Below are 120,197 nucleotides of genomic sequence, written 5' to 3' on the forward strand. Positions count from 1 at the left end.
CTCTTTCTGGTACCTATTGATGCTATTGCAATAAAACTTTCATTTCTATATAAAAAAAAGAAAAGCCAAGGCCCCACCCCACTACGCCAACCCCCCTTGGGGCTTCCATAAAAGACTTGAATCTGAAGTTTTGACGATTTTAAACAACCCGCATATCGAAGGATGGCGGCGGGACCGACCATATGAGGATCCATTTCATTAGCCCCCTGATGTTGAGAACACCCAACAACCCCACCAGATATCCGGTAAAAAACAGTCTCCAAGTGAAACAACATGCACAAAAGATCACAAATTTTCAGCAGCATGCCTGAGCAAAACAGCATGCAATGGAGAACTTTACATTTTGAAGTACCTCCTATGGACTGTATACAGATTACTACAACAAAGCAGAAATGCTGCACCCTGTTAACACGCTAAAAATCAATTCATCAACCAAGAAACCAATGAAAACAACAAAGGACGTGCAAATGGCCATGTCCTCCCAACCACTCCTGGGCTTCATAATTATGGGCAAAAACTGAATAACATAAGCGTTGCATTGCAACCTGTTATGCCCATGTACAGAAAAAAGATGACAAGCATCATAGATCTCTAGTGTCTGTGAGAATGTTTCCTACTGCTAAAATAATTGTCTCCCTTCTCTCTACTTTGTCTCTGGATAATTCTCAATATTACAGAAACCACCCCGATGGCAGCCATCGCGTAGAAAGCTTGATATGGTGCCAATAGAAGAGCAGAAAAGTAACAGTAATAACCAGCAATAAAGTACACAAAGCTTAACCCAACTTCTCTCCCACGCATACCAGGGAACAAGGGCATGTTATGTTCTGGCTTGCAACCACAAAGACCATGTAGGATGACCCCTACTGAAAGTGCTGAATCAATGAACCATGGGAAGCTCTGACCCATCCCAATTCTCTGAAAGACAACAGTTCACATGATTAAGTACACCACATAAGAATTATCACATCTCTGAAACTAATCAAAGCTGCAATATACATTGTGATTATTTTGACAAATTAAGCAGTGTGAAAAAGCATTAATGAGTCATACGGAACTCAATCAGAGTAACATAACTTTGAAAATTGATAATGTGGTTCTGATCTGGTAAAAAGTACTGATGATGGTCAATAAAAAATAACTGGTGTAAATGCAGCATAGTGAGTTATCAATTACATAGTTTGATAAGAAGAAAAACAAAAAGGCCCACTAGCCAGAGTGCAGACTTTCTTGATCATACATCAAAACCTGGGAGTAAACTCGAATTTTTCAAATAAAAGGAAACTTCGGTTCAGATCCTAACGGACATCAACTTCAACCTAATGTAAGTCACGAGAATTGACATTTTAAAAGATCAAGTACATCAAGATCAGGAAAAGGATTAAAAATTCCTGACTGGAGAACTGGTTTATCGTTCAGGAGGGAGAAAGTGCATGGACATTTAGACTCATCAATCATTGCATACCGAAATAACTAAACAAATATATCAATCCATACCTGAGTCCATGCAACAAGTGATGGAACAAACATAAGTGCTGCAAATAAATGCAACATAAGCAGGCCTTGTCCATAGTGAAAAATCTCCAGTTGTGTGTCTCCATAGCTCCTCACAGAATTTGGGCTGCTAGAATGGTTCTCGTCCATGGGAAGAAGCTGATCCAATGGATCACCAGATCTAGATAGACTCGACATACCACTTCTGGGCTTGGTATTTAGCCACTTCTCCTTCCTCTGCGCATGACTGCGAAAGGAAGCCGCCAAAAAACTGTTACAAAAACCGTAGCTACCTCTTAGGAGATGAAGCCACAAAAGCTTGATTCATAAAGTAACAACATGAAATATTGACATTTACTCAAAGCCTGTCAAGTATTTTAATTTAGTAAAGATTAAAGGGCTGGCTTAGCTATATCTTTATCTTTAATTTTACTACAACAAGAACACAGTTATTTGTGTTTTGAGCCTCTTGCTCATGGAAAACCTTATCTGAGCCATCTTTCATATGCATGTAGTAGATGAGCTCATATCCTTAAATGGATATGCTAGAACAGGTTAACTATCATGGGGTGATGCAGGTGTACTGGGAGTTTCATGGTACTGCAGGGATTTCCATTGAGTGCCATGTACAGGAATATGTATGGCCAGTACAGGTTGCATGGCAGCAACTTTTAGCAGCTTAACTAAATAGTGACACTCAAAAATCAAGGGGCTTTCAATACCAAATCAGCAACCTGGATGCACTTGGTGCCCAAGCAACAAGTGCCTCAGGAAAGCCCAGTCATTCATGATATTATATTTGCTGAACTTGCACAGCTGCTGCAGAAGCTGACAAATTTGCTTTCAGAGTGTTGTCCCATTATGCCATCTAGAAAGAGGAAAGCTTGAATTCATCCTAATGATGATCTTGGATCGGTCTGACTAAGTCTTTACTCAATCAAGTTTGGATCAATCAACTCGACTACAGGCACAGAATAACAGTCCTCTCTCTCTCTCTCTCTCTCTCTCTCTCTCTCTCTCTCTCTCTCTCTCTCTCTCCGTGTGTGTGTGTGTGTGTGTGTGTGTGTGTGTGTGTGTGTGCGCGCATGTGTATTTGTGTGAACATGCAGGAGCACCCAAAAAGAGAAGTATAAACATTTAATCAAGGTAAACCAGGCAGTTTGAAGTGCCCATGTTACAGAGTACATGACAGTCATTCCTAACTTGCACATTTGCTCGATCAAATGTGTAATGAAATGGTGGTCTTCCACAAATGCACGAAGAAACTCACAACAAATGTCTATTGGAGACACTACAAGCATAACCCATGAAAGGGTATAAATGGAAGAACACTTGAAAAGAATAATATTTTATTCATACACAAAAATTCTTAAGAAGCATTTGAAGAAGTTGAATTACATTGAAGGGGTTCACCCCTATTTATACTAAGAGAAGCAAGAGGGGAGAGCTCATTTTGAGCTCTCCTCAAAAGAGATGTTGGACTCTAGTCCAACGGCTCTTGCTATAGCCGTTGGACTACTGCAGTCAACAATGTATCTAGTTTCTATTGAACTAGATACGAAAAATACATATAAAGATAAAAATAAAAATAACAAATATATATATGTATATATTACATTTTTAACACTCCCCTCAAACTTACGGTACCATGAGCGAAAGTTTGTCTAAGAGGAAGTGAAATCTGGGAGCCGAGAGAGGTTTGGTGAAGAAGTCTGCTATACTCTGATGTAACATATGGCAGATCAATGGGTTCATTTAGATACTCCTCTTAGACGTAGTGACAGTCCATTTCAATATGTTTGGTGCGCTCATAAAATGTTCGGTTGCTTGCAATATAGATCGCACTCATGTTGTCACAGCACATATATGAAGCTTGTGTAGCTTCAACTCCCATGTCGGCAAGCAAACGTCTAAGCCAAACTACATTCATGGTCGTGGTTGTCATGGCTCGGTATTTAGCTTCGGTGGATGAAAGAGAGACCTTCTGTTCTTTTTGCATCTCTATGATATTAAAGATTCACCTAAGAAAACACAAAAAACAGTGGTTGAGTGTCTGCTATTAGGATCGTCTCCCCAATCAGCATCAGTATATGCAATTAAATCTAGTGAAGATGTTGCAAATAAGAAAAGTCATCGCGAAAGAGTGGACTTGATGTATCTAAAAATACGCAAAACAACTCTCATATGAACAGAGGTGGGAGCATGTTGGAACTGGCTGACTGTGTGTACAACGTGTGCAATGTCTAGTCTGGTAATGGAAAGGTAGGAAAGTGCTTCGATAAGTTGTCTGTAAGGAGTGACATCATCAAGAGGTTTTCCATCATCAATTCTCATTTTAACATTGACAACTTCTGGAGTGTCTAATTTCAGACTTGAAAACAATATCAAAAACAAATTTAGATTGAGATATTAAATACCCACGAGCGGAATAAGCAATTTTAATTCCTAAAAAATATCTTAATAGACCTAAATCAGTCATTTCAAAATGAGTTTTAAGAAGATTTTTGATGTTTTCAACTCCCTGTTTATCGCTTCCGGTGATGATCATGTCATCCACATAGAGAAGAAGCACTATAATTCCTACATCAGAATTCTAAACAATCAAAGAAGTGTCGAAAATCAATGTCAAGCATAACATGATTAAACCTATCATACCAAGCTTTTGGTGCTTATTTAAGACCATAAAGAGCATTTTATAAGCGAAGAGTTTTACCATTAGGGATACTAATACCAGGTAGGGCTTCCATGTATACTTCTTCAACTAGGTTTTCATTGATAAATGCATTTTTGACATGCATCTGAAATATGAGTCATTTTCTAATGGAAGCCAAGGCAATTAAGGTTCTGACAGTGGTCATACAAGCAACTGGTGCAAAAGTTTCTTCATAATCGATGTCATATTCTTGAGCATAGCCTTTGGCCACTAGTCGGACTTTATACCTTTCAAGAGTTCCATCACTCTTGGTTTTGACTTTATAAACCCAACGGCAACCTATAGGTTTCTTACTTAGAGGAATATCTTGAATAGTCCAAGTGGAGGCTTTTTCAAGAGCATCTAACTCAGTTTTCATGGCTTCTACCCAACCTACATGACTTTTGGCTTGAGAGTATGAAGATGGTTCAACATATGAATGTATTAGTGCAATAACTGCCCTATACGTAGGCGAAAAAGATTCGTATGACACAAACTTTCCAGGAGGCCTTGAAACTCTTGATGACCTTCTGGTTGGTATATCAGAATATTTTTCAAGTGCACATGGAACGTTTGGTTCTCTTTGCCTTGAATATTGTAAACTAACATCTCTATGGATTAGCTCTTCATTGTCATCATTGTGTTCCAGATCAATAGTAGTTTGATCATTGTCAAAGTTACATTCAAGATCATATTCATTATCTTTTAATGTTAAATCTATTAGAAAAGAGTATTTAGTAACTTCCTTAGGTTTTTCAAAATCAAATAAGCTCTCTTTTTCTAGAAAAGAGACATTTCTTGATAGATACAATTTTCCATTTTGAAGATCAAAACACTGATAACCTTTTTTATTATCGGCATATCCTAAAAAGGCACAGGGAATCACACAAGGAGAGAGTTTATCATTCTTGTCAGTAAAAACAAAGCACTTGCATCCAAACACTCTCAATCTAGAGTAATCTGGAGCAAGATTTACAAGCTTTTCAATTAGAGTTATATTTTTCAAAGAGGAAGATGACATTTGGTTAATAAGATATGTAGCAGTTAGGACAGTTTCTGCCCAAAATTCCTTTGGAACTTGGTTTGCTATCAATAATGTCCTAGTTGTTTTCATGATATGTCGACGTTTACGTTCAGCCAGTCCATTTTGTTGTGGCGTGTATGGACAAGACCTTTGGTGTGTAATGCCATGCAAATTAAGATAAACTTTCAATTCTTTGGGCATAAATTCTTCCTCTGAATCCATGCGAAAATGAAAATATCATTTTGAAACTTGTTTTTAACCATGTTATGAAATATTTGAAAATATGAAAAAAACTCATATTTATGTTTAAGAAAATAAATCCAAGTATGTCTAGAAAAATCGTCAACAAAAATAACATAATATGCAAATCCACCTTTGGAAACAATTGGTGCAGGACCCCAAACATCTGAATGTATCAATTCAAGTGGTCTGGAAGAAACGAAGGTTCTATCATGAAATGGTAATCTTTTCATTTTGCCAAGAATACAATCTTTACAAGTGAAATTATGCTCAGAATTACAAAATTTTCCTAAACTTAGAAAATATTGGATTTTGGTCATATGTGGATGACAAAGTCTTTTGTGCCACAAATCCAACTCTATTTTCTTAATATTATAACAGAAAGCATTCTTAGGCAATTCCAAAAAATCCATGTAATAGAGTCCTTCTCTATGGCCTTTCCCAATCAGCTTTCCTGACTGGTGATTCTGTACCCAACAACCATGAGAAGAGAAGGAAACATTACATTCATAATCAGATATTTGAGAAACAGATAGAAGATTTGGATTTAGTTTAGGAATATATCTAACTTTTAAAATAAAAAATTGCCTAGTTTTATGAAATTTTTCAAAATTTCTTATTCCTTCTATTTCATGAGAGGTTCCATCAGCTGTAAAAACTTTTGACACACTTGACTTATTTTTAGAACATTCAGATAAACTATTGATATTTGGAGTTATATGAAAGGAAGCACCAGAGTCAAAGAGCCAAGGAAGGCTACCTAGATCGGAGAAGGAAGAAACAACTACTCAGGTTGAGGCTTCAGAAGAGGAAGCTCCTTTGAGAAGAGATTGAAGAATCTTCATTAATTGATCCATAGAAACCGGTGCATCTTGATCTTTGGATTCTGATTCAACAGACGCAACTTTCTTTTTTTCTTTTCCTCTTAGCTCTCTTAGCTTAGGGTACTGGGGCCTATAGTGCCCCGGTTCATGACAATGGTGGCAACTGGCTTTTCTTTTGTCAAAGTCACAATTTTGTCTATTGAAATAAGATGGCCTATAAGAGCGTACATGGTTTTCTGGTCTAGATACAGCTAGAACGGAATCATCTTTCGATTTCGGAGTATTTTTTCTAAGTCTGTTCTCTTCCATAGTCAATTCCTCTATAGTATCAATAATAGAGGAAACTTTTCCTCGATGAAGAAGAGCTGATTTAGTCGACTCAAATTCCGGTCTTAGACCGTTTATGAATTGATAGAAATGTCCTATATCAAGTTGTTTTTGACGGAGCTCAATGTCTTCGGGACAATGTCATTTTTGTTCTAAAAGAGTCAATTCTTCCCAAAGTTCAGACAACACATTGTAATATTCTCTAATGGTTTTATCATTTTGAGTCATTGTCCGAACCTTGTCTTGTAAATTGCACACATGTGCAATATCTTTAAGAGAATACATGTTTTTAAGATATTCTCAAGCTTTATTAGCATGCTCAAATTTAGCGAGGCTAGAGAATTTCTTTATGTCAACGCTATTGATTAGCCATGACATAATTTTGGTATGCCCTATCCTCCATTCCTTCCACTTTTTCTCATATGTTGCTATAGCTTTATCCTTTTCTCCTTCCGATAGATGTACTTCTTTATCATTTTCGACCTTTATGAGAACTAGTTTAGGTTTCGAATCAGAACAATCCACTATGCCCCACAATCCTTTTCCCCAAATGTGGTGCTTCATGATCGAAGCCCACATTACATAATTTATGTCATTTAATTTCATGGGCATGATGGTGATCTTATCATTATCATCCATCTTTTACAAGGGGAAGAGAAAAAGAAAAGAGAGATAGGAGAAGAGTAGATAAGCAAAAAAGAGAGAAAATAGGAGAAAAAGTAAGTGTAAATACAAATTTTGTAGCCAAGCGCTTTCCTTCTTCAAAAAGGATTACTTGAATCACGAACAAAAGAATAGATTACTTTTGCAAAGGCATGGAAAACGAGGTGGGAATCTTCCACGATCAAAAGATCTTCACGGCTCTGATACCATGTAATGAAATGGTAGTCTTCCACAAATGCACGAAGAAACTCACAACAAATGTCTATTGGAGACACTACAAGCATAACCCATGAAAGGGTATAAATGGAAGAACACTTGAAAAGAATAATATTTTATTCATACACAAAAATGCTTAAGAAGCATGTGAAGAAGTTGAATTACATTGAAGGAGTTCACCCCTATTTATACTAAGAGAAACAAGAGAGGAGAGCTCAACCCCTATTTATACTAAGAGAAGCAAGAGAGGAGAGCTCATTTTGAGCTCTCCTCAAAAGAGACGTTGGACTAGCCAACGGCGCTTATTATAGCTGTTGGACTAGAGTCCAACAGCTATACTGCAGTCAAGTTCCAACTAGGAACTTGACTGAAAGTTTATCTAGTTCCTATTGAACTAGATACGAAAAATACCTATAAAGATAAAAATAAAAATAACAAAAGATAAAAATAAAAAATATATATATGTATATATTATATTTTTAACAAAATGTTCCCTTGAAAACTAGAAAATTAAATGGTAAAATAAATTTATCATTTGGATATGCAAGATATTTCAAGAAAAGGTTGCAGAAATGGATGATTACAACGTACCTGCAGAGGGCCCCATGACAGTTTGAAGCATGAGAAAGAAGAAGCATGATCAGCCCCAGGGCTGGATGGACAAAGCAAACCAATGGAACTGTGATGACTGCTACAACAATAGCTTGATTTCCTTGTAGGATACGAACAACCTGTTTGAAAAGTTACAAATAACAGAGAAAAAGGGTTACGATCTGTCTACCCCATGATGATACAGATGCTATCCTGCACAAACACAAACATGTGCACACGTGAAGGCCAATGAGCTAGCTGCTGCAATGAAGATGGAATCAGTGGTACAGGCTTCTCTTTTTGAGTTGTAGATAGCAATGTAAAAGACATGGTTCTTTTAAGAGTGTAGCAGTTTTATCAAAGATTCTGAATTTTTACAGATATATGTGAGCATTTCAATTGTAAATCAGATTAATGGCAACGCCTATCATTTTCAAGAACTAACAAACAAGCCCAGTGAAATGAGAACAGCATGCATTTACTAGAAATATTTTTTGAATGTAACTGAAAACTCATACACACCAGCCATACCAGGGCGGACTGACCAATCAGGACATCAATGGATTTGAACCTCGAATTGCTTTTAAGCTATGTCACACGGACTCGGCTGGGGAGGCAACGCACCCGCGTCGACACACCCCGACACGGGTGCGGCTTCAGACACGGGGCGGACTCGGTCAACAGGTGTCGGACTCGGTCAACGCACCTGGGCCGAGTCTGTCCACTTTATAGACTCAGTCAACTTTGACCGAGTCTATAAAGGTCCATTTTCAAACTCATTTTGGATCCGGGATGGGTCTGGATCTGGACCCAACCCAGATCCAAAATGTTACATGCGTCGGGGCCGAACCCTAAAGAGGGGTTTATGACAGGGGGAGGGGCTTACCCTGTCGATCTTTGCCACACCCCCCCCCCCCCCCCCCAGCCATCCGGTCTTCATCCCCTGCAGTCACGCCGGCAACCCAGACCCCGGCGACCGTTGTCGCAGGCGACGCCAGCCACCGGTCTCAGGTATGCCTCCTCCCTCTTCTGTTCTTCTTCCTCTTCGTCCGGCAGGGGGCTCCCCCTTCCTTGTTTTCCGGCAGGGGGCTGCCCCCTGTCTTGTTCTTATTTTCCGGCAAAGGGCGGAGCCCCTGCCATACTTTATTTTCTAGCAAGGGGCACCGCCCCCTGCCTCGTTCTTTTTTTTTCGACAGGGGGCGGAGGCCCTTGCCATACTTTATTTTCTGTCAGGGGGCTCCCCTGCATCATATGTATTTTCCGACAGGGGGCAGCCCCCTGCCTCGGATATGTGTTCAGCGGGACCTGCGCCGGGGGGAGCGCCCGAACCCCCCTTCTTGTAAGGGCAAAAATCTTTATATATAATTATTGTTAAGAATTACTTTTTTATTTTTGCTGTAAAATTTACAATCTTTATGTGTTAATTTATTGTTATATATATATATATATATATATATATATATATATATACATAGTCAAGTCCCCATGTCCAAAAATTTTTAAATTACGCCGCACCCGTGTCGCACCCGCACCCATGTGACAGATTTTAAGGACTTAATGTAGCACTTGGAACCAAGATCATTGTAATTGGGACTTCAACCGCATCATGGGATCCATTTTGTAATTCAGGGTAAATTGGATCTTGGGATAAGATCAGATCAGATCTGGAGATCCATTACGCAAGATGGGAACATGGGGCTCAACTGAGTGAAGCATTACAAGCAACAGACCAGATCAGACCCCTGGGACATTACTAAAGGTGACAAAGTCCGTTGAGATGAAATGGGTTGGATACATCTATGACAATAGAGCAGCAGAACAAGATCTAGTCAATACAAGTCAAAGTCAAGAGAGTTTAGGATCAGGCTTAGTTAAAATAGTAAGGACAAAACAAGCATGGGAAAGACGTAATGGGCTGGGTTTAATGGATGTGGGTCAGACTAGATCTAGGACCCGATGTGGGAAAGATCAACAGGCACCCCAAGAGAGGTGCCTCCTCCTTGATGAGGCGTGTGCATGGGACAAACCAGAGTTACCAGAAACGCCCCTACAGTAGGGGAAGCGCACTTCCCCGATACGCGTTTCGGAAGCGCAAAACGCTGCGCTTCTGAAACGCGTGGGGAAGCGTCCCCTTTTTTTGGGAAGTGTGCTTCCCATAAATGGAAAGCGTGTTTTCTTTTTACGGGAAGCGCGCTTCCCTCTTTTTGCCAATTTTTATTTTAATTTTTTTTCTTCTTTTTTCGCTTCCTAGGTCGCTTCCGAGACGATTTGTGATTCGCTTCTAAGTCGTCCCACACTTCCCGCTTCCTAAATTTTTGAAAGTGCCTTGCTTCCCGCTCCCTCGACTGGCAACCATGGGACAAACATAGGGAAGTACCAACAGATGCCTTTGTACCCCAAAAAGGTGCATGGTTACTCTCATTAGGATATGTACCCTTTATTACCAGGCCTCTATAAAAGGCCATGAAGTCCCTATTCTAAGCATCTTGATTGGAACAGAATTTTTTGCCTTAGGCTCTAGGAGGAAAGATCACCCTCAAATCGGATCGACCACACTCATGTGCACGCACGTGTGTGCAAGTGACCCTCATCTCTCTCTCTCTCTCTCTCTCTCTCTCTCTCTCTCTCTCTCTCTCTCTCTCTCTCTCTCTCTCTCTTAATAATATGGTACCCGTACATACAAGTTTGTATTTAATTTATAATTTATAATTATATTTTCAGTTTATAACTTTATAATTTTAATATATAATATATATTTTAGATATAGCATATATATTCAGTTTATTTTGAATTTATTTTTTATTTATGTGATATTTAATATATTATTATATATTTATATATAGTTGTGTTCCCGTACCCACATTTTTTGGAATTTTCGTGTCGTACCCTTCGTACTCATACCCTCACCTGCACCCAGGTGACATAGTCTCTCTCTCTCTCTCTCTCTCTCTCTCTCTCTCTCTCTCTCTCTCTCTCTCTCTCTCTCATGGCCTGCACCATAGCCCCATAGCCCACCTATCATTCTCTCCCTCACTTTCCCCTCTTACCTTTTTTTGTCGATAATAGCCCACTGGGTCTTTCGCAGGACTTGTGCCACTTTCTCTCTCACTCTTGTTCTCCCTACTTCCCCCTTCTCTCTCCTTAGCCAGTCAAGGCCCACCATCAAGCCAACCACGCCACCCCACCCCCACCCACATATCCTTTCCTTCCAAGTCCCAGCCAGGACTGGTCCCCACTTCTTTCTGTATCTCTTCCTCACTCTAGTTCTCTCCCTCCATCTTTAACCTAGCCGGGTTCATTAACTGGTCCGGGCCTACTTCTTTCCCCTCTATACCCAACCCCTTCAGTCCATCTCATAAACTGAACCCCTATCCCCCAAGCATGGATCCAAACCTGACTCCCAAGAAAACTGAGCCAAAGATCCTTAGAGCACGGTTAGACCAGCCTGGCCAACGTGATCCTTGGTGGCTTGGACCCAAGAATTGTGGGTTCGTACATTAACATGAAAGATCAGAAGAATTTACTACAAAAGTTTTTCATAGGCTACTTATTATATGCATTGCTCAGTAACACCAACAGGGTTTTTTTTTTTCAAAATATAAAAGGCACAATAAGCAATTATCATTTTTCCTTTTGGATCTACACTACAGAATGACTTTTCAAAAGGAGGATATATCCTTTTTTTAAGAAGCTATACAGACACCTTGCAGATCCAACTATTTCAAATCTGGGATTTCAAAATTTATTATGGGCAACTTGTCATTTATTACAAGACATGGACATTAACTTTCTTGTATATGTATGTGTCTGTGCATGTACATCCTCATTGACCATGTCTAATCAGTGCATGTAACAGAGTGGATGCACAATGAATCTCAAATGTTGACTTTCTACACTAAAGGTATGGGGAAGATTTCCAAATCAGAAAGTGCGGAAACCTTTGAAAGGGGCTTCACCTTAATTGAAGAAATGAAAGAGAGCAATTTCATGAATTGCAATCGAAACATAAAGCTAGTATTTCCTTCCCAGGACTGCCACCTGCAAAATGATGCCAGAATATAAGATTGTTTCCTTCTGCAATCTGCACGAAAGTCAATTGCATATTGTGCATGTACAAACTTTCAGGAATTTCAGAACTCATCACCACCAATACAAGTGTGTTGAATAACACAGCTAAGTGCTGAATGAATAAACATAGCAAATCCTAAAAGGAAATAAAGAGTCTGGCAGTCATACTCACCTTTGATGCATAAAAACGTGTATGATGGCAGCAGCATAAAAGACTAATTTAGAGATCAATACCAAAATGATTATTGACCCATTTGCAAGGAGGTAACAAATTACAGAAACAATGACAAAGCTGGTAAGTGGAGGAGATGTCTGAGATGCAAGTGCTGAAAGCAATGCAAAAATCAAAATTGGCACAACAGCCAAGAAAGTGAACATCTTTGGCACTCTCATATTGGACTCAATAGCTGATAGAAGTGATGGCAGTGGAAGATCAAGTTCCCATGCATGTGCTTGTCGCATCATAGCAAAGATCAAAACAACTATGCAGAAACCAACCACCTGCAATCCAACAGTATCCAAAGTTAGAAATCCAGGAGTTAGCATCTGAGTCGATGATTATCCAATTTCTGGTTACAAGCTCTAGCAGCAAATGTTGCTAAAAAACTTCACTTGCTTCTTGGTGTTGTAGATCATTTAGATAATAATGACTATGAAAGAGAGACAGGTAACCATAAAGGCCAACCCGTGTCTATCCTTTAAATATAACAAACAACTTCCTGCTAAATCCATTTATATGCAAGATTTGGGTGAATATTTACACTAAAAGAAACTTCTACAACTGGGGAAAGAACTATGCATACAAAAAAAATGTTGCAAAAAGAAGCAGAAATGCGGATAGAAGAGAATTCTTGCCGACAAACTGCAAATAGCAGAATAGAAAGCAGAAGCGAGTTCAACAACAACTACGCCTTCATCCCAAAACAATTGGGGTCAGCGATATGAACCAAAAAAGCAGAAGCGAGTTCAAAATACAAAATTCTTCTCAATGTATTTTGCAAATATTAAACTGTAATTTTAGTACTGAGAGTTAATCATTTTGAAACAATTGACAATGGGTGCTTCAAGGCTTACCGAAAAGTCTCAAATCAAAGTCAAACAATTCAAACTCAATTACAAGGTGAGAAGTCTTTGTAGGTACAGGAGTATAAGAATCATGCCTGTGAACCATGTAGAAGTAAAAATCTACTTGCAGAGACCGGGGGAGATACAGAAGCACTAATTTTGTAAGAACAATGTGGGTCAACCTGCAGAGTTCATGCTACAATCAGTATAAGACCCATACACATTGAGGACACCTAACAGGAAAGTTGACAACCAACAAATGGAGGCTAATACCATTAGCAATACAGTGGTTTTGTCAGACCCTTTATGTGAATCCCACATTGCAGGTGATGAATCTACAACAACTCTGTCAAGATATAAATTTGGAATAACATGCAAACCAGATGTAGAGTCCCAAGCAAGTGCCACAGGTGGAAAACAACGCAGTTTGCAGAGGCCTGAAATAAAGATACAGTTTTAATCAACATTTCATGCCACCAGGAATATGCACATGATTGGAAAACATTTTGAGCAGTTCAATAACATTGAACAATATGCTTTAGGCATAAATACAGAGAGAAATATAAAGTGCAAAATTGAGAACCCTTAATATATAAAGACCAGCCTTGGAAAAAAACTAAGGAGATTGTTGCTGCCAGTTCACAACATAATAAATCATTCTCAAGAAATTCACTAGGCTTTAAACAGGTGAAAACTCCAATAAACCTGCATGACTGATTTGGATCTGATCAGCAAAATATCATCATACAGTAAATAACATTCAGATAAAATTCAACCATTTTAGGCACCCTGAATACACAATTTGCTTTGGATGGTTCCATAATTCAATCGAGGTTCACCAATTTCCTTTTTCTCTTTGTTAATTCATCAAACTGTGTAGGTTGTACATGCGCATACTGCACAGGGTGGTAACCTGTTAAAATGTAAAACTGTACATATATGTATATATAATATTATTATATTATTATATATATATATATATAAATACATTTTTCATTTCTTTCTTTTTTGTAATTTTTTTTCTTTATTTTTATTTTTTGTCTTTATGTCATCTAGTTCAGTTTGAACTAGGATGACTGTTGCTAGTCAAGTCCTGTCCAGACTTGACTAGCAATAGAGCTGTTGGACTGACACAGTCCAACAGCTCTTAATAGAGTTGTTGGACTGTGTCCAACAGCTCTATTGAGTCCTCTTTCAGCTGTGTATATAAAGGGGTGCAGCCCCTCTTGTATTTTATTCCAATGCTTCTTAAGCAATTGGTTTTTCATATCAATAAAGAATGCATTTTTATTTTCTTTCCAGTTATACCCTTTTTAAGGGTTATGCTTTAGTGTCATTCTTGACACTTGCCCTTGTTAATCTAAGCTCGTGTTTCGAAGATCCCCATTTCATTTCATGGTATCAGAGCCGCGGAAGTACTAAATCTTGAGGAAAAGCTGCCTCGGTTTCCGTGCCCGTTTGCAAAAGTGTTCGCCACTTGAAGAGAAGTCTTTTACCACTTCATTGGAGAAGATTTCACATCTTGTTGTATTATTTTTTTTTTCTTTCTTTTTCATTTTCCTTCTTGTTTCTCTTCTATCCCTATTCTTTCTCTCCTTGTAATCGATGGATGACAATGATAAAGTCACCATCATGCCTATGAAACTAAGCGATACGAACTATGTAACATGGGCTTCAATCATGAAGCACCATATATGGGGAAAAGGCTTATAGGGGATTGTGGATGGTTCCGATTCGGAATCTAAGCTATCTCTTACTAAAAAGGAGGGAGATAAAGAGGTCCCTCTATCGGAAGAAGAGAAAATCAAGGCTATTGCCTCATACGAGAAGAAATGGAAATAATGGAGAATATCTCATGCGAAGATAATGTCATGGCTTATCAATAGCGTTGACATTAAAAAATGCTCAAGTCTTGCCAAATTTGATCATGCCGATAAGGCATGGGAATACCTTAAGAATATGTATTCCCTTAAAGATATTGCACACGTGTGCAACCTCCAAGAAAAAGTTTGAATGATGACACAAGAAGACAAAACTATTCGTGAATATTATAATGGGTTGTCCGAACTTTGGGAAGAATTTTCCCTTTTAGAACCAAAGTGGCATTGTGCCGAAGACATCGAGCTTCGTCAGAAACAACTCGATGTTGAACATTTTTACCAGTTTATCACTGGATTAAGGCTGGAATTTGAAACCACTAAATCGACCCTACTTCACCGGGAAAAAATTCCTTCTATTGTTGAAACTATTGAAGAGTTAACAATGGAAGAAAATGTCTCCGGAAAGGTTCTTTAAAAATTGAAGATGATTCCGTTTTAGCCGTGTCTAGACCAGAGAATCATGTTCGATCATATAGGCCTCCTCACTTTAACCGACAAAATGGTGACTATGATAAGAAGAAAGTTATTTGTCATCACTGTCATGAACCGGGACACTACAGGCCACAATGTCCCAAACTTAAGGAGCTGAGAGAAAAAAGAGCTGCAATTGCTGGATCGGAGCCTAAAGATCAGGATGCACCAGTTTCCCTGGCCCAACTAATGGAGATTCTTCAGCCTCTCATCAAAGGTGCCTCTTCCTCATCTGAAGCTTCAACCGGCACAGCAGCCTCATCTTTTTCTGATCTAGGTAAAATTTCTTGGCTTCTTGACTCTGGTGCATCTTTTCATATGACCCCAAATAATCAAAGTCTATCCAAATGTGTTAAAAATAAAACAAGTGTGTCAAAGGTCTTTACTGCTGATGGGACTTCTCTTGAAATAGAAGGAATAGGAAATTTTGAAAAAATTTATAAAACAAAAAAAAAATTATTCCAGAAATTAGACATGTTCCCAAATTAAATTTAAATCTTTTATCTGTATCTCAAATTTCTGATTATGGGTGTAATATTTCTTTTTCTTCTCATGGTTGTTGGGTACAGGATCGCCAGTCAGGCAAGCTGATTGGGGAAGGCCATAGAGAAGGAGGACTCTATTACATGGATTTTTTGGAAATGCCGAAGAAAGCTTTTTGTTATAATATTCAAAAAATAGAGTTGGAACTGTGGCATAAGAGACTTGGTCACCCACATATAGCCAAAATCCAACATTTTCCAAATCTAGGGAAATTTTGTAACTCTGAATCATTTGATTGTAAAGATTGTATTCTCGGCAAAATGAAAAGATTACCATTTCAGAACAGAACCTTTTTCTCTTCAAGACCACTTGAATTAATACACTCGGATGTTTGGGGTCCTGCACCAGTAATTTCTAAAGGAGGATTTGTTTACTATGTTATTTTTGTCGATGATTTCTCCCGACATACGTGGATATACTTTCTCAAACATAAGTCTGAAGTATTTTCATACTTTCAAACTTTTCATAATATGGTTAAAAACAAGTTTCAAAATGATATTACTATTTTTCGCACAGATTCAGGGGGAGAGTTTTTATCCACAGATTTTCAAAATTATCTTAAATTGCATGGCATCACACATCAAAGATCTTGTCTTTATACACCTCAACAAAATGGACTGGCAGAACGAAAACATCGCCATATTATAGAAACCACTAGGACTTTATTAATAGAAAATCAAGTCCCGAAAGACTTTTGGGCAGAAGCTGCCTTAACTGCCACCTATCTCATTAATAGGATGTCATCTTCTTCGTTACAAAATATCACTTCCATTGAAAAACTTATGAACATTTCTCCAGACTACTCTAGACTAAGAATATTTGGGTGCAAATGTTTCATATTTACTGACAAAAATGATAAACTTTCCCCTCGTGCGATTCCCTGTGCCTTTTTAGGATATGCTGAAAACCAGAAAGGTTATAGATGTTTTGACTTCAAAAATAATAAACTATATGTGTCTAGAAATGTTTCCTTTCTTGAAAAGGAGAGCTTCTTTGATTTTAGAAAATTAAAAGACGTCACTGAGTACTCCTTTTTGCTAGATCTAACATCAACATCTGATGAATATGACCTTGACTGTAACTTTGATGATGATCAAAGAATTATTGATCTTAATGTTGAAAATGAAGAAGTTCATAGAGATACTAGTATTCAATATTCCAGGCGACAAGAGTCTAATCCTCCATGTGCATTTGAGAAATATTCTAACATTCCAACTAGACAATCATCCCGAATCTCGAGGCCTCCAGGAAAGTTTGTATCATACGAGTCTTTCTCACCCACATATAGGGCAGTTATTGCATTAATTCACTCATATGAAGAACCATCCACATATTTTCAAGCAAAAATGATATCAAATGGATAGAAGCCATGAAAGCTGAATTAGATGCACTTGAAAAGGCTTCTACATGGAATATTCAAGATCTTCCTCCAGGGAAGAAAACTATAGGATGTCGATGGGTTTATAAAATTAAAACCAAGAGTGATGGTACTCTTGAAAGATATAAAGCCCGTTTAGTAGCCAAAGGTTATGCCCAAGAATATGAGATTGATTATGAAGAAACCTTTGCTCCGGTGGCTCGTATGACTACTGTCCGAACCTTAATTGCCTTAGCTTCTATCAAAAAATGGTCTATTTTTCAAATAGATGTCAAAAATGCTTTTTTAAATGGAAAGCTAGTTGAAGAAGTATATATGGAACCCCCTCCTGGTCTAAGTATTCCTAAGGGTAAAGTCCTTTGCTTAGAAAAAGCTCTTTATGGACTTAAACAAGCACCAAAAGCTTGGTATGATAGGTTTAGTCGTGTTATGATTGATATTGGTTTTCAATTCTGTTTAACTGACACTGCTTTGTTTATTAAGAATTCTGATGCAGGGATCATTGTGCTTCTTCTCTATGTGGATGATATGATCATCACCAGAAGCGATAAACAGGGAATTGAAACAATCAAAACACTTCTTAAATCTCATTTTGAAATGACTGATTTGGGCTTGTTGAGATATTTTTTAGCCATTGAAGTTGCTTATTCTCCTAGAGGATATTTATTATCTCAGACTAAATTTGCTTTTGATATTGTTTTCAGGTCTGGTATTACTGATGATAAGAAAGTTGACACTCCAGAAGTTGTTAATGTTAAAATGAAGATTGATGATGGAGAACTTCTTGCAGGCCCTACTCCTTACAGACAGCTTGTCGGGGCACTTTCCTATCTATACATTACCCGACCAGATATAGCACATGTTGTTCATACAGCAAGTCAATTTCAACATGCTCCTGCTTCTGTTCATATGGGAGCAGTCATGCGTATTATCAGATACATCAAGTCCTCTCTTTCACGAGGACTTTTCTTATCTTCCTCCTCTTCTCTTGATTTAATTGCATATACTAATGCTGATTGGGGAGGTGATCCCAATAACAGACACTCAACCACTGGCTTTTGTATCTTTTTAGGGGAATCATTGATCTCGTTGAGGTGTAAAAAGCAGCAGAAGGTATCTCTCTCATCCACCGAAGCTGAATACAGAGCCATGGCAACCACGACCATGGAAGTAGTTTGGCTCCGACGACTGTTTGCTGACATGGGAGCTGAAGCAACAAAGGCTTCACAAATGTGTTGTGACAACAAAAGTGCGATCTACATTGCCAGTAACAGAACATTCCACGAACGCACCAAACACATCGAAATGGATTGTCACTACGTCAGAGAGGAATATCTACACGAGATAATTGATCTGCCATATGTCACTTCAGAATATCAGTTAGCAGACTTATTTACAAAGCCTCTCGCTGCTCCCCGATTTCACTTTCTCTTAGACAAACTTTCGCTCGTTGTACCGTAAGTTTGAGGGGGAGTGTTAAAATGTAAAACTGTACATATATGTATATATAATAATATTGTATTATTATATATATATATATACATTTTTCATTTCTTTCTTTTTTGTAATTTTTTTTCTTTATTTTTATTTTTTGTCTTTATGTCATCTAGTTCAGTTTGAACTAGGATGACTGTTGCTAGTCAAGTCCTATCCAGACTTGACTAGCAATAGAGCTGTTGGACTGACACATTCCAACAGCTCTATTGAGTCCTCTTTCAGCTGTGTATATAAAGGGGTGCAGCCCCTCTTGTATTTTATTCCAATGCTTCTTAAGCAATTGGTTTTTCATATCAATAAAGAATACATTTTTATTTTTATTTTCTTTCCAGTTATACCCTTTTTAAGGGTTATGCTTTAGTGTCATTCTTGACACTTGCCCTTGTTAATCTAAGCTCGTGTTCATAATTGTGCCACATCAGCTGTGGCCCATTTGAATTTCTCCAAAGAAAATAAATGAGCAAATATTAGAAAAAAGAGAGCCACCCTGTCAAATGACACGTGGTTTCTGCTGATGCAACAACTCGACTTTTCTCTAAGTCATAAGATAGTCTACAGAATTATTACTCCAAAATAAAACTCTTGTTCTGTATCAATTCCATATTGAGTGGGCAGATGCATAAAATGGGTTTCATTTTTTCTTGGCACCAATCGAGTTTTACACCATTTCTACCAACACAAACATGGCCTACTTGCTCAAACTGTCTAGGAATATAGGATACTTCATGAAAAACAAATTCCAATGCAAAATAACTTGCTAATTGTTTACAAGTTCAATAAATAGTTACACAGACATGTAGACTATCACAATGTAAAAGAATAAGATAATGCTCACCTAAGTGTCAGATGGATGTCACCAAAATGGAAAAGAAAAAAGGTTTATGGCATACATGTGCAACACAGTGTTAAAGAGTCAAAGTTAATTATTTTAAATGACAAGAACCTAAGAACATGAGCATTGTTTATGTGAGCAGAACAAAAACTAAAATAGAAATCCGGTTAGGCATTGTAACCACTTACAAGAAACATAGAAATATAGCAATAAACACACTGTTGGCCCGAAGACTTGCAAAGGGTTGAGAACTTGAGATGTAGAAAGTATGATTTGCTTAGTAGTTAGAGAATGAATCAGTGTCAGACAGCTTGTCAAAATCATGTAAATTCAGAATAAATAGAAGATAAACAAGCTAATTAGAGGGGAAAGAAGTAGGCCCGGAACAGTTAATGAACCCTACTAGGTTAAAGATGGAGGGAGAGAACTAGAGTGAGGAAGAGATACAAAAAGAAGTGGGGACCGATAAAAAATGACATAATATGCAAAACCCCCTTTTGATAAAACAGGTACCGGTCCCCATACATCTGAATGGACAATTTCAAAAGGTCTTGTTGTAAACATAGATCTTTGACAAAAAGGTAATTTTTTCATTTTTCCAAGAATACAATCGTTACAAGTGCAATTACTTTTACATTGATTTTTAACAAAAGGTAAATGAAATTTTTTTACAACATTTGGATGTCCAAGTCTCTTGTGTCATACATTAATATTCTTTTGTTGGACAACATTACAAAACATGTTCTTTGAAATTTGAAGGGAATCGACATAGTATAGATCGCTTTTCTTAGAGCCTTCCCCAATCAACCTCCCGGATCGGCGATCCTGTATCCAACATTTGTTAGAAGAAAATTTTATATCATATTCATGATCCGAGAGTTGAGAAACGAAAAGAAAATTTAAGTTTAATTTGGAGATAAATCTAATTTTTAGAATAAAGAACCCTTGTTTTTCAAAATTTCAAATTCCTTTTACTTTAAGAGATGTTCCATCCGCGGTTGAAACAAATGATGAAAAAAGACTATTTGAGTATTCGAAAAAAGAACTAATACTTGGAGACATGTGAAATGAAGCACCCGAATCTAAAAGCCATGAGGTCTTACCGAGAGGAGAAGAGGCTGACATAGCGGCTCCGAAAATAGATCCATTGAAAAGAGGTTGAAGTGCATCCACAATTTGTTGTAGTGAGAGAGCTCCATTTGAAGATGATGAGCACTCTTCCTTTTGAGGTTGGGATGTAGTAGTCATAGCTAGCAACTTCTTCCACTTTGGGCAAATCGGCTTGATGTACCCCGGTTCCTTACAAAAGTGGCACACAAGCTTGCTATAATAATCCCTCTTTCCATCTTGACCACTTGAACTTTGGTTTTTATTCTTAAAGTGGGGAGGCTTGTAGGTCCTTAAGTTGCTCCCCGATCTTGAGACAGCATTAACACCTTCATTTTCTTCATTATTGGAAGGTATTGCTAGAACACTTGGGTTATTCTTACTTATACCTATACGAGTCTCTTCCCCAATTAGTTTAGTAATTACGTCTTCAATAAAGGGGGAAGTGAAAGCGGATAGTAGAGAAAGACCGAATTTGTTCGAATTCAGGCCTAAGCTCATTCAAGAAATTAAAGAAACGATATTCCTCTAATTGTTTATGCCTAAACTCAATAGTCTCTCCGCTCCATTTGGGTTCAAGCATGGCAAGCTCATCCCAAATGGAAGACAACTCCGCGAAATACTCTATAATAGTCATTTCGTCAAGGCCCTTTTTTTTAAGGTAATATTTGTGGGACAAATCCCTTGAAGTGTACATTTTTTTAAGATATTCCCACGCTTGAGAGGCTTTCTTGAACTTTATAATGTTGGGATTAATTCTTGTCTCAATGGATGAGAAAATCTATAAGAGGATTTTAAAGTTCCCCATCTCTCATTCTTCATGCTTCTTACTATAGTCTTCAAGCGCCTTGGCTCTTTCTTCTCCTTCAAGGATCTTTATTTCTCCTCTCTCCATCAAAGTGATTTTAGGCTCCGGTTTCAGAATTGATCCTTGAACATAACCCTAAAGCCTTTTTCCTTTAATATGAGCCTCCATGTTTCCGGCCCATATGTGATAATTGGAGTCATTAAGTTTGAAACCGAGAGAGAAATGGGAGTCTTTTTCACCCAATAGAGAGGAGAAATAAGGAAAAAAGTTACGTACCACAAGAGCGTTTTAGATATTTCCTGATAGAAGAGGGCTCTAAAATATTGGTTGAATAAGAGACTCCATGCCAATCGCCAAAAATTTAAGGGTGCATTTTTCGAGGCACCGAAAAAGTGTGAGAGTCCACTCGATCTTCTTTCTCCAACCTGGCTTTGATACCATGTGAAAGTATCTTCAACAAGATACTATAATCAAGACCCAATGTTCTTGATGAAAGACAAGTGCACACATGCACAATATGAACACTTAGAACACTTGTGCACAAAGGCACAATCCAATCAATCTCACAAATGCACTAAAAGAAAGAATAAAATCTTTATTGAACACTTGGGCCTTGACCCAAAGCCATAAAAATACACAAGGGGAGAACCCCTTTAAATAGAGAAGTGGAGACCTTGGAAGGGCTCCACTTCTAGTCGTTAGAGCCCCTCCAACGGTCAAAAATGTGACTGTTGGAGGGGCCCAACGACTAGAAGATAGGCCCCCCAAGGTACACGAAAACCAAAGATTAAAAAGAAAAAAAGAAAAAAATAAGAAAAAATAATAATTACAACATATTCAAGAAAATGAATATGCACAAAATGACTATACTACCCCTATGACTATTACAAGAAATAAATGTATATATATTATATATATGCGAAGGTAGATACATGTACATATATATGAAATATATATGTGCATGTATCTTCCTATATATATAAAATATATATAGAATTACAATTTGGTATTACAATTTTAACACTTGCACCCACAGGAGAGTTCAAAATATGCAATGAAACCTCAGGCATTCTATGAATGTGAAATCAGTTGGTGCAAACAGCATCCATTCAAACTCACCAACAAACATAAAGCAAGCTTTTCAAGATTAATACAAAAGTTCCAAAGATGTTTCAGTACCAACAACAAAATTATCTGCACACAAACGGCCCCGTGAAAACCCAACCTCAATATTCTCACTTCTCACATGCACACAAAATCTGGACGCAAGTTGCAAATTCCGTAAAACATGAAAAATAAAAATCCCTCAACTCTAGACCCATGACTGAGATACCAGTTTGCAGCAAACTTGTAAAAATGGGGAATCCAGCACTTATATTTCAAAGAATGACAAGCAGCAATTGCAATGGCAAGTAGCTCCAAAGTCAAAAAAAAAGAGGATGTAGATAAGGCCACATATGAAGGGAACAAATATATTCAGCACTACAACAGTGATTCTAAATGGTGCCTAGGAAGCAGCCAATTCTTAAAACAGACCAAATAAATTATAATGTGCACACTTACTACTATGTTCAGCATCTCCAGCCTGCTCAACTGGAAGCCCAGAATTTTTAATTCCACAACCTATTGTCTTCAATGACAAAGCAATCGGCAGAAGACCAATACTTATCGAGAAAGACAAATTCAATATGAGTGGATGATTCTCCATCAGCAGGATCTCCTGCATGAGATGAATGGTTGACAGTCCAATTAGATCACTTTTCCATAAGTTAGAAAGAAAAGAGAAAATAGTGACACAACACCAAGTTGCAGGTTCAGAAAAAAAGAAACATATGAAATGAAACCAAAACTTAAAAGTTCATTAGAACATTGAAGATACTATATACAGCAACATAAAGATTCAGAAACACCAACCACTGGAGTATAGAGAGAACGAATCAGAGAGTTTGGAGAGAAGACCCTCTCTCCTTCTTTCGGGCTGAAGAACTGTCCAACTGCCATGGAAGCTGCTGGAGGAGGCCTACCTGATATAGTCTGGAAAGAAAACAGAAGACATAAAATCACAAATACATCCCAGCAGTTAAACAGTCTATGTTAACCCAGAAATTATTCATGTTATTCATAACAAACTGCATTAAGAATATCAATGACAAATAGAAACTGATTTCAAACTAATGTACGGAAGTGTGTCGATTGAAGAGCTCTAAACAACAAGACAAAGGAAAAATTCTGTATAACTCCAAAAGCAAATAGTGAACCATCGTGTGGAGCGAGCAGCTATAAAATCATTTCCACAAAATTATTACAAATGGAAGGTATAAAGTTGTAATACCGGTCGAGGGGCAACTGAAATTGTCAAGAAGCGGAAACCATCCAAATCTTTTGGGCCTAATTGCAGCACAGCTGATGGAGGAGCTTGTTCGGTTTGACTTCCAGGCTCAATCTGAAGAAGACAGTAGCTCAGAATAACAGAAACACCAAAATAATATATGGTTCATTTCACATACTTTGAAGTGTCATGCAACTACTTATATGCTTCTAGATTATGCTGACAAAAGATTTTTTTATTTTTAGTACATCAAAAATAAATATCATAAATTAAATGCTTTTGGTGTGTTTACATATCAAAAATATTTTCGCCTAAATAATGAAGATTCTGTCATAAAGAATGTTCATCTCCTCTAAGTACCACAAAATGATAAACATTTATTGCAGAAATGGAAAATCACCAGTAATGCATGTATCACTGAAATAATGAGGATTTTGTCATAAAGAATGTTCATCTCCTCTAAGAACCACAAAATGATACACATTTATTGCAGAAATGGAAAATCACCACTAATGCATGCAGTACCTGCCTTGGTGCTGGTCCAGCTGGAATATGGACCATCTTTGATGTCACCTCAACAACCCTTTTGTGTGCAGGGACATTTCCTTGTGTTGAAGTTTTGCTCTTTGGAGGCCAAAGATGAATTCTAACCCCGGAGCATGGAGCAAGGTTTGTGACAAATACAAAATGGTCTTTGCCATTTGAAGCCTGGAAAAATGGAAAAACAAACTGAGGTTTCCAACAAATTTTAAAATTCCCTTAGATTCAACTGGATATCCAGTAAAGTAAATCTATCAAAAGATGCAGGAAAAACACAGAATTACATGATAATACAGATCCATTCTCTTCACAATATATTTAAAACCATAACCGGATGTCCTTTTTTATAGCACCAGTTAACCACTGGAGTATTAGTTATTAGTTCATCTTTAGATAGGTTACTTTTCCGGAAAATGTCCAACTGGCCAGGTGCCATGGAACATGCATCAATATGATAGTAAAATATGGTGATCCACAAGCCCTTTTTTTAGAACTTAAGGTACAGAAATATACAGGGTAGGCTCATATCATGAACCAAGATAAGGTGAAAAAGTGAAGGTAGATGTGTCACATGACACATATCAACAACTTCCACCCTCAACGACAATTGAATTGCCACTAGAGGCAGCTCGATCAATGTTGCTAATGCTGCAATCCCAGCAATAGTGAATCAATGTCAGCAACCTCATCCTCCACAGAAAAACAGAAATCTGTTTAGTCAAAAAAACCTGATGCACTGCCTGACTAGAGCCTATCCTATGACAAGAAGTTAGGACCTTGACTAAGGAGGTTAATCCCAGACCAAGGCCAGCCAAAGGGGTGCTCAGGTGACAAGGGGCCAAAGGAGGTAGGGGGTGGGGAAGAAGAGTTGGCTAAGTAATAGGAGAGAAGGGCCTGATCTTCAAGGCTCTAGAAATCAGAAGAAGAGGGTTTGGAAGGGGACAATACAAAGAAGGTCATGTGAACTTTGGTAAGGGAACCGTAACTTGAAGCTCCAAACAAAGGGGCAGGTAAGTTCAAACTTCAAAGGTAGCTGAACCAGCCTTAAAAAGGACAGATAGAGTGACTTGCTGATGTCTGCCTGACCTAGCCAAGGGGGTTACGCCACCTTGATCATCAAGGCGGTCGCTCGCTTGATCAAGAAGCACCACAGGTCTAAGTTCAAGCAACTCTATTTCATACAACAAAGATTGAAGATTCAAGGGGACAAACGGGTTGTTTTGAGTCAACGGAGGGTCATGTTGTTCTAGTTTAGGTTGTTTTGCAAATGATTGAGAATTCATTTCCTTTTCCCCACCTGAAGAAGGGGAGGTCCCTGACATTGAGGGACCAAGCAAGGGAACAAAATTCACCTAAAGTGGTTGCACCTAAACCTGGCCACACTGAGCCTCCACCACAACAAACATCACCTTTGAGGGACAAGAACCTTTGGCAAGGCACTCAATAGTGGTTTCTCAAATAGAAGCTCCAGCTTTGACCATATTCAACTCTTAAAGAGGATATTTGCTACCCTAACAGCCAAATATAGGGAGGAATGAAACAAGTTTATACATGCAAAGTCAATGTCAAACCTCTCTCTCGTGATGACCTCCATGGCGATGAAGCAACCACTGAGACCTTTTATAATGCACTCGACCATAGGAATGTACCAGAGTTCAAGGGTTAAAAAGATCCTAATCTATGCAGGGGAGGATCTCATCTCTGGAACTATGAGAGACTTTCCAGAAACCCAAGGTTGCAGCATCACATAATCATGGTCCACCTTCCATGCCTTCTTTCTTGAAGCTAGGATCAACTTTAAGTTCAAAGATGACCAAAAAGACCATAGATTTGAATAGAAAAAATGAGATCCTACTGGCAGCTTCCTATGAAAGCTTCAAATTCTTAAAGACCTTTTTTTACGTTATAGTTGTGACCAGTACAGCTACCAATCAAGGACCATGCTATGGAGTTTATGCACCCCTTCAGAAAATCCTGAAGTAAATGCAACACCAGTCGATCCTCAAGCAAGTCTGGTGGTTAAAGCATAGGAAGATCAAAAGCTCACCTATCCCAAGATATCATACGGCAGGCAAGTTTAAGGCCTTGGGAAGGACCCCTAGCAAAAGACCAGGTTGATCTCGGTTTAGAGTTGACAGAAAGATCACTGACAAGGGAAGGTTGAACAAAAAATGAGAAAGGACAAACGAGAAAAATGAAGGAAGATGTTGAAGGACATTTTAAGCATCAAAATTTAGCTAATACTAATCATTCTAATGATTTTGAAGCATCATGTAGGAAATATTTTATGTTAATACTGGTGTATAATTTGAACAATATACGAGAAAGATAAATGGAAAAAATGAAGGAAGATGTAGATGGATCCCTTACTTGAGAACATCCATGGAAAGCTAAGAGCTGGTGAAACTGACATCACACTGTTAAATGCTAGAAAGGGCAATAGGGTTACAACTATGCCATAAAGACACTCTACTATCAATAGAAAAAATCATATTATCATCAATCCCTCCTAAGATACAATAGCCACAATAATGAGCCAATATCTAGCTCTTTTTTTCTTAATCTCCAACTGTTTTCATTAGCATTAACATTTTGTTTATGCAAAATAAATGGAAGGATTTCAAAATAGAACTATAATCACAATGAATAGAAGAAAAAAAAAACTTTGAATTTCCATCACAAATGAATAATGTAGATAGATTTTGTGTTAAGTGGACTAACCAATTTCTTAATGTCAAGCCACCTTCTCCTACCATCCATGGCCAAAACAGTCACAGTTGGTGTCTGGATATACAAATCTCTGTCAAGGCTATCCTCTGCCCAGTGAACAGATTGTGGGCAAGAAGGGTATCTCCTGCCAGCTGGTAATGACCCTGCAGGCAGAAAATGAACCAAATGTGATCTCAAAATTATCAAAACATGCAGGGTGAAAGGTAAGCTAGTGTAAAACAGATCAAAGATGGAAGTACAAGTCAAATCCACCAGACTGACAAAACCAATGTTCAAGACCTCAAGTTTTTAACAATATGTCTCCCACATTAAGTTTCACCTAAGATTACTACCGACTTCTCAAGCAATCATATTTGCAAGGATCAATCTGATAACCAATAAGGTGAACCCTCCTTAAATGAACAGAACTTCTTAAATCAAGGCACTTGATTTTAATTGCTGAAAAAGAAAAGTATATTCTTTATTTTTCCAAAAGCATAAAGGGTAAATCTTATAAAGGAAGAATATTCAAAGGGTAAAGAAGCTTTGCTCACAAACAGTGGAAGATTCTTGGAGTAAAAGATAACAAATGAGGTTGGAGTGACAACTAACAAGATACCATCCAAGAGATTCAACCAGAATAGCAACCATTGTCAACAGCAAAAGACAGTCGACCTTCCAAATTGACAATTGGATATCGGTGGGAGGAGAAAATTATTCATGCATGGAATCAGCCAATCCAAGTAAGGTCCACTACCAGCCAAGTACACACTTCTTTTTAAATGTAGGCATGGATGGAGAGATAATGCCCATACACCAGGCAGTGAACTTGGAAGCTTTAAAAGTTTAACATAGTATGCTTGATTTTTCCTCTATGGAATCAACTCCTGCCTATTTGCCAGTGTTCATATCTGAAGAACATGAAGTTAGAGTGGAAGAATGCCATCTAACCCTTTTTCTTTTTCTACATTTCCAGGAATAGCATTGAATTTGGCAGTTTAATTTATTGATACATGACCAGCGATGTCTCTTAGGCACTTGATACCACCCACCCACATGCACAAATTGAAACCACAAAAATGAAAAAAGAAAGATCAGTAAATATCATGCCTCATTTTAGACTTTTTGATTTCGCGCATCATATTAGGTTTTCTTATGCTTGTATTTGGTGGATGTCAATGCCATTCAACACCTTGTCAATTTTCATGGTTGACCTTCTTACTCCTTTGTTTGGGTGCTGACAGCTTCCTGCTTTCCTTTAAGAAAATGATATAAGAGATACTCAGAGATTTTTAATTCAGTGCAAGTTACAACACCTTTCTCATGTTTCTGATTACCTTCATAGTCCATTCTTTTTATATTAGACATTTCATTATTTGCTCCTCAAATGGACTAAAAGTAATAAACAGGAAGTGTGAATTTTACGACAGATTTTGACATTTGCCTAAGAACTAGTAGAGCTTTTGCATCTTCAGAGTAAGAAAGCCGGTATGAATGATATAACCAATAGTTAGCAGTACAAGAAAAAGAAAGGTCATTAGAAAATAAATACATGATTGAAAATGTATGCATTCAAAAAGGCATAAAAAGGAATAAAATGAGCTACAAAAATTTGACAATGTATATGCCAATTTAAATTGGTTTTAACAATTTAATTTTATAGAAAAATGACAAAGAACATATTAGAAACCATATGTATCAAGAAGAGAAAGCAAGGAAGAAGATGAACAAGAAAATGGTTCATACAATATCGAGCAAAACTAGGGTACACATTATCGTGGGGGTCGACCCCTCTATATACATTCCACGGAAAATAAAAGAAAAACATAATAAGGTCAAAAATGCCCCTAATATAAATGCTATGTACAAATGAAACTATATTTAAAAGGGGCAGTACCCAAATGGTAATACACTATATTACATAACTCTTAACAGAACATATATATAAAAGACTTTAAAAGATTTTTCAAATCAAGATAGGATATAGAAACCAACGATTTAAATCCAAGACTCATGTTATATAGTATAGCATGATTGCTGGCTTGCTACTGATTGAGTCTAAAACCTATTTGTTTGCTGAGATCCTTCAGTCAATAGATTCAACAATCACAGAGTGATGTAATGAAAAGGAGAAATTTCCCCTTATTATCTGGCCCAAACAGAATCATGAAAACCGCCATAGACATTCAATACAAATCTAAAACCTCTAGCTGAGAAAGTTAATTGCATTTTTTTAAGATTAAGCATTCTATTAAGTATTCTATCTGTTTACAATTTGACATTTATGAAACTCCCAATGGTAACTTTCACTTTATGAAGAAAAGAAAACTCCATAAACTGATGTGACCTTTTCTGATTTCTCTGCAATGGGTATAATTTCCTGCATAAAGTTAATTGCATTTTTTTTAAGATTAAGCATTCTATTAAGTATTCTACCTGTTTACAACTTCACATTTATGAAACTCCCACTGGTAACTTTCACTTTATGAAGAAAAGAAAATTTCATACACTGATGTGGTGTTTTCTGATTTCTCTCCAATGGGTATAATTAGGGCTTCCTGTGTAAAGGTTAGTAAGATTCAGCAACCACAGTCAAGAAAAACTACAGCCATTAGTGTTTAGCCTTGGCAAGCTCTGTTAAAATATAGTATGCGTATGGATCCGGATCGCACGTTAAATATTCTAACACATGCTCAATGTTGTTTCATTAATGGCATTCCTGTAATATTTCTGTAATCTCAGCCATTGTATATTTTCTTATTTATAAAGCTTAGGGCTTGGAGGTCGGGTTAACGTGCGCCGCCCCAGCCATTGTGAATCTCCCTCCTCTCTCTCTCTCTCCTTTCTTTATTTTCTGCAGTGAAGGCTGAACCTCACACGGAATCTTATATGGTATCAGAGCTGAGGTTGCGGAATCCTACCAGAAGTGTGTTCAGCGAGATCTGAAGTTCTCTAAAGGAACAGTTTTTGATACATCTCTTCGTCTATCCTTCTTCTTTCCTGGTAACTTTTGCTACTCGTTTATTTTTCTGATTCTAGTTCATTCTTCTTCTTCACAGTACTATTTTCTGTCTCTCTTCTTCCTCATTAACGTCTGCAGCATCATTAACGTCTGCAGTTTTTCTTTTCACCATTAACGTCCCTCTTCGACATCAACGACTGTAGTTTTCTCCTCTTTGATTGCAGTCTCTTTGCTTGCAATCCCTTTAATTCGTGTTTTCCCTCTTTGATTGCAGTCTCCTCTTCGATTGCAAACAAATCTACTGCAGTTTTTAAGTATCTCTTGTTTTATTTCCTCTTTGATTCCTCTTTGATTACAGAAGTTTCCTTTTTATTACTGTTTAGTGTTTTCTGTGAGACGCCTACAGGCAGGTTATAACAGTCTACAATCTCGATTATGAATCTGCAAAAAAAAAAAGGCATACCAGTTTACGTCTATTGGTAGCACGAGTGCATCCCTTATTGAAGTTCTATTGATTGATTAAGTGATCGCCAACTTTCTTTTTATTTCTTTTCATTCGTCTTGTTTGTTGTCCCATTGATATGGATTACTCTTCATCATCCACCTTGTCCTCCAGTCCCTTTGCAAATTTCTTGAGTCAGCTCGTTACAGAAAAACTTACTCACTCTAATTTTTTGACCTGGAAGAGACAAATACTTCCTTTTATACGGAGTCAGGATCTCGATGAACATCTGGATGGTTTGGTTCCTATACCACCACAGTTTATTCTGCAGGAAACCAACAATGAGAAGGGTGACACAATTACTATTTCCTTTAAGAATCTAGAGTATACAGCCTGGAGGAAGTGGGATCAGTCTTTGGTTGCTTATATTACGTCAACACTCTCTCAAGAAGTGTTGGTTACTCTTTCAGATGATTGCACTGCGGCGGATCTGTGGAGTAAGTTGTCTCAGACATACTCTCAGATATCAGAAGCTCGAGTTATGTACTTAAAAAATGAGTTTCAAAGTTTGAAGAAAGGCTCCATGCCAGTCATGGAATACATCGGCTGCCTGAAGAGTATTATTGACCAATTGGCGGTTATTGGAAGAGATATTTCAGATAAAGATAAAGTTCAACAACTCCTCAATGAATTGGGCCCTGATTTTGACATGTTTACCACAACTTTGTCATGCCTTCCTCACTTGCCTACTTTTGACGATCTTCAAGCGAAACTTCTCCAGCATGAGATGATTATGAAACAAAGAGCAAAAGAAAATGAATCAACTCATTCTCATTCAGTTTTGGCCATGGACACTTCTGTCGGTTTTGGACGAGGGAATGGAGGGCATCAAGGAGGCAAAGGCCGCAGATGTTTTGGGCAGGGAGGACGTGGTATCTTGCCTACACCTAATATTTCTGGTGTTTTTAATACAGGGAATCAGAGGAGAGTACCCACTTATTTCTTATGTAACAAAAGAGGGCATGTGAAAGTTGATTGTTGGTTTAATCTACAAAATAGAGGAAAAATAAACAAAATTGAAAATAAGTCAGCTACTACTGTGGACACGAAAGAGCCATCTACAGATGTGCAACAACTTTTATTATCAGCGTTGTCACAGATGACGATCAAGCAAAATGAACTGGGCGAGTGGTATGTTGATTCAGGTGTTGTCACTCATGTTACGGGTAATGTCGGTAAGTTATCTCACTTATTGCCTTATTCTGAAAAATGTAGTATAGTTACGGGAGATGAAACTTATCACTCCATTAGCCATACTGGCAGTGCATATATCTCTATGTCAGAGTCCTCACTTCACTTGTTAAATGTTCTCTTTGCTCCTAATATTAAAAAGAACATTGTTTCTGTAGCTAAACTTGTTGACGATATGAATTCTTCCGTCGAATTTACTCCCTCTTCTGTTTATGTTAAGGATCTGCGAACAAAGGAGACGTTCGCTAAGGAAGAGCAACAAGGAAATGTGTACGTCTTCAAGGAGATTCCCTCAATGTCTTCGCCTTCAGCCCCAGTCCTCCAGTTGCAGTCGTCCAAGCATTCTTCAGTGTCTTCGCCTTCAGAGTCTTTGTTTTTTCCTTCATTGGAAGTTTTTAATTCATCTCATTGTAATAAGCCAGATATTTGGCACAGTCGTTTGGGCCATTGTAGTCGAGGCTTCGTTGAAAGTCTTGTATTTGATGGTCTTCTTCCAGAGTCTAATTTATGTTCCTTTTTAGATAATAATAAATATTCCTCATGCGAACTCTGCAAAAGCCATGTTCTTCTGTTTCATATTATTAATAAAAGGGCTTCAAAGCCATTTGAGATTATTTGTTCCGATGTTTGGGGACCCGCACCTATTCCTTCTTTTTCCGGTAGTCGTTACTATGTTATCTTTATTGATTCTTATTCTTGTTATACTTGGATATATTTCTTGAAACATAAGCATGAAGTTTTTCAAATATTTCGGGAATTTCATTCGATGGTCAAAACAAAGTTTTCCCGTGATATTGTGCATTTACAATGTGATGGTGGGGGAGAGTATTCATCAAACGAGTTTATTGCCTTTCTTCTGGATAAAGGAATAAGTCGACAGGTTTCTTGCCCTCATACCCCTCAACAAAATGGGGTTGCGGAAAGGAAACATTGGCATATTGTCGAGAGTGCGATGAACATGTTACATGATAGCAATGTGCCTGTTAGTCTCTGGACAGAAGTTTTTCACACATCTGTTCATGTCATAAATCGTCTTCCTATGACACTTCTGGATCGAAACTCTCCATATTATATTTTATTTGGGCAACATCCCTCTAATGATGAGCTGTGTGTTTTTGGTTGTATATGTTATGTACATATTGATTCATCTCTGCGAAATAAGTTTCAGGACAAGGCCATTAAGTGCAGATTTGTTGGGCATGCGGATGAATACAAAGGCTATCGATGCTATGACCCTACTACAAAACGTATTCGGACCTCCAGGAATGTTGTTTTTGATGAACAAAATTTTCAGGTCAATAACTCTCAAGAGTTGTCATCTCAAGAAGTAGAGGTATATGATCCATGGATGAGCACAGATCTTTTTGCTAACACAAGAGACACATGTCAGGCGAATTGTCCTTCCATCGGCTTGAGTAGGGGGTTGGATGACTCACCGATGCGTGTTGAACCATCTCCAGTAGAACTACCCCCAGTAGAACGCTTCTCTGGACAGATATACACTAGACGGGACAAAAATATACTACAAAGGAATGTGGAAAGCATTGCTAATGATCCAGCTCAAAGGCCGTCACGCATTAAACATCCTATTTAACGATGGGTGAGTTATGAGACCTTTTCCCTTGATTTCCAGTTGTTTATGTCTCAGTTCACAAAACAGAATGAACCCACTTGTTTTAATCAAGCTCTTCAATCTCGTCATTGGACTGAAGCTATGAATGAAGAAATGGAAGCACTTCATGAGTGTCAGACTTGGGAGATAGTACCTCGGCCAGAAGGAAAGAATATAGTTGGCTCAAAATGGGTTTATAAAACAAAGTATAAGCCTGAAGGAAGTATTGACAGATATAAAGCGCAACTTGTTGCTCGGGGATTTACACAACAATATGGTGAAGATTACGATGAAACTTTTAGTCCGGTAGTCAAAATGGGTACAATTCGTGTCATCATATCCCTAGCAGTCGACCGTAGATGGAGGCTTAGCCAGATGGATGTCAAAAATGCATTCTTGCATGAAACTTTAAAGGAAGAAGTGTATATGGAGCAACCTCCTGGTTATGCCGAGAAGGATCCTACTGCCTGGGTGTGCAAACTACGAAAATCTCTGTATGGGTTCAAACAGGCATCCCGTTCTTGGTTTGAAAGTTTCTCTATGCAAATTCAAAGCTATGGTTTTAGAAGATGCTCTCTGGACCACTCGCTCTTTATTTACCAAAAGACAGACATCGTTATACTTCTTCTTATATATGTTGATGACATTGTGATCACTGCGAGCTCAGATAATCATGTGCAAGACGTGAAACAATTTTTAATGAAAACTTTCAAGATGAAAGATTTACGGGAGTTGAGGTACTTTCTTGGTGTGGAAGTTGACAGGCAACAAGACACATTCACACTCATGCAACAAAAATACACTCTTGATCTTCTAGAAAGAGTCGGGATGACGAATTGCAAACCAGTCAGCACTCTGAGTGTATTACATCAAAGGCTGAGCTCTGAAGATGGCCATCTTTGTGTCAACCCAACAATGTATAGAAGCCTAGTGGGAATGCTGCAGTACTTGACCTTTACCAGACCTAATATAGTTTATGCTGTCAATCAGGTATCCCAGTTTATGCATGCTCCAACGGAAGGTCATATGGAAGCTGTGAAGCACATTCTACGCTATTTAAAAGGAACTATAGGAGATGGACTTGTTTATCGCAAGAACGATAACCTGCATAGAGGGCATGAACTCATCACTTATACAAACGTAGATTGGGCAGGGGATCCAGATGAGAGACGATATGTCTCTGGATATTGTGTATATATTGGACACAATTTAGTGTCCTGGAGCAGCAGAAAACAAAAGGCAGTGGCACGGTCGAGTACAGAGGCTGAATACAGATCGATGGCTGCAGGCACGGCAGAAGCTACATGGATTAGACACTTATTGAGTGATCTTGGGGAGACAATTATTCGATCATTTCTTCTATGTGATAATCAAAGCGCAATAAACATTGCATGTAATCTTATTCAGCATAGCAGAACGAAGCACATTGAGATTGATCAACATTTTATACGGCAGAAAGTCGAGATGAAGGAGATCGAACTACGTCATGTTCGAACAGAAGATCAAGTGGCAGACTTGTTTACCAAGGTGTTAACAGGACGTCAATTTTGGCTATTGAAGAGCAAGTTGCACATGCTCCAAAACCACGTACAACTTGACGGGAGGGTGTTAAAATATTGTAAAACCCGCGTTTTCAAAAAAAAAAAAAAATCGGACCTGGGCCAGGTCGGGTCTGGACCCGACCCGGGCCCGCCCTCGTTCGGGTTTTTAAAACCCGACGCAGGAGAGGTTTTGTTTAAAAAACAAAAAAAACCCTGTGCGCCGCACCTCACCTGCGCAGCTCCACCTCCCTCGACAGGTTTAGGGAAACCCTTTTAGGGTTTCCCCGAAGATCGCCCCCCCCTGAGCCTTTAAGAGCAGCGTAGGAGGGCGAGGGGAGGTACACCTCCCTCTCGAAGCTCCTCGCTCCCCTCACGCGGCCCTCTCCTCCTTCCCTGCGCACGCCGCTGACCGCCGCCGTCGTCGGTCTCCTTCTAGGTACGCAGTCTCCACCTTCTCCTCCTCCCCCTCCCATCTCTCTCTGTCACCTCGCCAGGACGCCAGCAGGCGGCGCACGGCCCCTGCCGCGCTCTCCCTCCTCCCTCCGTGCCCATCGGAGACCCGACAGGGGGCCTACATGCCCCTGTCGTCCCCTTCCCTCTTTTGGGGTGCGCCGGAGTGTCGGTAGGGGCCAATGGCCCCTGCGGACCCCCTTTCTCTTCCTTGTGGGAGATCGGGCGACCGACAGGAGGTCGGTTGTCCCCCTGTCACCTTCCCCTCTGCCATGACCTGTGTAGGGGTCGGCAGGAGGCTGATGGCTCCTGCCGCCCCGATTCCTCTCTCTTTGGCAAGGGCTAGCCCCCTGCCACCTCGGTGATGTCGGCAGGGGCGTGACCCCTGCTGCTTCTGTGCTGACGGCAAGGGGCTCGACCCTTGCCGATTCGCCGGTGTCGGCAGGGGCTCGACCCTTGCCGATCCGCTGCCGTCGGCAGGGGCTCGACCTCTGTCGATCCACTGTCGGCAGGGGCTCGACCCCTGCCGATCCGCCGCCGTCGGCAGGGGCTCGACCCCTGCCGATTCGCTGCCGTCAGTAGAGGCGCGACCCCTGCCGCTTCGTTGCTATCGGCAGGGGCTGTCCCCCCTGTCGATTCGCTGCCGATGGCAGGGGTTATTCCCCCTGTCGCTTCGTTGCTGTCGGCAGGGGCTTGCCCCCTGCCGCCTTAGTGCCGTCGGCAGGGGCTCGTCCCCTGCCGCCTCGCTGTCATCAACAATCAGGGTTTTACTCCCTGTCAGTTGTTGTCGGGTAGGGGCCGAGGCCCCTGCCATTTGTTGTTCGGTCAGGAAGGGGCTGAGGTCCCCTGTCGCCTAATTCTACCAATGCCTCAGTCGCACCATTAATTATATTAGCAAAATTGAATATTTAACACTCTTGCATATTTACGCAACAGGTCCCGATCGTGCTCTGTGACTCAACCCTCGTATTATCCTCACGCGTAGGCGTACGCAGCTGCACGACATCCCAAGGTAGGGTAAAGTCGCACAAGGGGCAATAGATCTAATTAAGTTGAAATAATTAAGATGTCCATGCTGGTTGTACTTAGATTTATATTGCTTTTGCGTGGCGTATTATTCTTGTCTGCATGTTTATGAGTCGAGGTACGATTTTACTCTTCGAGTATAATTTGCGTATTTGCTTATGTGTTGAAGGTGGTTTCGCACTTTTTGAAATACATATGCCCTTGTTTGCTTGTATACATTTCTGCCTGCATATTTCCTTTGAGTGAGGTACGACTTTGTGTCTCATGTATTACTTATGACCTTATGTGTTTGCCTATCTAAGTGGTCAAGGTATGGTTTGGCACCTCGTGTGTTACTTATGTGTTTTTCGCTTGATGTGCGGCATCGCAAGTCGAGAGTTGCTTGTCGTCATGTTATAACCTGCATATGCTCACATTTATGATAAATATGTACTTACATAAATGAAGTCTTGTGCCTATCCTGATTCAGTTGTTTTCAAAACACTAGAAGTTGTACTTGTGCATTGCAGTTCTTTAAAAGAGGGTTTCCTCCTGCGAACCCAGTGTTCTTCAAATGGCACAGCTTTTGCAAAGTTAAGTTTTAATCCTCGCAGGATTTCGAAGTTGCATTTGAGTCCTCCCAAGTCCGCACACTTGGGAGAAATATTTTATAACCCCGATTCGAGTTGCGACCCAATTCGAATAACCCCGATCAGGGGCATGAGCATATGAATGAGTGGGGTTCTGTTGAAGGGTCCATTCTTCATTTATCAATCTAGTGTCGTATGTCGTGTGAATCATGTCGATACTAAGATAAATTTTGGATGCTAGATTGTTAGTGTTGTGCCTTGCATGAATGACTTAATGTGACATTATGGCTTTTAAGGATGAATCGTGTCAAATGAGCACTCCTTTATTCTTTGGATCGTTATGAAGTTGTGTGTTGGGTGTTCCTTTTGAGAAGCCCACACACCTCCCTGGTTCAGTATAGCGTACTTTTAGACATGCACAACATGTTAAGTACTTTGTTGATCAGACGAGAGATCCAAGATGACCTTGCATCATGAAATATGAAAAATGTTGTTGAAGTGAATTCAAGACTTATCTTGCCAGGTTGTGTTGTATTAATTCTTTTGCAGATAATATCTGTTGGGGTTTCTTTTGTGGAACCATTTCCCTTTCATCGTAGTCGTACTTTTGACAAGTACGACCGTACTTTTTGACAAGTACGTCTTCTTACGTTGCGATGATTGGATGAGTAGGTTGTGGCAACCTCGATGAGTGCAAATAACAAAATGTTGTGATCACCTAAATAAGTGATGTTTTCGCCTTCACCGACAAGATACTCGAATTGGTCGAAAGACCAGAGTATGTAGAATGGGTCTTCAGTTAACTACCCCTGATGTACTCATTCGAACCGCTGACTCCTGTCAGGAGAGAGGACGGGAAGGTACAAAAACTTCAATGGACAGGCCATTAATGGCAGTTACGAGCAAAAGACTCGGCTTCCCCAGTCATCGGAGTTAGGGGAATGGGACTACCATAATTATCCTAGGTGGTAGCTCTCCATGTTCGGGATACATCCATTGTTTATGTTGCTTTGGGGATTTCTCTCTTGGTCACCGACCGTCCCCTTAGGTGCGGACTCAGTCAGCTATCCGGGTTATCATAAAATACATAGCATAATAAACCCCCGGATCAGTGTAGGCTGTTTCTAGAGTCGTGTCTTGTGCGTACCCGCTTGGCCAGTTAATATCGAAACATAATTTAAATTCGATCACACAATGTGTTCAGTTATGCACGTATGAAAGTTATAGGGTACAACATGTTCAATACTTATGGAATTGTGTGTGTGGTTGATGTAGCATTGTATTTTGCTAGTTAACTTTCTTGTGCAGTGCTTTGCTTGTAATAGTTAGCCTACTTGTGCCAGTAAAATGCTTGTAATAATTTTAGCATTGTGCTCATGATAGTTGCTCTGTGAATCTGTTGAAATTAAATTGTTATATAATTGTCTGTCTACTTGACAGATTAAATTATTTTGCTTAACTATGTTCTATATAGTCCTGTATGTGCTTGTAATAATTTTAGCATTGTGCTCATGATAGTTGCTCTGTGAATCTGTTGAAATTAAATTGTTATATAATTGTCTGTCTACTTGACATATTAAATTATTTTGCTTAACTATGTTCTATATAGTCCTGTATGTGCACCTACCAGTTTTTAGTGAAACTGACCCATTTTATGGGCAGGTGATACACTCTGCGATGGCACGATGACGCGATGAGATCAAGATAGAGTTCTTTCCCTGACGTTTCGCTCCTGAGGACATGTTGGTAAATTTGGTATGCAGTGTATTTCAAAAATTCTCTTTTAATTAAACCTTGAGTTACTAAAACTGTTTTAGTTTATGTCACAGGGACTCGGCAAAACAGGTGTCGCACCCGCGTCGACGCGACGCGACGCGGGATCGCGTGCGGGTGCGGCACCGGGTGCGGTCAACACGACCCTGGGTGCGGTCAACACGACCCTGGGTGCGGTCAACGCACCCAGGGTCATTTTTGTCCAAATTTTTGGGCGAAAAAAAAATTTTGTCCCCCCCCCCCCCCCCCGATGAAAAGGAGGATTAGGGCAAAAAAAATTTTTTGCCCTAATCTCTCCTCTCTCTCCCCCTGAGCTCGAGCTCTCCCATCGCCGCCCTAGCTCCGCCGCCCCCAGCATCGCCGCCCCCAGCGCCGCCGCCCCCAGCTCCGCCGCCCCCAGCTCCGCCTCCAAGACTCCTCCTCTCGGCTCGCAGGTATGTCTCTCACTGTCTTCTTGGGTCGGCTGGGGAGGGGCCGAGCACCCCCCCCCCTCTCTCGGTCTCTTGTTGGGTCGGCAGGGGAGGGGCTGAGCCTCCCCTGCTCCCTCATTTTTCGGCACAGGAGGGGCCGAGCCCCTCCCCCATCTACCTCTTTTTTTTGGGTCGACAGGGGAGGGGCCGAGCCCCTCCCCCATCTTTTTTTTTTTGGGTCGACAGGGGAGGGGCCGAACCCCTCCCCCATCAGTTTTTTTTTTTTTGGGGTCGACAGGGGAGGGGCCGAGCCCCTCCCCCATCTGTTTTTTTTTTTTTTGGGTCGACAGGGGAGGGGCCGAGCCCCTCCCCCATCTTTTTTTTTTTTGGGGTCGATAGGGGAGGGGCCGAGCCCCTCCCCCATATGTTTTTTTCTTTGGGTCGACAGGGGAGGGGCCGAGCCCCTCCCCCATATGTTTTTTTCTTTGGGTCGACAGGGGAGGGGCCGAGCCCCTCCCCCATCTGTTTTTTTCTTTGGGTCGACAGGGGAGGGGCCGAGCCCCTCCCCCATCTGTTTGTTTTTTTATTTGGGTCGATAGGGGCCATCTGTTTTTTTTTTTTGGTCGATAGGGGAGGGGCCGAGCCCCTCCCCCATATGTTTTTTTCTTTGGGTCGACAAGGGAGGGGCCGAGCCCCCCTCGCTCTCGCTCTCTTGTTGGGTTGGCAGGGGAGGGGGCTGAGCCCCCCCTTCTCCTTGTGTTTTCGAATTGAATTGAAAATTGTAATGTATTTTTTTTTGTGTTTTCAGGATAAAAATGACGGATAAAGGGAAAGGACTTGCGTCATCCTCATCCCAACATGTGAGTTCTGCTGCTAGTTTTGCTGATAGTTGCAGTGGGATTGATGATGTGGGGCCACTATGGATACATGTAGATAAACTTGCAAAAACTGGAGAAGGAGGTGGTGGAAACAAAAGATTTCGATGTAAGCTCTGCGAAAAAGATTTTGTTGGGTCTTACACAAGAGTGAAGGCTCATTTGTTGAAGATACCAGGACATGGCATTTCAGCTTGCAGAAAAGTTGATGAGGCAATGCGAAGGCAATACAAGAAAATACAAGAAGAATATGAGAAGAGAAAGGCAATGGCCGATTCTTCTGCAGTCAGTGTGTCATTTGCAAGCCATCAAGAAGATGCTAAAAAAAAAAAGAAAAGTCAATCTAGGAGGTAGAGGAACGATACAAGCAGCATTCAATACATATGGAAGAGAAGAATTGGATAGAAAAGTTGGGAGGTATTTTTATTCTGGTTCACTCTCATTTAATGCGGCTAAAAATCCTTATTGGAAGGATTTAGTAACATCCTTGGCAAATTGTAATTTGAGTGGTTATGTGCCTCCAAGTTCAGAAAAAATACGAACCACACTTCTTGCAGAAGAGAGGGCAAACGTGGAGAGGTTGCTAGAAATTAAAAAATATTCATGGGAGCAAAATGGAGTTTCCATTGTGTCTGATGGATGGACAGATATTCAAAGGCGTCCATTAATCAATTTCATTGCTTGTTCGCTTAGTGGCCCAATATTCTTGAAAGCAGTTGATGCATCTGGGGAATATAAAAATGCAGAGTATTTAAAGGGATTGTTTATAGAAGTGATAAAAGAAGTGGGTGATCAGAAAGTGGTACAAATCATTACAGACAATGCTCCGGTTTGTAAAAGTGCAGCGTTGAGTTTGGAGAGTGAGTACCCTCATATTTTTTGGACTCCCTGTGTAGCACACAGCTTAAATCTAGCCCTAAAGAGCATATGCAACCCCAAAGAAGAAGAAAATTCACAAGCATATGCTTTATGTTCATGGATTGAAGATTTAGAAGAAATGTCAAAAGCATTAGGAATTTTGTTGTTAACCACCATCGTGCTAATGCTATATTTAATAGGCATTCTGATTTGAAATTGTTGAAGGTCGCTGAAACACGTTTTGCGTCCATCATTGTGATGATGAAGAGGATTAAAAGAGTGAAGAATGCTTTGATTAACATGGTGACTGATGAAAATTGGACATTCTATCGTGTTGATGATGATATGAAGGCTCAAGAAATTAAGAAATTCATTCTTGATGATGAGTTTTGGGACAGAGTGGTATACTTCCTTCAATTTACGCAACCTATTTGGGAAATGTTAAGAGAAATTGATAAGGATGAGCCCATGCTTCACAGAGTTTATGAAATGTGGGATAATATGATTGAAAAAATACAAGCTATAGTTTTCATGCATGAAGAAAAAAATCCTGCATTGGATGATTCAGATTTTTTTAATCATATTCATTCAATTTTAGTCAGAAGATGGGATAAGAGCAACACTCCTTTGCATTGCATGGCACATTCTCTTAATCCAAAATATTATGCAAATAAGTGGCGGGCTGGAGGTATTGGTCGTGTCCCTCCAAATTTAGACCCAGAGCTATCAAGACATAGAAATATGTGTATGACAAGACTTTTTCCAGAAGCACATCTTCTACATCAAGTCACACAAGAGTTTGGAAAATTTTCATCTTCGAGATTATATGCACCGGCATTATTCGCGAGAGAAGAAGATAATATAGATCCTATCACATGGTGGTCAACATTTGGATCGGAAACACCTCTTCTGCAACGTCTTGCATTAAGATTGCTATCGCAGCCTGCTAGTTCATCTTGTTGTGAAAGAAATTGGAGCACATATTCTCAAATCCACAACATGAAGAGAAATAAACTCACCAGCAAGCGTGCAGAGGATTTAGTATATGTTCATTCAAATCTTCGATTACTTTCGCGAAGCAATGATGAATACAGGTACTAATTTGCTCTCTTAGTTATTTGATTATTTCTTAGTTTTCATTTAAATATACTTGTATTGTATTTATCATTTTCAAATTGGGTTTATAATGCAGACAAGGAACATCCAAATTTTGGGATGTAAACCCAGAAGAGTGTGACTTCGAGGGAGAACATGAATTCAACGTAACAAACATGGATTTAGCTGAGCCCCGTATTCCTTCTAATGATGCATTTGATGATGAAGAAGAAATTATTAGCATCCATTACTTCATCAGGATATACTTTGGTATGTAATTTAGTTCTTTTATGCATACTTATTTGATTGATATTTAGGTCGATTTATGTAATTGCTTTACTTATTTGATTGATAATTTGATATTTAGGTTGATATACTGCATGCATGATGAATCATATTATGAGTTTATGACAATGTTTACTGTTAAATGTTAAACTGTTAAAACTTCAAAATTATATATATATAATTTTTTTTTTACATTTTTGCCCCTGCCGCACCCCCGCACCCGGGTTTTTTGGAAGTGCCGAATCCCCGCACCCGCACCCGCACCCGCACCCGCTCCCGCACCCGCACCCATGTGACATAGGTTTTAGTAAACTTCTTTTTGGTTTCAACAAATATAATGAGTTGCAAAATCCCATGAACAAATTCTCAATTATTGAAACTGCATTTCAAAACCATTTGATTTCAATAGTTGTGCGGGATTCGACAAAGAAAAGTTTACGTTGTAATGCGCTCAAGGTCCATTGACTTGTGGTTTTAAAAATATCATTTTCCGCTGAAGTACTATTTAAACTCCGATAATTGTATGATTTCAAAGCTTTCTAAACTATTCTAAAAGTTACAAGTCCTGGATTTTTGGGACGTTACAACTATAGTTATTATTTTCACTATAGTTATTTTGCCTCACAAAGTGTGGACGATTGTAAGACTTCACATGGTTGTCGAGTTTAGACACCGCCAACACTTCATCTCCTCCTTTAATCATACCAAGACGAGTTTCTTCTTGGCATATTTTGGCAACTGCATCTTCTAAGAGAAGAGGTATAGATCTATGGACAAGAGAAAATCTAACTTGTTCAAATTCGGAACAAAGTCCATACAAGAATTGAAAAAATTGTTCTCTTTCCATTTGTTGACGCTTAAGCTTCACATCTTCAATGGCAACCCACTTAGACTCCAAAAGTACCAATTCATCTCATAGAGGAGATAAAGCACTAAAAAAATCTTGAACACTCAAGTCCCCTTGCTTGGTAGTTCTAAGTTTTCTTGCAAAAAATATTGCCATGCCAAATCTTTTTGGGTATACATATCATTCATAAAGAGTCATGCCTCATTAGCTTTACGAAATTTTGCAATATTGGCACATATTTTAAGCTCAACATTATTCATAAACCATGTAAGAAATCGTTGGGAGCTCCCAATAGTCATAAATATGACTGTTGGGCTCCCAACGACTTTATAGTCTAAAAAGATCATAGAGCCCTTGCCCCTTTTTTCACAAAGACAAACAGAAAAAAATATAAAATTGTATAAACTTAACTTCTTTACTAATTATTAGCAAGAATTAATAAATTTATTTTTTTATAAAATATGTGATTACGCTTACTACAACAATAAAGCTAATTATAAAGTTGGTTATATTTTATACGAACTAGTGCAAATTCAACTTACTTTTAATAAAATATTTTAAATGGAACATAGGTCTAAACAGAATCAAGAATTAAGGAAAAAAATAATGCAGTCATATCGAAATATGAAATATGAAATATGAAATTTTGTCCAATACATTACATTCTTCTTAATGTTAAATATATATGCAAAAATTAGTTTTTTAAATCACTAATTAAATTTTTGAATAAAATGCATATCTCAAGTATTTATTAAAAAAAATCTTATTTAAGAGAAACATGCAAGAAATGCACAGAAAACATGTTTTCCAAATAAAGGAAATGGGTTTCCCTTATAAAGTAAGTAGGTTTCCCATGTGATGTGAAACGGGTTTCCCATGCAATTTTAGAAGTTTCCCACAAGTTTCGGAAATGTTAGGTTTTCAGTTTCCCAAGAAAAGGGTTTCCCACATGTACATAGAGTTTCCGGCAATCCTGAGATCAGCTAAGTAGTGGGTCCAGGTGTGCAGCCCATGACACAATTCATTTTAAGTCAAAAATGGACGCATCCTTTTATAGATAGTGAAGCATCCCCCTTAAAATACACGATGTGGGACTATTTTTCAAAGGTTGAGTGTTCCATGCACATTTAATGAATTAATAACATCTCTCTCTTATTAGATGAGTAGGATGTAGGGAATTAATGCTAATCATTTTCTCTTACATGTAAAAATGAGACTTTATACAATGGAAGCTTAGTCCCATCTCTAAGAGTGAAAATGGAAGCCCACCCCATGCTTATAAATAGGTGCCCCTCCATGCTTTAAAGTCAAAAAATTTATTGATCATGGGCCAGTACCCAACCCAAGTAATTTAAACTAGGTCTTAATGGGTTGTGGATCACACAAACACGCACACATATATATATATATTATATATATTTATTATATAAACATAGAAATAGAAATAAGAAATTGTAATTCTTGCACAACTAAGCAAGAAAATTTTATCAACATGAAAGAATGGAAGAGTTATCATACCAGCAAGGATTTTGTCAACCTCAACATTGGCATGCTCAGAAAGCAAAGGAGCTGGTAGCTGTCCCACCCAGTTAAAGCTTTCAGGTATTCCACTATGAAGCATTTTGGTAAACACAGCAAGCCTTTTGCGAGCATTCATGAATGGTTGACCAGTTTTGGAATCAATAATACTCAGTAATGTGTGTGATACCTATGATTTTCAAAAGCATTTGGTATGTTACTTTGAAAGAATTTTTAAATCATACAACAAGCATTAACGAGAATTCTGTTTAGCTGCACCTGCACTACAAGTTGATTACACCATAAAATAGATTGGTGCTCCATTGAGAGCCACACATTCCTCATGCCTGCAGTACCAATCATAAAGCCATGACTCGCAGGTACTATTCCATCTAAAGATGTCAATTTTGTGCGGACCTGGCATAGAAAAAAAAGGGAATAAAAAAAAGTTCAGAAACTAGTGCATGAATAAGGTACGAGAGAAAAAAAGTTACACATAGTCTGTGTATGTATAGATCCAATCATCAATTTTAGGTCTAGCCTTCGAAATTTTTCAACATGGTAGGCTACAGGTCAGAACTAACCAAACACAGTGGATCTTATGACCCAATTTTAAAATATATGAAAATAATGTCCAAAATGCAGCATTAATTACCACCCTGCAACAAAATATCCCCTAGTCATCTACTTGATCAAATATTGAAGTGCCCAAACAGATCATGAAGAAGATATCCCAAGGGCTAGTTGTAAAAGCTGCAATTAGGTCTCCCTAAACCACTGGCAAGTGACAACATTCTTTTTATGGGAGACACAAACCAACTGTAGGGGGATTGCCATTGTCAAAAGTTTCAGCATCCAAAATACATGCACCGAAGGGGTTGTGCTGCAATAAGACCTAATAATTGATAAAAAGAACAAATAAAAAGAAATAATACCGAGTTAATCCTTACCTGGTAATCACGAATGCCGCCAGCTATGGATATGACAATGACATTTGAAAGCAATGTATCAGACACCGAATGGCCTGAATGTTTCCTCTGGACTTCATAGCCCTTTTTCCAGTCACTATTTACTTGGGAAAAGAACCGACCTAATGAGGGTTGCAGGGCCAGTGGTGGGGACCTGCATTAATAGTTCATGTTCTATAAAAAGAATGCATAGAAGATAGTGTATAGCATCTTTGGAACCTAAGCACGGTTATGAGAATTAAAGAAGTCACTTACTGATGTGCACTAGAAAGTGTAAGGACAGTTTCCACTGCAGATTTTCTTAAATGAGGGTGGACAATTGCAGCTCTAGCAACAAATCCACCCATAGAGTGACCAACCAATATGACACTTCTGGGTAACCTTCCAGAGGCATCAGCACCTTCTTTGGATCGTGCATTTTGAGACTCCACATACTGATCCAAAATCTGCTACCATATAAAGAATATTTTTTTACAATTATTGCCATCTCAAAGGCAGCAACACTTTGCTTGCGCTCTTCTTAAGAAACATGAAGAAACAAGCATCATGCAAATGATAACCAGGAAAACTTAGTTTATCAACAGTCCTGCAATTTTAAAGAAAATAGCAAGTGTAGATACCAACATATTCTTTCTTGGTGTCAAAAATAAAGCAATCAAGACAAGGCATTATGACACAACACATATATCAAATATCTTCTCACCTTAGAAGCGAAGGTTCAATCAAAGAATGGTCATCACATTTTTGTGGAGGATCAAGCAACATTGAAAAAGCTAGAAGCATAAGATGGCTGCAGCCCAATGGATAACAATTTTCTAAAGCATACAAATACAATGTACAAAAACACAAAAGGGCAACAAAAAATACTTCTAAAAAGACACTAAGAGAACAGAAAGATTGTTAGAAAATAATACATATATGTATATACTTGAATATATATATATATATATGTAATTATGTATGTATACATATACATACTCTTCTTAATATAAGAGTATGTATATGTATAAGTATAAGAATATAAATACGTATTTAAAGTACATACGTATATATTTGTAATCTTTTTCTTTATTTCTGTATTTTTTCCTTTTTCTTTATTTATTTTTTACCTACCTTTTTGTTTTGTAAACTGCATTAACTGACTGTTGAACACAATCAGCTAATGACAGCCTGAGTACAGCTGACACAGTCAGCTGAAGAGTCGTTGGGGCTGTACCCAACGACTCTAACAGTCCCAACGTCTCCTCTTCTATATTCTCTATAAATAAGGGCCTCCAGCCCATTGTATTATATATAAAAAGAAGGGGTTTTATCCCCTAATGCTCATTAATCAAACAGTGCATTTGACGCACTTTCTTACTTTTGTGTTGTGAAGTATTTGAATGCTACTTTGTGCTAGCATATGCTTTTGAATGTTTGAAGTATCAAGTTATTTGAAAACTTGATTGTTTGTAAGGCTCTTCACATATTTTTTGTAAACCTCTTCACATGGTATAAGAGTGGTATAAGAGTTTGGTGTATGATCAACGATGCATTGGTGGGTTGTCTCGTAAAGCGTAATTATTCTACTTCGTGGTGGTGACTTCTTTTCCTCCTCTAATTCACCATGGGTGAATCTTTTCCACACAATACAAGCAACTCCAACTTTATTCCGCTGTTCAAACTTGAAAGAAGCAACTATAATATTTGGACGGAACACTTGGAGACATTTATCAAAGGTAAAGGTTTGTGGGGATTCGTAAGAGGTACTATTCTTGAACCTACTCTCAAAATTTCATTAGGTGAAAATGGGATTGAGACTAGTCTTGAGGAAAGAAACAAAGTCATGGAAGAATACTACAAGAAATTGGATGAATGGGAAATGAGAAACGCATAGACAAAAATTACCTCAAATCTATTATGCTACAAAAAGGCAAATGAAGCATGAGAATATCTTAAAGGTATGTTTACTGAAAAAGATATGGCTCACAAGTATTATCTCCAAGAAAAGGTTAGAAATATCAAACAATGAGATAAAAATATAAGAAATTACTATATGAAATTATCTTCCATTTGGACCCAACTTGCCGAATTTGAACCCAAATGGGAAGGTAAGTGTATAGAAATGCGAAGAGTTCAAGTTGAAGAAGATAGACTCTTCGCTTTTCTCTATGGTTTGAGACCCGAATTTGAACAAACAAGGGCCTCCTCGCTATCATCTTCATCACCTCCTCCTATTCATGAGATTCTCACTAAACTTAGTGGAGAAGAAACTAGGCTAAACATGAGTAAAATTGTTAGTGTTCTTGCTACCTCTAGCAATGGTCAAGAAGAGGATTGTACTCTTGCCGCATCAAAACCAGGACATTATATTAAGCCATATAAACCGCCTTACTTTAATAGAAATACAGGAGAATCAAAATCATTTGCCATAACTGTAATGAGCCCGGTCACATTAGGCCTCAATGTCCAAAATACAAATATTGACCTCAAGAAAAACGTGTTGTCATTGCACCATCAAAACAAGATGAGGATAATCTGAATCTCAAGGACCTCACCAAATCCTTATCTCAACTGATGGAGGCATTACAACCATTACTTAAAGAATCTACCTCAGGAGCAGCCATTGCATCATCTTCTACTCCTGGTACGTATTCTTAGCTTCTTGATTTAGGAGCTTCTTTTCATATGACTCCACATAAGTCTATATTATCTGAATGTCAATCTAATTCAAATACATCATTTGTGTCCACTGTTGATGGCACTGCCTTAGAAATAAAAGGTATTGAAACTTTTAAAAATGATTTGTCAAAACATAGCAAATTTTATATTCCAAAAATAAAATTTATACCTAAACTTCATCTTAACCTACTTTCAGTTTCGCAAATCTCGGATCATGCATGTGATGTCATTTTCTCATCAAATAAATGTTGGGTGCAAGATCGCCAGTCCAGAAAATTGATTGTGGAAGGTTCTAGACAAGGAGATCTCTATTATATGGATTTCCTTTGTATTCCAAATGAATTATTTTGTAACATTGCCCAAACAAAAAATATACGAACTTGGCATCATAGACTTGGGCACCCAAATATAAAGAAATTAAATTTTGTACCAGTTACCAAGAATATTTGCAAAGAAAATTTTGAATGTCAAGAATGTTTACTTAGTAAAATGATAGCCTTGCCTTATAGTCAAAGAACCTTTTATTCTTCAATGCATTTTGAATTAGTTCATTCAGATGTGTGGGGTCCTGCACCTGTAGCTTCTAAAGGAGGATTCTCCTACTATGTTGTGTTTATTGATGATTTCACTAGATATTGTTGGATTTACTTTCTTAAGTTTAAATTTGATGTATTCGTAATATTCAAAACATTCCATAATATGATTAAAAATCAATTTGAAAGTAAACTCAAAATTCTCAAAACTGACTCTGGAGGAGAATATTTGTCAAATGAATTTAAACAACTTTTAGAAAATAAAGGAATTCTACATCAAAGATCGTGTCCTAGAACTCCACAACAAAACGGAATTTCAGAAAGAAAACACAGACACAATATGGAAACTACAAGGACTCTCCTGATTGCTAAAAATGTTCCAAAAAATCTTTGGACTAAAGCTGCATTAACTTCAGTATATCTTATAAATAGGATGCCTTCAAAAACATTGTCTAATAAAATTTCCTTTGAAAATTTATTCAAATATCAGCCTGACTATCAAAGACTGAGAATCTTTGGTTGCAAATGTTATGTTTTAAATGATAAAGAAGATAAACTGTCATCTAAGGCTATTCCCTGCGCATTCATTGGTTATTTTGAAATACAAAAAGGATTCAAATGTTATGATATAAAAAATGATAAACTTCTCGTCTCAAGGAATGTTAATTTTGTTGAAAATGAAAGTGGATTTGAAGGAAACATGTCGCAAGACATAAATTCTGATTACTCATTCTTGTTTAAATTGCAGTCTAATGATGAAAATATTTATGTAGAACCTCTTATTGAGAATATAACAACAACTGAACCAATAGTATACACTAGAAGGAATCGAAATACAACCAATGAAGGTGTAAATCAAAGTAATCATGAAGCATTAGAAATACCCTCAGAACAAACAACTATTCGTAGATCTGAACGAATCTCAAGGATCCCAAATAAATTTGTGTCTTATGACTCATTTTGTAATATCACGCTTTTCAATACTTAGTCCTTTTTAAATTTTGTCAAAAATTTGGCTAAGTCTGGGAGAAAAATTGTTTGAGGCTCAATTTTTAGACTGGTGTCTTTGAGTTTGGGCTTGGCCCAGGTCCCATCGACAAGGTCATAACTAGCCAATCAAAGCGAGAAAAAGAGTTTTATTTTCGACTTTTAAATTTAAGCGAAATTTGGGTTATTTTCCAGCAAAATTCAGAATTTGATATTTATGTAATATGTTGTTGGATGCGTCTCAAAATTCTGAGCTCAACGATGTTTTACTTTCCTGAATTCGAGTTCCGGTTGGCCCGAAAATCGCAGTTTTTAAAAAATTGAACAGTTTGTTTAAATGGATCTGAAGTTGGATCGAGTTGGATCCGATGCATATGATCCAAATTAATATAGGTTTGGATCTGATTCAAGACCCACTTTAATCTAGGTCTGATCCAGATTTCGATCCAAATTTCATTTTTGATATGGGTTTGGATTTTTTGATCTAAATCCAGATCCGGATCCAAATCCATGTCCAAAAACATTTTAGCTTTAAAATCAATTTAAAGCTTTAAAGTAAAGTTAGTTGGGGTTAAAAAGACTCCTAGAGTAATTAAACTTTGGAAATTCGAAAAATATTTAATTAATTATTAAATTAAATTTTATTAATCCCAAAAATTGGGTTTAGGGCTGAGTAGGACTTCTTAAAAGAGTCCTCCTACTTACCTAAGAAGCCCCAAGAGGAATTAAGAAGGACTTCTAAAGGATTTGGAAAGTTTTGAAAAAAACGTCAACATGGAAAAATTTAAAAATTTGGAAACTTGAGAGAGAGAGTTTCACATATTGGAAACTCTCCTACCCCAACCCTTTTAGAGAGGGCTGGAGAGGGAGGGGGGGGCGTCACCCCCTCTCACCCTCTTTATATATAAAAAGAAAAGAAAAAAAGGAAATAAGAAAGAGAAAGAAAGAAAGGAAAGAAAAGAGAGAGAAAGAGAGGAGGGAAGGAAAAGAGAAAGAAAAGAAGAAGAAGAAGGGTTCACCTTCTTCTCCAATCGTTCAACGCCCTTTTCATCTCGATTTTGAATTTCAAAAAAAAAAAAGAAAACAAGGTATGGGTTCCTCTTTTAATTTCGAATGAGAAAAGGAGTACAGATTCGTTTTCATTCAATATTTTAGTGAATCCGGTAAGAAAGGGGTGAATATTGATGTTCACTATTAGATCTATGGCTGTATTTCTTAGTGTTTTCATCCTTTCTATGAATTAGGATTCTGTACATGCATAACAGAATTTTATTGTTTGATAAAAGTAGCTTTTTGATTGGGTGTTCTATGCTTGTTTGGATTCCTATGGGTTTTCCATCGCATATGATGTTGGATGTACGTGTAGTGGTGTGAAAGAGAAGCTAAATGTGTAAGCATGGATGACTTCATAGAAACTTTCATGAGCATGACTGTAACCAGTGTATATTTGATTTTGATCAAGATATCAATGTTTATTCCATGGTAAAACTATTGCTTCATGAGCATCATCATATAAATCTGTGCATTGGCTCACCATATAAATCTGTGCAAATGTTAATGTATACGTGTTCCTGGACATGGATGTGTATATACATGATTACTTCGGTTGCGAATCTGCATGCATAATCATAGTTTGTTGTGAGACTGCTTACACGTTAAACCTTTGCATATGCATATTTTCGAAAACCAGAAAAACAAAATTATATATATATATATATATATATATATATATTGATATGTGTGTGTGTGTAGGAGCCTGTCCCTGGGAACCAGAGAACTGGCTGGGCACAGCCAAGCCGGGCAGCACACGTTAGATGCTGCCAGACTGGGCTGGCTGGGTGCAGGCCTTGCTGGCCCTGCCTGGGTCGACAGAACCGAGCTCAGTGTCGGTTCTGTCTGACCTGCTGGGCAGCAATGCAAGAGAAAAAAAAAAGTTTTTTTTATTTTTTTATCCTTTGGGCTGTCGGCCATGCCCTGACAGCATGCGCACACAGGCCCAGCTGGGCCTGTGTATACGCTGACTCGGCTAGCCCGGCCTGGCAGGGATCTGCCAGGCCCAGTCTGGCCCGGGCTGACCAGACCCGACCCAGCTGACCTAACTGACCTTCAACTGGACCTGTTTGAGACCCCAGCCGGCTGGGTCGGCTGTGTGTGTAAGTTTTGCAAAACAAAAAATAAATAAATTTATATATGTGGGTGCTGAAAATTTTGTTTTAAAAAAAAAAAATATATATATATATATATATATACATAACTATATATGAGTTGTGCATCTTTAAATTTCTAGATTTCACCCATTGTGAATGCTTCGGCTATGTGAATGCTAGAAAGTGTTGTCGCATGTTTATGATTGATTAATGTTGGGTGATCAACATTCAATTTCAATGTTATACACATGGGTATCTTGTGAGCATATACAAATATTGAATTGTAGATTATGCTGCATACGTATATTGGCATAAGTATCCACACGTTTAACATGAATTCATGCATTAAATGGAATCATGCATTTGACATAAGTTTGGGTGTTGAGTGATGGCATGCAATGAATGTGTGCACTCAAAGAAAACATGCATTGACACGAATAGGTGTACACCATGAAAAGTATGCAAATGACATGATTATGCATAATGAATGGATCCATGCAGTTTGCTCGAAAATGTGCACTTGTCTCTAACATATGAATTAAATAAAAACAAGCATATCCTTGTTTCGTGTGCATAGTTAAAATTGCATACATGAATGTGCACTTAAAAAGCATGTCATTTATATCATTCATGGCATATCGTTATGGTTTTTGCATAGGGAGCATCGATGATCGAAATGATTCATTATGGGCTTGGTGGGCCCCGAGCTCTGGGTTGCTCCTTCTTTATTTTATTTTAAATGCATCACAAAAATCACATTAATATTTTGCATTGTTCTATGATTTTCCACGAGCGGTAGTCCCGTAATGGTTCTCGCAGGAAAATCTGCGAGCTTTTGCCTTGGTTTGCATAATGCATTGCAAATTAAAGAAATGATATAATAATGATCAAATAAAAATAAAAGAACAGTGTAATAAATATTCTAAGATCTCCCATCGGAAGAATGGCAATCTTAGAGTTTCGGTTTTGGGGGACCACGAGGATACAAAAACTTTGTGTGCTTTATTGATTACCCCTGAACTCGATATTGAGATTTTTTCTCTTGATCACGATTTTAGGGAGAGCCTGTCACTTGACCTGAGGGTGGTGTGTAAAGACAACTGTTGTTTTGATATACTAAGAAAGTGACACTATTGGATGTGAAGGTCCTTAGTGTCCCGACATTAGATGTGGAGGTCTAATGTTCCGAAAATGATTTGGTCGAGAGCTAAGTTTGAAACTCAGTAATAAAATACAACTTGTGTGCTAAGTTACCCTTAGAACCACACTTGACATCGGGAATTTTTACCTGTTTGGTGTATCCACAGACAACGGTAATAAAAAGAGAAACTTAATTGTGTACATTTAATAGGGACATGCATATGAAAAGAAAACTCTAATAAAAGATAATAATTTACTCATGTATTGCACTGAAGTCATGCATAGTGCTGTTATGCATTAGATCATGCATATTTATCTGCTATTCTACTTGCCCGGTATGATTGAATGCATGATATTATATCCCGTTGCATGCTTAGTGTTTTAAATGCTTACCTGAACCATGTTCTTAATGAAATAGTATTTCTCTAAATTATTGCTTGGATTCTTATCTGTATTCTTTATGATCATTTATTTTAATAGAAAAATTCGTACGTAGAATTCCTCGGATTTCTGATACCCTGTTTTTGTGATTTTTCGCAACCGCAGGAGATCAGTGAAGTGACTCACTTCTGAGAGAGCTACGAGTGTGACACGTTTGCTAGACAGCTTCATAGATGGACAGTGTGGCTCTGTTTTGCTTTACTTTTTATTTACATTTAATTGTTCATGCACTCTAAATTTTCTTATGCTATTGTCTCAAGACTATTTCTTACTTAATTAATAAAACTTTGGTTTGCTATGGTGTGGATGATAAATGTAAGATCCCTGGTGGTTGGTTGGTTATCTAATTGTTAGAGAAACTGTAAAGGCCCCGGGTTTCTGAGAATATTTTTGTAATGGTTTTAAAAAAAAAAATCTGCACTTTTTAAGGGTTATGAGTTGGGGTCGTTACATATTCTCTTCTAAACATAGAGCATGTCTTATAGCTATTCATTCTTACTTTTAACCCTCATGTTACAATGAAGCAAAAAAATTACTCGAATGGATAAAAGCTATGCATATAGAATTAGATGCTCTTAAAGAAGATAATACTTGAAAAATTCTAAATTTACCCATCGGAAAGAAGACTATAGGTTGTAGATGGGTTTTTAAGGTAAATACCAAAAGTAATGGATCCTTGGAAAGACGTAAAGCTAGGCTAGTTGCCAAAGGATATTCTCAAGAATACAAAGTTGATTATGAAGAAACTTTTGCTCATGTTGCCAGGATGACCATTGTTCGGATGCTTGTAGCTATTTCAGCTATTAAAAACTGAAATATATTTCAAATGGATGTTAAAAATGTCTTTTTGAATGGGAATCTTAATGAGGAAGTATACGGATGTTCCACCTGGATTGATAATCCCTTCAAGTAAAGTGCTTAAATTAAAAAAGGCATTGTATGGCCTCAAACAAGCACCTAAAGCTTGGTTTGATACTTTTAACAATGTTATTACAAGATATTTTTTTAACCATGCAATACTGATACAGCTTTATTTATCAAAAATTCTTCTGCAGGTATTATAATTTTACTTTTGTATGTTTATGATATGTTGATTACAGGTACTGACAAAGAAGGAATCAAGAAAGTAAAACAGTTTTTAAAAAATTCTTTTGAAATGTCAGATCTTGGGTTCCTAACATACTTTCTTTGTATAGAAGTATCCTACTCCAACAGAGGATACATATTGTCACAAACAAAGTTTGCTTCAGATATTATTGACAGGTCAGGATTATCAGATGATAAAGTTGTTGACACCCTAGAGATTGTTGGAATAAAGATACGAGCCGATGATGGAGTTCCTTTGGACAACCCAACCCCCTTTAGACAGCTCGTGGGATCTCTTATGTATCTAAGTATTACAAGACCAGACATAGCTCATGTTGTACATATAGCCAGCCAATTTCAACATACTCCAACATCAGCTCATATGAGTGTAGTCATGAGAATCATTAAATATGACAGAAGTACAATAAATAAGAGAGTTTTTTTATCTTCTTCTTCCTTCTTAGATCTTATTGCATACTCTGATGCTGATTGAAGAGGGGATCGAAATAATAGGCGCTCAACAACTGGTTTTTCATTGATTTTATGGAGATGCAAGAAACAACAAAAGGTGTCATTATCATCTACAGAAGCTAAATATAGAGCAATGACAACTACTACCATGAAAATCGTGTTGCTCAAACAACTAATTTCAGATATGTGAATTCATCTTCAGAATCCTACAAGATTATGATGTGACAATAAGAGCTCCATATACATTGCTTGAAATCATACGTTCCATGAAAGAACTAAGCATATAGAGATGGATTATCATTTTGTTCGTGAAGAATACTTAAAGAAGACTATTGATCTTCCTTATGTAACATCAGAATATCAACTTGCGGATTTCTTCACCAAGGCATTATGCTCACCAATATTCAACTTTTTACTTGACAAACTTTCGGTGATTTCACAAGTTTGAGGGAGACTGTTAGAAAATAATACATATATGTATATACCTGAATATATATATATATACTCTTCTTAATACAAGAGTATGTACATGTATAAGTATATGTTTATAAATACACATTTAAAGTATATATGTATATATTTGTAATCTTTTTCTTTTTTTATGTAATTTTTCCTTTTTCTTTATTTATTTTTTACTTACCTTTTTGTTTTGTAAACTGTCATTAGTTGACTGCTGAACATAGTCAGCTAATGACAGTCTGAGTACAGCTGACACAGTCAGCTACAGTCCCAACGTCTCCTCCCCTTCTATGTTCTCTATAAACAAGGGCCTCCAGCCCATTTTATTATATATAAAAAGAAGGGATTTTATCCCCTAATGCTCATTAATCAAACAATGCATTTGACGCACTTTATTACTTTTGTGTTGTAAAGTATTTGAATGCTACTTTGTGCTAGCATATGCTTTTGAATGTTTGAAGTATCAAGTTATTTGGAAACTTGATTGTTTGTAAGGCTCTTCACAAAGATTAGTTACTCAACAATCTCATTATCCACCATAAGCCAAGGAATCAGGGTTTCATAGACAATGGCTTCACATAAAGCATATCCTTCTTAAGAAAAGAAGGAAGAATTGAGAGAAAATTGATGTCCATGACAAACTCTTAATAAATGTAATGCCATTTGACTTCAAATTTTTTTATTCAACTTGAGGTAAAACCCTGGTTGCCAGTCGAGGAAGCGGGAGCGGAAAGCAATACGGGAAGCGGGAAGAGAGGCACTTTTAAAATTTTAGGAAGCGGGAAGCATGGGACGACTTAGGAGCGAATCAGGAAGCGTCTCGGAAGCGACCTAGGAAGCGAACCGAAAGCGAAAAAGAGAAAAAAAAAATAAAAATAAAAATAAAAAAAGAAAAAAAATGAAAAAAAAATGGGGGAAGCGAGGGGGGAAGCACGCTTCCCAAAAAATGTGCTTCCCAGCACATTTCCCCAGTTACCTAGGTGTTTCCAGTAACTCTGGGTAGGGGTGGCAATCGGGTCTGGTTGGCGGGTCGACCTGGCGGGTCAGCATACCTCAACTTGAACCCGACCCGTTTAATAAACGGGTCGACTGTGGCAAACACGAACCCGACCCGTTTAATAAACGAGTCGATTGTGGCAAACACGAACCTGACCCGTTTATTAAACGGGTAACCCGACACGACCCGCCAACCCGTTTAATAAACGGGTTGGGTCGGGTAAACGAGTTGGTGGGTTAGCGAGCGGGTCGGGGTCGGGTAAACGGGTTGGCGGGTCGGGTTTGGGTAAACGAGTTGACCCGCCCGCCTAACCCGTTTATTAAACGGGTCAGTCGGGTTGGCGGGTTGGCATACCCCTAACACGAACCCGACCCGTTTAATAAACGGGTTAGGCGGGTCGACCAGTTTATTAAACGGGTTAGTTTAAGCCAAACCCGAACCCGCCTAAGAGGCGGGTTGGCGGGTCGGGTCAGGTTTTGCCACCCCTAACTCTGGGTAAAACAGCCTTCTTCCAATCTGAATGATGTTATCATTTTGCAAAAAGCAAATAACATAGCAACAATCAAAACCAAAGCAGCAAGAACAAAACAGAAGCTCTCAGAAGTAGGTGACATAACAAACATATATTCTATTCTAAGTGCAGAACGGGAATAAAGCAACATCAAACTCATTTATGTTTGTAAAAAGGCAGTTGCATGGTGATGACACACAAAAACTGGATATTTATATTTAGCTGGTTATCAAGAATTATCCTAAATATTATAAAAGCAGAAGCAAGGGTAGTAGGTGTAAAAAATTAGATCCTTTATAACTTTTCTTAATCGACATGGTTGTCATGTGTTTAAGAAGGCCATTTTGAACTTGTTTGGGCATTTGTGTATGATTTTTTAATAAACAAAGTGTTACATGGCATTTTGTAAATTTTCAAAAACTGAAGAGTTGCCATTTAATGTATAATCGTCTCTCTCTCTCTCTCTCTCTCTCTCTCTCTCTCTCTCTCTCTCTCTCTCTCTCTCTCTCTCTCTCTCTCTGGCCAAGAGGAGGCCTACATTCCATTTACACATATAATGCATTCATCAATTGCAAGAATATGAATAGTTTTGAAACTTACCACTCTTAATAAACCTACGCATTTAAGAACTATAGCCTACAGTTATGATATATTGCAGTTTTGGAAACCCACGCATTTTTCAGTTTTCTTCCTTTAAATCCAGCTGTTGTAGTGGTTGTTCATGTTTTATGATTTATCAAGGCTGGTCTATAAAAGGCATTTGGGACAATGTTAAGATCCATCCCAATATGAGACAAATGCTGGACTAAAATTTTCAGCAAATGCTTGCCTCAAAATTTGCCTCTCTTTACAAATAGTATGTTCATTTTATTTTAAGTTTTAAGTTTTATTACTATGGTATATATAACTCTCTTTTTTCCTGTTTTTAATGTGGTAAATGTTTTTTTTTCTTAAACTCTTTCATTTGTTGGTTAGTTGGATAAACAATATATAACAATATTTTATAATGGTATTTATTTGCTTTAGTTTTTTCTTGCACGTTTTAAATTAAACATATAGTAAGTTGTATAAAAAAACTATGTAATTGCCTTAATTCTTTTGCATTGTATGTTTTAAATTACAATATAGTTCAAACACATACATACTTTTGTTTTTTATTCATCTTATTTGTCATAAAATTATTAATAAACCACAATTTATTTAGGTCTGACCCATTGTCACCGATATCGCCAATATATTGAAAATACTGTGATATTATTGGCTATTTCAAGGTAGCCGATAATATCGAGAGCATATCGCAATATTTTCAAAATATCGTCAAAGACAAAATATCGTGATATTTGTGGGAAAAACTCTTTTTTTATTATTTTAAGTTTGCATTTCCTATTTTTTGTTTCTTTTATATTTTAAAACCTTTAAAACATGTTTCTTTATATTTTTAGAAGAAAAATAATGCAAAACTTATTATTTTCTTAGCTTTTTTGTTGTTATTTATATTTTTTCCAATTTTTTAAACTCCCGAGATATTCCCAAGATTTATCAACTTTTAAAAATCTCTCCGAGAAATACCCTCGCTGAGAAATTATCTTTAATGATACAGGTGACTATGCTGACCACAATTCATAATATGTTTAGTATTTTCATTATTTTTGCTTTCAATCTTGATAAATGTATATGATTTAAACCTTTTTCTACCATTTGAGTTGTCTTAAAGGACCGGTCATATGGTAAGGGCACAAACTCATTAAGACATACATTTGATCACGTTTTTTTCTTTTTGCGCACTTAGAAGATGCAACTTTATGCAGGTCAAGATTAACCAAATAATGCCTCATTTCATCAACAGCTTGTCAACATGCACAAATTAAGTATGTAAGCATAGGAAAAGGGAACAGAGTTACCGAGCACTTTCATGTTATTCACATTTACACACTGGGTGAATATGTGAGCACCTACAAGACATGGTACTTCGAAATACCCTATGTACCCATGTCAATGCTGGTACTAGGTTCTTCCAGGTGCTGCTACAAATTTTTTTCTCTGTATCTTTTAGTACGGTTCTTGACTTGCAGCAAAACATGTTTCTATGTGTGAATTTGCATGTGTGCATGCAATAATACAGCCTAGTTGCACTCTCACACCCTCCTCTTGGAAAACAACCGTGGCATACCAGCCATACACTTGTCATACCACATGTTAAAACCCGTACCTATGTGACACAGGCCAGCACCACATTGCATTGAGCAGCATCCACCGGCAAAAGGAGAACAGTTCATGAAGCATCTGGCTTACACATAATCCCCCTTTTTCACGTCAAGAGACTAAGAACCATAGGATACCAGCAACAGGGATTTCAGGAGAATACTCAAAAACATGTTACAGCATGGGAATCTAGTCTTCCCTAGATGATTCCTCTGCTTAACCTAGAATTTCCTCATTTGTTCACATTTCTGTACCAGAACAACATAAAATAAAACAGAACTTTAATAGCTAGCCTCCACAATCCTCTTGGGTTTTTTCCCTTGCAGAATTACAATTGCTAAAATGAGATGGTCCATCAAGCACTCAATATGCACCAAGTCCTAATGCATCTTCAGCAACTTGAAGCAAAATGATGCTGTAAAACAGTGAGGTTTCACTAACTTTAAGTGCTAACACATTTACCAATATACATTAGGTGTGGCAATCGGGTCGGGTTGGCGGGTCAGCATACCTCAACACGAACCCGACCCGTTTATTAAACGGGTCGGCTGTGGCAAACACGAACCCGACCCATTTATTAAACGGGTAACCCGACACGACACGGTTAACCCGTTTAATAAACGGGTCGGGTCGGGTAAACGGGTTGGCGGGTTAGCGGGCGGGTTGGCGGGTCGGGTTCGGGTAAACGGGTTGACCCGCCCGCCTAACCCGTTTATTAAACGGGTCAGCCGGGTTGGCGGGTTGGCATACCCCTAACACGAACCTGACCCGTTTAATAAACGGGTTAGGAGGGTCGACCCGTTTACGACACAAACCCGTTTAAGCCAAACCCAAACCCAGCTAAGAAGCGGGTTGGCGGGTCGGGTCAGATTTTGCCACCCCTAATATACATCATTATCAAATTCTAGACCATTTTAAATCATGTAGTAAAGTTAAAAAGAAGAAAGATGAACCCATCTAAATTTAAAATAAACAGGATTCCACATCCATCACTTATATGTCTATGAAGAAAACAAGTTACCAAGAAAACAAGATTTACCAAGTCTATTTAACCATACTGGTAGTTCCAACTACCTTCAAAAATAATAATAATAGTCACAAGTGTGTATTGTATCAGAAGCAAAAGCATTGTCATAGTCAAGTATGCAACTGTCGTATATATTATGCAGAAGGAACCTTTCAATTTATGTCAAAGTACACATACCCTGTGAACAGCATAGACAACATATTCAGTGTGCTCTTCAAGTATCTGTCCATCCATTGCAGAGTGTTCCCCTTCGAGATCAACAGCAAACCAGTCAAGCATGGATGAGTATTGACTAGGTGGTGTGAAAGTGATATCCTCATCCCCTCCTCCCACCTCAGGTGTAAAAGAAGCTTCCTGGTAAAACATTGGCTCAAGAGGACCTCCTTGATATGCTCTGTCAGACTCTGCCGCCAAAGACCGCACCTATGCAAAGAGAAAGGATCAAACAACAAAGATGATGAAATAACGAAAAAATGAATCACCATTTTGACAGTACCAAAAAATTAATTATACGATAACAAAAGGAAAAATCTGAGTGATATTCACAAGACTTCTTGGAGAACTGCTACACATGATTAATAGAATGCAAGAAACAAAAAAGAAAAGAAAAGAAAGGGACAGATAGCTCAGTGGGTAGCCAGCTATATTCTAATTCAAACCCATAGAAGCAAGAACCACAATGAGCATATTAAACAACTGGACCCAAAAGAACATAAATTGTGTAGATGGCCTAATCAATCGAACCCATATGTGAACAAAAAGAGGCAAGATAAAGCAGCAGCTCAATCTTGAAAGCCTCCTGCCACCATATTCTCCATGTTCACTTCCAAAACTCCCACCAAAGGTGCAATGAGCCATAAGAGTAGGCTATATGCTTTCTTGAATTTTCAGAACAAATGCACACAAGCACCCAAAGGAATGACTATCCCATGGCTATCCAAGAATCCATTCAATAATTCAATCTCCTTGCTGTTTGCTATAGATTAAGCTAAGAGATGATTGGCTCCATCATTCTTTAATACCTTGCTAGTTGCAACTTTAATATAGTTCCAGATAAAAGCATTCCATCTAAGTAAGATCCTTTTTTCCACTACTGAAGTCTGCATTTCATCCTAGGCTTTTACCTAAAACCTCTAGACCATAATGAGTAGTATGCATATGCCAGATTTTTAAACAAGCCGAGCCAGGGGCTCATTTAGGTCTAGATCCAGCTTGGGCTCATGGTGAGCCAAGCCAAACTTGAGCTCCTAACAAATGCAGGTCAAATGAGCTGGCGAGTTGAAATTAAAAAATTATTTCATTTTCGTATAGTTGAAGTGGAGAATTGAACCAGTGAGATCCCATGTACATGCATACAAGTCAATCACCCTTCATCACAGGGATACTCCAATTTACTCTTGTGCAGTGTCCATTTGCATACCATCCTTGATCAAAAAATATATAAAGACGATGTATACCATATCCTTCTAGCTGTGTCCTTGTAGCAGAAAAACCTTCTAACCTACCGCATTTTTCTATCATAAACTTATACAATATATCATAGCCACCTATGTAGTTAAAATCATACCTAGGCTCCCGATTAGGTCGCCTAGGCTACCTAGGTGCAAGTCTACTATTGCCTAGGAGCGCCTAGACAAGTCCTTAGGTTGGAAGAGGGGCACCAAGGTTGGCATTTTACATTTATTTTTATAATATTTAAAACATTATAATCATGTTTTGTTTGAGTATTTTGAAATATTTAAGTGTTTCAGTTTTTCCTCTTATTTTTATGCTTTTATATTTTTTTTCAAATATTTTTGTTCTTTTGTGTGTCTCTAGGTGATGCAACTAAACAAATATCTGTTTAGATGAAGTTGAATGTTAGAAATGTAATTATGTTTTAATTATTTAGATTCATTCATGAATCTTTTTTTAAGTTTCTATCATTTAAGTTCACAAATTATGTTGAATATGTATTTTATATTATTTTTAAGAATTTATTGTAACTTTTTATTTTTTTATTTTTAAAAATTTTTCCTTTTTTTGGGTCCCAACTAGGCTGACTAGTCCCACCTAGGCACCGATTAGCACTTTTGACTACTTAGAAAGTCACAAATATCAGTCTTGTCTTGGCTATATCTCAACAAGGCAATTCCACACAATAATATAGGTTTAATTGATAAATCTTGGGAAAATCTTGGTGCTTTAAAATTAAAATATATATAGCAGACAAATGTACAAAAATAACATGTTTAGATAATAAAATACACATAAAAGAGAAAAACAAAAAAGAAAGAAGGAAACACATAATTAAGCTATTGAAAAAGAAATAAAAAACTAAAAATAACTGATAATATCATGATATTATTGCAATAACATCGTGATATTGTCGCAATAATATTGCAAGATATACAAAAAATTTATATTTTCAAAATATCATCTCTCTCTCTCTCTCTCTCTCTCTCTCTCTCTCTCTCTCTCTATATATATATATATATATATATATATATATATATATATATATATATATATATATGTGTGTGTGTGTGTGTGTGTGTGTGTGTGTGTGTGTGTGTGTGTGCGTACTTATGTATGTATCACTGTCACCTATGTCACACGGACACTCCATTTTGCCCTCTGTACCCATGTTGACACGCGCCGACACCTGGACACGCCATTTTACCTCTGTACATACAAGTTTGTATTCAATTTATAATTTATAATTATATTTTCAGTTTATAACTTTATATTTTCAGTATATAATAGATATTTTAGATATATCATGTATATTTAGATTATATTCAGTTTATTTTGAATTTATTTTGTATTTATGTGATATATATAGCCATGTCCCCGTACCCACATTTTTTGAAATTGACGTGGTGTACCCTTCGTACTCGTACCCGTACCCATACCCATACCCATACCCATACCTGCACACGATATTTTGTAAATATCAGGAAAATATGAGCAAAATCAAACAAGTTGATAATATCACAATATTTTTTAAATATTGCCAAAAATGAAATATCATGATATTTTTAAAAAAATCCTATTTTATATATGTTAAGTCTAGTTTTTGTATTTTTTGTTTCTTTTGTATTTAAAAAACTTTTCAAACTTATTTCCTTATATTTTTGAAAGAAAAATGATACAAAATATATTATTTTATTGTCTTTAATATTTTTTATATTTTTTTAATTTTTAAAACTCCCAAAATTTTCCTGAGAAAAATCACTCATTGAAATTCTCTCTAAGAAAACTCCTTGTTGAGAAATTACGTTGAATGATACAGGTGACTATGGTATGTATACATAAAGCATACTTACATAAATATATACTTATGTATATATACTTAAATGAGTTTACTCGACCCAAGCTGAGCCCATACTACTTCATCTATTAGATTTAAAGCTAAAATCTTATAAACCATTTCATTTTCAAAATAATGTGTGTTTGTGCAAAGACTTCTTTTTGTCACTTTACAACCTTAGAAATTATAGGTAATTAATAATTACAGATTGTTTTTCATTCAGTAATTATAGGTATTTCTTCAACCATTTACTTAATGAATCAATTGCCAGTCATATCATGGCTATGACATTTTGGACTCTGGAAAGGTTCCCATACAACACCATTTCAAGGCAAGTTTATGATCATGGGCTTCCTATGTATAAAATTACATCTTTCTATGGCATGTTTCTAAAATACCAAAGGGCATGCTGAAAATAATGAAAAAATAAGCAACACCCCTGCAAACATTAGATAAAATACCTGAAAATGTGCTGGAACTATCTAAACTCAAGAATGCAGTTAAAATAACAACTGAATTGTTTATATTGCTTTCAAAGCAACTAAAGAAAGTACCAAAGAAATGAGAAAGGCATGCCTGTTTGTAGCTTCCGCCATTGCCAGGAATAAAGAGTACAGGAACCCCATTAAGCTTCATGAGATGCTCATTGAAGTCGATCTTCTTCCACCCTTCGTGATACAAGAACAACCCATATTTCTCAGATGATACATTCTGAGGGGTTTTGATAGGAATGTAGGTCGGATACATGTAGGTCATGATACAGCCATTTGGAACGGGTTTCAGTAACCCATACAAAGCCACAAGAAATGAGCAGATGGTAACCAGGACCACCACTGTCAGCCTGCATTTTCCCTTGAAACCCAGCATCATGAAACCAATCTTTAATCTCGAGCTAAACCCATTGAGGAATTCAATGACCCCAATCAATCATAATATTGCACAATGTGTTGAAGAAATCATCCAACCAATGTATCATTCACTCGGATTTCCAAAGGCAAAATGCTCGAACAACAGAAATGACGATCGCATGTCTCTGTTAATTCAGAGCAACAACGTGTCGAAAACATCCTCATAGCACCAACGTCCAGTCCATCTCTCAGAAAAATGCCAAACCGAAACCACGAAAGGTCTCAAAATGCCTGAACGTGAAAAGAGTAATTCACTTAATTCTGACTTCACTTAACAGTTAAAATCCAGTATTTCAATCACAGAAACCCTAGAGTTCTAATAGATGAGAAATGTAGAACATCTTCACAGATCACACTGCACAAAAGCGACAAACCTTCACACTATTTCAAGTTCATTCAAGCGGTTTAACTAAATCAAATCCTTAAAAAGGCATCAAAAGGACGCCGATCTTCAAAAGACAACCGCCATGTGCAAATCTGCAAAAAGAATAGCTAATCGCTAGAGCGATCTTCCATTTTTTCTCTTTTAAACTCAAATCCGCAAGATTTGCACCGATAACTCAAGCTAAACCTCATTCGACCTGAAAATTCAGCTCAATGTTCAACCAAAACCTCTGGAAAAGGTTAATTCGGCCACAGAAATCAACAAAAAACAGGCAAAACCCAAGAAACTAAGACGAGAACCATAGAAATTTATTCCTGCTAGAATCAACACAAAATTTCGAACTTATTATGAAAATTTTCTTACTTCATCGCATCCGAAAAACCAAAAGAAACCCGATTTTCGCCAAATCCTAGACAGAAACCCCCGAAAACATCCGAATTTCACGATCCGATCGCGCTTGCTCTTCACTAAACCTCTTGCCAAATCGCGGAAAACCGGATCTGAAAATTCAGAAAAAACGAGAGGAGAGAGAGAGATGGATGAGTTCAAACGAGAACGAAGAGGCTGACTACAGAGGGAGCGAAGCCGAAACAGAGTGCTTTATATTTCCCTCGTTTTTTATGTTTTTTTTTCTCCCTATCGTGGTTACTGGAACAACTGGCTCTAGCCGGTTATACTGTGAGCCGCCGGGCCCACTTCTAAGGGTTTAAGACGGGTCGGATACGGTCCGGAACATAGATTAATAGAATCTGGACTTCATTTTAAGCAGTAGATCCGGATCCAGATCTGATTAGGACCGAACTAGATCCGAATTGATATAGTGATGCTCGACCTAAAGTTGTTAATGTAACTTGTACTGATCCGGTCCAATATTTGATGATCAAATGTAGGTATAGGGATGTAAACCGTTCGGATTGGGATTGGATGTGGCCTGTATCATATTCCACTAATAGGATGTTGGCTAAACGGATTTGGATAGTGACAAGTTCATACCAGATTTTCTTTTTTACATGTAAATGGATTTGATATCTGTCAAATTCGGATATTTCTCATATTCTGTAGCAAAAAATCAAAACCATATCCGGATCTGATTATAATATGATATTTTTCGGCTTACCAAATGCAACTAACAAAATCGAATTTTGTTAGATATTGATAAAATCTGGTTCAGTGACATCCCTAACTGGGATGTAAATGGGTCGGATTTGGTTTGGATCCAGGCATTGCTAAATCCGGCCTAATCATATTTGCAAAATTAGATTTAGAGATGGATTCTGATTGAGGAGAATAAACCTAAAATTGGATCTGAATGCAACTAAGCTTAAATAGCTAGCAGATCCATTGTTTACATGCACTTGGATGCAGATTTATGTTGGATTCAAATTCGGATGTAATTCTCTATGCCAAAACTGAACCAAGCTACTGAATTCAACTAAATGGATTTGAATTCAGTTGGATATCTAACTTGTATCTTATCTCCACAATCCTAGTTTTGTATTGTTGGGAGAACGGATTGGATATTGATATGTCTGTGGTTGATCCACAGATACATCTTTAATACAAGTACGGATATTGGATCCTATTCAGATCCATGTACACCGATTTTCAGTTTCATGCCTGACTTGATCTATCCAACCACAGCCATTTAAACTTAACGTTTTTATTCAATCAACATGCGGAGATACATACTTAAGTGTTTTGTAAATTGATTAAATGTTGTCTTTATGTTCTATGTGCTTAAGAACACAATTGTTTTCTTTGTAGATTTTTTGTTTGAAATGGTATTCTAATCTTGCTACATGTTGGAAATCTTTATGTTTGCTCTGGTTTGGTTGTTCCATACCTTTTCTTATAGAAGTATTAGTTTTTAAGTATTTGTTGGCATTGATTTTGTGTGATGTTTATCCCTATGAAATCTTTTGTTAGATATCTCATGTCAACAAGTTTAGTTATTTGATAAATTTCATTCATTTGGTAGGTTCTTTATAGTTGTTCAAAATAAAAAAACTGTTATCGTTATAGTTTGTGTGTTGCTTATGGTTTTAAGCCGTTCGATTGGTTCATTTACTCAAGGAAAAAAAACTTGTTCTTGGATTCCTGGACTTTGCTTTTGTGTGGAACACTTTTTAGGCCTTTGATATTGACGTTATCAGTTTGTTGTAGGGGTGGCAATTTCTGACACGACCCGCCAACCCGACCCGCCAACCCGCCTCTTAGGCGGGTTAGGGTTGGGCTTAAGCCAACCCGTTTAATAAACGGGTCGTCCCGCGTAACCCGTTTATTAAACAGGTCGGGTTGGGGGTATGCCAACCCGCCAACCCGGCTGACCCGTTTAATAAACGGGTTAGGCGGGTGGGTCAACCCGCCAACCCGTATGTCCGACCCGTCAACCCGACCCGCCAACCTGACCCGTCAACCCGACCGGCCAACCTGCCAACCCGATCCGTCAACCCGCCAACCTGACCCGCGAACCTGAAAACCCGTTTACCCGACCCAACCCATTTATTAAATGGGTTGGCGGGTCGTGTCGGGTTACCCGTTTATTAAACGGGTCGGGTTCGTGTTTGCCACAGCCGACCCGTTTAATAAACGGGTCGGGTTCGGGTTGAGGTATGCTGACACGCCAACCCGACCCGATTGCCACCCCTAGTTTGTTGATGGTCTTCTTTTGCTTATTGCTGAAAAAACCTTTTGTTTGACAAATCTTTGCTTTCTATTTTTGTGTATAATTTGTTGTATCAACACTATTGTGATTTTTATCTATTTGAGGATGTCTTTTGGTAAACATACTGCATTTTTGCATTTTTATTGGATTGATGTACCTCAAAAAGGTTTCTCTTTGGAATTTTGTGTTGTTGATGACTTGATTCCCTTTAATTTTTCAAAAGAGAAAAAAAAAATTTACTGTTATAGTTTGTGTGTTGTTTATGGTTTCCATTTTTTCATTGGTTCATTGCTCGTGGAAAAAAAATTGTCTTTGGATTCCTAGACTTTTCTTTTGTGTGAAACGTTTTTTAGATTTTTGATACTAACGCTATCCTTTTGTTTATGATATTCTTTTTCTTATTGTTGGAAAAAACTCTTTTTGTTTGACATTTCTTTGTCTTTCATTTTTATGAATAATTTGTTGTATCTGCCCTATTATGATTTTTATCTTTTGAAGATGTCTTTTTGGTAAACTTACTGCATTTTTATTGGATTGATGTATCTCAAAAAATGTCTCTTTGAACTTTTGTGTTTTTTATTTTTATTTTTGTGAAGTTTGTTTACAAAATTAAAAAAAAATCCTCTTTTTTCTCATTAACTGCTTAAGGACAATGTTTTCTTTTGATCTCCTGCACTTTACTTTTGTATCAAGTACTTTTTAAGGACTTCATGCTGAGAATATCATTTTTTTTTTTGTTAATTCTTTTGTTTTTAACTGTGGAAAATTTTTTGGCCGACTTTTTTTCTGTTTTCCTCTTCTGTTAAAAATCTTTAGACCTTTGCCATAGTTATTGTTCTTCTTGGATGATGTACTTTCCACTTAATAGGGACTGTTTTTTATGCTATTTGTGTGGAAGGATATGAGCAACGAGCTTGCTAGATATGTTTTTATAAATAGCTGATATACTTTCTACTTTTATGAATACCTAGTATATACTGATTGTTGACTAAGGATGGCAGTGGACGGGGGCGGGGGCGGGGGTGGGGGACAAGGTCTCTACCCTCGCTCCATCTCAAAATTCCACCTTCCATCCCCGCACGGGTTTTGATTTTAACCTCCATCCCTGTTTCATGTCCTCTATCCTCGTTCCAAACGGGGCGAGGCAGGGTGGGGCCATTACTCCTCGCTCCACTGCCATCCCTAAAGGCATTTTAGTTATTTTACTAACGGGGATCGAGGGTGGGGCGGGGCCGGGGATGGAGAAAATATTAGTCCATCCCTGCATGGGTTTTGATTTTAACCTTCATCCCCCACTCCATCCCCATTTCATGTCCTCCGGCCGTGGTCCAAACGGTCCATGGTCCAAATGGGGCGAGGCCTGGTGGGCCCCATTTTTTCCGGTCCACTGCCATCCCTATTGTTGACATTGTGTTTTCCATTTGACTCGTTAGTTTGAGCAGATTTTTATTTAAAATTTTGAGCCTTTTTGCTTTGGTGATTTAACATTTTCTTTATTGTCTTCTTTTTTCCTTAGTGTTGGAGAAACCTTCTGTTCGACATTTCTTTCATTCCCATTTTTGTGAATCATTTATTCCATTTGCATTGTTCTGGTTTTTATCTTTTGAGGATGTTGGCCTGGTAAACTTGCTGCATTTTTATAGGATTAGTTTTATCTAAAAAAAGTTTCTATTTGGTCTGCAACTTTTCTTGTGATTTCTTTTTTTTTGTTGATTTCTTTTGCTTTTAATTGTTTGTACCTTTTTGTTTGGCTTTTCTTTTGCTTTCCTCATGCGTGAAACAGTTTTAGACCCCTACTGTAGTGATTAATCTTTTTGAAAGGTGTGATTTTGACTTAAGGTCATTTTTTGCTAAATGTGTTAAAGGTTATGGACAAGGTGCTTGCTAAATATGATTTTATTCATATTTGATGTACCTTCTATTTTCAACAATGACTAAGATATACTATTTTTTTACATTGTATTTTCCATGTGTGATTAGTCATAAAAAAATCTTTATTTGAAAATTTGAGCATTTCTGTTTTGGTGATTATCATAATTTTCTATTATTATATATGTCTTCTTGGTTGTGGTGTTTCATGTTTTTTGTTTCATGTGCTGATTGAAGTAAGCTGCAACCACCTATACACTTCTTTTTGTATTATTTCCTTTCCTTTGAAAGCAAACATTGGATTCTTGTGCCTATAATAGATTATGGTTTATTGGCAACGTTAAAGTCAATTCTAGATGACTGTAATCCAATAGTAAAGTTCTTAGAACCATGAGGGAGAAAGGTATCCAATTTTTACTGTAATTACAAACGACACAAACACTCAATCAACAAGTTTACAATGCACCTTCGGAATATCAAATTAGAGGAATATGAGATGAAGGCAATGATCCAACGGGTGCACAAGAAATACATGTTATATTGTGCTAACTTTCTAGGAAAAGGTAAGCGGAAGTAATCTTACAGAATGTTTTGATGCATTATAGTACCCTCTTTTGTTCTCAAGGGGTGAGGTTGGGTGGTAAACAAAGTCGAGGTAGAGGTGGACTTAGCAAAAAGGATAAAGTAACTTGCAAATAATATTATACTTACAAGATACAAATGTTAGCGTAAAATGGATAACGAAAGAGCTATTTACCGGATGCGGCAGTTACGAAGAGATACAATAGTATGTGTATGAATGTTGAATGCTTGGATGAATGAATAAATGAATGTATAAGCATGTTTTATAATCAATGAGTGGTCTAATTTATAAATTAATGAATGTATAAATAATTGTTGTATTTAATGAATGTATAAATAGGTTCATGAATGTATGAACCTGTATATATTATTGAATGTATGTATGAGCAAGTTATCAATGAATGAGTAAATGCAAATATATAAGTAGTTTTTGTATTCAATGAATGTATAAACAACTTCATGAATGAACCAAAAAATGAAAAAATGAATGTATGAACATATATATTATTGAATGTATGTATGAGCAAGTTATTAAAGAATGAATGAATGCATGCATAAGCAGTTTTTGTATTCAATGAATGTTTATGAATGAATAAATGATTATGTATATATTATTGAATGTATAAGTAGGTTCATGAATGATTGAATGAACATGTATATATTATTGAATGTATGTATGAACATATTGAGAATGAGAAAAAAAAAACATCTTTACTAATGCAAAAAATCTTCGTGCCAAAAAACATCCCTTTACTTATGCAAAATACGCATTAGAAAATAGCATTTTTGGGGGTTAATTGCATGAAAAAAGTTAGATTTACTGACACATATTTTGCACTAGTGAAATGATGCTTTATGGCACAAAAAATGCACCAAAAAGTGGCCTTTATCGATGCAAAAGTTTTCCATGCAAGATGTCATTTTTTTTTAAATAAAATGCTAGAAAATCTCTTTATTGGCACCATATTAGTGCTAGTAAAAAGATTTTTATTGGCACAAATTTATCGCCAATAATGACAATGTTTACTGGCAAGACCTACTATGATGCACTTATTGACGCATTAATAGCGCTATTAAAGGCCTTTACTAGCACTAGTTTTGTCTTTACCTGAAGGCCAAAGGTCAAGCAATATGCAGTCGGTGTTATTATTTTTTTTGGTGGGAGGAAGGGAGGGTGGGTGAGGGAGGGGTTCCATTGGACTATACAAAAAAAAGGCGTAACTAAGTATAGATTTGTGTATTAATTTTATTTACATCAATGTATTAAAGACAAGGTGCTGGGCCGGTTTGGGATGGCCCATTGGGAAAACCCCGGCCCACTGCCCCACCCGTTAGGCCCGTGGACCTAAACAGGTTGGGTCGGGCTGAATATATATATATATATATATATATATATTCGGGCTGGTTCGAGCCCAGCAGGGCCATATATGACTTGGTCCATGGTGGCCGGGGGTGCCCACCTTTATTACACTATCCCTAAAATGGTGTCATTTTGGAAATTATGTTTTTACTTTTTTGGGCAAGAGTTGTACTTTTACCAAGCTACATTTTTGTTACTTTCCAAACTTAGTTTTTGGGCTCGAACCAGCTCGAATATATATATATATATATATATATATATATATATATATATATATATATATATATATATATATATATATATATATTCGGGCTGGTTCGAGCCCAGCAGGGCCATATAAGACTTGGCCCATGGTGGCCTGGGGTGCCCACCTTTATTAAACTATCCCTAAAATGGTGTCATTTTGGAAATTATGTTTTTACTCTTTTGGGCAAGAGTTGTACTTTTACCAAGCTACATTTTTGTTACTTTCCAAACTTAGTTTTTTTTAGAAAAAAATGAAATATTTTATTAATTAGCAGAAGAAACTTATTACCCTTAGTTTTTCCTCTGTAAGACAACAATATATTCTCAAAAGTAATAATACAAAATAGGTCGCCACTTTGGTGGTGTTAGGTAATTTAAGCTAGTTTAGCACTCTAAAAATCAACAGAAAGAGTTTAAACTCCCGTTAATCTACTTGCTGTGCAGACCTAATAAAGAGTTGGGTCCAAACCACACACACACAAACATATATATATATATATATATATATATATATATATTCTTTCACCATAGTGGCAGCAGGGGAGAAGGTGCTGACCCTTGCATCCCAGGTTCAACTCCCATCGTGCAGCTGCCTTTATAGGTCGGTTCGGATATAGACATCACCAAATCTGAATTAATCAAATATAAGTGATGCAAATAAGTTACCCGATTCACGAAAACCTATGCTATAATCTACGGTTTACATTATTATGTACGAAGAAAAAAACAAGAGAATGAGGTTTAGAGAGAGAAAAGAAAATAGAGAATAAAGTTCAGAATGATTTCTTCATTAAAACTAATTACAAACTTCAAAATAATGTATTTATACTAAGCACCAAAACCCTAGCCCTAGATGGATCGTAGATAGATCCAATGTCCAAAAGTAAAAATCCAGCTAAATGAAAAGTAAACTGATCAATTTTGGATCCCAAAAAAAAATCCTGGGATCTAATACTCCTCCAACTTCTTGTCTTTCTTATCTTTTGATTTACCCAGATCCAATTCTGCCCCTCATCAATAACCTAACCAAAATTGAATTCAGATTTGAAGTTTGATAAGAATATAGCCTAATTAAATTTGAGTAATGCACTGGTTCTGCCCTGTTTTCTCGTTCTGCCCCGTTAAGCCCTTTCAAAAATCACAATTTTGGTATTTTTTTCATATCTAACACCATAAATGTGATCTATAGGTTTTGTTTAGTGGAAACAGGCTTTTGGATCACTGGACCTGTATACAAGTTTTTCCAGTGATCCAAAATCAATGATTATGAAGGTATCAATTTTTCTAGCCCATACAAATACATTATTTCATCAAAAAACATAATCCAAGATTCGATTCTTACTAAATCAAGCACGTTAAACATATCTAACGGTTCAGATCTATTATAAAAGACTTCAAACAATGAGGCCTAACAGGTCAAAACGAGAAAAAAAGGCCTAATATATTCAGTTCTCATTAGATTTATATCCAATGAGATATCTGATCCCTGCCTTATGCCTCCAGGGAAATGGCACCCTTTGGACGATAACGTTCTGGAGAATGCTATAAAAGTATAAAGGAAATGGTGAAATGATTAATGTTCTCGGTCTAGTATAGCTGCACCAAGAACTTGAAATCTTCAACAATGAGTTTAGTTTGCGAGTGATCGTACATTCTTTATGAATCTTACAAATATATTAGCTAGGTTGATGGTAGGAGTGGCAAAACCTGACACGACCCGCCTCTTAGGCGGGTTCGGGTTGGGCTTAAGCCAACCCGTTTAATAAACGGGTCGACCCACCTAACCCGTTTATTAAACAGGTCGGGTTCGGGTTGGGGGTATGCCAACCCGCCGACCCGACCCGCCCACCAACCCACCAACCCGCCCACCAACCCGACCCGCCAACCCGTTTTCCTGACCCAACCCATTTATTAAACGGGTTGGCGGGTCATGTCGGGTTACCTGTTTATTAAATGGGTCGGGTTAGTGTTTGCCACAGCCGACCCGTTTAATAAACGAGTCGGGTTCGGGTTGAGGTATGCTGACACGCCAACCTGACCCGATTGCCACCCCTAGTTGATGGTGCAACACACCACCAATTAGGGGTGGGCGACCGGCCCGACAGCCCGATGGGCTAAGACAACCCGGCCCACCATGGGCCGGGTTTGGATCATGATTTTGGGACTGGGCCTGTTAGTTACTAGGCCGAAACCCAGCCCGTTATATACTTGGGTCAGGCTCGTGCTGGCCTGATGGGCCTAAGTTATTTATTGTTTTTTTTAATAATATAAAATTTTGAAAAATTAGCTATTACATGTACCTTCTATTTTCAACAATGACTAAGATATACTGTTTTTTTTACATTGCATTTTCCATGTGTGATTAGTCATAAAAAACCTTTATTTAAAAATTTGAGCATTTCTGTTTTGGTGATTATCATAATTTTCTATTATATGTGTCTTCTTGATTGTGGTGTTTCATGTTTTTTGCTGATTGAAGTAAGCTGCAACCACCTGTACACCTCTTTTTGTATTATTTCCTTTCCTTTGAAAGCAAACATTGGATTCTTGTGCCTATAATAGATTATGGTTTATTGGCAACGTTAAAGTCAATTCTAGATGACTGTAATCCAATAGTAAAGGTTCTTAGAACCATGAGGGCAATTTTTACTGTAATTACAGACAACACAGACACCCGATCAACAAGTTTATAATGCACCTTCAGAAGATCAAATTAGAGGAATATGGGATGAAGGCAATGATCCCACGGGTACACAAGAAATACATGTTATATTGCATATACACGTTTTGAAAAAAGGTAAATGTTAGTAATCTTACAGCATGTTTTGATCCGTTATAGTACCCTCTTTTGTTCTCAAGGGGTGAGGTTGGGTGGCATCTCTCTGTAAACAAAGTCGAGGTAGAGGTGGACTAAGCAAAAAGAATAAAGTAACTTGCAAATAATATTATACTAACAAGATACAAATCTTAGCATAAAATGGATAATGGAAGAGCTACTTACCGGATGTGGCTGTGGATGATCAGAAACACGTTTCAGTGGATGTAGGTGGTTGGCGTTCTCCTTTGACAATCGACACCCACAATAAGCCTAGGCCAGAATGTCAAGAGGTGAGCAAGACCCTTTGAACCCAAAAACGGTGAGAGACTGACACACATATGTGGCACTCATCATACTACCACTAGGGGTTTCCTAATCTGGAGGTCCATAATGGGAACTAGTGGAGGTCCATAAACTGTACCCTATGGGTCATATTCAAGTTGGATCCGATCCAATTCAAAATCCAACAACAAATACCTAAATGAAAATTCAATGTTTTCTTCTTGTTTTAACATTTTTTAATTGGCATGTAAATAAAGGTTGGGATGAAGGGGATCAAGAGACTATAAGACCTGAAATGTATAGTGGATTGCTTGATTGCATGATTCGAGTTGAAGATCTAGCATATATTGTCGGAAAACGTATAGTTTTGGCCCCAACTTTCATTGGAGGCTCTAGAGATTAATAATTCTCGCTATCGCAATGCTATGGCTGTCGTCCAACATTTTGGTAAGCCTGATATGTTTATTATAATTACCTGCAACAACAATTGGACAAATACAACAAATAATTTGTATCTTGGACAACAACCATTTGATCGACCAATTGTTCGCGTGCATGCCTTTAGATTTAAACTTGAGAAACTTAAAAATAATGTTATTTGGGTCGCCTCATGCTCACTTATTATTAATTTTACATCCAGTAAGTTAGTAAGCTGAAGAGAACTAAGGATTATGATAAAATTGTATCTGCAAGATTGCATGATAGGGATGGCAGTGGACCGGGGCGGGGACAAGGTCTCCACTCCCGCCCCATCTCAAAATCATGCCCTTCATTCCCGCATGGGTTTTGATTTTAACCTCCATCCCCGTTTCAGGTCCTCCATCCCTGGTTCAAACGGGATGAGGAGTGGTCGGGCCCGGTTTTCCTTGATCGATTGCCATTTCTAAAGAAGGATTGGGGATGGGGCGGGGCAGAGCAAGGCGTGGATCAGGATGGGGATGGGGCAGGGCGAGGGAAAGCGTAACTCCATCCCTGCCTCCATCCTTGCACGGGTTTTGATTTAAACCTCTATCCCTCCTTTCATCCCCGTTTCATGTCCTTCATCCTCGGTCCAAACAGGCCGAGACGGGGTGGGGCCCCATTTCCCTCGGCCCACTGCCATCCCTAGTATCCTGATTTGTATGATAAGATCATAAAACATATGATGCCCGGACCATGCATAGAAAGATATGAAAAATTCTCATGTATGAGTGTTGAAAAATGCAAGTACCGATATCCACCTGCATATGCTGAGATAACATTAGATGGTCATTATTCATATCCAATTTATAGATGTTGAAATACAGGTGAGTCTGTCAAGTTTCGTGGAAAAGAACTCGATAATCGCTAGGTTGTTCAGTATAATTTGAAACTTCTTTTACGGTTCAATTGCCATGTTAACGTCGAACTTGTTATCTCTGTAATAATATACACAAAGGTCATGATAGAGTTGGCTTTTCTGTTAAGGAATAAGATCATTGTGCTACCACCGAGGTGGTATCACATGTGGTAAGCTGGGTCCTGTGCCAAGCTGAAGGCCCAGGTTCGAATCCCTCTGCTACATGGGGCTTAAGAGATATGTGGTAGGGGTCTGCCTAACCCTAGCTTGCCTTTCAAAAAAAAAAAGATCATTGTGCTACCATTAATGAAATATGCGAGTTTCGAGATGGACGATGGATATCACCACAGGAGTCTGTTTAGCGAATATCAGGTGTCAAACTTTATAATATCTATCCTGTTGTATATTGTTTGCCTTTACAACTGCCAGACGAGCGTCTATTGGCAACATCATGACAAATCCTTTAGTTGGAAAGAGCATGTTCACAGAATAATTTGAACTGAACAAAAAGGTTAACCTGCTGGTATAAAAAAATATAAGGATTTGTCGATTATGTTTGTGTAGGATAAGAAAACAAAGACTTGGAAAGATAAAAAAAGGCATGTAGCATTGGAAGTAGGGATGGCAGTGGACCAGGGCGGGGGACAAGGTCTCCACCCCCGCCCAGTCTCAAAATCCTGCCTTCTGTTGACGATAAGGATGTTTGGGGCACCGATGGTTTCTCCTTTCCTAAAATATCTGTTCTTTCCTTCTATTAAGGACTGTATTCGGCAGGATGATTATCTTCCTTTTTTGGTTGCCATGATTTGTGGATCTAGCACTATTTGTAACCCATCCTTGAGGTAATGGAAAAGTACTCATCGGTGTTCTCTCGTGGATGTAGGTCTCTATGACCGAACCACGTTATCTTGTGTGTCTTGCTTACTTTTCTTCTTATCTACTCTCGTATGATGGATTGCACAACATAGTTTAACATGGTATCAGAGCATCGTTTGTGTAGTTGGTTCCCTTCACACAAGGTGGGGTTCTTCAACAACATTGTGTGTTGAATCTGGCTATGCCTCTCGTGTGGTGGTTTTTCTGCACCTTTGTTCAGTTGCTGATCCCTGTGCAGCCTCACATCAAAGTGGTTTTCTGTATCTGTGTTCAGCTGTTGATCCCTGTGCAGCCTCACATCAAAGTGGTTTTCTGTATCCATTGTTCAACTTATGATCCCTATCCAACAACATATTTCTGAATTAGGACCTACGTTCTTTGCGGGTTATCTGAATCGTAAGTAGTGGTGTTGTAGTGCTTCTCTGTTCCTATGGCTAACAATAGCTAGAATACCGAATATGCTACTACCATCGTCAGTCAAGAGCAGATAGCATGGGCAAAGTCTGTCGCTCTTGTTCTCAGCGAAAAATCCAAGTTGGGAAATGTTACGGGAAAAAAACCCAAGCCAGCTGAAATCGATTCCAGTTTTGAAGAGTGGGAGTCGAGCGATCATATGGTCATGGCATGGCTTCTGAATTTCATGGAGCCACGTATTTCTGAAAGATTTCTGTTTCTTGATTCTCCTAAGGCTATTTGGGATGCGGCTAAGGACATTTACGGCCAACAGTATAATCTCGCTAAGAGCTACTAGTTAGCTCAAGATATTCATAGTTTGAAGCTTGACGATATCCCCTTCAACGAATATTTAGGGCAGTTGAGAGGTATGTGATACGAATTTGATTCTTATATTTCTCCTATTATTGATGCAGGGTCTTTCAAAAAGTGGAGAGATCACGAAAAACTATTTCAAATGCTTGCTGGCCTAGAACCGGCGTATGAACAACTTAGAAGTCAAATCTTAATGTCCTCTGAATTGCCCTCCCTCAATGTGGCTTGTGCCACTGTCATGCGTGAGGAGTCTCGTCGAAGGGTTATGAATGCAAAAAATAAAGAAGTCGATGAAAGCAGAGCTGCACTCATAACCAAACAGAATGAACAACAATCAAAATTCTCTCAAGATGCTGAAATACAAAAATTCAAAGACAAGAAATTATTTTGCACCTTTTGCAAAAGAGACAACCATTCTCGAGACCGGTGTTAGAAGCTCAATAAACGACCAAATGCATTCAAAGGAAAAAAGTAAGCTCATGTTGCTCAATCTGAATCAAATGAGGAAATCTTAACGGTTGAAAACTCACCCAAATTCTTCAAGGGTTCGCAAAAAACAATATGGCTGCCTTTGCTTTCAAAGATTCAGGTATACCTAATGAATCTTGCTCTTGCTTTACTACGCATCAGTCTAACAGTTACGCTTGGATTATGAATTCTGGTGCTTCTGACCATATGACAGGGCAAACTTATTTACAAAACATTATATCTAATATTAGTTCTAAACCTATCTCTGTTGCAAATGGTTCTCTTATGAATGTCGAAGCAAAGGGAAAAAATAGTTTTTTTTTGTCAATAAGACAATGCTCTTTATATGCCGACATTAACATCTAATTTGTTGTCTGTCAGCAAAATTACCAGATCCTTGAATTGTTATGTTATTTTCACTCCTACTGAGGTATTATTTCAGGACAAGAAGACAGGGATGACGATTGATAGAGGAACTGAATCTCATGGTCTTTACATTCTTGACAACCCAAATAAAGCATTGGTGGCACAAACGGATGATGAAGGAAGAATGTGGCATATCAAGTTAGGTACCCTTCCAGCAAGGTGCTAAAAAAATTGAAGCCCGGTTTAGACTTTGACTGCAATAAATGTGAGACATGTCAATTTGCTAAAATGACTCGCCTACCCTTTCTCTCGTCTGAAAGAGTTTCATCACAAAAGTTTGATATTGTTCACTAGGACATTTGGGGACCTTCCACCGTATATCTCATAAGGGTTACAAATATTACCAGACTTTCATTGATGATTTTTCAATGAGTTACATGGGTTTACTTTCTCAAAACTAAAGACGAAGTGTTTGATACATTTGTCGATTTCTACACTATGATTCAGACTCAATACAATTGCAATATCAAAATTTTGAAAACCGATAATGGGATTGAATATATAAATGATAAGTTTGTTGATTTTCGGATAAAAAAGGACATGGAATATGAAACCTCATGTGTCGGAACACCTCAACAGAACGGTGTCGCCGAAAGAAAAAATCGTCATCTTCTTGAGATCACTAGGGCTTTGCTGTTTCAAATGAATGTTCCTGAAATTTTTTGGGATGATGCAGTTAGCACCGCGAGCTATATTATAAATCGTCTTCCTACCCAAAATTTAAATTTTAAGTCTCCCATTGAGGTTCTCAAAGAGAGAGAACACTCTATTTCTCATTTGAAATCACTCTATTTCCCAGTTTTTCCGGTTCATGGCCCTCTAGCTCCTCAAACGTGCTCTTACCCATACCATCCGCACCACCACTCACCCGCATTTCTTGTATCAGAACTGAGCTACCATTTCTGGTGTCTTCCTTCAAAATTTCCTTCTCTGATCTGACAACCGAGCAGGGCTCCAAAGTACCAACTCAATCAAGATTAACAGCTAGACGTTCAGTCACACCATCCACTTGGACTGACCGTCTGTCTTCAGCAGTGTCGGTTTCTTCCATATTTGCCAACCAACCAAGACACAACTTGTCATCTGGATAAATATCACCCACATCAACTGGGAGTTTCGGCTTACCGGTTTTTGAGATGTTTGGGTAGTCCACTCTGGGGCTGCCCATTTTGTCGCCTACCCCATTTTCATTAACTGCTAAATGAAACCTCTGGTTTACACCACCAATGCCTCTGTTATTACTAAGAGATGAGGATGGCATTAACTGAAGGGAACGTGGATGAATAAGAGGCTCTAAAGCCAGAAGAGCATGTGCACAGAAATCTGCAAGTTTTGTCCCAGCCTCTTGCCTGCATGCGACCATCAACATTTTAACAAATAAGATTTCTCTTCAATGTGTATGCCAACAATCACAATTCTTCTAGTTGACCAAGACCCAGTAAATGCAGCAGAAACCCTGAATAAAATGTATTTTCCTTCATAAAACATTTATTGTAAATTCAACCAACTGCTGCACTTATTTAGATGAATTTCTGTGAGTTCTTGTAAACTAATATTATATGGCTGAGGATGAAGCAGATAATATTTAGTATTGTCATCACAAGCAAAAAGATGAAATTCTCAATGTAATATAGTGCAAATCAAATGCAAAAGGATAACCTTTACGGAAAAGTGCAAGGCTTTGTGATAAATATGGAGGCCTGTGAGAGCATGGAGAAAGCAAAGAAGCCAACAGTGCTTGAAGTGCAGCAAGCTGAAAATCTGCTCGACCAAAATTTGTTTCATCCTCCATAACAATGTTGTGGTCCTCATATGACCAGCCTTCCTCACAGGCACTGGTCGCTACGTGTATCAAAAGAAGATCAACCTTTGGTCTCCAGCTGTGTGAATGTAAAGAACCACCCTGGTATAATCACGTAGCAATGTTAGTTTCAGCAAAAGCATCATTTGCCCCGATAACAAACACAGCATAAAGAGAAGGGTAATGAAATTGAGAGATAAAAATCTATTATCACGTTACTTTCTCTGTGCCATATTTTTTAATTCTCACCTCGTCAAACTGTCCCCCCAGCATTCATGGAATATCAGAAACTCTTTCTAGCATTTTAACTAACCAATTTGCCGAAATATCTTTGAAAACGGTTATCCACACTACAAGGAACTTAAATTCTGCCAAAAAAAATGAAAGACTATAACCCTACACAAAACAATCCTTCAAATGACACAAAGATTTTTTCCTTTTTCGCAAAATAAGCAGATAAAATTAGGTGCCGCCAAATGACCATGGAACTGTAACATAAACCAGATATTTACATAAACCTGCAAAGGTCAATAAAGAGGAGAGTATACCAAGAAGCATATAAAAAGGACTACAAACGGTTGATATATTACAAAATTCTGATGCATGGTGTAGCAATGCAGGGAAAAAGCTTTTAATCCTTTCACAATTAAGGCAGATTTGAGCCAATACTTTGAAAATTACCATGCTTTTATCTTGGCAATTTAAAAAGTCAATAAAATGCAAAAAATGCTGTTTTCAAAATATCATAATCTTATCGTTGTATCAACCCAATGTTAACACTGTTCTAAGGTGTTTATCTTTTTCACTGTGAATTTATATGTGCCTTTATTTTTTAAAATACAATAAATATATCTAGATGTTTTTGCGAGATTCTCCCAAGCCACATGATTCTCATGACAACAAAATTCCTTATAATCAGATTTGAGACATGGCAATGAAATGAAGATTTCATGGCAGACATTGAGTCACATACTATTAGATTCATGGGACCTTTCGCAATACAAGGAAATTTTTACTATGGTAAACTTCAAGATGCCTCAATTCAAGCAATGACAAACCTATGATTCCTCATAAATGAGGAAATCAACAGATCAGAAACAACCTAACACCTAGAACCAAAGAAAGACTGTTTAAGATGCATACCACAGTAAGAAGGGCTTCTACTGCTTGAAGAGCAAAAATCTGCACAGAGAAAGGAATCTTTGGACAATTACTCGAAACTTCAGCTTCAATTCCACTTGAGTTATCCTCAGGGGATCCAGAAACATGTTTCCTCTTTCCTCTCCTAGAGGCATTTGATGCCCCAGTTCCATGTTTTGAAGAGTGTACTTGAGAAGGGATGGATCCCTGTGCTTGAAAACCAATATCCAGATCCCTAGATGCATTATCAATTACATCATTGGCAAGATACAGAGCCATTCCTGATCAAAATCAGAACTTCTAAGTTAGTACAAGTTCTTATTTTTCTTAAACATAAAGATACAAGGTAGTGTGGTACAAGCTATACTCCACCAGCGAAAAAGCAATTAGAACATTTGAACTATGTGATGCTTTAAAGGAAGACCTAAAATAATGAAGAAAATATGCAATAAACAAGTCATAACAACTCAACAATTCCCATTTTTTATCAAACTTTCTGTTCCAAAAAGTGTAAAAGAATGTCTGAGCTCAAAATTTCATGTTTGAATAGAAAACGAGATTACATGATTTCAAATTCTGAGGCTCGAACAGGCACCACAACTTATGACTTTCATTTAAAGTATGAGACTCCATAAACTAGCCAACTCAAAGAATAGTTCAAAAATGAATTGAAATAAACATCAAACAGAGATCAAATGAAAACTTATGATGTCATCAGAAACAGTGTTGTGAGAGGCTTACGCCTCAGTACCTGAAGCGTACGCCTCAGAGGCGAAGCGCAAGCTCAAGGTACTGAGGCGTTGTATGAGGCGTTTGCAGGCTTGAAGCGCACGCTTCACATGGGTGAAGCGCAAGCCTCGCATCGAGGTGTGCTTCGCTTCTAAAGCGTGCGCTTCATGTACAACCCACGAAAATAAAAAACACAGGGCGAGGAGGGGGGGAGGGTTTCTTTTAAACCTTCATTCCCCTCCCCCACCCCTTTCCCTTTTCGTGCCTCCCCCAAACCTCTTTAAAAATCGCAGAGGGGAGGGATAGCTTTCTCAGAATCTCAGCCTGCGCCTCCCCTCTCTCTGCACCTTCCACCTCTCTCTCCCTTTCTGTTTTCGGCAGGCATGGGCTTGCCCCCTGCAGCTTCTGAAATCTTGGCAGGAGAGGGGAGGGGAAGGTACCAACTTCAGCATCGCAAAGAATGGAGAGTTCTTGGGCTTTCTTGAACAACCCTCTCCTCCGCTTTGAGAAGGTCACTTGCCTTGTCGATCTTCTTTATCTGGATCTTCTCCCACGCCATTTTAAGAACCACACAAACCCTGAAAATAGAGAAAGCAAACCACCACTTTAGAGAATAAGAAACTGGTACCAATACCACCAACAAAAGGCATACCTCTTTTTTGAGTTGATTTGAGATTTCTTATTCATTCTCGATATTTATTAGTAGTGATGTCGTACTTCTTTTTTCTTTTCTATAGTTTTTGTTTTCTAGTTTTTTCTTTTCGTTATTTTTTTTTAAAGAGAGAGGAAGATAATTGTAAATCAGTAGAGAGAGAAAGGGAGATTTCAATTGCGATGTAGACTGTCCAGTCCGTATTTTCTTCCTTACTGGCTGGGCAGGAAATGATATAATTACCAACATACTAGCATTAATGCAACTATTTCTCTCTTTTTTTTTTACGGAACTTTCTTATGATTTCAATTCCTATTATCTTAGATCACATACTTTGTTTAAAATATGTACATATTAAATAAAATAAAATAAAAAAAAAAAACATGAGAAGAGAAGCTTTTGAAATTTTTTTCCTTTACCGTTTTCTAGCATTGATCAAGATAAGCCTGTCAATTATGAACATAGAGGAAACCAAGTCTATCTAATGACTTGAGAGATATGAGTACACATGAAATGGAAGCTAGCTATATAAAATTTTTATTATTTTATTAATATTATATATTTTATTATTTTGATCATGAAGCTTATGCCTCAACGCCTCGAGGCTTACGCCTCGCTTCATAACAGGCTCAACACCTCGCTTCGCCTCATCGCATTTAACAACCTTGATCAGAAAGAGCTGTAAAGACATTGACATTTACAAGTTACCCAATACTGTAGCAGAAACTGCATCTACTATGTCTAAAATGCAGCCAGAGCTTCTTGCTAGATTCTCAATAAAAATTCATGGTCCTGAACACTATGAGAAGAAAATATTTTAAGTATGATATGGTTTTCAGTTTTCTCATACAACTGGACACTTGAAAGAAAGGAGAGCCAAAAAAGAGTTTCATTGGTAACCTGATATTTCAAGAATAGTTGGGGCTCTGGATGTTGCTAAAATTCTAATGCATATTTTTCGGATGTTTCCATGCCCAATATGTTTTATTAATTCACTTAGCACGAATTTTATTTTCATTATGCAAATGATGCTAGTAATATGTTATTCATGGAATAGCTGGACTAGTTCAAGCTGTTAGGAAATATGTAATAATGATGCGTATTTGTCCTCAGCATACTCAAGCAGACTTGTAGGATTGTTCATTGTATTTATTCCTTTCCCATTTTATCGTGTATTCTAGGTATACTAGACTCTATACGTATAGAGTATTGTGTATTTTAGATTTGGTATACCCATTAGGATTAGTTTTAATATACCTAGTGTATACTTTTAGGCTAGTATTATTTTTTTTCTTTTATTTATTCTACTTCTATTATTTTATTTTGGTAATCATTAAGATGACCAATCTCATCCTTTATGGTTATTTTCTTTTGACCAGCTAGTTGTTGGGCTATAGCCTACCGGCTAGTTGGAGGTCCAACTAACCGTTAGGCAAAATAAGTGTGTGTGTGTGCCATGTAAATGGGAGAGTGATGGGTGTGTTAGCATAATGTGTGTCAAGTGCGTATGATCATGGATGTATGTATGAGTGTGAGTTTAATGAGAATGGGTTTTGTATATATTTATGTTTTGAAGAGTTAATAAAATACATTATTATTATTTTTGTTTTGTTATTTTTTCTTTGCTATTTTGTCTTTGCTAAAATGCATCGTTATCTTTTCTCCTGTGCCTCAGATTCCGTGCCATTTCATGACACAAACATTCTAATGCAGCAGCTACCTAACCGAGCAAAACTATAAAAAGAATATTTTAAATTTGGCGACCATCCTCTAGAAAAAAAAGTTATTAAACACAATGTTTTGGCAGTCTTGGACACATCAAAGCAGTGTCAGTAAGAATAAGAGATAAGAAAGATTAGGGATGTACCCACGTTCATGGAGATGAGTAAAGTTTTTGCAATTGTGTAAAGCTTGACTCTAATGGAAGGCAACAAAAACCTCCTGAAATAATTTTGGAGAAGCCGTACAATCTTCCCAGGAGCAGGTAGCAATTGACTGCACAAGAACTCATTGTTAGGAAAGATATGTGCGTTGTTAAATGATACCCAACATGTCAACTAGCATGTCTGGACATGCACATGCACAAACATGCACAAATGAAGAAAGAAAATGTGGCGTTAGACTAAACAACTCCAAATACACCTTTATGAACTACAGTTTTTAAGGATGAATTGGACTATGGACGGCATTGACACAATGCAGACAGTCTTAGATGATTATCAGATACATTTCCAATACCTACAAGCAAAAAGCATAGAAAGAAGAAGATGACTAACTATAAATCCTGGTGGCATAAGGTAGTGCATGAGGCATAGCATGTTGAAATGCTCTAACTTTCCCCCCCTTGAACAAGTGATCAGTGAAGAAATGTTCCTGATAATTTATAAAGAACAAAATTTTCACATTTGAGATTCAATAGTCTCCTCAGCATCTGAAAAGATATGAAGTAAAGAACATGTGTAAAGGAGTGTTGGCACCTTCCTCTTTGTGTTTGTTCGCAAAAGGCACTTGATCTGAAATGGATCATGTCAGATGTTGTCATGTGAATGGTTTAGAAGCTTTTGTCCATAGTCACAATCTCATTCTCAGGATATTCTTGGCAAGTGAATATCCCTGGATAATTTGGAAAAATATGTTTTTTAAATCTCGGAAAAAATCTCATCAAATAAAGAAATGTTAAAAATACTAAAAATTAATTGTTTGTCTTAATTATGATATTAATTCCACTGGAGCGTTTGCATATTCAAGGAGAATCATTTTAAAGATTTTTTGTGTATCATGTGGTGCTTTATTTATTATAACTAGCTCTTCCCTTCTAATGAAAATAGTCCCATATTGAAAAGCTCAGTGCGAGGAAACACTCCCGAGGTCTATAAAAGGATCATTCATCTACTTTCATAATGCAATCAAGGTGGCTGCCTACAACACCATCACACGTGGGCAGCCCATGAACCTGATAATTTTGTGGCCCATGAACCTGATTACTTTGTTTTATTTAAAAAGAGTTGAGGTTGTTTAGTCAAAAGAGATAAGGTTGCTGAAAACTCTGATTTCTATGAGTAGAGCCACAAGAACATCGGCATATCCCATTATCGGTTTTTTGTTTGCTTCACAGTGCTCTTGGATTGGTAAAACACCATGACCAGCATTGTTATTGAAATGAAAGAACATACTTCCTACTGCTGCTGCCCATACCATGACCAGCATTTCAATTAGCATACAAATTAGAATTATTATTCCAGACCCATGTCACATAGGTAAGCATGCTGGTATGGGGTATGATAGGTACGACACAAGATTTTCTAAAAGGATGGGTAAAGGGGTACAGCTATATATATATATATATATATATATATAAATATATAATAAACACATGTATTCATGGAAAATGCACAACTATACTATGTTTTACAAAATGCTCTATGCATGAAGTTGTAGAACTGTGAATACAAATTAAAGGTCCAAAACATGTTAAAAATATATAATTAACTGACAAGTAATAATAAAAAAGTATATAATTAGCATTGGACTCTTCTGATCCCAAGTATTATCTACATGAAGAATGGATCAAGAAATGGATAGAACGAGTCAAGACCAAAACTCAATGACCATATCTGAAGCACCTAAGTACCCATGCAGGTACGACACACATACGAGGGGCTGGTAGAAGTATCCCCGTTACACAGTTCCAGGCTCTACCTCTACCATGACCAGTAGGGCTGTTTCTACCTCTCCTTCTGCCATGACCAGAATAAGAATAATTATTGTTGTTTTCATGAATGAACACATCATGAGTACCATTCGAGGAGCTAGAACCAGTCTTCTTGTTGATTTCAAATATATTTTCATATTGTAATAACATTGGTCTTGATTCAGCAAATGTAACATATGGAGGTTTTTCCATAACACTTGTGAATAATTCTCACATCCATCAACTAGACCATGCAAAAAGTAATGAATAACATCCCCATCAGACATGGGATGTTGAATAAGGACCAATTTGATCACCAATATGTTTAATCTTAACAAGGGACTTAGATAAAGATTTATCTGCTTTTTAAATTAAGAAATTCAACTCACATTCATCAGACTTGCCAGGACAACTGAGCATATAAATTCTTCATTTCCTTCCAAAGAATAGCTGTAGTAGAAAGATCAATCACTTGAGTTGGCACCTCTTTAGACAATTTCAAATTGATCCATCCAAATAAGGCCTTGATGCTTCACAATCCAGTCCAGATGTGCTGGAATTGGAGCATGCATTGTTTAAGGTTGTTGACCTTCAACCGTCTCTTCCTTTGTTAAGGCAAGAGGAGAACTAGTACCATCAATGTGACTCCAAAGTTTCATCTAAAGTAAGGCATGCTGACAGATATATTGTATGATATAGGCGTTGTACATGTCCTGGTGTTACCCCTTCCAAGTATAAATGTTTATTCTTGGGGGTATTTTTGTAACATAGCAATAAGGAAAAGTCAAAGATTTTTGTCCTATAGTGCAGCTAGGGAGGTAAACTCCCTTATTTGTTGGAACATAACAGCATAGTAGAAAAAAAAGAACAGACATTTGTTGGAGACCACTAGAGCATTGCTCTTCAATAGAAAGATGCCTAAGGAATTATTCTCTGAAGCTGTAAGAATGACATGATATTTGGTAAATTGTATTTGTATGCTTTCAAGTGTACTTGGAAAGGATTCTCCTTTTAACAAGTCGTTTGGTAAAGAACCTGATTATGGTGCATTCAGGATGTTTGATAGCACATGCTTTGTATTGTTGCTTCCTCCACAAAAAGATAAGTTGTCGCATAAATCTGTAAGACTGTGAAGTGTTGTTTCAAACGTCAAAAAGATTACGGATGTTATGACCTTGCGGGAATTTGGCTGTCTAGGCATGTAGAGTTTTTGAAACATATACCTTATTATGGAACTACGTGGCATGGAGTGGATCATGAGACTACCTCCTCTTTTCTTATATCCTTTCCAGGAAAACCTTGAAGCCGATAATGAGAAGATGATAACCTATACTAGGAGACATTTAGGAGTACCTAATCAAGTCCTTTCTTGAAAGATATGGCCAAATGGAGTAGGAATTTTCTGAGCCAAGTCACAGTATTTCTTAGACTGATCCAGATCCACAAAAGTGGATCCTCTTCCACCTTAGGTACATAAGAGTTATCGTCCATCCATTCCTCCTCCATGCTTTGATTCACATGATTCCTTTTCTGCTACTCACAGTTTTTCTATCTCTGATTTATTCATATCATGAGCATAAATCCTATGTTGAGATGTCATACAACCGGAATGACAACAAGCTTGAGTGAGGAATCAAATGCATTAGAAAAGATGAAGGCATGGGAGTTAGTCAAGTTGCCAAATAAAAAGAATGTTGTTGAATGTAAGTGAGTATATAAGATTAAGAAGAGAGCAAATGGAACAACTAAAAGATCTAAAGCTTGTCTTGTACACAACGGGTATAGTTAGCAATATGGAATATGACATTTGCTCCAGTGGTGCATAGATTACAATATGATATTTGTAGCAGCTAGATGTTAAAAAATGCCTTTTTGAATGGAGACTTGGAAAAAGAAGTTTACATGAAACTACCACAAGGTGTTTCGTGAAGGCAAAGTGTGCAGGCTAAGGAGAACACTATGTGGTTTGAAACAAGCACATTGTGCAAGGTTCCACAAGTTCAGTTATGTAGTTAGGGATATGGATTTCAGACAGAGTTATCATGATCCTGCCCTGTTTATCTTTGTCACATCATCTAGCAAAGAAAAATGCTTGCTCTTACTATATGTAGATGAAATGATTATTACTGGGGATGGCAATGATCTTATTCAAAAGATAAAGGTCACATGGAATGCTTTGAAATGAAATACTTGAGAAGGCTGAAATACTTCTTGGGGCTTGAGATAGCCTATTTTGAAAGTGGATATATGTTGACTCAACATAAGTATGCAGTTAATCTATTCAACAAGGCTATATTGGCTGATGATAGGAAGCAAGTGGAGACTCCCATGAAGGCAAATTGCAAATTGAAGCATTCGGATGGAGAGATTCTTGAGGATCCTACTATGTATAGAGTTGGTTGGGAGTCATACATAATTGACTATATCTAGACCTGACATCACCTTTGCAGTTCATGTTCTGAGTCTGTTCATGAGTGCACCTTGCTACAGAGCTATGAATTATCAGATAGATTAGATGCAGTATGAATCATGTGTTGTTCTTCTCCTCATCCATAAGACTCAAGTTAAAAGCCTATTGTGACGCAGTTTTTGAAGGAGTCTTCCAAGATTGTCACTCTACTACAAGATTTTGTGTTTTCCTTGGAGATTCTTTGATATCGTAGAAAAACAAAAAACAACAAAGAATTGCTCCTTCCACTGTTGAGGCCGTGTCACAAAATGCTACGGAAAAGAGATAATGTCACAAAGTGACTAACAAATGCACAGGCATACAAGCAAATAGCCACTAATGGGCAAGATTACAACAAGCCACAAAGTGGCAATGAACATAAAAGAGAGAGGAACTAAAAAAATATAGATTCTTCACTTAAGAATATCTTCAAATAAGCTTAAAAATACAAAGGAGACAGCTCCTTATTTATATACAAGAGAGGACCAAGGAGGGGCTCTCATACGGATGTTGGAGCCCCTCCAACGGTCATAAATATGACTGTTGGAGTGGTTCAACGTTCATATGTGAGCCCAATTCAATGAAAAAGAAAAAAGAAAGAAAAAGAAAAATCATATTCTAAGTGAATATGCGTGAAAGTGTAAAAAGACTATTTAACCCCTAGTGGGTATTTACAAAGTGTGTGTATATATATATATATATATATTCAATATAACTTAACAGGTCGAGTATAGAGCTATGGCCCAAGTTACAGATAAGACTTGTAAAACCCGAGATTTCTTATTTTAAAATATTTCATTTTTTTTTTCAATTTGGGCCTAGATCCACATTACGGATCCAGGACCCATAAAGGGGGGGGGGGTGGTAATTAGGATTGATTATTTGAAATCTTGATTTAAAGGGCAATAATAAATAAATGAAAATTTTTTCTAATTAAATTTTTTTTTAATTTAATTCGAGGATCCACTTGTGGACCCATTTCGTTTTGGGGCTGGGTTGCGGGTCCCGGGTTCGGACCCGAGCCCCACCCCAACTAACAGCCTTTTTAAAACAGAAAGGGCAACCCGATAAGGGTTGCCCGATAAACCCTAACAGGTTAGGAAAGGGGGGAAAGGGGGTGTTACGCAAGGCGTAACCGACCTCCCCCTCCCATCTCGGCGAGGAAGGAGGGGGCCTGGGGTCGATAAAAGGGGGGTGAAGAGAGGGTTATGCCCTCTTCACTCGGGCTCTCTCTTCCCCATCTTTCCCCCATCTCTCTCTCGCTTGCTCGGTGCTCACACGCCGGAGGAGAGGAGGTCGCCGGAAAGCTGCGACAGCCATCAAAGGCCCTCCAGCGAGCTCCCTGTCACGGCAACAGCAAGGGGCAACCCCAGCCGACCGTGTCTTCGCGTCCCCAGCATCCGATAGCCGAAATACCCTTCAAAAAGGTACGGGTACATCTTTTTGTTTCAAATGGGGCATCGGTGGAGGTTTGATTTCCATGCAGTAGTCGATGGAAATCTCATGGAGAACAGTTTCCACTGTTACTCCCTTGCACCTTTTGTGTTTTTGTTGTATAGAAGAAAAAAAAGACTTAAAAGCTTTTCCTGCATGGTTTGGGGCCCAGGTATGCAGTCGGTTGGGTTGGGTATCTCAAAAAAAAATACACATGATATTTTTAACAGGTAGTGTGCGTAAATAAAATTTCTTTTATGCTGTTCTTGTTGACAGCATACACAGGCCCACGTTGGGCCTGTGTATATGCTGTTAAGCCCAGCCATCAAGGTCGGCTGGGCTGGGCAGAGTTGCAACAAAAACATTTATAAAAAAAAAAAAAATCAGTTTTCTTGTAGCAGGTATGCTGTTCTTTTTGACAGCATACACAGGCCCAAACTGGGCCTGTGCACATGCTGGTGGACCCAGCCGACAGGGTCGGCTGGGTTGGGCTGGTGTTTTCATCTTTACAAAAAAAAAAATATAATAACAAAGATGCTTAAGTTGTTGGATTAAGTTATGGACAGTAAGAGAAGGATGGGATTTAAGTTACAAGCCTTCTGGGCTAATTTGTTTTTCTACACACATATATTATGTATGTATTATGGTGTGTGCACGCATCATGTTTAATCATGCCTTTTTCTTTTAGCAATAACAAGTCTCAATTTGTATTTTTTTTTATACATGAATATATCACTATGATGCATGTACGTATCTGTGATACATACAGTGTATGTTTCTCTTTCAACTTAAATCAAGTCAACTCTCTTTGTGATCTATCCTAATCTTCCCTTATGAATATAAATATTTTCTTAGCTTCTAATCCATCCTTGTTGACCCATTTTGTGTTTTCATATATCGATGGAAAAACATTTAGATTTATCATGCTGATAGGCATTCTTATTTTAGTTTGAATGGTTAGAATAAATTGATATGGTTTAAATGGAATTGACATAAGATTTATCAAGCTGATAGCCATTCTTATTTTAATTTGAATGGTTAGAATAAAATGATATTGTTTAAATGGAATTGACATCAGATTTATCATGCTGATAGGCATTCTTATTTTAGTTTGAATGGTTAGAATAAATTGATATGGTTTAAATGGAATTGACATCAGATTCATCAAGCTGATAGGCATTCTTATTTTAATTTGAATGGTTAGAATAAGTTGATATTGATTAATGAAGTTTTGCATCAGCATTATCAGGTTGATAGATGTCTTTTAATTGAACTGGAATGGTCAGAATAACGTTGATATTATTTAATAAAGTCTTGCATCAAAATTATCAGGTTAAGAATGAGATGATAATTCATCCATAGTTTAATTCTGATATGTCTTGGAAATTAAATAGGGTATTGAATTTGTGATCCCTGTATTAGTGTCTCGGTGATCAAAATGAATCATCGAGGGTTTGGTAAACCCGAGCTGTGGGAATATTTTCCCTTACTCATTTCAATGCATTTCAAAGATCATGCTTCATAACTATTTCAGCTTTATTGCACTGTTCTATATGTTTCCACAGGCCGGAGTCCTGTGATGGCTCTCGCGAGGTAGATGCGAGCTTTTATCTTTCTTTTTGCATATGATGTTGCAAAACTTAAGAAATTAAATCTTAATAAAAAGTAATAATAAAGCACAGTGTAATAAACCTTCTGGGATCACTCATCTGGAGAGTGGGGATCTTAGAAATTCGGTCTTGGGGAGACTGTGAGGATACAAAACTCCGTGTGCTAATTTTGGTCCCCTGAACCCGATATTGAGGTTCCTTCTCCTAGCCACGGTTTTAGGGAGAGTTCGCCACTTTACCCGGGAGTGGTGTGTTTGACACAGCTGTTGTTTTTGGTACCAAGGAAGTGGCACTTGTGGGCGTGGGGTGTCCCTTGTGTCCCCGACATTAGATGTGGAGGTCTAATGTTCCGAAGGTGATTCGGTCGAGGGCTAAGTTGGAACCCAGTAATAAAATACAAATTGTGTGCTAAGCTACCCTGGGAACCTAACTTAACCTCGGGGTTTGTACCCGTTTGGTGTATCCGCGGGCAACGGTAATAAAAAAGAGAAACTTAAAGTTCTATGCATTTAATAGGGCATGCATAAGGGAACAAAGGACTTAATGGAAGATAATAAAATGATTCATGCCTTGCATAAAAGACATGCATTTTTCCTGTTATGCATTAGATCATGCATACTTTGATGGTTTCCTTACTCAGCACATGAGGGTAGATGTTGAATGTTAAATTCTTGTTGCATGCTGAAATTTTAGTAGATGCTACTGCTTTACTGTCTTTGCGTGCTTAGCAATTATGATTGTTGCATGAATAAATTCTCAATTGCTATAAACTGTCTTGTATGTATTTCCATTAATTGTTGTATGATATCTCATCTTCACTCTTTACCTCACTTGTTTCATTAAGAAGTAGCTGTGCTCAGGATTTCGATTCTGACACCCTACTTCGTTGGTTTTTCGCAGGAACAGGTGATCAGTGAAGTCGACAGCTACTGTGAGGGCGCGAGAGTCACAACGAGTTTTGACAGTCTTCTTTGTGGACAGAGTGGCTCTTTATTTTGGTTTTTCAGTCTAGTGTTCTTGTCAATTGCTTATTGTCATCAGTGGTTACTTGAGTCAGACACTTTATTTTTGAGATTTGTTTTTAATTCATGAATAAAGGTAATGGTTAGTTATGGATGTTAATTGCAAGTTCTTTTGTGGTGTATGGCTATCCAGTTGGAATTGGAACTGTGAGGACCCCGGGTCTCTGGGAAGTTTTCCGCACTGTTTAGAAAAAAAAAATCCGCATTTTCAAAGGGGATGAGTTGGGGTCGTTACAGGTTTGGTATCAGAGCCACCACAAATACTTGCAATTTTATCGTCTTTTAGTGTTTAATTTTCATAATTGGTATGTGAGCCCTGTCCTGAAGCGTCAACAAGTTGTGACTCGTCCTCTAGAGCAGTCTTCTTCACTGGTATGGTTGCCTAATACTTTTACTTAATTTATATAAGTTCTGTGTGATTATGGTAATTATAATTCCATGTTCTTTGGTGTGAATTTTAAAAGTCTGATGTGATTCGGGAACGAATACTGTTCGTGATCAACCCTAAAGGGGTAGTATCAATAATAGTCTAATTTGAAAAAGGTGGTGCATTGTAGATGTCGCACTATACCCGTAGAGGCGCTTCGTCTTCTACTGCTGCTCCCACGAACTGGCAGGAGGAAAGAGATTTCATGATGGAAGCCATCCATACCCTGACAGAGACTATGACGGCTCAAGCGACGCAGACAACGCAGGCGCTGCAAACAACTCAGAACCTTCAGGCGGCACAAGCTGCACAAACGGCCCAAGCGGCACAGGCTGCACAGGCAGCTGCACAGGCAGCCGCGCAGGCAGCGACTCGTGACCCTCCGGTCAATATTGTTCCCAACGCAGGTGGCGTTTCTTTCGAGCGGTTTCTGAAGTTGGACCCGCCTTCCTTTTCAGGAAAGGCAGACCCAGAGGCTGCTGCGAGCTGGGTCGAGGAGATTGAGAGGGTGTTTGACGTCTTACTCGTCCCTGAGGAGAGAAAGACACCCTTTGGCACGTACCGCTTGAAGGGCGATGCCAAGAACTGGTGGGACACCCTGCGAAGGGTGAAATTTGCTGATTGGGATGAGATTCCTTGGGAGACATTCAGGGAGGAGTTTCTGGACGCCTACTTTCCCCCTTACGCCGAGGAGCAGATGCAACAAAAGTTCCTCGATCTGACTCAGGGGACCATGAGTCTTGTGGAATACACTACCAGGTTCCGGAGTCTTGAGAAGTATAGCCCAAACCTCTTCAAGAATGAGAAGGCAAGGGCGGCTAGATTCGTGTGTGGACTGAAGGACGGGTTACGGACTCGTGTGCTCGGGGGTCATCCTTCTACCCTGGCCGAGGCGATCGAGTCGGCCACCGTACTGACCGAGGACTGTGAACGATCCAAAGGTGGTTTCCAGAAGAAGGGTGGCAGCGGAGGAGGTTCTTCAGGCGGGACCAGGAAGAATCCTCCAACAGGAGGGGGAGTGCAGAACGGGAAGAAGCAACGGACCTGGGACGGGCGACAGCAGGGCGCGCAACAGGGTCGACCTCAGCCGCGGAGACAACAGGGGAAGACCCAACCGGCATGTCGCAGATGCGGCAAGAATCATCCATTAGGTTTTTGCCCATCGTTTAAGGGGGTATGCTACCAGTGCCAGCAGCCAGGGCACATTGCCCCCTTCTGTCCGAACAAGCCTGCGGTTCCGGGTGGACAGCCGCAACAACCACAGCAGCAGAGGCCTCAACAGCAGCAGGGTCAGCGCAAGACAAATGGACGGGTCTACGCAGCAACAGCAACCTCCCAGGATGATCAGGCTGATCTGATCGAAGGTATATTCTTAGTTGCCGAACACTTTGCACGTGTTATGTTTGATTCGGGTGCAACACACAGCTTTATTTCCTCTTCGTTTGCAAAGTTGCTTGATTTGGTTCCATCTAGCCTCGAAAGGGCTCTTGATGTGATGTCACCTATGAGTGCATCCTCTTCCTGCGGGAAGTATTTTCCGTCCGTATGCGTGGTGATAGAAGGCCATGAGTTGTCGGCCGATTTGGTCATTTTGGATATGACATTCTATGATGTCATCTTGGGCATGGACTGGTTGTCCAAGCATAATGCGACCCTCCAGTGTCGGGGCAAGAAGGTAATCTTGGAGCACCCCAAATTGTCGGCATTGTTGTGCCATTCGACAAGACCAACCAATGGGGTGAAGATCGTGTCAGCTTTGAAGGCCTCCAAGTACCACAAGAAGGGTTGCATGGTATTCTTGGTCAGTGTTTCTGCTCAAGACAGTCAGGCGCCGTCCTTGGAGCAGTTAGACGTTGTCCGCGAATTCCCGGATGTTTTTCTCGAGGATTTGCCGGGTTTGCCTCCGCATCGAGAAATTGAGTTCTCGATCGAGCTAGTGCCTGGTACAACACCAGTTTCTCGCGCTCCGTATCGCATGGCACCTGCTGAGTTAGGGGAACTGAAAAAGCAGTTGCAGGAGCTTCTTGACAAAGGATTTATTAGACCGAGTGTATCCCCTTGGGGTGCCCCGGTCCTCTTTGTTAAGAAGAATGATGGTTCAATGCGACTTTGTATTGACTACCGCATGTTGAATCAAGTAACGGTGAAGAACAAATACCCTTTGCCTAGGATCGATGATTTGTTTGATCAGTTGAGAAGAGCCAAGGTGTTCTCGAAAATTGATCTTCGTTCGGGTTATCATCAGCTGAGGATTAAAACCGAAGATATTCCTAAGACAGCGTTCAGGTCCAGATATGGGCATTATGAATTTTTAGTGATGTCATTTGGACTTACAAATGCCCCTGCGGCATTTATGGATCTGATGAACCGGGTTTTCAAGTTGTGGCTGGATTCTTTTGTCATCGTGTTCATAGATGACATTCTGATATATTCGGAAAGTGTGGAAGATCACCGAGAGCATTTACGACTCGTGCTGCAGACACTGAGAGAACATCAGCTTTATGCTAAATTCTCAAAGTGTGAGTTTTGGATCGATAAGGTGATGTTTCTTGGTCATGTGATATCCGAGAGAGGTGTAGAGGTCGATCCAGCCAAGGTGGAAGCCGTTTTGTCATGGGAACAACCGAAGACGGTGACAGACATCAGGAGTTTCTTGGGATTGGCGGGTTATTATCGTCGATTCATTCAAGATTTCTCGCGTATAGCGGCTCCGATGACTCGGTTGTTGCAGAAAGGAGTGAAGTTTTCGAGTGGTCCTCTCGCTGCGAAGACAGTTTCCAAGAGTTAAAGAAGAGGTTAACCACAACGCCGGTTTTGGCATTGCCTTCCGGTATGGGTGGTTTTGTGGTACGTCAGGGACTGGACTGGGTTGTGTTCTTATGCAACATGGAAATGTCATAGCATACGCTTCCCGACAGCTAAAGGTGCATGAGAAGAATTATCCCACGCATGACTTGGAGTTAGCGGCAGTAGTTTATGCGTTGAAGATTTGGCGCCACCACCTTTATGGGGAAACGTTTGAGGTCATGTCTGACCACAAGAGCCTCAAATATATCTTCACCCAGAGGGACTTGAATTTGAGGCAACGTAGGTGGTTGGAATTCCTAAAGGATTACGACTTCTCCATCGCTTACGATCCGGGTAAGGCGAATGTGGTGGCTGATGCGCTTAGTAGAAAGGCGTCAATCACAGCAACTAGCTTAATTGGACGCAGTTGGAACCTGGTCGAGGAGTTCGTACGATGGCAACCTTTTTCTGATGACTCCGAGCGCATCCTCTGTGCCGGGATGCAGGCCCGACCAGAGATCATAGATCGAATTGAGGAACTCCAATCAGAAGATCCGGACTTTGGAAAGTTGTGCGAAAGTGCTCAGAAGCCAGAAGCGCAGTTTCGCCGGGAGGAGAGCGGAACCATTATGTTAGGGGACCGATGGTGGGTTCCAAAAGCGTTACGGGAAGAGCTGATGAGTGAAGCTCACAGGTCGAAGTATTCCGTTCACCCTGGTTCCACCAAGATGTTCAAAGATCTTCAGAGGACGTACTGGTGGAATGGGATGAAACGGGACATCGCGGAGTTCGTATCTCGGTGTCTTACTTGCCAGCAAGTGAAGATTGAACACCAGAGACCAGGTGGACTTCTGCAGCCTCTTGAGATTCCAGAATGGAAGTGGGACGATATCTCAATGGACTTCATTGTAGGGCTGCCTAAGACCCGACGACAACGAGATGCCATATGGGTGATTGTGGATCGGTTGACAAAGAGTGCTCATTTTCTTCCGATCAGGATTAGTCAAAGCTTGGAGAGCTTGGCCGATCTCTACGTAGAAGAGATTGTTAGGCTTCACGGAGTGCCTCGTTCGATAGTGTCAGATCGGGATCTGAGGTTCACATCTCGATTTTGGCGCCAGCTTCAGAAGGCCCTTGGCACTACCTTGAAGTTTAGTACTGCTTTCCATCCACAGACAGACGGGCAGTCAGAGCGAACGATCCAGACGCTCGAGGACATGTTGAGAGCATGCGCTTTGGATTGGGCCGATGATTGGGACAAACATGTGAAGATTGCAGAGTTTTCTTATAACAATAACTTTCATGCTAGTATTGGCATGGCCCCGTATGAAGCACTGTATAGCCGACCGTGTAGATCTCCGGTTTGTTGGGATGAGGTTGGAGTAAGAGCAGTAGAGTCTCCAGAAATCGTCCAGCACTATGCGGATCAGGTACGTTTAATTCGACAAAGGTTGATTGCAGCTCAAAGTAGGCAAAAGAGTTATGCCGATCAGCGGCGTAGAGAGCTCAGTTTTGAGGTAGGCGATCACGTGTTTGTTCGAATCTCGCCTACGAAAAGTATCTTCCGGTTTGGGAAGAAAGGCAAGTTGAGTCCTAGGTATGTTGGACCCTTCGAAGTCCTTGGACGTGTCGGAGAGACGGCGTATCGAGTAGCCCTTCCTCCTCAGTTTTCGCAGATTCACGATGTTTTTCATGTCTCGATGTTGAGAAAATACGTGCCTGACCCCTCACACGTAATTCACTATGAGGCGATCGAGGTACAATCTGACTTAACAACGGACGAGAAGCCGATAGAGATTGTGGAACGCCAGGAAAGGGTACTACGCAGTAGGACGATTCCATTTGTAAAGGTGCGTTGGCAGCATCATGGGCTAGATGAATGCACTTGGGAGCCTGAGGCGGATATGCGTCAACACTATCCTCTTTTATTTGGTATGTGCTAATTTCGCGGACGAAATTCTTTTAAGGGGGTAGGGATGTAAAACCCGAGATTTCTTATTTTAAAATATTTCAATTTTTTTTTTTCAATTTGGGCCTAGATCCACATTACGGATCCAGGACCCATAAAGGGGGGGGGGGGGGTAATTAGGATTGATTATTTGAAATCTTGATTTAAAGGGCAATAATAAATAAATGAAAATTTTTTCTAATTAAATTTTTTTTTAATTTAATTCGAGGATCCACAGTGGATCCATTTGGATCCACTTGTGGACCCATTTCATTTTGGGGCTGGGTTGCGGGTCCCGGGTTCGGACCCGAGCCCCACCCCAACTAACAGCCTTTTTAAAACAGAAAGGGCAACCCGATAAGGGTTGCCCGATAAACCCTAACAGGTTAGGAAAGGGGGGAAAGGGGGTGTTACGCAAGGCGTAACCGACCTCCCCCTCCCATCTCGGCGAGGAAGGAGGGGGCCTGGGGTCGATAAAAGGGGGGTGAAGAGAGGGTTATGCCCTCTTCACTCGGGCTCTCTCTTCCCCATCTTTCCCCATCTCTCTCTCGCTTGCTCGGTGCGCACACGCCGGAGGAGAGGAGGTCGCCGGAAAGCTGCGACAGCCATCAAAGGCCCTCCAGCGAGCTCCCTGTCACGGCAACAGCAAGGGGCAACCCCAGCCGACCGTGTCTTCGCGTCCCCAGCATCCGATAGCCGGAATACCCTTCAAAAAGGTACGAGTACCTCTTTTTGATTCAAATGGGGCATCGGTGGAGGTTTGATTTCCATGCAGCAGTCGATGGAAATCTCATGGAGAACAGTTTCCACTGTTACTCCCTTGCACCTTCTGTGTTTTTGTTGTATAGAAGAAAAAAAAGACTTAAAAGCTTTTCCTGCATGGTTTGGGGCCCAGGTATGCAGTCGGTTGGGTTGGGTATCTCAAAAAAAAAAATACACATGATATTTTTAACAGGTAGTGTGCGTAAATAAAATTTCTTTTATGTTGTTCTTGTTGACAGCATACACAGGCCCACGTTGGGCCTGTGTATATGCTGTTAAGCCCAGCCATCAAGGTCGGCTGGGCTGGGCAGAGTTGCAACAAAAACATTTATATAAAAAAAAAAATCAGTTTTCTTGTAGCAGGTATGCTGTTCTTTTTGACAGCATACACAGGCCCAAACTGGGCCTGTGCACATGCTGGTGGACCCAGCCGACAGGGTCGGCTGGGTTGGGCTGGTGTTTTCATCTTTACAAAAAAAAAAAATATAATAACAAAGATGCTTAAGCTGTTGGATTAAGTTATGGACAGTAAGAGAAGGATGGGATTTAAGTTACAAGCCTTCTGGGCTAATTTGTTTTTCTACACACATATATTATGTATGTATTATGGTGTGTGCACGCATCATGTTTAATCATGCCTTTTTCTTTTAGCAATAACAAGTCTCAATTTGTATTTTTTTTTATACATGAATATATCACTATGATGCATGTACGTATCTGTGATACATACAGTGTATGTTTCTCTTTCAACTTAAATCAAGTCAACTCTCTTTGTGATCTATCCTAATCTTCCCTTATGAATATAAATATTTTCTTAGCTTCTAATCCATCCTTGTTGACCCATTTTGTGTTTTCATATATCGATGGAAAAACATTTAGATTTATCATGCTGATAGGCATTCTTATTTTAGTTTGAATGGTTAGAATAAATTGATATGGTTTAAATGGAATTGACATCAGATTTATCAAGCTGATAGGCATTCTTATTTTAATTTGAATGGTTAGAATAAGTTGATATTGATTAATGAAGTTTTGCATCAGCATTATCTGGTTGATAGATGTCTTTTAATTGAACTGGAATGGTCAGAATAACGTTGATATTATTTAATAAAGTCTTGCATCAAAATTATCATGTTAATAGGCATCTTTTATTTGAACTTGAATGGTTAAGAATGAGATGATAATTCATCCATAGTTTAATTCTGATATGTCTTGAAAATTAAATAGGGTATTGAATTTGTGATCCCTGTATTAGTGTCCCGGTGATCAAAATGAATGATCGAGGGTTTGGTAAACCCGAGCTGTGGGAATATTTTCCCTTACTCATTTCAATGCATTTCAAAGATCATGCTTCATAACTATTTCAGCTTTATTGCACTGTTCTATATGTTTCCACAAGCCGGAGTCCTGTAATGGCTCTCGCGAGGTAGATGCGAGCTTTTATCTTTCTTTTTGCATATGATGTTGCAAAACTTAAGAAATTAAATCTTAATAAAAAGTAATAATAAAGCACAGTGTAATAAACCTTCTGGGATCACTCATTTGGAGAGTGGGGATCTTAGAAATCCGGTCTTGGGGAGACTGTGAGGATACAAAACTCCGTGTGCTAATTTTGGTCCCCTGAACCCGATATTGAGGTTCCTTCTTCTGGCCACGGTTTTAGGGAGAGTTCGCCACTTTACCCGGGAGTTGTGTGTTTGACACAGCTGTTGTTTTTGGTACCAAGGAAGTGGCACTTGTGGGCGTGGGGTGTCCCTTGTGTCCCCGACATTAGATGTGGAGGTCTAATGTTCCGAAGGTGTTTCGGTCGAGGGCTAAGTTGGAACCCAGTAATAAAATACAAATTGTGTGCTAAGCTACCCTGGGAACCTAACTTAACCTCGGGGTTTGTACCCGTTTGGTGTATCCGCGGGCAACGGTAATAAAAAAGAGAAACTTAAAGTTCTATGCATTTAATAGGGCATGCATAAGGGAACAAAGGACTTAATGGAAGATAATAAAATGATTCATGCCTTGCATAAAAGACATGCATTTTTCCTGTTATGCATTAGATCATGCATACTTTGATGGTTTCCTTACTCAGCACATGAGGGTAGATGTTGAATGTTAAATTCTTGTTGCATGCTGAAATTTTAGTAGATGCTACTGCTTTACTGTCTTTGCGTGCTTAGCAATTATGATTGTTGCATGAATAAATTCTCAATTGCTATAAACTGTCTTGTATGTATTTCCATTAATTGTTGTATGATATCTCATCTTCACTCTTTACCTCACTTGTTTCATTAAGAAGTAGCTGTGCTCAGGATTTCGATTCTGACACCCTACTTCGTTGGTTTTTCGCAGGAACAGGTGATCAGTGAAGTCGACAGCTACTGTGAGAGCGCGGGAGTCACAACGAGTTTTGACAGTCTTCTTTGTGGACAGAGTGGCTCTTTATTTTGGTTTTTCAGTCTAGTGTTCTTGTCAATTGCTTATTGTCATCAGTGGTTACTTGAGTCAGACACTTTATTTTTGAGATTTGTTTTTAATTCATGAATAAAAGTAATGGTTAGTTATGGATGTTAATTGCAAGTTCTTTTATGGTGTATGGCTATCCAGTTGGAATTGGAACTGTGAGGACCCCGGGTCTCTGGGAAGTTTTCCGCACTGTTTAGAAAAAAAAAATTCTGCATTTTCAAAGGGGATGAGTTGGGGTCGTTACAAGACTACACGGTTGAGATGGGGGATAAAATTGATTAGAGAATCCCACTACACTGTGACGATCAAAGTGCAATTCAAATAGTAAAAAATCCTGAATTTCATGCAAAGACTAAGCATATAGAAATTGATTTTCACTTCACTCGAAGAGTCTACCAGGAAAGTATAATCTCATTGGTAAATGTCAGAACGGCCCATCAGATTGCAGATTGTTTTACTAAGAGTTTGCCCTTTAGAGCTTTTCAAACATTCTTCTCAAAGCTTGGAATGATTATGTTCACATTATCTCAAGCTGGAGGGAGGGTGTTGCGAGATACATTGTATGATATGGGTGTTGTACATGTCTTGGTGCTACCCCTTATTATGTATACAGGTTTATTCTTGGGGGTATCTTTGTAACATAGCAATAGGGGCAAAGTTAAAGATTTTTGTCCTCTGGTGCAGCTAAGGAGGTCGAGTCCCTCATTTGTTGTATCCCTTCTCTTTTTAATCTCAATGAAACTTTTAGTTTCTTCTTTCTCGCTTTGTGCCTTCTCCTAGTGCCCTTTCAGACAGTAATTAGATGAGGTCAGGTTAATCCCCATGTTAAGAAAACACATTTATTCAAGATATTTGGGTCCGTGGAGAGAAATAAAGTATAAGCAAGAATGAAATAGTTTCAGGGCACGAGCTGCATAAAGGAGAAACTTGACCAGCTGGTCTGGGTCAGTTGAGTACAGTTGCTGACCTCAAAGCTGTATAACTGGTAACTTCAGTAATATCATAGGTTAACATCAGCAACAACGAGGGCTGACACTGCCAACAACATTAGCACCACAAGGAGAGAAAGAAAATGAGAGGAAAATAGAAGAGAGAAAGAAAATGAAAGAAACGAAAGAAGAAAGGAATAGGACAAAAAGAAAGAGGAAATACGAAGAGAGAAAAAGAAAAGGACAAAAAAGAATTGGAGTAAAAAGAGAAGAAAGAAGGAAAGAGGTCAATGAAAAGGAGGAAGATAAGAGAGAGAGAGATTCAAAGGTTTACCAAAAAATATGTAAGAGACCAGATTTGATGGACCAACCACAAACCAATGATCAATATACATATAAACTCATGTAAGATGTTGCAGGTAGATGTAAAGATGAGAGAGCAGAGAAAACCAATGTTATCAGTATTCTATCGTATCAAACAATACGATACGGCGCATTGCAGTATCGTTGGTCCATGCGATACAATACACTCCTGAATCTTTAATGTGATACGATACAATATTCAATTATCCTTTTGTTTTGTTAGTTGTTAGTTTGTTGTGATAGTGTTTCACATGTTATAATAGTACATGTGTATGTTTAATTGTTCACAATGCTTAAATTTGATTTTTTTTTCTATTTTATTCTATGATTTTTTTATTTTTGGATTTTTTATATTTTTTGTGATTTTTAAAATAAGATTTGTCATGTATCTTATCATACAGTATGATACACCCGTATCAACAACCCTTCCAATATGGGTTCAGATACGATAATACAACAATAGAGAAAACTGCAGCCATGACCTCCAATTTTCAGTGGAGAGGGGCCAACTCCACATCCCTTTTATGTATAATGAAAAAGCTCATAGGATAAATAACAAGTAATTACAAATGAATCATGACTCTGTAATGATAGATCAAAATGTCAATGCCTATTATTACTTGTCATGCTATCTAAAGGAATATTCTAGCAAGTGCAATAAAAAAAGTTGTCAAACTATGACTTATCAATTATCATGGTTCAGCACCTTCACTATAAGTGGCTATGCATGCTTAAGCTTGAAATGTATTTTTTTGCTTACGAGTGACTAATTCTCACCTTTTTCTTCCATACATCCCCTTGGAGAAAAACGTCTACACATCCACTATAACTTCCAAATTATGTAACAGTACAGTGAAGCAATTAAGCACAATTATTTCTTTTGAAAAAGGTAAATCCAATTTGTTCTCATTCAACAAGGAACAAAGCTATCTGACTAAGACTATTTTGGGGTTGACTCGGAAAACAGAAATCAACCAATGTAGCACCTTTTAAGGGATCTTGGAGGCCCCACAATTTTCAGAAAAGATGAAAACGGTTTCAGATCATTCTCATGAGGTATAGGTCACAACAAAACAGTTCTTGATTGCAAGAAATCTAAATAATGCAAACTCCAAAGGATCTATCTGTTAAATACCAAAAAATGGGCGCTAGTGAATTCTCCAAATGAGAATTCCCACCATGTGTTCACAGAGAAAACAGTAACAAAGTTGTGACTCACCAGCGGACCCCCTTGATGATTGCATGTAGCAAATCTAAGCAGTTCAGGTGCAGCACAGGGAGATCAGAAAAGATAAACTCTAGTTGAGTAATGGCTATAACTGGCATTGAAGCATAACAGTTATTACCATCCAGTGAGAGCACTCTTTCGACCAGTGAAAGCAGAGAGTGCATAGGAACAATGACCTAACAACATTGAAACAAAATCACTGCAGATCTTAATCCACAATAAACATAAGGACAAGAGAGGAAATGGCCTCGCATGAAATTCACATGACCACAATATTAAACAAACAATGTGTTGGCCTACCTCGACATGGTAAGGACTGGTAAGCATTGAAATACAACATTGCATCAATGAGCAAACATGAGGAATATGAAGTTTGCCAAACTTGTCTTTTGGTAGTTCATAACCTCTATTTGACTCTAAGTAACCACCCAAGGGAGGAGGGGGATCTTTTTCTGGTTCAACCAAGAGATTGATAGCATCTATGCCTTTGTTTGCTGCATTAGAAACAAGAATTAGCTCTATTTAACACAAGACTTCACATACATATAAATATAAAGCATTTGTATCAATTACCATCTTCAAAGCCTTGAAAAACATAATTCAAATTTGTATTGATTGATATCAAAATCTTCGTCATCATCTGGGACCAGCTAGAAACATCACCCTTTGCCCTCGAAAGGAAAGCCAGTAATTGGGCAAACATCTAAAAGTATACATGAAAAACCAAGTATTTAATGTAAAAGCTTAACTATCCAAAAGGAAAAAAGAACAGAAACTATAAAAATCCTATGTCTACAAAAAAAGAGACTGCGAAAGAATTTTATAACAATGAATATTTCAAAACAAAGTTTGGCAAAGTCAAACCATCTATGGACTTGACCATTTAGTCCCTGAGAAGACAGTATTATTAAAATAGCAGAACTGATACATGCAGGTTAGTTTCTCATGGTTCACACCTTAGATAAAGCTAAGCTTGGATTTCTGAACAAGATGGTTGCGACAACAGCCTCAGCCTGTGACAGTACATCATCCAAACAAATATGACAATTCTTTCACAAATTTAAACATTTTAATTTTCAATAGACCATAATAACCCAATACTATCCAATTGAATCAATCAATAGGAGAAATGAAAAAAACTAAAATTGATTTCTTAATTAGTTTAGGAATAAGCTACTATGCAAAGAAAAAAAATCCTAATGGAGAAAAACTTTTTGCAAGCTACGAGAAAACAAATTTTGTGTACATAAATCCAGATTATTGGCAGTTATACAAACTATATCACCAAACAATATAAATCTTCCTTCAAGCAAATTGTCAAATAGATTGATACAGACAAGAAGTCATTAAGTTGACATAATGCTTTAATATTTCATATTTGAAAGTCCATAGAGAACAAGTTGAGGTTCAAGCTTTGTCCCCAAGGAACAACTCAGAAAAAGTCATAATAAACATTCCAAGGGAGTGAAAGAAATTTGCACTCACACTATCATAGTGACGATGGAAGGATGACGGAAACAAAGTTAACAGGTTACAAAGAAGATCAACAACTGCTTCCTGCAAAAAGTTAATACTATAAGAATACGAGTAGTCCATTTAACTCTTAAAAAGAAGAGTCAAACAGCATATATGTTAAACGAGGCAAAAGCAAAACATTTGGACAGTCAAACCACTCAATGCACTTCCACTAAAAATACTCGGATTGAGACTAATTAACACTATACAACTACACAAGTCTGCAGCAACGCACTCATGAAAATAAAAAGCTCGTGAGTTGGATTTTATTACATGATGATCTTTCTTATAAGATTAGTAAGATAGCAGCCACTAGATACTGTTCAAAACGTAAAGGAAGAGATGAGAGAGACATACAAAGAATGGGTCCTTAATGACATAGACACTAGCAACTTAGTTTGTGATTTGCTATGTCACATGGGCATGCCCAGGGTTACCGGAAGCACCATACGACTTGAGAAAGCGCGCTTCTTCGAAGCACGAAACGTGGCGCTTCTGATTAAATGGGAAGGAAGTGTGCTTCACAATTACTGGGAAGCTCACTTCCCCTTCTTTTTTCACTTTTTCTTGTGTTTTTCTACTTTTTTCCTTTTTTTCGCTTCCCAGATCCCTTCCGAGATGATTCCTAGTTCGCTTTTAAGTCCTCCTGGATTTCTCGCTTCCTAAAATTTTGGAAGTGCCTCGCTTTCCGCTTTTGCTTCCCGAATCCCTTCCCGCTCAAGTTTCCCCAACTGGCAACTCTGAGCATGCCCATGTACCGCCAATATCCATGCTGACAAGGCACGACGTGGGTGTCATGTTGGGTACAAGTCTGTTTGGATTGAATCTGACCCGAAGAGGACTCAATATAAATCATTTTACTCCTTTTTCCTTTTTTTCAATTTTTTGGCTTCATCAAAGAGGTTGATTCATGAGAACGAACCACCCAACCCAACTCCCTCCCTGCAATGGGTACCGACAATTGGAAGAAGAACAAAGAGGAGAAAGAGGATTCCTTCACCCCCAAGCCCCTTTTAATAAATACGCAAAGACACAACACCCACCCGCTTAACTGTATAAGACAAACCCTCTAAATTACAAAAATAACCACCTCTTCTTTTAGTAAACATTAATAAAAACTAAATAAACTGCTTGTATTACAGAAATACTCATAAGTTCATCTATCTTACCTAAAGCTACTCAAGTAGTTTATAGGTTTGGATCCTAATCTGACCCAAACATATATATATATATATATATATATATATATATATATATATATATATAGGTTTGTCTCTTTGAAGCCTAAGAGAGAGAATAATGAATGGCCCCTAAATTGTCCTAAACGGCTTCAAAGAGATAAAGTTTAGGGTGTTTGCTTAATCCAAACTCATAGATGTATTCTCTATAGCTTATTTAGTAGAAAGCATATATTACATTAGGAATTTTTCGTGTTTAGATGCATATTTTGAGCGATTAAAAATACATGGCTCATATTGCACCAAAACTTGGTGAAATAAAAATCAAGGTTTCTCATTGAATCCAAAGCATGGCTTTTAGTGAATAAGCAATGATGAATGCATCTTTACGTTAGGATTAAACAAAAAACACATGCAACCTATGTCACATGGGTGCGGGTGCACACTTTCAAAAAGTGCGGCAAAAATATAATATATATATATAGTCCAAAAGTTGGACATAAATGACCCTTGGTGTGTTGATTGCACCCAGGATCAGGTTGACCGCATTGGGTGCGGATGCAACACCTAGTTGGAGAGTCCCTATGACATAGCATGCAACTATGTTTTCTAGAAGTGTTTATGACGGTTTAGGACATGAACTGGGTAGGAGATACTCATCTCTCTTAAAATAAAAGGAAAGGTGTTGGGGAGGAGGGGTGTGGTCATGGTGGATGAAACCTTTCGTCCCCTCTCTATTTCTCTCTTGTGTTTGTCCAAGGAAGAAGAGTCTCTCTCTCTCTCTCTCTCTCTCTCTCTCCACATATAAAAAAACAGGTTCCTAGTTGGGTTCATGCCAGGTCTGACCTGTGTCGACACAGGTACTTGTCCTTTAGGGAGGCACCCATGTTGTATAGGTGTTATGCTCCTTTAAAAGCTACATATCACTAGTTTAAAATTTAAATAATTCAAGATAGGTATGATATTTGTAATTATGGATGGTTTTAACTTTCATTATTCATGGATACATACTTGGGATGAATGGGTATTCAATGAAGGTGATCCAATGGATCAAGATGGACACTAAATCTCGGTCTGCCATGCTTCTTCACTATTGATATTGTGCTAACATTATTCTTTAAAAATTAAAATCGAACAAATCAATCAAGTGACAGCCTTAACTTTCCCTTGACCAACAACTAACCTACTCAACTCAATGTATTGACTAAGTCTCCATCAAGACTCAGCCAAGACTCACAAGCATCAGCGAGTCATAGGTTCACCCAATCAAGTAACATACATACATACATATATGCATATATATAGGATAAATATTTGCTACTCTCTACAGTATGTACAATCTAGTTGGAAAAATGATAGGTGCAAGTTGTATCCACTCCATCCGACCTCGTAGATGTGTTCAATATGTTTTGTTTGCTAGGAAATGCACCTTGGATTATATTTCTTTTATGTAAAAATATGATTTTATTCATCAAACTTCGGTACATTGGCCATTGATTTTTGGAGTACTTGAAAAACCTTCTTACATGTTGCAAATACATGATCCAAAAGCTATGTAGATCACATCTACAAACTTAGACCCACAAAAAAATAGCAAAAAAGTTGAGAAAAGTGACATTTTCTACTAGATTGTATGTACAATTGGTTCTAGTAAATATTTATCCACACATAGTAAATATATATAGACAGAGAAAGGGGATGGTCCACCCCTTGTTCTCCCCTTCAAAATCGTATGTAATATATAGTTTTTGGCAAATCTGACCATATAGATATGATCTTCACGGTTGAAAACATATGGTCGTAATAAAAAGCTATGTAGATCGCATCTACAAGCTCAGACCCACAAAAAATAGCAAAAAAGTTGAAAAAAAATGGCATTTTCTACTATAGATTGCATGTACAAATGGTTATAATAAATATTTATCCACACATACACACATATAAATAATACATATATATATATATATAGAGAGAGGGGGGGGGGGGATGGTCCACCCTTGTCCTCCCTTTCAAAATCTGTATGTTAGATATATTTTTTGGCATATCTGAACATATAGATGTGATCTCCATGATTGAAAACATATGACTAGACTATTGGATCAAAGTTTTTTGATGTGTGGGTAAGGTAAGATCTTATAACATAAAAATTTTCAGAACTGTTGACTTTTGGAAACTTGTAAAATTCTTCTTATCTACACATCAAAGAAGTTTGATCCAAGAGTCTATTCATATGTTTTCAACCATGAAGATCACATCCCTATGTACAGATTTTCCAGAAAACAAATCTAACAAACAGATTTTGGAGAGGACGCGGTGGACCATCCTCCTTTGTGTGTGTGTGTGTGTGTGTAGAGAGAGAGAGAGAGAGAGAGAGAGAGAGTGATCGGTTCCTCCTACCTGGGTAGGAGAGAATGGATGGTTTTGATTTCTCATTTTTTTCGTGTTCGGTTCTTTTTTTCTAATCTGACCTTACGGATGTGATCTACATGGTTTGTTTAGTGGAAATTGACTTTTGAATCATCCTAGTATGACATGTGAGCAGTAATTTATAAGGTGTCAAAACCACAGACACAAATTTTTCGTAAATTTCAAAGCTCAGTCACATTTTTATAAAAAAAAACATGATCCAACAGCCAATTCTGAGCAGATAAAACATGTTGAACACATCCGTGAGGTCTGATTTGCAACATGAGTTAAAACATTCAAAATCAACATTGTCTGTACCATATGGACAGTAGGAGGAACCAATTTTCCTCTCTCTCTCTCTCTACATATATAGAGAGAGAGGAGTATCTACCTATGGCAGCCTACTCACCAGGGCCGTCCATTGCTGATGATGGACAACCCACTATGCACAGCGTGTGTGCGTACAAGAAGGTCTTTAGTGCCAGTCGTAACCCCCGCCTAAAGGTCATTTTAATGGCAAAAACAAATGTGTGTGCGCCGCATGTGTGTAGGCTCGCGTAGACACCTAAGGGTGTAGGAAACTCCTACATATGTATATATATATATACGTATGTTACCACACTTCCCATATATCTAAAAAGTATATCAGTTAAAGACCAATCACATAGTTACCAATTGTAAAGGGAATTATTCAATAAATACTATAACACTTTAGACTTGTACATATTCAACAAAAACAAGCAGTCTCTTTTTCTCTGTTTTGCTAAAAGGTCTTGATTTTATATTTTAGGTTAAGGAGCTTTGCATCCATAAATCAATATCAGAGTGGCAGATATGACTTTAGCAAAAGCAACATGCTACTAAAAAATGTGTCAAACAATGGGCACAGAAATCAAAAAAGAAAATAGAGGGGAGCGAGAGATAATTGGAAAGAATCTTGCTAACCAATACGTCATCTTCTGAACCATCTTGTGTTAACAGTTGCAGAACCAAAGGAATAAGTTTGCTTGACAGGAAAGCTCCCTCTTTCTTAGAGTTTGGAAAACTGTAAAGCCTATTATCATAAACACCACGAAGTAATGTCAAAACCAAGTCCTGAACCAATTGATTAGCGAAGGGAATCAACAACAATAAGGAACTATATTCCTACATACACACAAAGGATAGTGTAGATGCACATACCACAAATATAGTACCAAGGAGCAGAAACTTGTAAGTACTAAAACAATCAAATTGCAACTGTAAAAATAATCAGTTCATCTAAATTTCTGGATGTGAAGCATGTTTGATACTAAATGTACCATGACAAACCGAGACATAAAATTTGATCTTCCTAAAAATACATAAGTATGTCATATATGCACGTCCAAAGCAAAGACTCATTTTGTACATATGTTCTTATATGTTGGCATGTATTAAGAAACGCCCATTAAAAATTATCAGTAAATTCCAAAAAACAATAATTTGTTGGATTCCAAGCAGTAATAATTATATAATTTAAAAACAATCCATAAATGTCGAGCGCTACAATTTTTCTTTCCCTTCACATCAAGTTAGTATCATTTTTTGGATTGAACAAAACCAAATGTTCCCTCTTCTTTTTTTCCATTAACACAAAAGCAAATGTTAGATCCAAGAAAAAGTTGGATATTCCTTAGCTCTGGATGTGCTTTATCTCTTGTATGATTTTGGATTTAAGTATCTAAGAGTTGGCCATTTACTATGTCGTCCATATTTTGCCCTCAAGATTTGTTCCAGTGCATCATGAAGGTTTTACTCAGAAAAGAACATGTAATGATAAAGGCCTTCGTGCATTTCCCTTCATCAATTGGTTCATAACAACAATAACAATATGTATTATAGAGGAAGCAAATGTACTTTCACATTCTCTCGCTATAAAAGAAGGAAAAACGGTGCATAACTTTCAGCTTAATGACTTCTCTCTAGTCATAACAACTGACAAGTACACTCTTCTATACTTCAGAGCAGATTTCTGTGAGGTTTCTTGCCAGTTGTATAAAAAGAGTAAGCATGATAAACAGACCATGGAGACTCAGTATCATGATTATGTAACCTTGGAATCAAGTCCAACCAGGGCTAAAAGCCTGGTTGCATAGCGGGAGAAGAAAAGCAAAATTAGTAAAAGAAATAAATAGTAGAACACATAAAAAATGCGCAAACATTACAAAAAGATTATGAATGAAAGCACACCTCCAAAACAATACAAAATAAATATTGACTGACGGATATATCACATCATTGATACCACAAAATGAGGACAAGTGCAGTGGCATATAACAAGCAAGATAAATAAGAACCTCGTAAGTAGGTCTGATAATGCTGCACAAGAAGCCACTTTGATAAAATGAGAGTCTGACTGAGGCTGCATAGCAAGACAAAAAATATCATTACCAAACAACTTTCTCAAATAACATGTAAAAGGGACAGATATTAAGCCAAAGAGAATCAATGCAAGGCATTCATAATAACATCATTCAAGATAGTATGGACATATAAAACAAGTTTTCTGCCCCCCACCCCACCCCCACCTTTTTTTCTTGAGGACACCCAGAAGCTTAACACTCCAAGCAGGCAGAACAAAGTTCACATTTATTTTATTATATTATTTAGATAAATGTTTGAGATATTACATCATAACAATTGTTATCAGTGGAACCAGCAGAATGGTGATTGTGAACCTCGTGCAAAAATAGTAGATCATTGGTTGGATGTGCTACATTGTTGAAAATATTAGCTTTGTTCATGTACAAAGATGTAAATATGCGTGCAGGTGTTACTCATAGTCCTATCATTATATATGATTGTTGAATGTAGTTTAGGCATGGAAATTATTGTAGATTGAACCCTAATGAAGAGGAGGACAGCCTTATGTAATATAGCTTTTGTTTGAAGAGTAACAAGAAACATGTTGAACTCCTGCATATCATTGTTCTTCCTTCCATTGCAGCAGTTCATGAATGGAGGAGATCATCTAGAAGCAACAATTTTTTAGTGTGATACAGTGCATAGCTGACATCAGCCATTAATGGAATGCCTAAGGTAGAGATAGGTTATTGGGAATCTTTTTCATTTGTAACTAAAAGAGCTACAGAGGACAAGATTTTACAAACAATTTCATGCGATTTGGAGTTCTCTACAAGAAGTCGTGATTTTTCATGGTTTTTTGGAACTTTTCTGACAAACAGGGTCTGATTCACAAAATCTTAAATCCTGGATTATTTCCAAGTTGTTTTCTGCCCTAGATTGGATCTATTTAGGCTGCTTTCACCTAGAATCATGATAAAGGCATTGATTTGATGTTTGGAGCTGGTTAGATGTGATGATTCTTGGGCAGGTTCTATAGGGGTCGTAGTTAGAAATTTCGGGGATTTCTGTGTTTTAAATTCCTTTCAGCTTAACATCTATATGTGATTACTTTCAGCCTCTCGAGTAGCGTTTGAAATCCTATAGAGGTGTTGATGACCAATTTGATGTGTCGGGCTGAGTTGGGCAGCAATGTCGCCATTAGTTGGGGTGTGACAAAAAAGGTGGACAGCTTGGTTTGGTATGATGAAAAGGCATGGGAATAGATGTAAAATATGCAAAGATTATGGCATGGTTGTTAGGGTCAAGGATGCTCAGCAGTTAACCTGGCCAAGTTTGAGAAAGCCACATATGCTTAGAACTTTCTAGCTCCAGTATACCAACAAAACAACTAGGCAAGAGAGTACTAGCTGGTTCAAGATCTTAGAGGGCTCAAATAGGAAAGTAAGACTGCGCAAAGCTTTTATTCACAAATGCAGCAAATTTGGGATGTGATAGCACTTATGGATTCAGATCCCCCTTGCACTAGATGTGATGAAAGCAAGAATTGTCCAGTGCATAGAAAGAAAAAGTCGAGAGTTATCGAGTTTCTGATGACCTTGAAACCTTAGTTTGATAGGATTAAGTGTGTGATGTTACATAGAGCTGAGTTACCTACATTCACTCAGATGTTGAGCAAGCTAATTGCTAAAGAGACTAAAATCAAGACTTTTGAAGCTAAATCTGTAGATGACATTGTACTTGTGGCAGCAAAGCAAACACTTATTCAAGGTGAGTCACATACGCACTAGAGTGGCTCGTCTCGTTGGGACATGGGTACAATGTGATGCCACTATTATAAAAAAATGAGGCATATGGAGATTGCATTTCCTAACTTGAAGAAAAAGTTTAGGACTTCAACGGTAAATACACTTGTAGTTTGCAACTTAACCACCGACAGTATCAATAATAAGTGCAGCCCAGGCTTCTGACTCCTTTATATAGACTCAAATACTAAAGCAAATTTAGCAGCTCCTCGCTCATTCATTTGCATCCACTTCCTCTGCACCTGCAAGCATACCTAGTCCTTGTCCAAGTTAGTTAATAGATTCAGGGGTGTCATGTCACATGACTGCCAATGAGTCTGCCTTAGACAACTATAAGCATTGTCATGGATCCTTTCACATAACTAATGGAGACATCAGGTCAGTATCAAAAGTCGGACCATAAATTTGTCTTCTAACCTTAAGAACCAACTAAAGGTTACAAAAGTATACAATGTTCCATCTATTGCGTTGAATTTAATATCAAAAAGTTAGATGACACGTTATAACGTGATGTATTTTCACTTGATGGTTGTGTTGACGGTAGTTAGGGAGGATGATTGGGACTAAGCATAGAAGGGGTTGATTGTATTGCTTGACTCGACTGAAGAGTCTGTTTCCACCTATTTTTTGTTGTAGTGTTGTTGTGCTAGATCCTTCAGTCCTTTGGCATAGATGCCATGGACATGTTTCTCAACTCCTGGCTTTAGTGCATTTGGTACGTTGATGAGTCAAGAGTTACAGTGTTTAAATCTATGAAGGAGTGTGAGAGTTGCTAATTAGCCAAATGTCATGCATTACCTTTTGATGGTAGTAGTGTGGAGTCATTGCATGTTTTTTATCTTGTATACTCTGATATTTAGCAGCTCTAACCAGTTTTGTCAAAAGGTGGATTCTCGTATTTTGCACCCTTCATAGATGACTGCACAAAATATACATGGATTTACTTTATAAAAAAACAAAGTGAGTTTTTTGGCATTCGAAAACAATTTTATGCTATGATTAAAACTCAATTTTTTACCTCAATTTAAGATTTTCACTTAAATTAAGGGAGAGAATACATAAGTAATTAACTATAATAAATTCTTGTTAAAAATAGTATCATACACCAAAAGTCTTGTCTCCATACACCAGAACAAATAGTGTTGTTGAGCATAAGAATTGAAGTCAGTTTTTTTGGCATTCTCAAACAATTTGATGTCTTAGTGGTACTCAGATTCTGAAGGCAGAGTATGCGGATGGAAGAGAGCCATGTATGGGCTCAAACAAGCACCATGCATGTGGTTTGAGAAGTTCAACATTGTGGTTAGATCTTTCGGCCTTGACCAAAGCTATCATGATCCCGCTTTGTTTGTATCCGCTTTATCTCATGGCAAGTGTATATTACTCCTATGGTGATTACAGGAGATGATGTGCAAAAAGTAGACGCCGAGGATAGCTAATATCATTAAAATGAAAGACCTTAGAAATTTGAAATATTTCCTTGCCTTGGAAGTTGCATACTCAAGGGGGACTTTACTTATCCCCGCATAAGTATACAACTGATCTTGTTGAGAAAGCAAGGCTAGTAGCAGATAATTCTAAGAAAGTTACCTCTCCTATGGAAGCAACTATGAGGTTAAGGGCTACAAATAGAGAGGAGCTAGAACACCCAACGATATACAAGTAACTAGTTGAGAGTTCGATATACTTGACTATATCCAAGTCTGATATCATTTATGTACATGTTGTCAGTCAATGTATGAGCTCAACCACATTGGTTCACCTTGTTGTTTTCAGGATTATTCGATATGTGAGAGATAATATGCATTTTGGAATGTTCTTGTCATCATCCTCCACAAACCTTAAGAGTCATTTGTGATGCAGACTTTAGAGGATTCACTCGAGACCACCTCTCTACTATAAGGTTTTGTGTTGTTCTTGGAAGCTCTTTGATTTCTTGGAAGAGCAAAAAGCAACAATGAGTTGCTTTATCCACAATTGAGGTAGACTATAGAGTTATGGCTTAGGTTACGACTGATATTATTTGGATAAGGTGGCTCTTGGGAGAGTTAGGTGTTTCATTGTGGAAGAACCTCCTTGTATTGTAACAATATGAGTGTCATTCACATTATAAAGGATCGAGAGTTCCATGAGAGGACAAAGCATATTGAGATAGATTGTCATTTTACTATGAGGGTATATGAGGATGGGATCATATCTTTGGAGCTTCTTTTCTTCTCTTCTTTCCTTTCCTTCCTTCATTTCTTCCCTTTCTTCTTTTTCTTTCCTTCTTTCCTTTCGTTCCCTTCCCTTCTTCTCTACCTTCTTTTCCTTTACTTCCTTCCTTCCTTTCTTTTCCTTTCCTTTCCTTCTTCCCGGCCGTTCCTTTCTTCTATTCATTCTTTCCTTTCCTTCTTTCCTTCCTTTCTTCCCTTTCTTCTTTTCTTTTCCTTCTTTCTTGTCCTTCCTTCCTTCCCTTTCTGTAATGATATTATCACGAGATTAAAATTTTTGTGATATATTCCGGATATTATCGACTACCTTGAAATAGCCGATAATATCACAATATTTTCAATATATCAGTGACACTGGTCACAACAATGGTGAAGCAATTTCTGAAGATATTATAGGATTTTCTATAAATCTTAGAAAAACTTGCATAACCTTTTGCATTTAAAAATGAAAAATTAAAAAAACAATAGCATAAAATAAGTTCATAAGTGTCATTTCTACAAAGAAGGTAAAAAAATATAAAAGGCAGTAAATTAAAAAAGAAACAAGTTATGAAACAGTAGTGATGATATCATTATAGTATAGCTATAGCAGTGCCTTCTCACTATATCAAAATAATATCAAGATAGTTTCTCAAAATATAAGTGATATCTATGCCATATACACATACATGGATATAGCAATGAAAGAGAAACAAATTTTTCCAGCTTCTACATATCTCTTTTGAAGGTACGAAGAACATATTCAAATGAAAAGCAAAGCTGAATGGTGTCATTGCAGCAAAGTAAAATATTACATCAAACATGATGTCACAATATATCAAAATTTTCCTCTTTTGACTCAAATCTATGAGCCTAGATGCATGACTGTCTGAACATTACAAACCTTATTAATTTCACAAACAAGGCAAGGGAAAATAGATGAAAGAGAGTAAGACAAACATTTTTATGTGTCTAGTCGTAATTGACTTTTTTTATAAGGAGAAACCACTGTTATATAAGCGTCCCCTAATTGGCAAAGAGGTGCCATATTTGTTGTGGCCCTATTTCACCAGCTCCGGTGTAAACCTCCAGAGTACTCTGCTGCCCACCAAGGATAGTGTGTGTTGGCTTAAGCCATGCAGCAAAGGATAGACACACAGGGTATCTATCAAACATGCAATGCCCTTCGGGCTTTAACTTAAAACACTTTAAGCCCATCATCTAGTTGTAAATGGTATGGAGCAGAACCACCCAAAAATCATGTTCAACCCGCCATTGTCGCATGATTGTGCTTAGCCATGTGAATCAAATTCACTCAATTATTTGTCATACAGTACAAATATATACTACATAAGCTGACAGAGATTAATATTTACATAGCAAAAAATTGGACAGGTAAGAGAAATATAAACAGTCAAGTTCATGAATGAAACCTTGAGCAGTAAGAGAAGCTTTTCGAACCAGGATGAATAAGATGTGAGAAACAGGCTTGCACTACACTCTTGGCAAGTTACACCCAGCAAGCTGATACCAACCCAGCACTTGTCCGGCTACATGAGCAAAGGCAAAAAAAAAGGAGGATCTTCACAGTGAACCACTCAAAATCAAAACCATCAAGAGCAAAATATTATCACATTTCTTTGAGTCACCATAACACCAAAAAACTTTATAAAAGCATGAACAAACACCATTAAACAATCAAAGTGATAATCTCGAAGAAAAGCACCCAGAGCAAAAGAATTAACACACTCTTTGAGTCACCACAAGGGAAAAGAATAAACTTTCTATCAAAACCAACTCCTATCTTGATTCACTCCTTTGGAAATCAAAAGGGAAATATTTAAAACAAGAATTAACAAGGTGGTGGTACCTTTTTGCTTAAACGCAGCGAGATCAAACAATCAATCCATGATATGATGGCAGATCGCCACTCACTCTCAAGTTTCTGATCGGGTGAACCATCAAAATGCTCCAATAGAAGGCCATGCAATTTGATGGAGGAAATGATAGTTGAGAGCCTCGAAGGATCAGAGAGTGGTGTGTTCTCTTCGAGAAGATGATCGACGATTAGCGACTGCAGCAGGCACGGGTTCAACTTGGGATACTGCATGCTGCCCAAACACCTAATCAAAGTAAATAAATAAATAAATGATCACAGAAACAATAAACCTGAGTGTTTTCGGAAATTTGTCTGAAACATAAAATGGAGAATTGGAGAAATAGAAGTGAGGAGAAAACAAGGTGAATTTTGTTAGGAAAAGGGAAAAAAAAGGTAGGAACCTCGAGTTCTTGCTTTCCCCACACTTTTCCTTCTTCGCCATTATTTTTTTTTTATGAAGCTAATGAGAAGTGTCAATTGAGTAATAAAATATTCAAGGGGAGAAGTAAAAACCGTTAAGAAAACCTTTAAAGCAATCATAGAAGTTGGTTTAGGTTATCCCTCAAACCATTTACGTGCATCCTAAAAAAAAGGATTTTTTTGAAATCAAGATTAATGATAACTCCAAAAAGTGAAGAAAGCAAAGAATAGAGGACATTAAGAGGAAAAGAACTCAAAACCGGGAGGAATGATGTAAGATTAAGGAATTTGAAGAAAAGGAAAAAAAAAAAATCAAGAGATAATTACAAGGAGACCACAGATACAAACATGCATACAATTTAAATCAAGGTTTATCATATTATGATCTTCCATCTATTGTGCAGAGTATAAATGCAGAAGATATTTTTTGATGTAGTATATTTAATGATATTAATATTAATGTTTTGGATGAGCAAAAGGTTTGTTGTCAAGCACTAAACGGTTAACAAAGATATACTTTTGAGGAGATTATAGGTGCCATCGAACAAAACAAGTTTGTCCTATATTTTGTTTATGGTATTTCAGGGAATGGTAAGTCCTATTTGTATTCTAAGATTATTACAGTGTTGCGCTTTAAAAATTTTATGGTTACTGTCAGGATATCTTTAGAAGTTGCAGCAACCTATAATTTTTCCTAGCTATCTGAATTGAATATATCCAGCATACATGCATATAATCTGGAAAAATGAAACACCCCATCCTAACAGCAATCACTGACAAACAAAAGCACTCATAATGCTCGCCTTTTAGATCTCGAAAGAGCAGAAAATTTTTCAATGCGATAGCTTGAATCGGCTGGATGGCAATAAGCAAATCAAATGAAATGAGCTAAAAGAAAACAAAGATACGTTTTCTACATAAGAATTCCAGCTTAGCTACGTACCTTTAAATCAGACATAAGCAATGCAAGTAATGTACTAATTAAAATATCACTGCATCTAGATTACCCACTATGAAAAAAAAAATTAGAGATGTATAAAAAAAAAAAACAGCTTCTCGGGAGCAGTTTATGGGGAGAGTAGGACGGAAACAACAACAGGAGAAAAATAAAAGATATAAAAAAACGGAGAGGGGCAAGGAGGAGCTGTGCGTTTTAATCATGTCAAATAAAAAACCAAAATAAGAAAAGAAAAGAGATGGGGGACTCCCGACGCACGCATAGAGGGGGAAAGATGAGGGGAGAAAACAGAGGGACAGAGAGACGGCATACCTGGATTCCGCCGGCGTCGTCGGCTGCTGCAAGCAGGGAGCGAGAGATGGGGGAGAAACCCTACCGGGTTTCGGATCCGGGTCGGGTCCGACTCGGTTTCCGAGGTATACGCAACAGATGGTGACAACGATGTTGCGACGGAAACGGATGCTCCGGCGGCAACAGTAGAAGACAACGGATGCTCCGACGGCAACAGTAGAAAACAACGGATGATCCGGCGACAACAGATGAAGGCAACGATGATCCGACGACAACAGATGAAGGCAAAGTATGCTTCGGTAGACTTTTTTGCTTAGAACGAAAATGGATTGTTTTGAACTATTTAAATCCTACAAGATAAAGCTTGCTACATACGCAAACTCTAAAGCTTGCTACATACGCAAACTCTGCTGAAAATTTTGGCGCGATCATGATGGAGGGCACTTTTGTCCTTTTCGCTAACCGCCAACGCAGTTTTCTAGATGAAGGGCATTTATGTCGGTTCCAGGAAGAGAAAGAGAATGGCGGTGTAAAGGGTACTTAATTCTTTGCGGCGGCACCAAATTCCGATGCAAAGGGTACTTAAGTCTTTGCAGCGACACCAAATTCCGATGCTTTGTGATGCGGACACACATGGGGATACTAGCCGGGCAGGATCTTATACGTGGCGCTAAATGGGACCCCCGAACATGAGATGCAGCTACCTGTCCTGTTGGGGGGGGTAACATATAACCTGCTTCGATCAATTAGCGGGGATAAAACTCTTGATTAATAGCGACGAGCTTTTTGCTTGCAGTTAAAAGGGGCCACTTTGACCCTTGCATTACAACTTACTCAATCCTCTATTTGTGGAATATGAAAACAATAAGGCCTTGCATCTGCTCTAAAAATAACAAGGGTTATCATTTGTGATGGAGGAGCATCCATGGACTCTAAATATGCTTTTGAAGTATTGATTGTGTGACATCTTTGAATGTAATCAACCTTTTGGAGGAACTGTAGTTGTTCCCGGAGGGGATTTTAGACAAGTGTTGCATGTTATTCCAAAAGCTTCTAGAGGTGGCATAATTGAACTCTTAAATCAAAGGTTTGGT

At 38.2% G+C, this 120,197-nt stretch overlaps 2 protein-coding genes across 3 annotated transcripts; one reads left to right on the plus strand and one right to left on the minus strand.

Moving 5' to 3' along the window:
- Positions 1–444: 444 nt before the first annotated feature.
- On the minus strand, positions 445–65,597 carry LOC149812693 (uncharacterized). Of its 2 annotated transcripts, none has more exons than XM_089992458.1 (19): positions 65,391–65,597; positions 64,311–64,873; positions 60,620–60,865; positions 46,036–46,226; positions 45,763–45,934; positions 45,092–45,229; positions 44,813–45,002; positions 27,311–27,462; positions 24,575–24,757; positions 24,053–24,163; positions 23,635–23,754; positions 23,284–23,440; positions 13,478–13,641; positions 13,300–13,386; positions 12,312–12,640; positions 12,028–12,109; positions 8,072–8,211; positions 1,498–1,741; positions 445–918 (listed from the first exon to the last, which is right to left on the minus strand). In XM_089992458.1, exons 2-19 carry the CDS (start codon positions 64,602–64,604, stop codon positions 592–594), a joined length of 3,327 nt encoding a protein of 1,108 aa, XP_089848584.1. In that variant the 5' UTR covers positions 64,605–64,873; positions 65,391–65,597; the 3' UTR covers positions 445–591. The 2 variants fall into 2 exon arrangements, with proteins under 2 accessions (XP_089848584.1, XP_089848583.1); XM_089992457.1 differs by having other exon boundaries at positions 1,498–1,765.
- Positions 41,215–42,440, plus strand: LOC149812694 (uncharacterized). Its single transcript, XM_089992227.1, has 2 exons — positions 41,215–42,161; positions 42,260–42,440. Exons 1-2 carry the CDS (start codon positions 41,326–41,328, stop codon positions 42,438–42,440), a joined length of 1,017 nt encoding a protein of 338 aa, XP_089848353.1. The 5' UTR covers positions 41,215–41,325.
- Positions 65,598–120,197: the final 54,600 nt, after the last annotated feature.

The sequence above is a fragment of the Nuphar pumila genome, chromosome 16, assembly GCF_984573655.1.
Source record: "Nuphar pumila chromosome 16, dmNupPumi1.hap1.1, whole genome shotgun sequence".
Classification (NCBI taxonomy): domain Eukaryota; kingdom Viridiplantae; phylum Streptophyta; class Magnoliopsida; order Nymphaeales; family Nymphaeaceae; genus Nuphar; species Nuphar pumila.

Excerpts from the sequence above, each read along its gene's own strand:
- LOC149812694 (XM_089992227.1), top strand. The coding sequence starts at position 41,326 with ATGATGAAGAGGATTAAAAGAGTGAAGAATGCTTTGATTAACATGGTG. Across the intron at positions 42,162-42,259 it reads CGAAGCAATGATGAATACAG|ACAAGGAACATCCAAATTTT; the intron begins GTACTAATTTGC and ends TTTATAATGCAG.
- LOC149812693 (XM_089992457.1), bottom strand. The coding sequence starts at position 64,604 with ATGATGCTGGGTTTCAAGGGAAAATGCAGGCTGACAGTGGTGGTCCTG. Across the intron at positions 60,866-64,310 it reads ATGGCGGAAGCTACAAACAG|GTGCGGTCTTTGGCGGCAGA; the intron begins GCATGCCTTTCT and ends CTCTTTGCATAG. Across the intron at positions 1,766-8,071 it reads TGTCATGGGGCCCTCTGCAG|TTTTTTGGCGGCTTCCTTTC; the intron begins GTACGTTGTAAT and ends TTTTTGTAACAG.